The sequence below is a fragment of the Phoca vitulina genome, unplaced genomic scaffold (assembly GCF_004348235.1).
Source record: "Phoca vitulina isolate PV1807 unplaced genomic scaffold, GSC_HSeal_1.0 scaffold39, whole genome shotgun sequence".
Classification (NCBI taxonomy): Eukaryota; Metazoa; Chordata; class Mammalia; order Carnivora; family Phocidae; genus Phoca; species Phoca vitulina.
Window position 1 is genome coordinate 11,671,170 of NW_022589742.1, and position 144,179 is coordinate 11,815,348.

At 40.6% G+C, this 144,179-nt stretch overlaps 2 protein-coding genes and 1 pseudogene across 4 annotated transcripts; all 3 read right to left on the reverse strand.

Moving 5' to 3' along the window:
- Window positions 1-2,988: 2,988 nt before the first annotated feature.
- Window positions 2,989-50,217, reverse strand: PHF6 (PHD finger protein 6). 3 transcript variants are annotated; one of them, XM_032428255.1, is made up of 11 exons: window positions 50,031-50,217; window positions 45,902-46,085; window positions 45,578-45,679; window positions 31,827-31,960; window positions 31,510-31,553; window positions 18,779-18,945; window positions 18,477-18,620; window positions 16,761-16,865; window positions 14,046-14,179; window positions 6,480-6,609; window positions 2,989-6,149 (listed from the first exon to the last, which is right to left on the reverse strand). In XM_032428255.1, exons 2-10 carry the CDS (start codon window positions 46,037-46,039, stop codon window positions 6,480-6,482), a joined length of 1,098 nt encoding a protein of 365 aa, XP_032284146.1. In that variant the 5' UTR covers window positions 46,040-46,085; window positions 50,031-50,217; the 3' UTR covers window positions 2,989-6,149. The 3 variants fall into 3 exon arrangements, with proteins under 3 accessions (XP_032284146.1, XP_032284145.1, XP_032284148.1); XM_032428254.1 differs by having other exon boundaries at window positions 18,779-18,948; window positions 50,031-50,180; XM_032428257.1 differs by lacking the exon at window positions 45,578-45,679 and having other exon boundaries at window positions 2,989-6,609; window positions 18,779-18,948; window positions 50,031-50,180.
- Window positions 50,218-68,112: 17,895 nt separating this feature from the next.
- On the reverse strand, window positions 68,113-68,610 carry LOC116647113 (annotated as a pseudogene).
- Window positions 68,611-132,798: 64,188 nt separating this feature from the next.
- CCDC160 (coiled-coil domain containing 160) lies at window positions 132,799-141,382 on the reverse strand. The gene is made up of 3 exons (XM_032428378.1): window positions 141,239-141,382; window positions 140,038-140,095; window positions 132,799-134,242 (listed from the first exon to the last, which is right to left on the reverse strand). The coding sequence occupies exon 3, from the start codon at window positions 134,216-134,218 to the stop codon at window positions 133,247-133,249; it is 972 nt and encodes a 323-aa protein (XP_032284269.1). The 5' UTR covers window positions 134,219-134,242; window positions 140,038-140,095; window positions 141,239-141,382; the 3' UTR covers window positions 132,799-133,246.
- Window positions 141,383-144,179: the final 2,797 nt, after the last annotated feature.

Genomic DNA, 144,179 nt, shown 5'->3' on the forward strand with positions numbered 1-144,179 from the left:
CGGAGCTGCTAAACAGAAAGCGAGAAATCTCGTTGTTCCGACACTTTGTAGGGTTGTTCAGGTGAAAACGACAGGTGCAGCACTGCAGGCCTAGCATGATCCTATTTATGCTAAAAACTATAGAAGTTATATATGTACCCATGCACTTTAGAAGGACACACGTCAAATACTGGGGTGCAGGCTTGGGGAGAACGGGGGGATTTTCGCATTTTGCCCTACAGATCTTTGTATGTTTTAATTGTGTACGATAACCACAGAGTACTTTTTTAAAATCGAGGTTTTAGTCACATAAAACTCACCCTTTCAAAGTGTATAGTTCATGGTTTTTAGTATATTCACAAAGTTGTGCAACCATCACTACTACCTAATTCCAGCCATTTGCATCACCCCAAAAAGAAACCCTGTACCTGCTAACAGTCGCTCCCCAGGGCCCCCCCCCCCGCAGCCCCTGGCACCCACTAATCTGCATTCTGGCTCTGTGGATTTGCTGCTTCCGGACATTTCACATAAAGGGCATCATGCAGGGGCGCCCAGGTGGCTCAGTCAGTTAAGCGTCTGCCTTCGGCTCAGGTCCTGGTCCTGGGGTCCTGGGATCGAGCCCCACTTCTCGGGCACCCTGCTCGGTGGGGAGTCTGCTTCTCCTTCTCCCTCTGCCCTTACCCCCCTCTCGTGCACTCGCTTCTCATGTTCTCTCATAAATAAGTCAATTAAATCTTTAAAAAAAAAAAAGGCACCATACAAGATGCGATCCTTGGTGCCTGGCTTCTTAGCGTTAAGTTTCCAAGCAGGGATCAGTACTCCAGTTCTTTACACGGCCATGTATGACTTCAATAAATAAAGATCAACCTGGGGCGCCTGGGTGGCTCAGTCGTTAAGCGTCTGCCTTCGGCTCAGGTCATGATCCCGGGGTCCTGGGATCCAGCCCTGCATCGGGCTCCCTGCTAGGCGGGAAGCCTGCTTCTCCCTCTCCCCCTCCCCCTGCTTGTGTTCCCTCTCTCGCTGTGTCAAATAAATAAATAAAATCTTTAAAATAAATAAATAAATCTGTAAATAGCTCTGATTTAAAAAAAACACTCAGAAAAAGAAAAACCTCACCCTTTTGTACAAATCACTTTGTAGGAACTCAGCAGCTCTAAATCCAATGTCCATATTAAAGCACAGTTTATTTCTATCTTCCTGCTCCTAACACTTTAATATACTCTCTCTCAGGTCCCATTTCAAAGGTCTGCCCCTTCAAACAGTATTTTTGTTTCCACGTAAGTCTGTTTTTGAGATCATTATCATTCACCTAGCAGACCTAGTTAGTTCTTTGCCCAGCTTCATCTTCCCTATCTCCCTGGCACTGCCCCCACCCCCACTGTAAAAACACATTTATAGCCACAGAGAGGTAGAGACAAAGGCATAATGTGGATATTTATGGACCTCCTATCTTTTGACAAAGATCCAGGTCTAAATGATTTCAGTACACTGACCATGTGCAGTGTAACACTTTAAATGCTATCATTAACTTTCGTAAGGAACTTTATAGTTTTCACCCTCTGAATAGAAATCGAGCATACATTTTTGCTTTACGTCCTTAATGTCCAGATACCTCATTATCTAAACAAGGCAAAATTGTGTGACATTGGTTGATCTATAAAGCAGCACTGTCTCTACAGCTGAGGACTCCGGTATATAAATAAGGAGGGTTTTCCCTTAAAAAGATGGACTGGCCCTTTGCTGGCCAAAGAATTTTCCTAGGAAATTCTACCAGCTTTATACTTTAGAATGACCTCAGCAACTGCTGATGACTGCAGCTGGGGGAGAAAAAACAACAAACCCCCCAAGGTCCCCAGCTGTCAACAGTTTCAATTAGCTAAAGAAAACCACAGAACCCCCTTCTCCGGATTTTTATGGTGGTTATAAAAATGAAAATAAGTAATAGGGGCGCCTGGCTGGCTCAGTGGGTAGAGTGTGTGACTCCTGATCTTAGGGTTGTGAGTTCGAGCCCCACCTTGGGTGTAGGGATTACTTAAAAATATATATTTTTGGGGGGGCGCCTGGGTGGCTCAGTCGTTAAGCGTCTGCCTTCGGCTCAGGTCATGATCCCAGGGTCCTGGGTTCGAGCCCCGCATCGGGCTCCCCGCTCGGCGGGAAGCCTGCTTCTCCCTCTCCCACTCCCCCTGCTTGTGTTCCCTCTCTCGCTGTGTCTCTGTCAAATAAATAAATAAAATCTTAAAAATATATATATATATATATTTTTTTTTTTAGATAAAATCTTTTTTAGAAGTCTTTAAAAAACCAAAATGAAACTAAATAATGGACTTTAAACACACACACACACGCATGCATGCATGCCAAGCACTACTGGGTGACATTTGCCGCCAGGCACACCATCCCATAGTTCCAGCATTAATCAGAACCTGTTACGTAATTTTTTTCCTCTCGAGTAGGAATGCAGGTGAGGACTCGTCTGTATGGAATGAGCTCATTCCACTAATTAAAAACTGATTTCTGCCCTGGATACGACTACCTCAATATATGCGCACTGTACTAGAAGTCAGCTGTCCATGATGAAGGGAGGACACTGAAATCTGTAAGGTGGAATCCCTTCACAAGAATATTAATCCCCATCCTTATTACCAGCCAGATAAACCACACTAGGAGTTTTGGTTCATTTTCAAAATCACCTTCTAACTAGGTTCCAGAGGACCCAATTTCAACCAAAGGTACCCGAATCAGGTAATAATAAAAGAACCAAGGTGTAACGCAGTTCTGCTGTGGACTTGAAAGACTGCTGTTTCTCTCCATGATGAAACCTTCATGTGGTGAAACCTCGAACTGGACTCAAATTCACTTTTTGTTCTCTCTCATACTTGTTTAATGACAAGTCACTAAACAAACTAGGCATTTCATCTTGAAATGAAGACTAAAGGGACCACAATCCTATTGCCGCTGAAATGAGCTTCATTATACCCTTTCACAAAAAAGACATACATACAAACATGAAAGTCATAACTCATTTATTGAATGAATAGTATATGCAAGAATACCAATAAAAGGAAACTAATACTACAAACTACAGTTTTGAAAATAAAGCCAATATAACAGGAACAAAATATACATAACATGAGAGGAATGTTTGATTTTGACCCATAATGCATTCCTTATCTTTACAATTAATCTAAATGCCTGTTAGAACAAAACTGTATACCTTGGTCTAACCTTTAGTGCTTTTCAAAAAAGCAACAACATTCAGAACACTTTTCTTTTTCTTTGAGATATTTAAGATTCACACATTTGTTCAAGTACATAGATTCTGATTCAACAGTAGATCTACATAGCTTGTTATTCTCTTAATATCTTGAGTAGCATGTACTCCTGAGCAAGTACTATCTGAAATTCTAAAATTGCTGATCTTTGAAATAAAATGTATTTCAACTGTGGGTTTTTAATAAATTGAGATGAAAGTAAAATTCACACCCCCACCCCCCTCCCCCCAGGAACAAAGAGCTCTTATTAAAGTATAGAAACTCAAGTCTATCTTTCTACTCTAAAGAACATTTCTTACTAACAGTTCTGGTAAGGCAATAAATGCTCCAGAATAATCTTCAATATACGCTTGCAAAGATTACACTGTTGAGTATCAATAACGAAAACAAAACAAAACAAAAGGGGAAAAAAGGAAAGAAAGAAAAGACACTTCAAAATTTCAAGCTAAAATATGCGTAAAAGACAGTCATGGCAGTATTTTTCGAAATGATGTACATGTTATATACTTATCAAATAATGTCATGCTTATTAAAACTACAGTTAAGGACTTAAGAGATGAACAGTAAATACACTGCTGAGGTCCATTTTTCTAAATATTCATACCACAATGTAATTACTACCCAGAAGATGATGATGCTACTTGGGAACATAAGTACTGTACAATTTTTACATTGTAAGGCACTTTTTACTCAGCATGTGACGAAAACATGGATGGAGAATCAAAGTATTGGAGGTTTACAACCAAAGGTGATTTTTCATGTGACTTCAATTTACATTTCAACTTTTAATGAAAGACTGTTTAGCCAATCACACCACAGTGAGAAAAACAGGTAGCCAGCCACTTATTCTAGCCAACCAAAAGGTAAAGTGCTATTCTGGTTGCTAGTGGCAGAGAAAGGGGTGAAGACACCCATACAAAGTTACACACTTGATTACAGAACAAATCCATCGACTGACAGCTATAGTATTTGAAGTCTAAGATATGATCATTGGCTGGCCACTATTACCCCGGCACCTTCCATTTTTCCTAAAAACATCATTACAGTAGTTGTCCAAAAATGAAGGTGCTCTATTGTTCCATGGGTAAGTCTATGGCACACAATATAAAAATGATCAAGACACAGTGATTCAAAGATTTTAAAATAACAGGTTTCAAGCTGTTATAAGGAAATAAAGTACAGATCCTTTGGGAAAAGTCACATAGCTTGGTAAACAAACATCTAGATCTGTCGTTGCACTTCAAGTCATGGTGAATTTTGAAAATTCATCACATACACGCACACACACACACATAAAAACCCAATGGCATATTTAGAGCAAAAAGAAAAACATATAGGGCAACCCCACTAAAGCTAGTTTCCTTCTAAAAATAATAAAAGATGGTTAAAATAAAGCAATCATTGAGTCCCTTGATTTAAGTGAATGTGTGAATACACACTTGACAAATGTGACCTTAAGGGACTAGCAGTTAAAAAAATTCAGTCATTAAGCACAGTGTAATTTTCCACCTGTTACATTTTAAAAATGCTTCTTCATAAGCTGCAGAATATCTTGATGTACAGTCAAGTTAACATGTTATTTCTTATTTGCTAATTTGCTTTTATGTGGTAGGTTAACGAAGAATTCGGAAATCAAGATCCCTACCCTTGGTATTGAGGTGCTATGGTAATATTAGGCAGACCACAACTAAAGTTTTTTGGTTTTGCCATAAAGAAATATATAAATGTGCTTCAGCAGGTAAGTGGAAGAAAATATCCCTAGCTAGAAATGCCAGTGTGAAAATCCTTTCTAAACAGCTGGGTTCTTAGGCTTCGAAAAACAACTCTGATGATCAAGAAAACACCACCAAGCCCTACCAGAAAAAAATGTAGGGCACGAAAGCCTAGTCAATAGATAAGCAAAGCAATTCATGAAAACATTAAAAATATTAAATAATTTTTTTTTAAAAAATAGTGGTCACAAAATGAAAAATAAATACTGTTTTATGCAGACTGTTTTTTTTTTTTTTTTTATTCCAACAGCGCATGAGACCTCCTTGTACTTTGGGCCAGTATATGAAGTACTCCACACAACACGGCACTTGAGAGGAACCAGTTTCAGACATGGTGGCTGAAGTCCTTAGTGAGTGGTAACCCTTTAAATCTTAAAGAGGTTTAATTTGCTGTTGCCAAATCTTAGTTTAAACTTGAAAGGGTCCAATCATTTTGCTAGAAGCTCTTTGTAGGACATGATAAGAGAAGAGGTTTACTGTCAAGAGAATTTTGGCATAAGCACTGGAGCTCACAACTTAAAATCACCAGTCGCCCAAGTGCATGCTGGTCAGTGAGAACAACTTTAACAGGAACGAAATGAAAAGCTTTAGCACACTTCTTGGAAGAGATTTTTAGCATGTGCTGTCAAAGCCAAGAGAAAAAGAAGGTTCTCTTCATTTCTAGCCTCCGTTACTTGAGTGTGAAAAAAAAGACCACAAATTCCCATGTGTTGCCACCAGAGACGTGGTTGCACTGTAAAGTGAAATTTGCTTATGCTTTCCCTTGAGTATGAATCCACTAAACAAACTTAGACACTCTAAACAGTAGAACTTTGTTCATTCCAGAAATATAGCTTACTTCATTTCAATGTCTGCTTTAACTGTTGACACTATACACAGGGTTAATAGTGTTTCGATTGCTTCCCAGAAACTGCAAACTACAGCTACGTAATATCAACATGTCAAATTCTGCCATCTAGTGAAGGCTCATAAAACAAACAAGACGTTTTTAGGCAGTTCAATGAAGGATCTAAGAGTTGGGCAGTAAAAAGTTACAAACCCTTTTTGATTTTAGAAAACAGTGAAAAAAGAATAGTAGTTATGGATGTCTTATTCATTCCCAGTTTTCTAACTCTGTCCCATGAACCTGTTTAAAAGATGATAAAAAATTGTAAAATATGATGCTTGAGGGGAACACAATAAATATAATGTTACTGAGGAGCGAGAACATCTTACTGGTTCGACATTACAACTACACTTATTGATAAAGTGGATAGCTTGTTTTTACTGTTACAAAATCAGCTAGTTAAAAAAAAAAAAACTATGCAAGCCTACACAATCCTTTAGCATTCTAGTAACATGCTTAACTAAACATAATAGCATTAAAAAATCATACTGCATATACCATTACTCCAACATGTATTTATCAGCGAGTACTGTATCCTGACAACAGATCCGACATAAGTAACGTTCATACCTAGTTTCCATTAAGTTGCTGCTGAGTTAGTTGTTGCTGGTCAATTTCTACTTTTCCCCGGCTTTTACTCTCTCGTTCCTCATCTTCTTCATCTCTCTCATCATTTCCACTATGATTTTTACAATATAGTCTACAATGACGAAAGATAAAAATCTCAAAATGTTTTGTCGCTCTTGATGGGAATATATTTATGCCATTAGTAGATGAGGTTGGTGCCCATTTAAAATAAGGGTTTCCTCATCCATGCTTTTTAAAAACGCTACAATTAGTTACAGGTCCATTTCTATCTAAACGATAGGAAAGCACTCTATTAATGAGATCGTAAAAAGTTCATCTGACATAAAACCTCTGGTTTAGGATAAAAGTTGTTAACGTATGCCCAAAGATGAGGCAATTCCTCATTTTGCCCATTGAGATTAAAAATAAAGCTTCCAGCCAACTTGAAAATATAAACTTGCAGGCATATAGACGAAATAGTCAAATTCTAGGTTTCAGATACAGAATTCAAAAGCACATTCTAGGAAATAATATAAACTCTATAGATACTGCTGCTTTCTGCTCACATTTCATGAAACATTTTTATTCAAACTCCTCAAAATATCTTCTCATCATTAGTGTCCTGGCCCTTCATGAGCCCCCTAACAGTTTTCCAGGCCCTGCATTTGGCTTGTTCTCTCTTGATCTAGGCTGGCTCCTCCCAACTTCTTTTCTTGCCATGACATTGACTTCTTGGGAAAAGTTAGACCAGCTACCTTTTCAACTATACCATTCTGGAATTTGTCTAACTGTGGTACTGTTTTATTTGGTTCTCTCTTACCCCGTATTTCCTATAAACTGGAAATAAGGTCTAAGGGCTTGGTTAGCTCTAGGTTCAACTTTTCCTTGTTAGTCCAGGATGTTTGATAGGGGACCCTGCATACTTCAGGAGGCATGTTAATTTCAGAATGCCCTACTATTACTGTTAGTGATGCCGTTGGATCATGTGGTTAAAGTGGTGGTGATAGCCAGATTTCTCCATTGTACAGGTAGGTTTTCCCCTCTAAAATCAGCAAATAACCTCTGCAGTGAAACTTTGACATCAGGCTGTTCTGACAACCTTTTATGTGGGTATACACACTGTTTACTTGACATTGATTGTTTTTAATAAAAAAGCAATGCGCATTATTAGGACAAGGGTTTAGGTAGGCCAATTAATGTATATGTACCAATATGTGTTTTATAGTTAACCACCCCACCGTAATCAATGGGTGAGCTGATCTCAGCTCAGTTTTAGGTCAATGATATACAAGATGACAAGATGGAACAATGCTTTAAAAATGTGCAGTGGGTGCCCTCTTGTGGTCAGCAATAGGTAAGACATTCATATACGAATTCTGACACACATGACCTAAAACTAAGTTTAACATGAAGAGTTTCTAACGTGTGAGTGGAATAAAAGGCAGGGAGGGGGGTAGGGAGCAACAATAGCAACTGACTTCCGACCTAGTTTTGCTTATTTTTTTATTCTTAAAACATTTTCAATTATTTCCAAAGAACTGTGGAGAATTTGTACTCTTCTTCAAATGCTACATATTGGGAATCACTTAAAAACAAACCAACAACCTGAGTTCAAGTATCAAGAGTGAATTCCTTTATAGTACACCTATAAAGTGTCTTCCTCCAAAATACAACCCGAATTAAGCCTTTGAGCCAACTTCTAAATTACGGGGTAGAGAAACAAGGTGAATGGCATCATGAAAAAGCAAAAAGATAAATCTAGAATGTGGGACTTTCACAGGACGACTTATCAGGGTTCTGCAACAAGTAGGGGGGAAAGGCGGGGTGGAGTGGGATTGCTCTATATTGAGAGACTTATGAGACATATCCATTAAATGCAATGTAGGGATCTTGTACATACTGAGATTTGAACAAATCAGGTCTGAAAAGGCATTTCCAAGACAACTGGGGAAATGTGAACGTGGACTTGGAGATGACACTAATAACTTCCTCTTAATTTTACAAAGTGTGATAATGGCACAGAGATACGGATGTATGTAGGGATACAATGACAAGAGGTGTGGGGTTCTGCTTTAGCAGATGTCAGAAAGAAAAACAACAGATGAAAGCACGTGTGACAATAACTCGGGAGCTGCTGAGATGGGGAGTTGCTACGCTATCCTATTTTTGTATACTTTTGAAAATTTTCAATAAGAGGTTTTTCTAAAAGGATGAGCCCTTTGTTGTTGAAACAGATTTTAATCTTTTTTATGGGATCATTTTTCACTTCCATAGGCCCATTATGTATCCTTCACCAATCTAGACACCAAGACCACAGCTGTCCAACCAGTCAAACAAGATCCCTGTCACGTAATTTACTTTTTTATGGTGGGGGACTGACTTTTTAGAAACATACGTATTTTTTAAAGTTTAGTAATACAATAGAGACAATAAAACAGGATAAGCAGAATCACTGTGTAATCTTCCCTCGCCTTTTTAAGGAACAAATACATTTAATCTAATGAATAGATTAATGTAATAATTTAATGAATATATTCAGGATCCAGAAGGAGCCAGTAAAGAAGGAAAGCCACATGTAGGAGAGGGAAGCCGCTTCATTCAGAAGTATTTCTCCTTGCATTTCCTCCTATTTGTGCATTCTTCTATCCCCAAACTACTTACATGTGGACTCTCATTTGAACTCAATAGCCTATGAAAAGATCTGGAATCTGCACCATAAGCAGATTTTAGAAACAAATTTCAATGTGAAAAAATAAAAAGAGTAATTCAAATCATTGTGGATCCCAGTGTAAATATTTTCTTTAGAGATGGTCACTGCAATGTGGTTTTCTAATAGCTAAAGAATAAAAACCATCTGAATGTCTAAAAAAGGAACTGATTAAACTGACAGACCCATACAATGGAATACTATGCAACCAAAAATTGTTTAATGTCACAGAAAAATATGTCTCAGATACAGCAAGTAGAAAACATTATAAAAGTGTATATAAGAAAATCTTAAATGCACACAATCACATAAATGTCTAGAAAATATTCTGAAAGATTTAAAATTCTCTCTGCTGGTAGAATTAAAGTTCACATTAAGCTTTTTTCCCCTTATCTTTATTTTTCATTTTTTTCCCAAAGTGAAAATGGATAACTATTACAATATCTTAATAGAGCTGAAATTTAAATACAGTAATTTTCCGCACATCTGATTTTAGATGTTTAGCATGGGCCTGCCATTTTTAAGTTATTAATGCTACTTTAAATAATGGATTGCTTACAAAAATATTCAACCACTGAACTATATAAAGAATACAAAACTGCTAAACAGTAAGTTGTATAAAGAATATAAAATCGCTTCTCTTCCATCCCCATGCAATGAATGAGGTAACAACTGTTAAGTGGCTGAAAATTTTATGTATATAGACGCAACTTGTACACATGTATTTTTATATGCCAAAACAGATCCTACAACTTGGTTGTTTCACCTTACTCGACCATGGAATACCTCTGCATGACTCTCCACACGGATCTACTTCAATCTTTAATTGCTGCATAGTATTCCATTAAATGCACGTACTAAAACTTGAGTCTCTTGATAGACATTCTGTTTTGGGCTTGATTTTTGCTATTGTGGGTGAAAGGCTAAAATTCTTTTCCCACTTCACCTTTGGTTAACTCTAGCTATTCCCTTGGCAACTGAGCAAAAATTGGCATGGTGCGCCCGCTTCTTTACTAAGCTGCTACCCCCCAGCTGGTAGACGGAAGCTGGATTGGGAGAATTATATTCTGATGAGCCTATCTCTGGCCCTGTGTGGTGTAACCTGAAATTGACCTATGCCTATGTTACTATCCTGTAACAGGTGCTCGCTCCAATGGGGTAGGAGGCTTTTAAGGCAGGGTGGGTCCCCTGTGGACCCACCCAGTGTGAATCCAAACGTACTGGGCCTGTGCTGTACTGCTACTCCGAATGCTGCAAGCGCTCTCTCCCGCTGACGCCATCTGTGCTAACCTCACCAACCCCAAGCACAGGTGAGTAAATAGGATGCCCTAGTGGGTAGTGAGCGCTCATTAACGGGCCAACGGAACTGCTTGCACATCTTTGTGCTGTTTTCTGCTCACTTGCCCCGCAGAAATCCCTACAAAGCAGACTAGTAGCAAAATACATACGTTATTTGGTTAAAGGTTGTGGTCTCCAATGCTAAACTGCTCTTCTAAATCGCACCGAGGTACATTCTAACTCACTATCAAATGCGAATGCCCAGGTCTCCAGAACCTGGCTGATAATGGGAATCCTACTAATCTTTGCCCATCAGATAGGCAAAAACTGGTAAGATCTTGTTTTAATTTGCATTTCTTTCATTACTAAGGGTGAGCGGCTTTTCACATACCTATAGCCCATGGCTAGTTCTCCTATGAACTGCCTTTTCATGTTCTTTGCCCATTTTTCCCCCCTAAACTGGGCTGTTTTTCTTAAGGATTTGGAATTCTCTTTAGCCTAGTTTTAATGTAGTCAAAAATTCCAAGTTTCCTATCATGCTTAGAAAGGTCATCTGTACTCAACAGATTCTAGAAAATTTCTCCTACATTTTCTGTTTTACTTAGGGTTAGGTTTTTAGCCCATCGAGGATGTATTCTGGGGTACAGTCTGAGGTAAGGATTCAAACTGTTTTCTAAATTGAGCCAACTATATAAACTGTGTAGAGATCAGATACTGAATAATCCAGATCTAGTCCACAGATCTAGTACCACTGAAATTACCCAACGAAGACCTGGATCTGTTTCCTGTGATCTTTGTCACTGAGCTAGGACCAGTTTTAATTACTAGGTGACGGGGTTTGATATCTAATGAGGGATTTCTTCTCTTGATCTCATTAAAATTGTTCTTGGCTGCACGTGATAAAGACTAGTTGACTACCCCAGTACCTATTTTCCCCCCTTCCCTTCATAGCATTGAACCAGATTTGGGTAGCAACGTGCCCGCCAGGGGTGCATTTCCCAGCCCCTTTGGATAGGTGACTAAATTCTGGCTAATGAGATGCTGAGCAGAAGTGTGTGTGAAACTTCCAGGAAGGAGGATTAAAAACCCGTCAGCTGGAGGAACTGCCACTTTGTCCTTCCACTTTCCTTTGCTCCCACTTTCTCCTACTGCCTATGCAAGGACACCCCAAGGATGAGAGAGCAGAAAGATGGTAATCTGGGTCTCTGATGACACAGAGAAGAGCCTAACACATCTGGACTGCTCTCCTTGGGACCTCTTGCAGGGAAAAACAAATTTCTGTCTTGTTTAAGCTTCTAGTTCTTCCCTGTTCATGAGGTAACTTAATCATTACCAGTAGAAAATAATACCCCATTTCACTCTTCTAGATAAAACCATCAACGTTTTGTATTTCATTAAAATTGTATTTGATGTATAGATTAATTTGAGGAGAATAGGTATCTTTCAGTGTTGAGTAACTTTTCATCAAGGAACATAATATATTTTACTATCCATTTGGGTCCTGTGTAAAACTTTTTTTTTTTTTTTTTTTTAAGTTTCAACTTTGGTGTGCGTATGTGTGTGGGGAAGGGGTGGAGGGTGACGTTTTTCCTTTCCATTTTCTAACTGTTACTGGAAAAAACTAGTTTTTAAAACTTCATCTCATATTCAGCAACCTGAACTTTTATTAATTTTAGTAAATGGAGTTGGTCCCTTTGGATTTTCTTGGTAGACAATGACATCAATAACAAATACTGACAATTTTATTTTGCTCCTTCATGGTATTTATTATACATTTTTCTTCCTTTTCTTGTTGCACCGGCTTAACCCTCCAGAAGAACGCTGAAAAGTAACATTGGTAGTTGGTACCCTTGTCTCGTTCCTGGATCTGAATGGAAGTGTATTGGTACAGTGGTTCTCAATTATGGATGAACATGAGAATAACCTGGGGAGTCATCGAAAAACATGGTTTGGGCCTCAATCCACTGAATTTAAAATCTCTGAGGGTGGGGCCCAGACATGAATATTTTTAAAGAGGGCCCTATTCACCCTCGGGTGGTTCTGAGGCTCAGCCCTGGTTAAGAACCACTGTCCCTTTAACACTAAATAAAGCTCTTTGCTGTTGTCTTCTCATAAATGCTCCATTAGGACTCCTCGCTTCCCAAGGGCACTCTTGGTACTGCACTTTAAAATTCAGAAATGGATGTTGAATGCTATGAAATGCCTTTTTACCATCACCAGGAAGGTGATAGGATTTTTCTTTCTCTATTAATGACAATGGATCACATTAATATATTTCCTAATTTTGAACAGTCTTTAAATTTTTAGAAACAGCACGGGATTTGATTTTCTAACATTTTATTTAGGACGTTGGTGTATTATTTATAAAAGTAAGATTGGTCTATAGTTTTCTTATTTGTTTTTGTTTTAAATGCTATCTTTACCAGGTTTAGTCTCACAGTTATGTAAAGTTTTATAGAATGAACCAAGTTTTTCATCTTTCGCTATGTGCTGGACCTCTCTAAATAGTATTGGAATTCTCTGTTCATTAAAGGCTTGATAGAACTCACTTGAAAAACAGCTCTGCTTTATTATTAAACAAAGTTTGGCAAATTTTATAATATAGCACTAGCACCTCATCCAGTCACCCAAATACATGGTGACTGTTTATATAAACTGCTTTGTACACAGAATAGTAGGGTGTTTACTCATTGGTTTATTGCATCCTAGGAATGTAAGGAAGTGCTTTACAACTCACAAAGGCAAGTCGAAAAATCCACGGATCCCCACCAACTTATTCTCCATTCAGTCAAACAAATGGAACCGTTATAGATGCACACTGATATGGAAGACCCAGAAAACAGAGGGTAACATGTAATCCCAAATCTCCAAACCTTATGCCTTCATCATCCTTCCAAGAGTGTCTTTGGCCTTCTATCTTCACAAATACATCCTAGTCTAAGCTACCAAGAATCCTCACCTGGACCCTGAGCAGGAGCCTCCTAACTCACCTTCCCATTTGCACCCTTGCTTCTGTCCCACCTTAGGGACTTGCACATGCTGTTCCTTCTGCCTAGAACACTGTCCCAATGCCCACCTTGATCTTCGCCCAAGAAGATCAAGCTCTTCAGCTCACGCTCTATTTCCTTAAGGACATTCCTAAACACTCTCCCAGTACAGACTAAGTCAGGTCCTCCTTGTTACATGCTCTCTTAGTGCTTTGTAACGTATCTTTTCTAGCACTTAAGTAGATTGTAATTGTAGATTTATTTATGTGGCCATTTAATATGTCTCTCCCACTAGACTACAGGCTTCACGAGGACACAGTCTGTGCCTCTACTGATCACTCTTGTATGCCCAGCTCCTAGCACAAAACCTCGCACTTAGTAAGCATGATGCATATTGGCTGAATGAATGCGAATCCAGCGATGTGTTGTCAGAGGAAAATGCCAATCGTCGTACTTGCTTCATTATATAGAGTCCTAAGTATTCTACACTTGGCTAAATACCACCTAGGAATAGTGACCAAGTAAACTAATGCCATCTATTCAAGGGCAGTTACTTACTGACAAGTTTAAGAAAATGGACAATTGTTGTTCTCTTACTTGTAAATTCCTCGTGACATATTTTCAATGTATTTAGCTTTGTCTTGTACTCCACAGTGGTAATGGTAAGTCTTAACACAGGCTTTTATTTCACATCCAATAGTAGCACCGGGCTGACTGCAAAGTGTACATTTCTGTTTAAGGGAAGAGAAAGAATAATCATAAGCAGTATTTCAAAGTTTTTGCAACCTTATTTATTCTATTTTAGCCATATTTCAGCCAAACATTCTAGTTTACAAAGAAAACAGCCAGTTTTCTATGGAAAAAGAGTACACTGAACTTACTGTTTAGCATACCTGTTAAATCATGCTGCAATTTAAACCATACTTTGATAGACTTTCTGATATTAAGTCACTCCCTGATGTTTCCATTATTTACCTATATTAACCTTCAAAGATCTGACATCTAAACATAAATAAGACACTCCTCATTACTGCCAAACACAAAAGAATTATATTCTATATTTTAGTGGTTGGCTTCTTCTCCTCCGTGGAACTAGTTGCTTTCCTACGATGACTAAAGAATGAGAAGACAGGAAAGCAATTCCCCACCAAGAGGGATTGCTACCAAGTAGGTAAAAGGGCAGACGGAGACTAGAGGGGCTGAAATCTTTTTAAGACATCACAACTTGGCCTCGATCAGCCTTGCCTCAAGAATGTTTTGAGATTAAAAGGTGGTTGTTGACGAAAGGGTTTCATAGTCAAATAAGTTTGAGGAATGCTAGTTTTAAACAGATTGCTTGATTGCAGAACTTCTCACAGGCCTTCTGCAAGAAGGAGGGTATGGTAAATAGTTCCCAAATTATTGAACTCCAGATGCCCTTGTATTTTCGGAGGGGTGGGGGAGCATTTTGACGGACTACTTTCCTTTAGAGCACACTTGGTAAAGTGCTAGGTTGGTGTTTACATGAACATTCAACTGCGCAGAGGTGAATTAAGTTCACCAGGAGAATTGAATTGTTATCCTAGTCACCTATTTGGACTTCAGCTGTACGACACAACAACACTGCTTGGTATGGTAAGTTGAAGAGATTTTTCCCTTACATTTTTTTAGTACTATACATTCTGATTTAAAGGAGTTTCATTTTTAAAAGAGTAATCAAAGTATCAAAACTGAACTGGATTTAAATGGAACAGATAACATCAACAATCTTCACACCTTCAAAAATGCAGCTCCACAAAGAAAGGGTCATCTCTAATGGATTCAGATAAAGCTCACCAACATCTGAAACCACTAGATGAAAGACTGAAGGGGAACTTCACAACAGAGGGGGGGAGGGATTAGACTCACCACCTGAATCCAAGGATCAGACATTATGACTAGTCTGATGTGATAAAATATGGATGATACAGTCCCACCTGTGAAGTATTCTTACCCCCAAAAATCTTGAAACTGAATCTAATCAAGCCTTTACCTCTAACTTCCACTTTAAAAGAAAATCTGGCGGATAGAGGGACAAGTTAAATGGCATCATGAATAAGCAAACAGACAGATAAAACATATGGGATATTCTACAGGACAATTCATTCATTTTCTTCAACAAGCCCATGGCATACGACAAAACAAAAACAGAAACAACAAAGACAAGGAGAGGGGGAAGTGCCCTAGGTTACATCAAGGATATAGAACAACCAAATGCAATGTGTGATCCTCCTTTGGATTCTGATTCACACAAATCAACTTTTAAAAGATACTTTTGAGACAACTGGGGAAATACAAATACGAACTGGGTATTAAATGACACTGAGAACTCATTGTTAATTCATAAGATGTAATGACATTGTGGTTAGGTAAGAAAATGTCCAACTTTTAAGAGATACATACTGAAATAATGTAGAGGTGAAATGATATGAAGTCTCAGCTCTGCTTTAAAACACTTCAAGCAACAAGAATAAAAGGCATAGATGAAGCGAGTGCCGCAAATTCTTGATAACTGATGGGTCAAGGTGATGGACAGACGTGTGTTACTAGTCTTTCTAATTTTGAGATGGTTGAAAATTTTCACAATAAAAAATTTTTTTAATTCAAGTCATCTCTAGAGACAATTGAGGTCTTAAAAGATTTTGCATTCCATTGACATTTTATAATATTCATCAACTGTAAAGGAGTAAGTGATCAATAAAGATGCCAATATTTCTTAAAGCTATTTATTAGTAGTTCAGTATGTTTAAAAACATGAGACTTAGGCACATTTTATAAAGAAACCTTTAAAGCTATGATAAACATTTTAAGAGACATAACTGTGTATGTGAACTTTAAACAGAAGGCTCTGAAAAAAATCTTTTTCCTTTTATTTGAAAAAAAAAAAGAAAAAAGAAGAAAAAGAATGAATAACAACATGGGGAAGTTCCCGATGCTCTATTAGGATTATGGAACTATTCTTTAAGCAAGCTTAAATAATATTAACATTTTGAACTTAGTAAGGTGTGTCACATTCACATCTTCATTTATTTTATTAAAAGACCCTCAGATACCCTGAAATATAAATCTCAGTGTAATTCTCTTAAGTAATGAAGTTACATAGAAAGAGGAGTAAGTTCAGAAACATCAGCATCCTTTATTATATTACAAATAAGTCAAATATATACTTGCTTTAACATATGAACTACTTTATATTAAATGTTTTAATGACTGGATAAATTTGAGATGTGTTCTAAATTTAAAGCAGAAAGTCAGAGGAGTAACGTTGCATAGCATAAATATAAAACCACAGACCATTCTTTTTCCTCGCTTAATCTCCTGAAGTACAGTTTTAATATCAAAATCTCCAAATTCTGCTCTTGATGTTGTTGTGAGCTGGACTGTGCCAGAAGAAAATAACTAGAAAAGAAAAATGCAGGAACATTTAATGTTCAGAATCCTTGTGAGAGAAAGATTAAACAACAGAATAACAAATGTGTTCTATTACTTCAATATCCTGAGAAAGAGAACTTTTCCTTAAAAATCAAGTACTGACTCAAGTATTTTTAATATATTCACGTCTGATTAAAATATAACCCAAAATAAGGACAATAGGTGTGCCTGGGTGGCTCAGTCTGTTGAGCCTCCGGCTCTTGGTTTCGGCTCAGGCCATGATCTCAGGGTCGAGGGATCGAGCCATGGGTCAGGCTCCGCACTTGGTGGGGAGTCTGCTTCTCTCCCTCTCCCTCTGCCCCTCTGCGTGTGTGTGTTCTCTCTTTCTCTCTCTCAAATAAATAATCTTTAATTTAAAAAAAGGACAATAAGGGGTGCCTGGGTGGCTTAGTCGTTAAGCATCTGCCTTCGGCTCAGGTCATGATCCCAGGGTCCTGGGATGGAGCCCCCCCATCGGGCTCCCTGCTCCGCGGGAAGCCTGCTTCTCCCTCTCCCACTCCCCCCGCTTGTGGTCCCTCTCTCTCTGTCAAATAAATAAATAAAATCTTTTAAAAAATAATTTAAAAAGGACAATAAAACAAAACTAATGTGTGGAGCCACATTCCAGTGTGGAGCCAAGATTAAATATTTCATTCAGGGCGCCTGGGTGGCTCAATCGGTGAAGCGTCTGCCTTCGGCTCAGGTCATGATCCCAGGGTCTTGGGATTTAGTCCCACATCGTGTTCCCTGCTCAGCGGGGAGCCTGCTTCTCCCTCTGCCTGCTGCTCCCCCTGCTTGTGCTCGCTCGCTCTCTCAAAATCTTTTAACTGTTTCATTCAACAATGAAGATTTCAACAGTGTTACCCTGTCATCTCCATTGTTTTATGTTTCCACAAAGTTTTAAAAAATAGTTTAAACTGGCAAATTTCAACCATAGACGCAGATCAGAATTACCTGGGATTTTTTTTTTTTAAACTAGACATGTTTGGGATATATTCCAGGGGTGTGTATTTTGGAAAAAGCCCCCCAGCTATATCTGATACACCTCTCCAGTCAAGAACCTCGGATATTAAAAACATAATTTTTAAAACCTAACCATAAATGGGATGAATAATTCAATACAATCAAATTTAAAAATGTTTATGTATCCTATATGTCAGACCTGGATCTAAGGATGCAAAGATAAAGCATAGTTCTTCTCTTCAAGGAATTAAAAGTCTATCAAGAGAGAGGCTCATAAATGAGTAACTGCAGTACAATGTGTAAAGGACAGTGACACAGACATGTACTGGGTTAGAGTGGAGGCTGAACATGTATCTTCCACGATAAGTTTATAAAGCTGAAATTTTTAGTTATGAAACAGTTAACTATCAATTATCTAGAATATGGTAACTATAATTAGGATTCCTTTAACTCCTACTGAATCATAAAGGCTATATTTTAAAATCCTAAGGTCTATGAAGATTTGTGACTATAGGATATACTATTCATAACTCTACACCACTTATGCTGGAAGAGAAAAGTGCCCTATTTGGTTACTAGCTAAGTGCCTTTCAAAAAAACTTGGGTTTAAAAGCACATAAAAAGAACCATGCTTACCATGCACTTATAATGTGCAGCCGCCTTCTTGGCATTAAATATATGCAGTTTTCCTCTTGCTTCGTTTTCTTCCTCCCCTACGTGACAAAATCCACATTTAGGCCTGGTGTCACTAGGGCTGCTTCTATGTGGAGACCTATCTCTCTGCAAATTTAAAAGAAAAAAAAAAAAAAACACTTAAAAATATGTTATCAGTACCCTCAAGCTTAGTTAACATTTCAAATGATGAGCTTTACCTATAAACACAGTTTAAATGATTCGTGGTGCAACAAAAAGTAAGAATCCCACATTTTTCTACTTACATAGGAACTACTTTCCATTTCATCTGTTCCATGGGAGGATGTGGACCTGGTATCTTCCGACAGCCCTTTAAAATTAGTTTTTCGTGGCCTTCCTTTGCGACTTTTCTTTTTACTTTTAGGTGATGAGGGCTCCAATTCATGTTCATTAAAACTTTCTTCTAAGTCAGCTGCTTAAAAATGAACAAAAGCTTTACATGGACCAATCTTAAAATGGGCATTAGTTCATGGGTCCTTAGAATACGCATTTCTCCTTAGAATGAAATCCCCTCCAGAAATGAGGGGAAATGGTCTGTGGTATGCTCAACACAGCAACCTTAAGGTTTCATATAAATGTAACAAAAATCAAATACAAAAAAATAGTTTTATTATAATCACTGTAATTATTTCTTTTGAATTTATGATTCTATAAAAATGAGTTTTGGGATCTTGACTGTGCATATAAGTCAGTAAACATTTTCAAACTCTAATAAGTCAATATTTTGAATTAGCTCTTGTATTATTTTTTTACCATAGGTTTCAAAGAGTTTTCCCTCACACTGTTGGTGAAATCAGAACACTTAGCTAGAAAATAAACTTACTATAACTTGGAAAACTAAATGGAAATAAAGGAGGTGTATCTGTGCTGTCCAGTACAGCAGTCACGAGCAATCGGTGGCTTTTTACAATTTTAGTTACTTATAATTAAACAAAATCAAACCTTCAGTTTCTCACTCACACTGACCACATTTCAAGTGCTTATTACTGGTCACATGAGGCAAGCTGCATCTGTACTGGACATCACAGATCAGAACGTTTCTATCATCACAAAAAAGCTCTATTAGACATCACTGTTCTAGGATAGCTCCTTAAACCATCATGAAAATCAAATGATCATATTCAACAAAGAAGTCATCTACAAATGAACTAACCACTACACTGATCAAGTAATTAAATAAATGTTAAGTATAAAAGGAATTTCTAACATTAATGGTAAAAAAAAAGCTATGTTGCAAGTTAGTTGTATACTTTAATAGATTAAACAAAATGTGTGTAGAAATTTTAGAACTGCATTTCCCAGCAATTTGAAAAGAATTTCTACCATTAACAGAAGGGTGTTTCATTCAGTTATTCACTACAAATATTTTATTTATTGAGGGCCTACTGTACATAAGAAAATGTATTTAGTGTAAAAAGGTATAAAAACCAAATGTTCACTTGTCTTTTAGGGTCAAACTAAAGAAAGGTTTTTTTTTTGTTTTGTTTTGTTTTAAGATTTTATTTATTTATTTGACAGAGAGAGAGAGACACAGTGAGAGAGGAAACACAAGCAGGGGGAGTGGGAGAGGGAGAAGCAGGCTTCCCGCGGAGCAGAGAGCCTGATGCGGGGCTCGATCCCAGGACCCTGGGACCATGACCTGAGCCGAAGGCAGACGCTTAACGACTGAGCCACCCAGGCGCCCCAAACTAAAGAAAGTTTTAGGCACAGTTCTAACACCGCCATTGTTTTTTTCTTTTAACATAAGTTTTCAATTCCAGGGACTAATTTCTCAATGAGAAAGCACATCAACTTTGAATCATAGATGCTAATATGTTTCCTAATAAATACTTCAACGGTTTTTAATTTTTTGTTTTAGAAATAAAAGCATAGTCATTATGACAAGAAAAGGGTAATTCAATTAGTGTATCTGAATACATAAACTCAAGGAACTGAAAGCATCAGACTGTTTGCAAAACAGTTAATAAAAATTTATATCAATGCAACTTCATATAACTACAGTAGGATTTGAGAGAGGAAAAATAGGGGAAAAGGTAGAAGTGGATAGCGTTTTATAGGCAACAAGACAAATTTATGTGGCTAACTCCCTGTGAAGACAGAGAAGTCAAAGATACCTTCTGATCTTAACATTATAGCAAATTTCCTATCAGAGCACAACACCGACTTAAAACATTCAAACCGACAGTTTTTAAGATACAGAATTTCATTAGGGCTGTTAGAATTACTTGCCCCAAATTAAAAATTCTTTAAAATGAAAAATCATAAGCAAATGTTTCAATCATTCTGATACATGTTATACCATACGTGTGGTATACATAATATTCTGTTACAATGAAAACAATCACTAACACTGTAACACTACATTCTTAAACACCTTTAGAGAAATTACTTAACTGATTCCATTATCAGGCCAACATGACTAGTTTTCCACGTGGCTTTTTTTTTTGTTCTAAATATGGAACCATTCAGTGTAAAATTTTAGAGGACTTTAACAGCAATAGTAAAAATCATAAAAGACTGACAAATTTAACTATATTAAATTTTCAAACTTACATAGCAAAAAAAGTGCTAAAATTAAAAGGCAAACAATAAACTAGAAAAACCTGCTGTATTTGTGAAAAAGAATCAGTATCCTTACGCTATAAGCTCATAAGAGATTAAGACCCCAACTGAAAAATGGACCAAGCATATGATCAAATAATTCACAGAATATAAGTAGTTAAACATACTTCTATAGAAAATCTGACTTCTCTGGGATCAAAGTGTAAATTAAGTGATATATCATTTTCACCTATCAAAATAGCAGACTTTACTTATAAAAAGAATAACCGAACAAAAAATGAGTTAGAAATAAAAATCTAAAAGAAGCCCCACAAAAATACTGAGCTACACCATGCTTCTGGATGAACAGGATCAACATTAGAATGTCAGTTCTCACTAACCTAATTAATGCAACTCTGATAAAATGGTTGATCCCACAGTTTCCTGAAAGAGTAAATATATAATACACAAGAATATTTTTTAAAAAAAGATATCAGAATATACTGTAAAGAAACAGCAGTTAAAATCCTGGCACAGGAAGAGACCTATATCAGCAGGAGAGAAAGCAAGGTTGAAAATAGACCCATAAGCATATGGGAATTCAGAGTATAATGGTAGCATTTCAAATGAGTGGGGAAAAGACACGATGGCATAATTGGCTATCTACTTTTTAAACACTGAGATTCCTTTCCTCATACCATCTGAAAAAAATCTCATCATAAAATAACAAACTATAAATGTAACAGAGAAGAAAATGGAGGAGATTTTTTATAATCTTGGATCAAGACACCTAAGAAGTCATAAAGGAAAGGACTGAGATCTGACTAAACATTAGAAACCTTTGCATGGGGGCACCTGGGTGGCTCAGTTGGTTGGGTGGCTGACTCTTATCTCGGGTCAAGTCATGATTTCAGGGTCCTGGGATGGGGCTCCGCACTCAGCAGGGAGTCCTGCTTGAGGATTCTCTCCCTTTCCCCCCCCCCCCCCCCCCCCCCCGGTGCGTGCACACGGGCTCTGTCGCTCTCTCTCAAACAAATAAATAGATCTTTAAAAAAAAAAGAGAGAAACCTTTGCATGACACAAGTCACCATAAACAGAGTTAGAAGACAAATGATAAACTGGGAAATCATTCACATTTAGTGACAGAGAATTAATACCCCCATTACAGAAATCACTCACTACAAATTTATTTCAAAAGGACAAACATCGGGGCGCCTGGGTGGCTCAGATGGTTAAGCATCTGCCTTCAGCTCAGGTCATGATTCCAGGGTCCTGGGATCGAGCCCCACATCGGGCTCCTGGCTCAGCAAGGAGCCTGCTTCTCCTTCTCCCTCTCTCCCTGCTCATGCTCTCTCTCTCTCTCTGTATCTCTGTGTCTCAAATGAATAAATAAAATCTTTAAAAAAAAAAAAAAAGGACAAACATCAAAAGAAAAATGCACAAAGGATAGAAACTGGCAATTTCTTACAGAAAAAATATAAATGACTGAAAAAAAACATGAACAGAAGCCCAATCTTACCAGTGATAAGAGAAATGGAAATTAAATGAGATCATTGGATTTGCAAAAATTAAAGACTGATAACGTCCAGCGCAGAGGCAGGAAATACACTGCTGGTGGGAGCATAACCTGCATGTGTGTTAACCGTCCTTTCCCCAATGTTAAATGCAAACCCCCTTTTAAAAATTTATCCTATAGAATCACTCGTATAAGTAAGCAAGCATATATGTACAAAGAAGATCAATGAGATCTTATTTGTATTAGTGAAACAAATAGATGTAAATGATTTTTATTTGATAGAGAAACCCTTAAACTTTGGTTCTATATATTCTACGAGATATAACGGTTAAAAAGAATGAGGTCAATCGATGGGAAAAAAGACAAAATTGCTTCAGTGGAGGAAAATAAAAAGAATGAGGTCAATCTGTAAACACCGACAGGGAAGGAGATCTGTGATAAATCACAGAATAAAAAAAGCAAGTAGCATAACAGTATGTACACAGACTACGATACCACTGTATTTACTGGTAAGTGTGCACAGACACTATCTACATAGGTTTGTATGGAGGTAAACGAGGCTCTGGGAAGATACCACCAAACTTATTACCAGCTACTCCCAGGGAATGTGACTTTGGGGTGAGGGGAGGGCTTTCTGAACTGCTTTAATTTAATATTATTGTACTATTTTAATTTTGAAACAGCACTACTTTTGTAATCAGAAGAACTTATACCATCCAATGTGGTGAAAGGAGGGTAAACTCATCCACCACCGATGGGAATACAATCTAGCACAATCCTTCCAGAAAGTAACATGGAAACATGTATCAGGAACCTTAAAAAGACTGAACCCTTTGATCCAGTGATTGGGCTTTGGGGAATTTACCCTAAAAAATCATTGAAAATGCACATGAAAAAATGAGTATGAGGCTAGTCACAGCGCCTTTGTTTAAATTTTTCATGGTTACAATAGGTTTTTCCCCCCAGTTCAAAAGTGTGAAAATGTTTTAACATTAAATTTTGTTTCCTTCTTCAATAATAATTATAAAAGAACTCTGCATAAAAGAAGTAAAAACCTTCCTTTCCACTTTCTAATTCCACCTGCTCTGCACTCCCAGCTGGTGCCCTACCTAGCTTTCTTGCCTCCCCTCCTACTTCCTCCCTCCCTCCCTCCCTCAAGTAACCACCCTTAACTGCTTTTCTTCTCAACCTCAAGGGTTGAGAGGCTGGTTTAGAATCCTGGAACTGCCAGACTGTGACATGTCCTCTTGCCTCAGAGCCACCTCAGGGTCCATGAATGAACTGAATGAGTTAGTTCGTGTAAAGAAGTGAATTTATAGCACAGAGCCTGGCCCGTGAGACACTCTCCGTATTTGTCCGCTACTATTTTCCCTGGGTGTGCAAATGGGTTTTTTTTTTTTTAAAGGATACACAAACAAATGGCATCCTCAGCATACTATTCTGCATCTTGCCCTTTTCTGTGTAATTTATAAATTGGAAATAGTCCAAATCTAAGAGCTCACATTTGAGCTTTTGGAGTTCTGACTGTGCCATATGTGCTCTGTGATTTATACACACAATCTCATTGGAGCCTCACGACCTACCCTGCGAGGTTGTATCTGTCACCATCCCTATCCCTCATTTTACAGATAAGAAAAAGTTCAGAAAGGTTAGATAATTTTAGCCAAGGTCACAAAGCTAGGAAGTGGCAGAGCTGGGACAAATCTATGCCCGTGAGTTCCGACATGCCTTTAAAGTGGTAATACCCACTATCACGGAAATACACCATTTCAAGTGCTCCTGGACGTTAGAAAAAGGATAGTTTTACACATGCTTATGTCTGCAGAGAAATGCTCTGGAAGGATACTTAAGAAACTGCCAGGAGTGGTTGCATTTAGCAAAGGAATTTGGAAACAGATATAAAGGTAAGGATGGGAGGAAAGCTCGCTAACAGCGGATACTCTTTCATATTGCTGATTTTTGTACAATGTTCATATACCTATTCAAACAAATGAATGCAATAAAAAACCAAAACGTTACCCTTGTATTCACAGCTGCAATTCCTACAAATCCAGGCTGATAAGGTAGGTGACAAAACAAGGCTGTGCTCCTTCCTGGGCCACCAAGCACTGCCACCCTTTGTGAGCACAGCTCCTAAAGGTCTATGTCACCTCAGAAAGGCCAGGCTCCTCTCTGGTTACCCTTCTGATTGCCACTAGGAGGCAAAGCAGTGACCAACTGACCAGGACCCCAGCTCTCCTCCTCCTAGTACTGTCAAGCCTGATCTGTTCCTTGACCAATTCTCTTCTTCCTAATCAATATTTGTCTCATCTTCTACCTTGTGGTTTTAGCTCCATTGCCTTTCCTCCCCAAAATCTCACATCAGTTAACCGTATGAAGTAGAAAGGACCCCTGGACAGAAAGTCTGAAGACTGCCACCTACCAGGTCTTAAAACTTGGTAAAGTTAGTTAACACTCACAAGGCAAAGTCTCCGGGTGTATCAAATGGAACTAATGATAACACCTTCCTGAAAAGGATGCCTTAAGAAAATGTGAAAGATGCTTTGTAAACTAGAAAATTCTATTCAACTGTTAGTTCTTACTCTTGTCATACCTTGTATAGACGGTAAGCTCTTTGGCAAGGGGCTTACTTCCTAAATTGCCCAACGTGCCCACACCCAGGAGGCACTCAATAAATGTGTGCTGAAATTATTTTGAAAACAAAAGCAAAATGATGAGCGTTAAGGTTGGGGGTAAGCATCACCACCTCTGCTTTACATCTTTAGGGCTGTGACAAAAGGAGGACTGGGGGTCACTTGCCCTGCCTTCTCCAATGGAAACGCGATGTGCTTTTGCTCTGCATAAACTCTGCTTTCTGCTTTTTCGGTAAAGGTAGGAGATAAATGATTTTATGCATATTCATATACAGATGCATATATAAACACATACATCAAAAATATTAATTCTTAATTAAGTGCTAAAATGAAATAGGTCTGGAATTTCATTCACAATAATCTAGATGGAGGAAGGAGGGGAGGGGTGCAGATGAAACAAGACTGGCCACGAGCTGATGACTGCTAAAGCCAGGAGATGGGGCCTTTTTTCAAACATACTTTTGTGTATGTCTGAAACTTCCGATAATGAGTTTGTAAAGTGTGCTAAGTAAAAGATGAGCGTAAATAGTACCTAGCACAGCACTCTGCACATGGGTAGTCAATAAATCTGGTGAATCAAAGAAAAAAATAGGGAGTCAATCCTAGCAGAGGGCACAATGGAGTACGTTACTAAAATTTTCCAAGTTAAATCCCAAATACAATTTAAATTCTATTATCTTCCAAGGAAGAGCACATGTAGTATTTACTGAGCACTTAACTATGTGCCAGGAACACTGCTAAGGCCCTTACACACATTATTTCATTTAATCCTTACAATAATTCTATGAGGTAGGGTTTTTTTTAAATCCCCATTTTACAAATGCAGTGTCTAAGGCTCCAAGAGATACTAAATCACTTGCCCAAGACCATGTGACTAGTAAGTGGCAGAGCTAAGATTCAAATATAGATCTGATTTCAGAGCCCATATTCAACCAGTGTACAAAACTGCCTTTCCAGGACTTCATAAATCTATTCAATGCTACAAAACCTAAAAGGTTTTTAAAGACACTGATATCATAGTAAAATCTCCCTAAACTTCCATTTGATATACGTAATGAAGATTGGAAGGTGCAGCACATTCCAGAGAAAACAAAGGGGAAGAATATACTAAGGGAACATCCAAGCAGGCCAAGGCTTTGAATCTACATAGATGACAACAGACTTCTAATAGAACCATGACGACTCTAGTTCTTGAAACACAAATGGAGTTATATGAGTTGACAATATAAAAGTTTCCAAACTGTCCGTTAAAGACGAGCTCTTCCAAGGTTCGGCACAAAAGATTCCTTTACACAGTCTTTTATGGTCGCTCCAAGTAATTGTGGCACTTATCACTAAGCTATTTTTAAGTAATTTCATAAATTACTTATAATGTAACTTATAAAAATTGACAGAAACAATTCCTGTACACCCTTCACCCAAATGTTAACAACTTACCACATCTGCTTTATCATTCGTTCTCCCTTCATTCATTCTTCATTCATTCATATACTGTTTCTGAAGGGTTTAAGATGCAAACATGATGCCCCTTTATCTCTAAGTACTTCCATGTGTCACCACTGTATTTTAATCAGCTGGTCACAAATCTGTCACTAAATGGTGTCTTCCCCCACCCCCCAAAACCCAAAACCCTGTTTTATTCATTCATCTTGCTCTACTAACGCCCGGTACAAGAGAAGTCACAGAAGACAGAAAGATCACCCAAAAATAAGTGATGCATTAAATACCATGCTTTGTTTTAAGCCAAAGGAAAGAGATTACAAACATCTCTTGAGCACCCATTCCATGCACAACATTCTATATTGGGTAGTTTAACAAAAGTAATAAGCCACAAATTTGGCTACTTACAATGTCAAGAACCCAAACTGAGCTGAGGTTATGTTTGTGATCACAACTTTAGAATCTACACATTCTTGCTACGAACAGCTAACACTCAGCAGCTATTCTACTGCTTTCTATCTCATCACAGATGCTTTGCTCCATATAAATTATTAAACAGAAAAGCTTTAACCCCTTAATGAAAAGGATTTTAGAAGAACCACAAGACGTAATCACAGTTCCTTGTAGGTACTCAAATGTTTACTGCTGACAAGCTGTCATGTTCAAGTACTTCTACAATTCAGAAACTAGCAGCAGTTACAAGCTAGACCTACATGCTATTGCTAATGTTTGACATTTTAAAAATATTGCTTTAAAAAAAAAGGTAAAGAATATATCTATTATCTAAACACATAGGCCAAAGGGGGGGAAACACATAAGATGCAGGATTTAATTCTGGCTTTTCCTGTCCATTTTTAATGTATAAATTCCTATTAAGACTAGGAGGGTACTAAACCATTTTAAGTGCTCAACAACCGCATGTGGCTAGTGGCTACCATACCGGATGGTGCAAATATAGAACACCTCCACTGTCACTGTCAGTTCTACTAGACAGCCTTGTTGAACCATTAGTTCTGTATCCCCTTGTAAAAAGCCCTGCGCCTGAGGTCCACGTCATTCAGCTAAACCACGGCTTCTCAAACTTTAACATGCAAACAAACCACCTGGGATCTGTTAAAGTGGCAATGCCGATTTAGTAGGTCGGGGGAGGGGCGCTCGAGTTAGGCGTTTCTAACCAACTCCCAGATGATGCCAATTGTGCTGGTACACCGACTACACTACCTTCCTCCCTTCCGTGTTGCTAATAATTACCAACTCCCAATCATTCTACCCCATGCATCCGATTTTCTTTAGCACACAGCTCACAGCTCTTTTCTCCTTCCTAGTCCCTGCTGCATCCTGGGTGATTTCAACAGCCCACGGGACAATCCAAGCAAGTTCCTTGACCTTCAATGGTGTCCTCCATCAACTACCCAATTCCTATAATCACACCCAGACACCTTTAGAATCACCTAAAAATGGTTCTAACCTCTGAAATCACTATAAATCACACACACTTTGGGACCACAGAATGATTGCTTTCCCATGTACTTTCATTCTCATTCATCTTCAACCTTATCAGGACCCCCAGTCTATTAATTCCTTCTGTTTCTTTTTTTCCTGCCTTCACTTCCCTATCTTGGATTTTTTTGCCTTGCAAATATCCTAAACTCCCTTTTACCTTTACTACTTTGTTGAACCCACTTGGCAAAATCCCAATTCTGAACTAACCAACTAACCCCTTTCTCTGTGCTACACACAGGATCCTGAATTGCTGGAGGAAGTCACACAACCTGAGGGTATCACTATATATAAATTAACGGTTAACAACCTGAACTGAGCCCTCTCTATCCAGTCTGGAAACCTCACATTTCTCTAAGCAAACTTCCTCTCCCAGTCTTCACAACTATTCTTTCAAACTTTCTCCTCTCTCCTTCAATTTCCAACCCTCATGCCTCACCCTACATTCTCCCTCACAGAGAAAACAGACCAGTTAGGAACCACCCCTCCTCTTCCTTCTCTCCTATTACAACGGAAATGTTCTCCCATCACAGGGCAATTCTTCTGTTTGTGCACTGAATCTCCCTTCTTTCCGGGACCTTCAATCTCTTCTTGCCTATCAGATCCTTTCTTGTAATCATTTACATATCAACTAATCCGCTGCCCTCCCCAAAAAGGCCAACTAGGTGAAAGAAGCCAACCTGAAAAGGCTACATATGGTATGATTCTCACTAGATGACATTCTGGAAAAGGCAAAACTATGGAGATGGTAAAGAGATCCTCAAATTTAGTATTTCAAAACACAGTTCATATTACATCAAACTAATATGAACAGACTGGATTATGGAGTATTTTGCATTTTAAGTATTAGCAAACGAGGTTACTGAGCCACACGGCAAATGCTCGAGACATTGCCACAGCTATCAATTCCTCTCTGCTGCACGTACTACCGTGGGACAGGTCTCAAAGGGAGTCCTTGAAGTATAACCCTATAAACCCCAACCACAGATTATAATTGCAAAGTAGAACACAGCTTTCCCATTAGAACAATGAAATAACCAGAAGTTCTGTTTCTGACAAAGCCCTCAATATCAAGTAAATTAAACCTTAGATAAAACTGATAAAAGCCAAAATTCAAGAAATACAAACTCTGAGATGCCTTTAAATTGTAAGATTATGCTTCAAGTTCTACAATATGAGCATAAACACACTGCATATACATCGATAATACAAGGGGTCCCAAAGTGCTACAAAAGTATACACTGAACCCAAAATTCAAAACAACTGTATCACGAATTTGAATTGTAGGAATCCTGCCAGTTACATTAAAAAACAGTCATCTTGAAAAGTGTTAACTTAGGGCACCTGGGTGGCTCAGTTGGTTAAGCGTCTGCCTTCAGCTCAGGTCATGATCCCAGGGTCCTGGGATCTGAGTCCCGCATCAGGCTCCCTGCTCAGTGGGGGGGGGGGGGGGGGGAGGGCGGCGCCCCCGGGCTGCTTCTCCCTCTCCCTCTGCCTACCGCTCTGCCTACTTGTGCTCTCTCTCTTTGTCAAATAAATAAAATCTTAAAAAAAAATTAAAGTGTTAAATCTTTCTCAATAAGTTTCTCAAAGCAAAAAGGTGGTCAAAATTATTTTACTTTACGCAGTCTGCAGTGACTTTTCTCTACCACTAGATGGTACTATGAGCTTCAGAAATGGAGGGAATAAAAGGGAAGCCGGCTCCATTAATCACTGTTGCCAAGCTCAACTATCCTGCCCCAGTGTATCCTTATACTTGTACTCAACAAAGCCTAACTCTTAACCCTTGGTTTACCATACACATCTGGTCACTACAATCTTAAAGAGAATCAAACACACTTGTTAAAATCTGAAGTAACGAAAGGTGGGCAAGCTTCCTCTTAACCTTTGAACAAGGTTTTTTAATTGAATTCTAGAACTAAATGAGGGAAAAAAAAAGGAAAACACTAAAGGTTTCTCAGTTGCACTTTATCACCTCCAAAATGTTTTGTTCTTATTATTTAAAGGCAAGTTTTTGCTGAAGATTATATATTTAAACCAGCACTACACTGAAGTATTGGAACTAATGTAGAGTCCCAAAGTGGAGGATATAGCCACAATCTAAGATATCAAAAAGGGTCACAAACTTTAACATGCTAACACTGATAATTACGTAAATCTTGACACAGGAAACCACTTCCTAAATCAACAGGTTCAAACCATTCTAATTCTTTTTTTTTATTTTAGATTTTATTTATTTATTTGACAGAGAGAGAAAGAGAGATAGCAAGAGCAGGAACACAAGCGGGGGAGTGGGAGAAGGGAGAAGCAGGCTTCCTGCCGAGCAGGGAGCCCGATGTGGGGCTCGATCCCAGGACCCGGGATCATGACCTGAGCCGAAGGCAGACGCTTAACTGACTGAGCCACCGAGGCGCCCCTCAAACCATTCTAATTCTAAGCAACACGTTCTCAAAGGCTAACAAAAACTAAAGATATCTAATTTAAATGGAAGGATAGAACAATCTCAGATTAAATCTAAGCCTTTGTATATTGCTAATCAAAACCATCTGTTTGCGGGGCGCCTGGGTGGCTCAGTTGGTTAAGCGACTGCCTTCAGCTCAGGTCATGATCCCGGAGTCCCGGGATCGAGTCCCGCGTCGGGCTCCCTGCTCGGTGGGGAGTCTGCTTCTCCCTCTAACCCTACCCCCTCTTGCGCTCTCTCTCTCTCACTTTCTCTCTCTCAAATAAATAAATAAAATCTTTAAAAAAAAAAAAAAAAAACCATCTGTTTGCAAAGGTGTGAAACAAGTCAGAATTCAATTTAAGAACTTTCCCATCCCTTTTAAAGACCAAGGACAACTTGGCTAACTACATATAAACACCCCTAACCTTGTTTTATATAAATTTAAGGGGAAACAAACTATAAAGTAATTTTAAAAGTTAATATATTTTAAAATTGATCACTTCTTATGAACATGTCTATATTTTCAAAAAAGTACAATGTGAAAATTTAACAGGAAGCCTGGTGATCACAAAAGGTACCAGTATCTCTAGCTCATCTGACAGTAAAAAAGATCCCAATTATTAATTTTACAATCTACTAACACTTACATGAACACAGAAATCCAAAATCACTAGCATCCTTTTTTCTAAAGATAAAATATATTCTCAACGTACTCCTTACAAAAACTTCAGGGGTAAAAATTTTCTCAAAAATCCAGATCTTTTTCACTATGTAGTTTATCCTAACACTTTTCTTAATTCTTTGAAATGTATTCAATATTGAGATACACCTTATGGCAAAAATTAGTATAGTAGAATTCACTCAAATTTCTTCTTGATGTTGAAAAGTGGCTACATGACGTACCTTCAGAGTTATGTGCAGTTTTCTTGTGTTTTCGGCAATAAACCCTATAAAAAAAATGAAGAAATCAAAAATTATCAAGTAAACAAACTAAACTCGTTTTTCAAATTAAGAAAATGAGCAGTACACTTCACCCCATCCACAAGCTGGATTCCAAAAATCTTATTAAACGTCCTATGCCATTTCTCTAACCATTAAATTCCTTACCAAAAACCCCCTTTACAATGATGATGAAATGCTCTGAAATGGGAAAAACTTTTACAAAAGCCTAAAGAAAATATGACTGCTAAAAAAAACTTAAAGAGAAGTTAAATAATTACATGTAAATTCCTTGTGAAGGTTTCTCTCGTATTTGAGCTTTATCATGCAATGCACAGTGGTAGTGGTATGTCCTGTGACATGTTTTCACATCACAACCAATTGTTGCTCCAGGACAATGGCACAAAGAACACATCTACAGCAAAACAATAAAATAATTATTATTAGTGTGCGATTTTGCTAAGGCCGTGATGTCAGGTTAGAAGCATATCAATCTCTGTCAAGGAAAACAAATTGGTTATTGAAAAGTTTTGTAACTGATAATGCTACTTTTGTTTTCTCGCCTAGAAATAATCTGAATAAAATTCTACTAGGGGTATTTTTCCCCCCAGATTAAACACTGACAAAATTAATGGAATATTATTAATGTCTATTGTTTCACTGTGGTCAAGAGAAAATTTGAAATGTTACAAATCAGGAATGTAAGCTGTATATAACTTAGACCTTTTCACAATCCAGATTTTCCTGGAAATGGGTAACTGCGAAAAATGTCTCATACCAGAAAAAATTTTTCCTTCACACTTCCACTTAATGAAAATCGGAAAAAAACAAAACAAAACAAAACAAAAAAACAAAACAAAACCTCACATACTATTGGGGAACTTGGTAAAATCAATTTCAAGTGAGGGAAGAAGGATAAAAAATTGAGTAGATTTTTAAATATCTCAAGCTCTAAAAATATTTTGTGATGTCAATTTGTGAAAATATGCTCATCTATTTTAATTTAATCTATGTTACTTACCTCTTGTATTATGAATTCAGGCAAATAGAAGAATGGACTCTAAACGTATTTTAATGTAATTTACCTTCTGACTTTATTAGATAATTCTTATTGTTTAACTAGCTTATGCTCTCAATGTAGGAAAAAGCTCTTCAAAAAAAAAGCACATAACAATGACTGTTAGTGGTTTTGATTAACATATCATAGTATACGGTACTGAGTGCAGTTTTAAGGAGGCTATCCTCCTAAGCTATAGATGCCATGCCAAAATAAATTCACTGTAAGGTAAATCTTAAAAACTGTTTCTTGGTTGCTAGATACCTCATTCGGAACTGTTCTCATTCCTCTATTAATTTTAACATAAAGAACACTTACCATCCTAACTTTTGGATTACTTGGCCCCTGAGCAATTTGGGTATACTGAGAAGCTAATATAAATTCCAATAAAATTCCTTACACTTCTCTAAGCAAGTCAAACACTCAACCTCTCATTCAAACTGTCATTTAAGAAATACTCCTGTCTAAGTCAGAAACATTCTCAATACAGGTACATCCCAGAAAACATGAGGGCCAGTGCCCATTATTAATACTAGGGAAATACTCCATTTCCTTAAATACAGAAACCTCAAAGTATTACTGTAAAAAGAAATATTGTGCCAAATTATCAAGCAGGAAAAGCTGTTAAATACCTTTGGGTGGCTTGTAAATTCTTGAGAAGGTGAGCATTCATACTACAGCTTAATTATGAAGTTTTATCATTTTAGCAAATTATATCTTTCATCAAAAAAACACACTATAGAAATTTTGGAAAACACAAGGGCAAAAAGGAAATTAAAAAAACAACTCATGCTTACCAAGCAGAAATGCACTTACAGCATGTCACAATGTTTACATGCAAGTATTTTTCTATGTAATTCTGTACATACTATTTTACAACCTGTTTTTTTTATCTTAACAAGTTGAACATTACCCCACCTCTTGAAGAACTCTACTGCAAGTAGTTCATCTTGAAATTTCATCAAAAATGGATTTGCACAGGTATATTTTGAAAAAAAAATTTTGAATTCAATTAGCAAGCAAAAATGAGAGGGGAGGGACTATTAAAAATACTGTACTTGGCTCAACACTGGCAAAAATACAGTGAGATGGGTCCTCTCATATCCTGCTGGAAATCACTGTACTCTGGATAGCAGCTCGCCTTATTTATCAAAGAGCTTTTAAAAAAGTTCTTATTGGGGCGCCTGGGTGGCTCAGTCGTTAAGCGTCTGCCTTTGGCTCAGGTCATGATCCCAGGGTCCTGGGATCAAGCCCCACATCGGGCTCTCTGCTGGGTGGGAAGCCTGCTTCTCCCTCTCCCACTCCCCCTGCTTGTGTTCCCTCTCTCGCTGTGTCTCTCTCTGTCAAATAAATAAATAAAATCTTTAAAATAAATAAATAAATTAATTAAAAAGTTCTTATTTCCCGGGGCGCCTGGGTGGCTCAGTTGGTTAAGCAACTGCCTTCGGCTCAGGTCATGATCCTGGAGTCCCAGGATCGAGTCCCGCATCGGGCTCCCTGCTCGGCAGGGAGTCTGCTTCTCCCTCTGACCCTCCCCCGTCTCATGCTCTCTCTCTATCTCTATCTCATTCTCTCTCTCAAATAAATAAATAAAATCTTTAAAAAAAAAAAAAAAAGTTCTTATTTCCCGATCCACTAACTTTACTTCTATTAATCTAGTCTAAAAAAATGAGATTCAAATGATTTATATACATATCATCTTCATTGCAGAACTGTTTACAATAGTCCAAAATGTAAAACCACTCATGGAAAACAACTGAAAAATCTTTGAATTATAGCACACCCATATTTAGAAATATTCTATAGCCACTCTCCAAAGAAAACTTAATGGCATGGGAAAATGTTTATGTATAATACTAAATGAAGAATAAAGCAGGATACAAAACTATGTTAATTATGATCACAATTATGTTTATAAGTTCTTTGAAAATGGGAGGAAGTAGGTACAGCAAAATGCTGAGGGGCTGTCACTAGGTGGTTGGTTTTCTTTACAATTTCCTGTATTTTCTGATTTTTCTACAATGGGCAAAAATACTTTCACATACAAAAAATTATTTTGGGGGGAATACACTAGCAAATGCTTTTAATATCCATCTATCAGTTTATTGAGAATAAGAAGGAAACCAAATGTCCAAAATATATCAAAATTTGTCTTTGCTGGTTCTTAATTTAAATCTGCCCAAAGTATCACGAGTTAACTACAGCAATTTAGGACAGATAAAAATTTTTCAGTGAGAAAAAGCTCATTCTCACTTTTGTCAGTTCCTCAAGGAAGAAAAGAAGAAGATATTCCAATAAAAATGGTTTCAAAGAGTGGAAAATTCTTTTTAAGGTTAGCAGTAGGAATTTTTCTCAATTAGAATTTACTGGATCTATTTTAAGCAGCATTCATATAAAAGCCAAAATACCCACTTGTATATGAAATTCTGGCAAGATGCTAATAGCAAAAAGTACCCATAATAAAACTAAATATACAATTTAAACATGCTTATGTACCTATGAACACAAAATGGAAACATAACTGTTATCTTGAAGTCTGCTATACTATACACCCCAACCCCTAAATAATTCTTTTATCCCTGAACTCCTGTGGGACTTAAGATACAGTATTCATTTTGGTTCTTACCATTTTACTTCCTTGTACGGCTAATTATACTCATAAATGTATAGATTTTATCCATCAGTTGTTTCTAGACTTGAGTTTTTTGGAAGACTGACACTGTGCTTTACAAAGCAGTGCTTGATAAATGTGTTCACTTTAAGCTTACTGTTATTGAAGATTTTAATATCTTCCGGTATATTTTTTCTCATTCATGTTCTAATACCTACAGATTTAACATAATAATCTTCAAGCGTGTCTACAAATTTGAAGAGTCTGATCTAGAATTTGGAAAGGTAAAATTGAGAAGAACAATCCAGTTGAAGGGGCACAGAATGAAGAGAGGTGAGAATATTTGGGAGGAAAAGATTAGCCCTGTGAGATACAAGGTTGAGAATCAAGACAGAAAAAGAAAAATTAGAGAAGTTGGAAAACCAGATAGGTGGCTGTACACTTTCCTTAAAAAAAAAAAAAGAAAGTTATGGGAAATAAAACAAAGACGACCTCTCTTGAAAAAAGTAGAGTCCTAGGAAAATGGGATCCCCAACACAGCAAGGCTGCAGTTGGTTGGACCCAAATAATGTTATCCTGTATTTCTCTTTACATAAAACATTTGCCCTCAAATTTGTCACAGTCCCTACTGGGCTCCTAGCAGAAGGACTGTCAGCTGTCATTTAACATCAAGTTTGCACTACCCGTGACTCTTTCAAATGTAGGAAAATGAAAGTTCACCTGACAGGAACATGGTGAAGTAACTGTGGACCTCTTCCCCCTGCAAAAATGTCTATCCCACACAGCAAATATTCTGTTGAGGGCTAATTTCCTGCCCCCAACAGAAGTATAAATGTCAACTGTCAGCTTATCCTGTTCATACCCTGATTTCAAGTTCTTTAAGTAGAGGTGAAAATTTGTTGATAATGATTTTTCTTTTATTTTTCCTCCTCTCTTCAGTTTGCTACCTAGTAGACCTAGTAAGCCTCAAAACTCAATCACCTCTTCTGAAATGGGGAGACTGGAAAAAAAAGGCCCCATCCTAGTACAGATGTTTGCACGTCATCTTTATAGTATGGTTAGAAGCTATACTAACTTTAAATTTTTTTTTTTTTGCTAAGAGTTATATATATTTAGGATGTATGGCACAATATTTTAACGTTAGTGAAATGCAACTTTGTATCCTTTAACCAACATCTCCGCACCCTCCCTGCCTGTCTGTGGTAACCACCATTCTAAAATCTGTGAAGCTATCCTATGTTAACGTTAAGCTGTACCTGACAAACTGAGTCTCAAGGGACTGACCCACAGATTAAAGAGGAACTAAGTCACACATAAGAGCCGACAAAGGGAACCGAAAGGACTATGACTTAGCTAAAGTCCTGTGGGAGCCAGAGGCTGGCATGTACCTGCTCCTCAGTCAACTGAACGAGGCCAGGGCTGAAATTCAGTTTGTAAAAGGCAGAAGTCCTAAGGAATAAAAGGAGAAATACTGCTTTCTCAGTAGCTATGGGTAAAGCTCAGGGAAAACTCAGCCAAGGGCACAGATAGACACAAAGTAAAACTAAAATGAGATTCCCAACTTCTAGGATAGGCAGAAAGGGATGGCTTTTGGGGGAAAAGCTAGAGTCTGATGGCTAGACAGAGTCATAGGGAAGCAAGGGACAAAGGGCTTGCTACGACTTAGCTTTGCACAGCTTAACTGCCGTGTGTGGACCATGTGTATCAGTGACCGACCACCACTGTACAGATCTAAATCCTCACAGCCAAGTAGTTACTGCTCTCAAGACATCTGCTCCAAGAAGAGAGCTATACACGTACGACAATGCCAGAGAGGCTCCAAAATGAGGCCATATTCTTGAGTCTGTAGGCAAAGAAAACATGCCAAAGGCACTGGAGTTGGGAACAGGGTACCTAGGGTATCTGCACAGGAGACATGAGACAAAAATAAAGTGAGGGCAGTCCACCTGACACTGGCGTCTGTCGTTTTCAATAACAGATAACACTACCTCCAGTAAAAACCAGAATGCGGGACAAGGCAGTTGGGGTAAGTTTTCAGAGCTGCCTAAAAAAATGCTCCTAAACTCCAGGTTCATTACTTTACTTACAGGAAGACCTCACCTATCCAACATGGTTAGAAAGCTCAGAGTGACCTCAGAATTATCTGGTTAAGTGACAGCTGTCTGATTTACAGGTTAAAAATTCCTAAGAAGAGAGGTGCCTGGGTAGCTCAGATAGTTGAGTGACCAACCCTTCATTTCAGCCCAGGTCATGATCTCAGGGTCCTGGGATCGAGCCCCACATCAGGCTCCACGCTCAGTGCAGAGTCTGCTTGAGATTCTCTCCCTCTCCTTCTGCCCCTCCTCCTGCTCTCACTCACTGTCTCTAAAAATAAATAAATATTTTTTAAAAACTCCTATGGGGCACCTGGGTAGCTCAGGCGGTTAAGCGTCTGCCTTTGGCTCAGGTCATGATCTCAGGGTCCTGGGATCGAACCCCACGTCGGGCTCCCTGATCCAGGAGGAGTCTGCTTCTCCCTCTCCCTCTGTGCGCGCGCGCACTCTCTCTCTCAAATAAATAAATAAAATCTTCAAAAAAAAATCCTAAAAATAGCACTGCATGGTAGGGTGGAACATGAACTCAGGACTGTTTCTGGTTTATGCTAGGGCTACAATTAAAAAAAATAGTTCAGCATTTTGAAGAGGGTCTTATAAAAGCACAAATTTCACAATATATTATTAATAATAATAAACTTTATATAATAATTAGGTCTAAATGGAAAGCTAGTAAGCAAAAATGACATCTGAAAGCCATCAAAGTCATCAGAAAAGCACACACCTGATAGGTTAGGACCTTAAATTCCAAGTGTTTCTAAAGAACAGGGCCACTGAAAAGTACTTGTTTTTACTAGAGTAACAGACTAAATCTAAGCAGTTACTGAACAAATCAGTTCAGAAATCTTTTTAGAACTGGAGGGCCATGAACTAAGTAAGCCTATCAAGTTCTTCCTTAACCTAGTCCCCCGACCTTGCTCTGAATATCACATACTCCATACTCATACTTTATGAGTCATCACTGATGAGCAATTTAAATTCTCTTATTGTAGCTTTTGAAGGTTTTTTTTTTTTCACCTGAAAACATTCAGAGTTTTTCTGAGCTCAGATCGATAGGTTCAGGCTGTTCTCAGGTGTATGTCTCTCAGGCTGAGGATACTCTAAACTCTAAACATGCTGCCTGCTATTCTTAATCAGTGAAGAATGTCAAATACACATCCATGCTCAAGTAAGTACCAAGATATACCCCCAAACCAGACATAGATTATTTTACATTACTGGTTTGGGTTCTCCTCCATTAGCACAAATAAATGAGAACTAGTTATATAATGACATAAATTTACATTATTCCCAATTACAAAGAAGTATTTAATGAAGGCAAAGGAAAAAAAATTAACTTATTCAGTAATAGTCAAAGACCTGATTTTCTCCATCACTGGACTTGAAGTTTCTCTTTCGCCTTACATTCATTCTCCTTAATCACCTCCAAAGTAAAGCAAAATTCATTTTAATATAAATGACAGGTAAAATATTTGCACACATTAAAATTAATCTGCATGCCATAATCTGAGCTTTATAAAAAAATACACATATAGATGAATACACTCATGATGGATTTACACTTAGTTACACAGATGACAATGAGGCCAGTGAACAAATCTGCAGGAAGAATTTACCTGTTTTTCCACAAAAATACCCTAAGGCAGGGTCCTGCAAGTCCAATCCAGCCCACCATCCATTTCTGAAAATAAAGTTTTATTGGAACACATTCTCATTTCCTTGTGTATTGTCTGTGACTGCAACGGAGACAATATAGCTGGCAAATCCTTAAATAGTTATAATCTGGCCCTGGACACAAAGTTTGCCGACCCCTCTAAGGCAATGGTCCATAACCAAGAGTGTTCATCAAAAATCATTGGGGGGGGGGGGGAGCGCGGGCGCCTGGGTGGCTCAGTTGGTTAAGCATCTGCCTTTGGCTCAGGTCATGATCCCAGGGTCCTGGGATTGAGCCCCTGTGTTGTCAGGCTCCCTGCGCAGCAGAGATGTGCTTCTCCCTCTGCCCCTCCCCCCACACTGGTGCGCATGCGCTCTCTCTCTCTCTCAAATAAAATCTTTTGAAAAAATTATTTGGGAACCTTTTTCAAAAGATACACGCCTGCAATCCCCTGCTCACTCCCCTTCAGATTTCATAGTTGGGTAAGGACCACTGCTCTAAGGATTTAGTAGCACCACTGACCGATCACCTGGTATCTTCTGCTTCTCTGCATGCAGTGAACAGCCGTAGCATTCTATGCACTGTGGGCACTCCGTTTTGTCCTTACTGAATGCTAAATGAGCCATTCACTCTACTTTAAAATAGCACTGGCATTTAATACTTACCTAGTATCTTTGCCCACTTCCTCCTCCTTGAAACTCTCCCCCCTCTGACTTCTACGACATCACTTTCCCACTGGAACACATTTCAAATGTCACTTTCTATGAAGCCTTCTGACTTCCCCAATAGAATTACTGATGCTCCTCCATCCCAGCTCTCCGGTGGCATTCTCTACATACTCCTAAGGCTAAACTGTATGTATTCACAGTGGCACCGCCACCGAGGTGTCTTGCCTTGTGCTTGGTACAAAGTAGGCACTAAATTAAATAACTGATAAATGGACAGAGAGATGAATTCTAGATTCTAGGGCGAGGGCTTGACAAATACCATGCCCAGGGAAACAACAAAAATAACACCACACTGGGCCAGGGAATGTTGAAGAAACATGCAAACCCTCCTGGGTGAGGCATACACAGCTCTCCACCATCCTGAACAAATAACCAACTGGATTTTTTCCCACTAGATTTCTCTCCTTCCTTTTCAAACCGCTAGAGCTGCAAACCACACTAGAGCACTGATTAACCAAAAAAGAGGAATTTTATGCTCTACCATTACTTCCCTGGCCAATCTACACCTAGCCCATTATTAAGGTTTCACACTATTATCCAACTGAAGCTCTTCTCCAACAATCCAACAATTAATGAGTGCCCACCTATTGATTAGAATGCTATTGAGCACAAATGAGACATCGAGTACTGTGCTAAGTGTCTTCCATGCATTATCCCCACTTAATCCTATGCTAGGCCAAGAGAAGAGTCTCCACCCTTCCAGAGACCAGAATATAGTGGGGAAGAAAGGCTTGCACACATGTAACAAATACCATGCATATCATGTTAAACTCTATGACAGAGGTGAAGTTTGAGCTGAACTTAAAAACAGAACTGAGAGGCAGCTAGGAAACAGCTAGAATGAATAATATCAGTATGTGCACAGCAGTGGGGACAAACAGATGTTTGGGAAGCCAAGAGGACAGAGAATGAGATCAAGAACGGACAAGGTGAGTTATGACTTCTGAAGGACAGGCTGAGGCCTCTGGGTATGATTTTGTATCACGAAGGCGTCAGTGCAAGTTCGAAGTCAGGGAAGTAGAGATCCAGCAATTAGCAGCAGTATGTTGGAAGGATGGGAAAAGGAAGACTGCGTACAGGGTAACATTACGAAAGAAAAGTCAGCAGAGACATCCCAAAGGAGAACCAATGTGACAGATGTGTAAGAAGAGTTGAAGGTAACGGATTCAGAAAGAGAATCGGGGTTCCGGGCAGGGAAGATGATGAATAATGGTTTAGACAGGTTGAGTTTTAAGATGCCCTTGCAGGACATTTACGTACAGCAGACAAATATGCTGCCATGATTATATTTCATTCTCCACAATGACTACTGTATATCCCTTTTCTCCTGAAAACTGCTTTGCCTGTCCCCATCCCCTCCTATCCAAGAAGAAATTCCTGCCTAAGGTTCAAAGACCTTACCGTTATCCCACCTTAACTCGAATCCATTACTGCCGGTCTCAATGACCCATTCTGGTAGTTAACCTATTTCCTGGACTCATTCCCCCCTCCCTTTTTTAAATGTTGCCATTTCTAGGAAGCAGTCTTACTTACCTAAATAGGCAAGGCTCCTCCCACACAGAAAAAGGTGTACCTATGAATTGTCAGATATGCAGATTCATGGCATACCCAATATTTAGATCATAAACTCTCAAAATCAGATACCCCATTTCTCTAGGGTGCCAAACACTCCATTAGAACCATGTTAAACTGGTCTTTCCATTTTTAGAGGCCACAAAAAATATCTTGAGGGTAACAAAGAATCAGAATACTCTTACCTAGTACGTATATAAGATTTTTGTCCTAAAAACTAACAGTGCTATTAATACATGTTAAAAGGAGTCTGATTATGTCCTAAATCCAGTAGTAGTTCCACATTTTTCAAAAAACTACTAAGCTCTGGGGCACCTGGGTGGCTCAGTCGTTAAGCATCTGCCTTCGGCTCAGGTCATGATCCCAGGGTCCTGGGATCGAGCCCCGCATCGGGCTCCCTGCTCAGCAGGAAGCCTGCTTCTCCCTCTCCCATTCCCCCTGCTTGTGTTCCCTCTCTCGCTGTGTCTCTCTGTCAAATAAATAAATAAAATCTTTAAAAAAAAAAAAAAAAACTACTAAGCTCTAATAATTATATTTTTTAAAATCTGGTTTTGGGTTGGGTAGCTTAAAAGGCAGTCTAGTATAAGCTGGGGTGATCAAGAGTTCTAGCTGTGGAGTTCACTGGCCCTAAAGTCAAATGGCAGCTCTGCCACTTAGTAGTAATAGGACCTTAGGCAGGTTACTTCTCCGGGCCTCAGCTTCCTCGTCCATAAAGGGAGAATTAATACCTCCCATCTCACATTATGATTGTCAGGATTATAAAGAATCATGTATTTAAAGTACTTTGCCCACATATTAAGTGTTCAATAAATGTTAGCTATTTCTACTATTGGAAAAAAAAAAAAAAAAACAGGAAAAATGTTCAGAGGCTTTCTTTAAACGTGTAAAATTTAGTTTGAAAAGGGGAAAGTTTAGGAGTGACCTGCGGATACTCATCAAGTATATGAAAGATTTTCCAGTTTTAATAAAGAAAAAACCCAAATACTTCCTTTAATGGAAGGAGAGAGACCTAGAATAAACAGCTTAAATTAAGTGAGATAATTAAGTTATAAAGAAGGATGAATTTCTCAATTCTGAAGAGTGTCATATAATTATGGTCACGATTCAAGTTGCTTGGGTAGAATCACAACCTCTGGATATATTTAAGAAGAGCAGAGATGAAAATGTTATGTTGGATGGCTTGGAGGCAATCTTGCATAGGCGTTGAGGAAGGTGAACTAAATGGCCTTCTGAACTCCTGTTCTCAGAGTGATACATCTGACACAGTTACCAATTCCAACGGTAACTATCCGATGTAGATACTCTTAATGATTTCACCACCTAGCTTCAACCAGAAAGAGTATGTTCTTCAAATGTACTCCTCCCAAGTATCTCCTTAAAGAAAATGCAAACAGGGACGATGATTCATATAATTTTACTTGGAAATTTGCACTTCTTGGCTAGCTGGCTGGAGAATTAAGAGTAGATGGTACAGATGTGCTGTCTCCATATGGCTGCAAAAGGAACTGGAAACCATTCTGGAAATATATATATTGGTCTTAACTGCAAAAACAAAGACTCAAATGATAAAATCCTTAGTACTCTGGCACATTCTTCCTGGTCCATCTCGGTGCCGAAAAGTAATGCAAAAGAGATGAATGTGCTCATACAGAATTGCTTTCCTCCCCTGATCTTTGTGACTGACATGAAAACCTTGGAAAACTGCCGGTGGCAGTAAGAACACAGAAACCACATACCTGTACCTCCTGTTCTGTGATCTCCCACGCTCTCAAGACTCTGACCCATCTGGTCACCTAAACACTTTCACTGCAAGCCCCAGACTCTTTTCTCTTTACTTTTCTTTCGGGCGAGTAAGCACCTATCTTAAGCCAACACCAGGTATAGGCTGGAACCTGACTTGAAAGCACCCAGGAACCAGCACTCCTGTTTATTTTCAACAGGTATTCATGACCTATTTTTCACCTAGAAATCAAAGTTAAATATATGAATGCTACTCTAGCCCTATCCCCTATGTAACTTATTTAAATTCTGACAGTTGGGAGAAGGAAAAGAAGCAAAACTATGTACTAGGCTCAAGAGTTCCCTCCTTGTGACCCTATTCCTTACTACTAGATGCCCACAGCCTCAAAATAGCTTTTTAAACATCTTTCCTAAGGTAACTCTATCTTTCATAGAACTGTTTAGCCACAGGAACATCGCTGTTTAGTAAGCAGTGATACAGTATTATCTGTTTACCATTGGCGAAAAGACAAATAAGTTAACAACCTGTCTAAAGTCACATAATGTGTCAGTGGTGGAGTTATTGAAAAAAAAAAAAACCAAAAAACAAAAAACAAGCCTCATGACTTTCCCAGCCAGCATGCTTTTCACTAGCCTACAATGCCATTAGCAGGATATCATTATTTATAAACACTAACTACAATGGGTGCTATCATTTATCAAGTCCTAACCACGTGCTAGGCACATGCTAAGTCCCGTATAGTCTCTCTTTTAATTCTCACAATATCCCTGTGAGACAAGTCCTGTCACTATCTCCTTTTAGCAGGTGAGGGAAACATGGCGCAGAGAAGTAGATAAATTGCCCAGGGTCATCCAGCTAGTTAGTGACAGAGCTAGGATTCACATCCAAGTCTGTTACTTACTATAGCTTGTGGTCTGAACCTCCAATGTTCTTCCACTCCCTAGATCAAGGGACAAATTTAATTCTTTATAACTCACTACACTTGGGAAAAAATTAACTCCCTGCACCATACCATTAAAAATTAATCAAAACAATTTATATTAGTGAAACCTGTACAAAGTTCTGGTGCTCTCTGCACAAACAAGTCCAAATAAATGAAATCTCCACTGGATTTAGCAATGCTGCCAGATGTACACTGCTGCTTCATGTAAAACTAGGCCTTGGATTTGTTAATAGTAAGTAACATTAGAGACTAAAACGGCTCCCGTTCGGACCAGAGCAGTCATGCCAAGTGACAAAAATGCTAACAAGTCAGGATGTAGAAGCATTTTCCAGGCATATTCATAATGCCAAGGAATAAATAATGGGGTAATAAGGTTTACAGTACAACCACTTTCAGGTAAATAGTATTCTTTCTTTACATCTGAATTTGTTTTTAAGGACTAAGAAATAAAAACATACTGCTCTGTTTCTCAAAAATCAGCAAGCCTTAAAAACATGAAGAAATCTGAAACCACCAAATAAAAAATCACACTAAAAAAAAATGAAGCATTCTATTACTACTACAGTTTTGGGGGTGGGGGAAGATAAATACTTTCAGTTAAGGTCTCACTGCCACAAAAACTGTCTGACCTCTGAATTCCCATTTGTGCCAATACTGATCCTAGGGTTTTAGACTATTTATCCTAAAGCAAGTCTCAAATCCTTGAACTTCTTCATATTGCTTTTTTTTTTCTACTACTACAAGACTGACAACTTCTAAAAAATAGTTTATTCCTGGTCATCGAAATGATAGTTCCTAGTTCTGCTCCTCAGATTCTTTGTGAAATATGAGATTATCCAGTGCCTAAGAACATAGACTTATGTTCTGCCCAACCCATCTTTAAAATAATGGAGCACTTAATAGTGAAGCTACTGACGGCACATTTGCAGATATAACTTCAGTAAAGGGTTCAAAGGAGAAAAATAATAACCAAATGAAGAGACGTTGTTTCAATGTAAACCATAATGGATCACAAATACCAACCGAGATGATGTTACTTTTCCAAAACAGCAACATAGTATCCTGCCAACCTGGTTGCTAGAAGAAGACAATTGCAGGATCATTCAATGTAGCAGAGTTTCACAGGAACAGTAAAAGCCATGAAAAGCGATACTAAGTTATAAATGCTGGGTTATATAGCTGAACCACAGTCATATACTGCAAGCGCTAACATTTTCCTGCTGAAAGGGTACGGTCATCTTCATTTATGATGACCGCAATGACTTTATGATGGAAGATGAAAAGACATCTGAATTATGAAAATTCACCTGAATGAAGACTTCAACACATGATACATTCAAATTAAGCAAACTGCTTGTTTTCTCAGTCAACACAGCCTCCAAGAAGATGCTGATTCTTTTTGAAAAGGAAAACAAAGTGAATAATATAAATATTGATTCACTCCTTTTTTGTTGAGTGGTAAATAAGTTAAGCCCAACCTTGGAATTTCTGGTTTGGGGGCGGGGGTGGGGGTGGGGAAGACTGCAATTTAAAATCATAATGTTAATAATGCAATACACTGTAAACTAAGCAATTTCCTCCTTAATGAGCTTAAAATAAGTTTTATTCTCAAGAGGCAGAAATACCAACTTACCAGCTTCGTGCCTCTTTTAATTTCCTTTTGGACATCTTCAATAGAAAATCCACCAAGACTTTCGTTATCAGAGTGTGATGATACCAAAGCAGATGAAAAGAGCTATAAATTACATTTAAAAGAAATTAAGGTTCACATTTAAAGAAATTGCAGTGAAACAGTGAATAAGATGTTAACTTTACAAGGAAATTTTCTAGTAAAAATGGCATAGCATTAGTGAGAAACCATCTGTTTAAAATTTTAACTGAGTTTTTTCGTATTTGGGAATATTCATTGTCAGGATTCTCAGGGTTTCAGGTGTCTCGGTTGCCAGCCTATACTTACCATGCACTTATGGTGTGCTGCCACCTTCTGGTTTTCAGATATAAGCAACTGTCCACATTCCTTGTCTCTATTTGACTTACAAAAGCCACATTTGCGCTGTCTTGTAGGCCCCTTTTTCTGTTCAACTGAGCTTGACATGATTTTTAAATTGCTTTTAGAATGCCACTTTAAGCCTCAAGAAATGCTACAGAGAATAAGAAGGGCAACAAAATGGTTAATTTCACTTTAATACCCGTTTGCACAGTCATGTAAGTTGTTTAATATTTAACCTAAGTTTTAACGTATGCATTTTAAAATGGCTATTTAGTATAGACAAATTAATATTAAAACCTATGATGCCTCTGTAATGAAAAAAATGAACATATGCATAAAGACAAGGTAATGAAATAATTCAGGAAAATCAAACTGCTCCCAAATTAGGGGATATGTGAAATAATTAAAACGATTTCTGTGTGGATCGGTAAAAAATGTACAATGTGTGATACTAAAACAACCATCTGCTGACATAATTAATATAAAATATTTTTCATGTATAGCTAGATGCCTCTTCAAGGAGACCAAGAATTATGTACCCAAGAGCAGAGCAGAAACTTCTAAGAGAAGGACACAATATCCAGAGTGAACAGAATTCTAAAGTTGCACAATTCCTTAAAGTTCACATATTGATAAACCAACAAAAGACAAATGAATGCACTTAACCATGACTCTGGAACATTTATTTTTTTAAAATCTGAATTATTTTTAAGTTTAAAAAAAATCATGTATACATCTTTAACAAATTTTTGCTATTGTATTCCTTTTTAGAGTAAAGAAAAATTAAACTTATAACAGTCTATTCAAAAAAGCATGCTTTAGGAACCAATTATTTATTTTTAAAAACTATATCATCTGACTCTGAGGCTTACTCCAGAAGCCTGCTTATCAAATTAAAGTTACAAATGGACAGTGGTGTTCTAAATGTAGTAACTTCCACATTAAATTAGCAATATTATATAAAAGGAAGGAAAATTTTTCTGAATGACCCTTAAATCTAGTCAAATTATAGGTAGCGGAGTCAAACAAAAAAAGGGAAGAAAAGCTCTAACATAGAAGGTTTCAGATTTAGATCATCAATCTCAACATGGATTCTTAAGAATCTGAACAAGTGTAAAATCGGTGATGTGACTTGTGTAGTTTTCCCAAATCAACCAAACTAAGCAGTTCAGGATCCAGGTTGCTACAACACACATCACAATCAATAACATCTCCAATTTTTGTCTTAAAATTTACTGAAATTCTTCCTGTTTTTCTACATACTTGAATATTTTCATGATACTGTGTTGAAAATTGGACTCACTAACACTACATCGTAGCTTTCTGAGAAGCACTTGCTCCCCAACAAGAACAGTAGCAGCTGGATGCCAGCAAGGTGGTAGCTGCAAACCATTCAGGGTTTTACAATATAAAAATACAGACACGGAATTAAAATTTAAGGTGAAGCCACAAAGAAACAGGTCTTTTTATCAATTTATACCTAGGGTTGTTTTTGTTTTGCTTTATTTTGTTTTTTAAAAACAAAACTTCAAAGGCCTTGGCAGTCTCTGCGTTGATGGGTTTAACAAACTCTTAATGCTATCTACAATTTTAAATACCTCAGTCTTCCAAATGGCATCGGATACTTTACAACAGTACTGTATTCATAGCACTGGCTATAAACCATGAAACTGATTGAAAACAGGCAGCAAATACTTTTAGGATTAAAGAAAAAAAGGACATAACAGAGAAACAAAAGAAACAAAAGGGGAAGTGTGTTTGCATTTGTACAGGCAAATATGTGTTCAGTTGCTTTATCAAGAATATAGCTGCCAAAATCTTTAAAATTAACCATGCAAAACACCAAAATTCACAAATAGCGCCAAAATTTGCTATGTGAGTTCTAAATTAGCTTTCTTTACTACTATGCAATGAATAGTAGGCACTCTGAAACCACTGTAATGTATTCAGCATTTCTCCCGGTCATCCTTGGCCAGTTCAAAGGATGGCACATTACGAATCTTATCTGTACAGACATCTTTAATGTGTAATTTCTGTACAATCCTAGCCTACGCTATAAAACCGGTTTAAGATCTTAAAAAGGTCCTAGAGTAGAAAAGCACTTTTTATTCTTGAAATTAATTCTGAAAATGGTGTCCCTCAAATTCTATCCGTATTGAATTCTGCCTCTTTGAATTTATAAACAGGTACATTTCTCCTCCTAATTTTGAGAATTTCCTTTTCCAGATATCAAAGACCCAAAAATCTAAGAGAGGAAAAAAGGTACGCTTTATTTTGCATTCAGAAATATTCTAGTGTCTTAATCAGTTTAAATTGGTAAAGCAAACAGAAACACAAAAAAAGTGCACCAAACCAATTAAAAACTTTCCCCAATGTACAATGACTAAATGGATTTTTCCACTAAAATTCAAATAATGCATCTGTGCATATCTTGCTAATTTTTTACAGCCTTCTAGTAAAACATGAAGTGGGGAACATCATGGAAACAATGACTCCTAACAAAAATGTCTTTATCATAAAAATACAGATTTTTATCTAATGCTGTCTCATTTGTGGTCTCTAGTTAGGGAAAATAAGGGCATTCCAAGGACCAATATTAAGGGATTCATAATGATCCACACAGCTCTATGGCCTTTTAATTTCAGTATAAAAGGTTTTTCAGCGCATGCAGAGATCAAACTTTGATGCTTTCGCCCAACAATGAAACCTTTTCCTTAAAAGAAACAGAACATTATGGATAATGTTATAAAGCAGAAATAAAAAAGCAAAGGCATCGGTGTGAAAAACATCATTTAAATGTCTGGCAAAATATAAAAGCTCGATTAGTTAGGCTGAAACAATCAATGCGTTCCTGATTTTACAAGATGCTGTAAAGCACCAAGGTAGAAATAACCTGAAACATCAAGGAGAGCATTCAAGAACCCAGTCGAGAGCTCATTCAATGTCTGGTATCTGAAAGACCATTTTCACAGAAAAACAAAACAAAACAAAACAAAAACTGCAGTTCCGGAAGATCAAACAATTCCGCACGCAATCAAGCTGAAATATACAGTTCAGAATATATAAACGTGATCCCCAAAGAAGCAGTATTTCTGTCAGGAAAGTTACAGCGGAGAGAAATAAACGAGTAAGAGATGAACCGGAAGGGCACCTGAATTTGGTTGCACGATATTATTACATGTTTCGCACTGCTTTTTGCGGTTATTCAAAAGGAAACTGAAGGAATTTTCCAGTTGCTTCAAACCCAAGGGTAAGAAAGAATATGAACTGTATGAATAAGACCTGATACTACGTACTAAGCCGATGAAAACAAAAGGTTTTTCAAAAAGAAAGGATTTTTCAACTTCCACGCAGGATATCGAAACGAACAAATTTCAAAAGAATGCCGTGCTGTTCGTCCATATAATAAAGGATGGTACACACAACGTACCGGATCCTCTCCCCGTTATTTATTCCTCAATACACACTAGACTCCAAGACCTCCCTCTAATCAAGCGCTGGATAAACTCGCAAAACTATCTTCCTCTAAAACACTTTAGCAGGTCCTTTCGGTCGGCAAGTCAGGGTCCCCTAATCGTCCTTTTCCAATCCTCCCGAATCCAGGAAGCTATCCCACCACTTTCTTTAACCCTCCTTCCCCAGGAGTTCGCCCTCAAACAGTCTTCGTTTCAGATCTCAGTTTCGCCCCTAATTCCCCCCACCCCAGAGTTCCGTAAAGCTAACCCTCTTGCCATCCTAACCATTCTTCCTCTTACGCTTCCCAAACTGGGAGTCTCCCTCCTTCCCAAATATGTCCTAAGCGATGGCAAAGACTAAAAATCCCCAGTATTTTTTCCTCCCCAAATGCTGCGCCCCCTCCCCCGAAGTCTAGGCTTAAGCCTAGCCTCTCCCTTAGCTCCTCCAAAGCACTTTTCTCAGCAGCCTCTCTGCCAAGCGCCTTCAACGAGCGGCGCTTCTGGGGTCCTTGACAATAAAGCGAGACCACCAAGAGTCCCCCTTAACAACGGGCAGGGGCGGCGGCCTGGCCATCGCCATCCTCCTTGTCTTCTCCCGCCGGGCAGAGAATGGGGGGCCCCAAGCTACCGTGGGGACTCACCGGCGGGGCCCAGAGGCGAACGGCAGCGGAGAAGCGCCAATGAGGGGAAAGAGAAAGAAGTCGGTGTCGGTTCTCCGGCAGCGCCTGGGAGCGGGGCTCTGTCGCCGGAGGTTGTTTCCTTTCATTCGAGGAGAGACGGGCTCGCGGAGCGCCCTTACGTCGCCCCCCTCGCACGCAACGACTCAACACAGCGTTAATACGTCTCGAGCGCGCCGCGGGCCCCGATTGGCTGCACGGCCGGGCAACTGAAGCCGCAGAGCCACGGCGCATGTGCGAAGGCCGCCCCCAGTACGGATCGGGGCGGCAGGCTCCGCCTCCTGCTCGCGCGCGTACCTTCTATTCTCCGGTCCGCCGCTCAGCCAAGTGTTTGGGGGCCGGATCCGAGGAGATAGAGAAAGAGATTCAAAGATATCGCTGTGGGTCGGGCGGAGAAGGGGCAGGGTTGGGACTAGAAACCACTGGACAGGGGCTCTGGGTAGCCAGTTTTCAATAGTGATTCAAGTGGGTAGGCCTGATCCCTTGCACTTGTTCACCGAGGCCTTTTCACATCCATTATTTCATTGTACTCTCGTGGCATCCCTTTGAGGTCCTCCGTTCTCTCATTTTACTGCCAGGAAAGACTGAGAAGCTCGTAGTGGAGTCAGTCGGCCTGGATTTCAATCCTCGGGCAAATCATTTTCATCCCCGTACCTGAAAAAATTTTTTTGTCTTTAAGATGGGGATTAAAAATAGGATCTCACGGGTTTATTGTGAAGAAGAAATGAGATAATGCAAGTTAAGCGTGTATGAGCGTCCCTGGCATATAACAGGCCCTCTATAAATGCGGAGATTATCATAATCAGAAAAAGATAAGTGCTTTTCTTTGTAACTCAACACAGGTAAACGCGACAGCTAATCGAGCGCTTTCCTCTTTGATGTATGGAGCCTGACTGCTTGGGTTTGAATCCCAGCTCCCCCACTTCTAGCTCTGTGACCTTGAGCACGTTGCATTACCTCTCCGTCCCTCAGTTCCAGCACGTCCAAAATGGAGATCACAATGGTATCCATCTCATAGAGCTGCTAAGAGAAATGAGTTAATACATGTAAATCACAGAATAACACTTGGGCACATAGTATGCCCTGTGTAAGGGTCAGCCTTTGTTATTTTCTCCTACGCTCACAGACTAAAAGCCAGTGGTTTAAAAAAATAAATAAAAGCCCTAACAAACCAATGAAAATTTAAAGATGCCCGCTACGTAGCTATTTTTCCTGTAGAAGGGGGGGACGGGGGCGTGGTGGATTTCCATTGTTGCAATCCAATGCTGTTACTACACTGTTTCATCCTTTTAACTTTTCCCTGCAATGTTAAATTGTAATCCTAGAGAAAACAGTGATCGTGTTCTTGTAACATTGTATCCCATACAAACAGGTATCAAAGAAGGTTGGACAAAGCAGTCATTTAGCCGCACGGGACCCTTAGCCCTTTTACTCATCTATGCACTCATTTCAACGATTTGATTCAATAAACATCAGCGAAACTACGAAGTTCCAAAACACAAAAGAGATACAGATCAACTCAATCCCTAACCTCAAGTTCATGGTCTAAAAAGGGAGACAAAGAAGCAAACAGATAAGGTATGGTGTGATAAATGCTATAGAAAGGTGTGTGCCTGGTACAGCCATCCTCCACCTATTACGTACAAGGCCCTATGCGAAGGTAGAACACAACAGTGACTAAGACACAGCCTTTGCCCTCAACTATTTACGTCTAACAAGGAAAAAACAAATAGCTATGATAGGAGATGGACTGCAGCACTTGCCTTAAGAGGTGGAAAGGAAGTGCAGGAAATGTTCCAGAGAGGAAGAGCTCAGCAACCCTAGTGAGTTTCAGGCACCAGGTCTGCTAGCCAGTTTCAATTAGCATGACTGATACATGCAGCCTGTTATTTCAAGGACTACAGAAAGGAGTCAGATTGCGATAACACGCTATTAACAATGCCTGAGGATATAGCACAGGATCTCTTAATCTCTTATTGATCCACCAGCACACTCCCACCAACACTCTTCCAGTCCTTCTTCAGGCTCTAGATCCCGCTTTCTGTACCTCATTTCAGCAAAGGCCTTAACTTCCTGACTTATTTAGAGTTGGGCCATCTGAGCTAAGTGACTTTATCTTGTACACCCATCCTTTCTTGCTTCCTTCAAGACTCAGAAGGAACTGTCCTTCCAGCTTTTTAAAGCTAAGGCTGTAGTCTTAATCACGTCTCTTCCATGCTCTAGACGAACTGCTTCTCTACTTATTCCCTGCTGTCGCTTGCCTTCAAACACTTAGGATTCTTCTACCTTCACTCCCAGACTGTGTTCTCAGCCTCCGATTCCTTCCCAATCACACATTCAGCAGGCATACATATTCTCTGTATGCCAGGTACTATGGCAGACCCTGGAGATTTGAAAAGAAGTAAGAAACAGCTCCTGCCTTCAAGGAATTCTCGGTCTAATGAGGATGAAAACCCGGTATTTCTTTTTTTTTTTTTTCTAAGATTTTATTTATTTATTTGACAGAGAGAGACACAGTGAGAGAGGGAACACGAGCAGTGGGAGTGAGAGAGGGAGAAGCAGACCTCCCGCGGAGCATGGAGCCCGATGTGGGGCTCGATCCCAGGACCCTGGGATCATGACCCGAGCCGAAGGCAGACGCCCAACGACTGAGCCACCCAGGCGCCCCGAAAACCCGGTATTTCTAACGAAGAAAAACAGAATTTCAGTAAAAGAGACGAAATGTTCTAATGGAATTACATACCACAAAGATTGATGGGCTCTGTCCAACGGAGCAGGAAATACATCCTTGGGGAGGAAATGTTTTGAGCTGGATCTTGAAGGACAAGTCCAGGCCCAGAAAAATCTGGATTCCATCTTCACAACTTTTCTCCATCTTCATTCTTGACATCTCTGTGACATTTGACACTTTGGGCAGTTTACTTATTCTTAAACTTTCACCTTCTTTGGCTCTTAATGGGGACTCTTGACTCTGGCTCTCTGGCTTCTCTTTCAGTCTGTTCGTGGAAGATTTCCCTTCTTCTTACCTTATAATGCAGACTTTTCCCTAGGCAGAGTCTTAGACCTGCTGCAGGTCTCTTGTGATTCCAACCCAGCAATTCTCAAAATTTGGAAGTGAGAATTAATTACCTGGGAGCTTGTGAAAAATGCAAAAATTTTTGGTGCCACCCCCCAAGCTCCCCCCATCCCGCACCCCACTCTGGGGATGCTGTAGTGGGCTCAGGAAAATGCCTTCTTAAACTGCCCAGATATTCTGATGCAGATCTGTTGAGGACCACACATTAGGAAACTGCCTGCCATTCTTTTTTGTAGAATTGAAACAGTCTCTAGATTTTACCCTGTAAACAACTGCTTAGCAACTCCATCTGCTCCTGTCCTTGAGCTAACTCACTAAGTCCAGTACAAGCAAATTCATCCTTTCCAGCAACTAAAAAGTAATTCCTTTTTCCCCATCTTCAGTGTTTCTGTGTAAGATACCTCTAGTATTTCTGCTCCTGCCTAAAACAAAGGCTAAATTCAACTACATGCCTGTGACCTCCCTTCTAGCTATAATCAACACCAGTGGATCATTCATTCATTCATCAAGTTCATATTGATCACCTACGACATGTTAGATGAAAGTGGACACAGTCCGTTTTGGTGTAGGGGCAGACAGACCTTAATCAAGTAATATAAACAAATGTAAAATTACAACCTCATCTTGTGCAAAAAGAAGTGAATATCACCTATATGGAACTGAAGTCTATTTGCATTTTGTATATTGGATACATTTTACATTTCTTATTTCTTATTTTTAAAAGTGGAAGTATTCTGCATTTTAAATAGTTCTGTGAAGGGGCACCTGGCTGGCTCAGTCGGTGGAGCGTGCGACTCTCGATCTCAGGGATGTAAGTTCGAGCCCCACTTTGGGCATAGAGATTACTTAAAATGAAATCTTAAAAAAAAAGATACATGTTTCTGTGGGGAAAAAAAAGTGCTGTTTATTTGCGTGAGATGCTGCATAAGAGTCAGAAGACCTGTGTTTGAGTTGCGGGCCTGCCACTAACTAGCGGAGTGACCTTGGACGAGTCATTTGACTTCTCTGAGCCTTAGTTTACACATCAGTCAGATGAGATTGATATTACTTGCAAAGTTGTTATGGAGCACAAAGACAGATAATGATGTATGTGAATATTCTCGCCCCAACACGTAAGAAGGACAGGTTTTTTGTTTTTTCTTTTTTAAGTGTCCCTTAACTGCCATATCATCTGATTGATCAACCTGCTAATGTTGGCTGCCAGAATTTGGCCCCTATGCTATTCTACTTAGTTTTTGTTGTTTGTTTATTTAACTTCCACTTAGTGTATTGGTGAGGTTTACTTTGTCCAGGCTGTGGAGCTACTCAGGTACCTAACGGAGGAGCTAGGAACCTTGGCGGACTTGGATGTTTCCTCTTGTTAAGCAGTTTGACGCTGGGTACGGTACAGACTCTGCCCAGGAAACTTGCGACTGTGGCAAAGGGAAATGCTTTAGAGGCACACAGACATCTCTAAGACGTTGTTTATTGGATGTTAAATAAACACAGAAGCTGAATGTACTATATCGATGGCAATATTGGGGAAGTAATAAGCTTTATAGTGCTGATGCTTGCAAAATTATAAGAGTTAACCGACTTCTGAGGACAATGTGCTAGGCACTCTGCTAAGTACTTTATGCGTGTTATCTTATTCAATCCTTACAACAGCCCTGAGGGGCCGGGAGTAAGTAGTCCCTTTTACAGAGGAAGAGACTGTTGAGCAATTAAGTAACTTGCCCAAGGTGATACAGCTAGGAAGAAGAAGAACCATGGGTCAAGCCTACATTTGTTTTGACTCCAGAAGTCAAACTCTTAATCACTATGAAGCACTGCCTCTTATTTATTTGTTTATGTGTTTTTTTATCTGTCTCCATCAGGGCAGGGGCTCTATTTTGCCACGTTCACTGCTCCATCCCCAGCCCGGAGAACTCTGTGCCTAGAGTAGATATTCAATAAATACTTAATGAGGCAAAGACCGTGGAGAATGGGGAACGGAAAAGAGGAGAAACGGAGAATGGGGAAGGGAATATCATGAAGAATGGGGACAAGTACATTTGGAATGGAATGGAAACATATCAGGAATTGGTTAGTAATGCAGCAGCCCAAGCCCAGCTACAGTGATTCTGGCACAGCCGTGAAATGGGGTCCAGCAACTTTATTTTTAACAAGCTCCCCAGGTAAGACTGCAGTACACGCAAAAGTTTGAGAACCACTAACCTACAGCCTTCAGGGGGAAAATGAAAACAAACACTTCCCTCCTGGGCATTTTGTCAGTTACATCTGAGGGCCTGAGAGACTTCCTTCTGATCCATATCATTCTTAGGCATGTATCTTAGTGAAGACACTTGCCACTGGGTCCTGGGTGATCTTGAGCATCTTTGTTCCTTTTGGTCCTACTTTGGCTGTTGGTTAAATAACAAAACCAGAAAGGGCTACACTAATTTCAAATAGTATAATAATCAGTCTAAAAACTCAAAGGATGATACATGACTAAGATTTGAGAGAGCTAATATTCACAGTGAGATGTAACTATACCAGGAGGCAAAAACCCGAATGGCCTGGGCACAAATCCTGATTTCAGATTAACCTCTTAGTGCCTTGATTTCCTCATCTGTAAACTGAGAATGATGGAAGTACCTTTCTCAAGGATTTTTTTTTTTTTTTTTTTGAGGATTGCATGAGATAATCCACATACCGCACTTAGCACAGTTCCTGGCCCACAGAGCTCAATAAATATTAACTATAAGAGCTAGTTTTACAGGAGGTAATATGGAGTATTTTTTATCTTATACCACTTACAAGGAGCTAATAATGATCTCCAGTTTTTCTTTTCTTTTTTTTTTTTTTAAAGATTTTATTTATTTGACAGAGAGAGACACAGCGAGAGAGGGAACACAAGCAGGGGGAGTAAGAGAGGGAGAAGCAGGCTTCCCGCCGAGCAGGGAGCCCGATGCGGGGCTCGATCCCAGGACCCTGGGATCATGACCCGAGCTGAAGGCAGACGCTTAACGACTGAGCCACCCAGGTGCCCCTCCAGTTTTTCTGAGAAGTGGAATAGAGAGACAAAAGGCCTTTGTTTCTTTTTTATTATTTCAATAAGCTTTTCTTTCTTTCTTTCTTTTTTGAAGTCTAGTTGACACACAATGTTCCATTAGATTCAGGTGTATGACATAGTGATTTGACAAGTCTATACATTATGCTGTGCTCACCACAAATGTAGCTGCCATCTGTCCCCAAACAGCGCTATTACAATACCACCAACTATATTCCCTATGCTGTGCCTTCCATCCCCATGACTTATTCATTTCATAACTGGAAGCCTGTACCTCCCACTCCCCTTCACCCATGTTGCCCAATCCCCACCTCTGTTCCCCCTGGCAATCACCAATTTATTCGCTGTACTTACGGGTCTGTTTTTGCTTTGTCTATTTGGTCTGTTCTTTAGATTCCACATATAAGTGAAATCATATGATATTTGTCTTTCTCTGTCTGACTTATTTCACTCAGCATAATACCATCTAGGTCCACCCTCTGTTTCTTTATTCGTGCTGTTCTTGCCTCCCAAAACTCCTTTACAACTCCTTTTGGACTAGGTAGAAGCCTTCAGGATGCCATTCAGGTATCAGCCCTTAGCTTTCCAGAAGTTTCACTCACCCTTTGGTTGAGTAAAGCTCTCCTCCAGCGCTTCCATAGCACCCCGGCCGGACCTCTAGCTCATCACTTAGCACATCATATTGAAATTATATGTACTTCTGACTCTCCCATGAGAGAGTGAGCTCTTTGGGCAAAGAGACCGTGTCTTATTCTTTTTTATACCCCCGGCACCTAGCACAGTGCTCGTCCAATAAATATCTGCTGAACTTTCTCAAAGGAACTTGTCGGGGAGCCAATGGTACGGCTGTTGGAGGACAGTTTCCTCTTTTCACCGAGAGTCACACAATGCATTTCAGCAGTTAATTATATACTGTATACCGTATATTATTCTCTCATTGCATCATATATTAATGCATCACTTCTTTCCTCTTCCCTCAAGCATTGAGAAGAAAAGATTATGAATCGAAAGTGGATGATACATGGGGCGCCTGGGTGGCTCAGTCGTTAGGCATCTGCCTTCGGCTCAGGTCATGATCCCGGGGTCCTGGGATCGAGCCCCGCATCGGGCTCCCTGCTCAGCGGGAAGCCTGCTTCTCCCTCTCCCACTCCCCCCGCTTGTGTTCCCTCTCTCTCTGTCAAACAAATAAATAAAATCTTAAAAAGAAAAAAAAAGAAACTGGGTGATACAGCTGTAAGCCACCCCCAGTTATCAGTCAACTCTCCTTATTGAATGCCCAGGGCTCTGTGAATCCCACTGTTCATCACCAGAGGCAAATGCACGTGAAAAGGGAGCATGATTTACCATAAAGGCCTAGAGCAGTACCTTCACGTAGTAGGCACTCAATTAATATTTGTTATCTAAATGAATGCTTTATTGAAAAAGAGCAGCGTGCTTGGTTAGGTGAGAAATCAGGAGGCCTGGGCTTGTAGTCAGACCTCTGTCACTTCATTTTGAACTTGAAAAGTCACTTCATCTTTCTGGGACATGCTTTTACATTCTGAAAAACATGACGGAATCAGACTAGATGACCTTTAAGGTCTCTTCCAATTTTAATATGCAATTCTTCCCACCAATAGTTTGAAAATCCCTCAAGAGTAGGCACAGTTGATATCCTTTATCTTCTCCATAGCACCTAGCATGGGGCTAAGCACACAGGGCTTGATAAATACTTTTAAAGTTAGAACCGGAATCCTCCATAGTCACCCTTACCCAGAATTAAAAAAAAAAAAAAAAAAAAAAGCATGACCAATGGGCACCAAACACTGCCATGAAACATACATCATCTCTAAAAATAGGACCTAAAGGAAAAGTAGGAGAAAGCCTGGAAATCTCTTCTCTTTGTTGCATTTCAAAATCTTCAAACATTTATGATTTGAAATCCTAACTTAGGTGCCAGTTGCCAATCAAGGAATTTCCTTAATTCCAACGAGAACTTGAATGCAATGGGAGTACAACTGCAGCTTGATCTTAGGCCGTATCCTCACGCTCCCTTGTAATCACCCACCCTCATCACTTTATTTACCACCCACTGACGTGGTAACACACTCATTTATGTCTCTAGCCAACATCACTCCTCTGAATTCTAGAACCGTATAACCAATCGCCTATTTGAAATTGCTTAGTCATCTCAAAGGCATCTCCAACTCGGTATGTCTTAAAGAGAATTCATGACCTTCTCCCTATAAACCTGGTACCGGTCCACTGTTGACTAGCCAACTCACTGCACGGCACCTCTATTCACCCAGTTCTGCAGGCCAGAGATTAAGGAGTCATCCTTGATCCCACCCTCCATTCTGCTCCCTACCCCACCACTCCCGCTCATCTCCACTCTATCATTAATCATGGCAATTTTGTCTCCTAATCATCTCTAAAATCAGTCCACTTTTCCTTATCTCCTCCACCATCTCTACCACCTCTAACCGGGACCACTCCGCTAACTTACTGACTTGCCTATCTGATTCGATTTTCCCTCCTCCGATGTAGTTTCCACACTCCTGCAAGTGTCATTAATCCGTTTGTTCATCAAGATGTTTACTGTAGAAATATTTACCCACAATGTGCCAAGCACAGGGGATATAGCAGTAAACAAAACAGACAAAGATCCCTATTGCCATGGAGTTTACATTTTAGTAAGAGAAAGACAAACTAAAAATAGTATGTAAAATACACAGTGTGGGCGATTTACTTCCGGCAGGATGAATGAAGGAGGGCAACAAATCTTCTCCCCAAAACAACTATAAAGCTGAACAAAACTATCAAAAACAACTCTCTCAGTACTCTGGAAAGTGACCAAAGGTATAACAGAGGGACCAGTCATCCTGATTTCCTTGGTACTGTCCTAGTTTTAGCACTGAGAGTCCTGCATCCCAGGAAACTCCACCCCAGGATGTGAAAAATCCATTTTCAGCCATGGTTGCTCGTGTTTGGGGGGAAAGGGACCAAACCCAAACCATGGTTCCAAAAAACAGGAGCTGAAAGCAACATTCTTTTTAGTGTCAAATAGATATGGCATCTACAGCCACCGTCAATCCTGACCACTGATGTTGGCGACCATGATTTCCGGTTCCCAATAGCGGATCATCCACTGTTGCTCACTTGGAGGGATGCACCTTAAGTTTGCAACTTAAGAGCATTGCAAGCATGAGTTGTGACATTCTGTCTTGGACTGCCTGTGGATTAGCTCTTGTGATCTGTATGGAGACAGTGCTACTTTAACTTTTAATATTATGAATATTGTACCTGTATTCTAAGTGTTCAGATAAAGAAACTGAAAACAATCACAATACCAACCCCAGCTTGACCCAGAAAGCTTCAAAAGAGAAAGCTAAATGACTATGTTATTTTGATGACAGATGCAAGAACACATACAACTAGATTAGGGAGGTAAACAACCAAAACACAGCTTTCTGAAAAATAAGCTGAAAAGAATTTGGGACTGGGCATGCCGGAGAAGGGGATGTGAAAGCCCATACAGAGACTGAATCTCAGAAGATCTGGATGAGACAGACAAGCCTTATACATCAATCCAAAGTTTTTAGTCTTCCAAAAAGACAGGAAAGTTCAGTCAACGTTGGCGGCCACTGATTTTGCTTGGCATACCTCAGCAACAAACACCCATTATTGCGCCACTCTCTTGATTGCTCTTTGAATAAAGTTAGATTTCCTGATTCGGAGGTCACAGCTAAAATGTCCTGTAGATGAACAAAAGAGGAAATTTTGCTCCGAGATGCGTTGGTCTCTAACAGTGTGGAGCTGATTCTGTCAGACCTTACCAAGGATTATGCTTTCTACAGTGTATCAACTGATGTGGAAATCACAGCAACTAAAAATGTTCCTCCTAGCTTTTAGATACTTTGATTTGAAAAGCAATTTTAAATCATTTTCTTGATTTCTATGAAGATCATAATGAAACTGCAGAAAACATAAAACAAAAGATTGTTGATATCTTGTATAATTTTGCTCATCTATCTACATATTCAGCCGACAGTGCCAATGTAAATTTTAGAAATCAGAAGGCTTTAGAACTCAAAATAAAATGTCACCAGAAAAGGGCAGTCAAATTAAACAGGACTTTCTCAATTTCTTACGAAAACTCTAACTTATTTGGAATCCAATTTTGATTTCACAATTTCAAGTTACTGCTGTGCTTTAAAACCATTTTCCCTGAGAAAAAGAGGGTTAACTTACGATGACATCCAATATGCTTCATGGTGTTCAAAACTTGTGGACATTTTGGGGGTACCTGACTGGCTCAGTCAGGTAGAGCATTTGACTCTCAATCTCAGGGTCATAAGTTCAAGCCCCACGGTGGGTGTGGAGCCTACTTTAAAAATTATGGACGTTTGAGACATGAATAGCCCATATGACGAGTTCATAGATGCAAAGGACCTGTTTGGCAAACAGCTGGTCTACCAAAAGTAGCTTGAAGATACAAAGTGAATGTACATTTTTGGGGAATTGGAAACTAATTCCTACAAATCTAAAAACCTGATGTTTTTACTTAGTAAAACCTATGTATTCCATGCTCAACACTTTTGTTCAGAGGGTATTTTAGCTCTTACAATTAAGTCTTTAATCAGTTTTGAATTAATTTTTGTATATGGTGGGAGGTAGGGGTCCAAATGTATCATTTTGCAGGTAGGTATCCAGTTGTCCCAGCACCATTTGTTGAAAACAGCTTTCTTTCCCCCACTGAATTGTCTTGGCATCCTTGTTGCAAATCAATTGACCACAAATGTGAGAGTTTATTTCTGATGCTCTTCCATTGCTTTGTGTGTCTATTCTTATGCTGGCACCCCATTCTCTTGATTATTACAGCTTTGGAATAGATCTTGAAATTAGGAAACGTAAATCCTCCAACTCTGATCCTCTTTTTCAAGGTTGTTTTGGCTATTCTGGGTCCTCTGAATTTACAGATGAATTTAGGATCAGCTTATAAAATTCTTCAACAAAGCCAGCTGGAGTTTTGATAGAGGATTGTCAAATCCTTGCTGAATTTGTACATCGATTTGAGGAGTATTGCCATCTTAAAAACCCTAAGTCTTCTGATCTATGAATATGGGATGATTTTTAATCTTTTAGATTTTTAATTTCTTTCAACAATATTTGGTAGTTTTTGGGGTATAAGTCAGCACTTCTATTGTTAAGTTTATTCCAAAGTATTTTATTCTTGATGCTATTGTGAGTGGAATCATTTTCTTAATTTTGTTTTTTGATGTGTTCATTGTTAGCGTATGAAATATAGATAATTTTTGTACATTGATCCTGTGTCCACAACCTCGCTGAACTCATTTATTCGTGCTAGTAGATTTTTAGTGTATTCCTTAAGATTTGATATATACAAGATCATGTTATCTGCAAATAGAGATAGTTTTATTTACTTCTTCATTTCCAGTCTAGAGGCCTTTTATTTTTTTCTTGCCAAAGCCGTGGTTAGAACCGTGCGTACAATGTTGAATAAAAGAGATGTGGTCTGAGGGTGAAAACTTGCAACTAGTAGCTAAATAAGTCCTTTGAGATCTAATGCACAGTATAGTCAATACAGACGACAATATTATATTGTAACCGTCAAGTTTGCTAGGAGACCAGATCTTAATTATTCCCAGCACAAAACAGAAATGATAATAATGTGAGGTGACAGAAGAGCCAACCATGGTTACTCATATTACAGTATATGAATGTATCAAATCAACATGTTATACATCTTAAATTTATACAATGTTATATGTCAAATATGTTTCAATTTTTAAAAATGTTGCCTAGGCGTGACAAGAGCAGACATCCATGTTTCATTCCTGATCTTAGGGGGAAAGCTTTCGATCTTTCACCATTAAATATGACATTAGTTGTAGGTTTTTCACAGATGTCCTTCATCAGGTTGAGAAAGATTCCTTCAATTCTTAGTTTGTTGAGTGTTTTTATCATTCAGGGACAATGAATTTTGTCAAGTACTTTTTCTGCATCTATTGAGATCATTAGGCAAGCTTTGTTTTTTATTCTATTGATATGGTCTGTTACATTAATTGAATTTTGGATGTTAAAACAACCTTGTAACCCTGGGATGAATCCCACTTGGTCATGGTGTCTAATCCCTTTTATATGTTGCTGGATTTGGTTTGCCAGTATTTTGTTGAGGATTTTTGTTTCTAGTGAGTTTTTTTAAAGATTTTTTTTCAGCCATTTGCGAGAGAAAGAAGAAAGAGTTTAGGGGGAGGGGCAGTGGGAGAGGGAGAGAAATCCTCAAGCTGACTCCCCGCTGAGTAGGTAGCCCAACGCAGGGCTTGATCCCAGAACCCTGAGATCATGACTGAGTCAAAACCAAGAGTCAGACACTCAGCTGACTGAGCCACCCCAGCACCCCTTGTTTCTAGTTTTATGCGAGTTATTGGTCTTTAGTTTTCTTTACTTGCTATGTTTTTGTCTGATTTTGGTGTCAGAGTAATACTGGCTTCATAACATGAGTGAGGAAGTGTTCCCTCTTCTATTTTTTGGAAAAGTTTGTGAAAAATTGCTATTATTTTTTTAAAATATTTTTGTAGAACTCACCAGTGAAGCCTTTTGATCCCGAGCCTTTGTGAGTAATTTTTATTTGTTTCTTTTTTTTAAGATTTTATTTATTTATTTGACAGAGAAAGACACAGAAAGAGAGGGAACACAAGCAGGGGGAGTGGGAGAGGGAGAAGCAGGCTTCCCGCCTAGCAGGGAGCCCGATGCGGGGCTCGATCCCAGGACCCTGGGATCATGACCTGAACCGAAGGCAGACGCTTAACGACTGAGCCACCCAGGCGCCCCTGTGAGTAATTTTTAAATTACTGATTCAAACTCTTCTTAATACAGGTCTCTTCAGATTTGTCTATTTCCTCTTGTGTCAGTTATGGTAGTTTGGGTTTTTTTTATTATTTATTTATTTATTTATTTATATTTTTTAAAGTAGGACTCCATGCCCAAAGTGGAGCTCGAACTCATCAAGATTTGTGTGTTCCTTGCACTGAGCCAGCCAAGCACCCCAGTTATGGTAGTTTGTGTCTTTCTAATAATTTGTCTATTTTATGTAAGTTACCTAACTTTTTAGCACATAGTCGTTCACAGTATACACTTAGAATCCTTTTTATTTCTGCAAGTTTGATAGTGATGTTCTCTCTTTCATTTCTGTTTTCAGGAAATTGAGTCTTCTCTCTTTTTTATTGGTCAGTCTAGCTAAATGTTTTTCGGTTTGGTGGGGTTTTTGTTTGTTTGTTTGTTTATCTTCTCAAAGAGCTAACTTTTGGTTTCATTGATTTTTCTCTATTCCTTTTCTATTCTCTAATTCATTAACTTTCACTCTAATCTTTATTATTTCCTTTTAATTGCTTTGGGTTTAGTTCGTTCTGCTTTTCTAGTTTCTAAAGGTGGAAAGTTAGGTTATTGGTTTTAATCTTCTTTTTTAATGTGGTATGTTGTGTTGACATGTTCATTCATATGCATCTTGAAATCTGTAATTTCTCTTCCGGCATTTTCTTTGGCCCATTGTTTAAGTACGCGTTGTTTAGGGGCACCTGGCTGGCTCAGTTGGAGGAGTATGTAGCTCTTGATCTTGGGGTCATGAGTTTGAGCGCCACAATGGGCGTAGAGATTACTTAAATAAATAAACTTTAAATAAATAAAAAGTTTTTTTAAAAAGGAATGTGTTGTGGGGCACCTGGGTGGCTCAATCAGTTGGGCGTCTGCCTTCGGCTTGGGTCATGATCCCAGGGTGCTGGGATCTGAGTCCCGCATCGGGCTCCCTGCTCAGCAGAGAGCCTGCTTCTCCCTCTCCCACTCCCCCTGCTTGTGCGCTCTCTCTCTGTCAAATAAATAGATAAAATCTTTTAAAAAATTAAAATAAAATAAAAAAGAATGTGTTGTTTAATTTACACACATTTGTGAATTTCCTAATTTTTTTCTTTTATTCATTTCTAAGTTCGCTTTATTGTGATCAGAGAACATACTTTGTATGGTTTCAATCATTTTAAGTGTACTGAGGTTTATTTTATTGCCTAATATATGGTCTATCCTAGAGAATGTTCCATGTACACTTGAGAAGAATGTATATTCTGCTTTTGTTTTGTGCAAGTGTTTTATATATACAAATCTGTTAGCTCCAGTTGGTTTATAGTGCTGTTCAAGACTTCTATTTCCTTTTGATCTTCTGCCTAGTTCTCCTTTCTATTATTACAATTAGGGTACTGAAGTCTTCAACTATTATTGTTGAATTGTCTAATTTCTCCTTTCACTTATGTCAGTTTTTTAAAAAAATTTTATTTATTTATTTGAGAGAGAGAGAGACAGAGAGAGTGAGAGAGAGAGAACCCGAGTGGGGCGAGGGGCAGGAGGAGAAGCAGTCTCCCTGCTGAGCAGGGAGCCCGACGTGGGGCTCGATCCTGGGATCCAAGATCATGACCTGAGCTGAAGGCAGATGCCTAACTGACTGAGCCACCCAGGTGCTCCCACTTATGTCAGTTTTTGCTTCATGTATTTGGGGCTCTGCTCTAAGTGTGTGTATGTTAATACTTGGTATATGTTCTTGGTGTATTGACTTTTTATCAATATATAATGTCCTTCTCAGTGTCTAGTAGTAATTTTTGTCTTGGCGTCTATTTTGTCTGATATTAGTAGAGTTACTAATTGCATGATATGTACTTTTCCATCCCTTGACTTCTAACCTATTTGTATCTTTGAATCTACAGTATGACTCTTCCCATAGACAACATATAGTTGGGTCTTGTTTTCTCTTGTTCAGTCTGACAGTCTCTGCCTCTTGATTAGATTGCTTAATCCATTCACTTTATTTTTTTTAAGTAAACTCTACCCCCAATGTGGGGCTCAAACTCATGACCCCGAGATCAAGAATCGCATGCTCTACCAACTGAGCCAGTCAGGTGGCCCTAATCCATTCTCTTTAATTTTATTATTGGTATAGTTGGATTTACATTGCTATTTCCTTTTTTGTTTTCTATAAAATCTCATGTCTTTTATATTCCTCTATTCCTCCTTTACTACTTCCTTTTGCATTAAATGACTGTTTTCAAGTATAACAATTTAATGCTTATATAATGATTTTTTATTCTGTTTTTTTAGTGATTTTCTTTATGGTTGCTCTAGAGCTTCTCATATACATCTGAACTTATCAGAATCCACTTCACATGGATACTAACTTAGTTTTAGCAACATATAAAAGCACTCCTATATAGCTCTATTCCCTCTTCCCCATTTTGTGCTGTTATTGTTATACACGTTACATTTATTATGTTACAAATTCAAACATACAATGTTACAGTTATTACTGCATATAATTTTATGTCTAGTAAATAAGCTGAGGAAAGAAGAGGCCAAGTATACATTTATAGTTTGCTGTATTTGCCTTCGCGTTTACCATTTCTAGTTGTCGTCATTTGTTCCTATGGATTTGAGTAACCCTTTGGGACCATTTCCTTACTCCAATACAACTTGATCTCCCCCCACCTGTTTTGTGCCCTTGTTGTCAAATATGTTACATTTTTATAGGTTATAGGCCCAATGATATAATTAATACATATTGTTTAATACACTTGCTTTTTAAATTAAGAGGAGAAAGGAGATGAAATAAAGATTTGTACTGTCTTTTATAGTTACATAATTACCTTTACTGGCACTCTTTGCTTTTCATGTAGAATTGAGTTATCATTTGGGGTCACTTGCTTTCACCCCAAAGAATTCTCTTTAGTTTTTCTTGTAAAGTGGGCCGGCTAGGGGCACCTGGCTGGCTCAGTCAGAACAGCATGTGACTCTTGATCTCAGGGTTGTAAGTTTGAGCCCCAGGTTGGGTGTAGAGATTACTAAAAGAAAATAAACTTTAAAAAATCATTAAAGAAAAAAAAGGAGCGCCTGGCTGGCTCAGTTGGTGGAGTGTAGGACTCTTGATCTCGGGGTTGTGAGTTTGAGCCCCACGTTGGGTGTAGAGATTATTTAAAAATAAAATCTTAAAAAAATAAAATCTTTAAATAAATTTTGTAAAAATAAAGTGGGCCTGTTAGACTATATGTTGGGTCATAAAACAGAGGTGAAATTTTCTCTGACCATATGGAATTAAACTAGAAATCATTTCCGGTAGATAATAGCAACAGCAAAAACTTCCAAGCTCTTAGAAATTCAGCAACAGATTTCTGTATAATCCATGGGTCAAAGCAGAAACCTGAAGGTAAATGAGAAAATATTTGGAATGAGTTGAATGAAAATCTGTGGAATGTAGCTAAAACAGTGCTAAAAGGAAAATGCCTGTTTAAGTATTTTGCCCATTTTTCTAGAATTGTCTGCCTTTTTCTTAATTGTTTATAGGAATTCCTTATATATTTTGGATAAAAGCAAGCCCTTTGTCAGTTATAGAATATCCAAGTACCATTTCCCACTCTGTGTCCTGCTTTTTCCTGTTTTAATAGTGTCTCTCCATAAACAGAATTTCTTAAATGGATGTAGTCCAGTTTTGTTTTGTTTTTTATTTTTTAAGATTTTCTTTATTTATTTGACAGCGAGAGAGGGAAACACAAGCAGGGGAAGTGGGAGAGGGAGAAGCAGGCTTCCCGCCGAGCAGGGAGCCCTATGTGGGGCTCGATCCCAGGACCCTGGGATCATGACCTGAGCCAAAGGCAGACACTTAATGACTGAGCCCCCCAGGCGCCCTGGATGTAGTCCAGTTTATCAAGTTTTTCTCTTATGGTTTATGGTTTGTGCCTTTCGGTCTTTTTAAAGAAATCATTGCTTTTGCAACGGTCATAAACATATTCTCCTTTCCTTTCTTGGGGACCTTTTGTTGATCTACCATTCTCGTTTAGATCCACAATACATTTTGGCTATTTTTGACCCTTTGCATCTCTATATAAATATTATAATCAATGTGTCAATTTCTTAATGGAAAAAAATAACCTATTGGGATTTTGATTGCTATTGCATTGAGTTTACAGATCAATTTGGAGAGAATTGATATCTTTATCATATTGAGTCTAGTAATCCATAATGATGATATATCCTTCTATTTTTATGTCTTTGTTTGAATTTTCTCAATATTTTGTAGTTTCCAGTATAAAGCTCTTGGGCATCTTTTGTTAGATTTGTTCCTAATTAATTGATGTTATTTGAGACTACTGTAAATGGTATCTTAAAAAATTTCATTTCCTATTTATTTGATGCTGGTTTATAGAAGTACACTTGATTTTTTTTTTCACATATACCCATCCAGCAGCTTGCTAAATCTGCTTATTCTAATAGATTTTCTGTAGATTCTTTTGGATTTTTTTTTTTTTTTTTGCAAAACCATGTTGTTGTAAATAATGATGATTTTATTTCTTCCTTTCCTGCCATATGCTCTTTATTGCTTTTTCCTGTATTATTGCACTGGATTCCAAGTCTGATATTGAATAGGAGTGACGATAACAGAATTCTTTGCCCCATTCCTGATCTCAGGGGGAAATTTTTCAGTAACTCATCATTGAGCATGATGTTTGATGTAAGTATTGAATTTTTTATACATGCCCTTCATAAGATCAAGAAAGTTCCTTTCTATTACTAATTTGCTACAGATATTTTTTTTCTAATCATGAATGAATATTACATATATATACATTTTTTTCAGGCAAACAGGCAGAACCTTTATTTCCAACCCACTCCTTGGACCTCTGTCAGAGCCACTGTAGGTAGAGGGCAGAGTAAGCCCTTCTCAAGCATTCCAGAACGAGCAGGGACCCCACACCTGTCACTCTTTGTGGCACACCAGAGAGAATGCGAAGCAGGACCGGCAGGCCCATTTCTGTGGGTTAAAGTCATGGGGGAGATGTCGAGCAGTTAGAGAGGTGTGTCAGAGAGGGCACAGACATCCTAGACATTCATATCTAGAGAACGGGTGGTCCTCAAGCCTTTCTTTAGGGTCGGAGACCACAGCTGGAGCTCGGTGTAGGGCCCATCGAGTGCCCTTGGGGGCTGGTAGCCACACTCACGGGGGTCCAGGGGGTCATGGCTGAGCAGTACCTACACTGCAGGCACGTGGTGGGGCACCATAAAGGGATCTAGGCCAGTGTTGAGTGAGATTGGCACCCACCTAGCTGTCCTCAGTCTGCAGGAAGCACAGCTTGGTAAGCTGGGGCCGGTCTGCTACCTGCCGCTTGGCAATCTCAGCACAGCTGACGGCCTTCCCTGCAGCCCGGCCAGAACCTGGGCACACCGTATGCCATGCGCAGCCCCACACAGGCCAGAGCCTGAGAACACCACAGCCCCAGCAGGTTGCGGATTTTGCTGCCATCTTGGATCTGCATCTCCAGGCTATCAGGAGGTAGCTGGGCCATCAGGGAAGGTGCTGGGAGTTCCACAGAGCCAGCTTTCTGATAGTGCTCCGTTCTGCTTGCTGCCATGTTTGAATCTCTCTGCCCACTGCAGGGATGTGTCAGATGCATGCTGGGCAAGGTGCCCCAGGCCATCCCCCAACCCTGGCTCTTCACAACATGGCCTCCCTGCTCCTCATCCCAGACTTCCTAGGAACAAGACCATACTCCCTCACTCCCAGCTTCTCAGGACTGGTGTCATGCCCGCCTCACCTTGGGAAGGGGCTGTGAGGCATAAACCCCCATTTTTTCTGGACAGAGCCATAACCCTCCCCCCACCCTGTAGTCCCTGGGACACAACCAAACTCCTCAAACACAAGGTTCTTTGGGATAGAGCCAAGCACTCTCATCCCAGGATTCCTAGGACTGGGACCAAGTTTCCCTAATCTTGAACTCCTTGGGACAGTACCAGTACCCTTGGCCCAGACTCCAAAGAATGAGACTAAGTGCTCCTCACCCCAAACTCTCCAAGGCAGGGACCAGGCCCCCTCACTTCAGAGCCTCCTATACTCCAAGCTCCCTGAGACAGAGCCAAGAGCTTTCATCCAAATGCTCCTCAAAAACAGAACTGACCCCCCTCCTACACTCCAGAATCCCTAAGACAGGGCCGGGTAACCCTCACCCTGAGATTCCCAGCGTTGATCTCCCCAACCCCTCTCTCAGAAGAGACCAAGAGACCCTCTTGGTCTCTCAGAAACTCAGAAGTAGAGGCTTGATGCGGACTTACCCTTGGTGTTGGGTCCATGGCCCAGTCGGCTTTGGTGGTCTCCATCGTCTGCCCCCAAAGTCCAGCTGGCCACAGGTACCTCCTGCCCCTTGCTGGATTCAGGCTCTCACCACCGCAGTCATGCACACCTCCAGCTTGATCTGGAGCCAAGATGGTGCATCTGAATGTTATATGAATGTTATATTTTTAAAGATTTTTCTGCATCTATCAAGATGATGATGATAAAATTTTTTAATTTTTTTTCTATTTATGTGGTGGCTCTATTTATTGATTTTAGAATATTAGCTTTTCCAGTCCTAGAAAAAAGTCATTTGTTTCTGACATATTATTCTTTGTATATAGTTCTTGATTCATTTGCTAATACTATATTTAGGAATTTCACCTTTATGCTCACAAGAGAGATTTTTCAGCAATTTTCCTTTCTTATAATCCTTATCAGGTTTTGGTAACAAGATTATTTTGGCCTCATAAAAAGAATTTGAGATGTTTCACTATTTTTCTATTCTCTGGAAGTGTTTGTGAAGATGAGCTTTTTTCTTTTTTTTTCTTAGATGTCTAGAAGCATTCACCAGTTCAGCCATCTGGGTCTTGGGCTTTTCTTTGGGAAGATGCTTTATAAGGTGCTTCAATTTCTATAACAGATAACAGATTCTTTAGATTATGTTCTGTTTATTCTTCTGGTACTTTGGGAAGTTGTGTTTCTTGAGCAATTTATCGTTTCATACAAGTTGTCAAGTTTATGGGCTTAAAATGTTATTCATTATATTCTGATATTATTTTTTTGTTATCGTTGCTTACTTTCCAAGCAGTTGAGAATTTTAGAGTCCTCTGTGTGTTATGGATGTCCAGCTTACTTTTACTGTGGTGACAGAACATACTCTGAATGCTTTGAATTGTTTGAAATTTGTTGAGGCTTGTTTTATGACTCAGTATATGGTCAATTTTGGTAAGTGTTACATTTGCATTTGAAAAGAATACATATTATGTTATTGTTGGGTAGAGTGTTTTATATATATGTAATATATATACATATACTATGTATATATACAAAATATATGTCTAGATACCTAGATATATAGAATTTGCTAATTGTGTTATTTAGATCTTCTGTCTCACTGATTTTTTTGTTTCCTTATTCTATTAGCTATTGAAAGAGGTGTGTTCAAACTTCTTACTGTGGTTGTGGATTTGTCCCTTTTAGTTCCATCAAGTTTTGCTTTATATTGGTTATGGGTGCATATAGCTCTACGATTTGTTATATTTTCCTAGTCAATTGATTCCTTTATTATTATGAAATATTCTTCTCTATCTCTAGTCAAGCTTTGTTTGGTATTAGTACAGCTATATCAGCTTTCTTGTACTTAGTGTTTGCAGGATACATCTTTTAACCATTCTTTTACTTTTTTTTTTCTTTTTATGGTAAGATTTTATTTTTAAGTAATCTCCACACCCAACATGGGGCTTGAACCCACAACCCCAAGATCAAGAGTCTCACGCTCCACTGACTGAGCCAGCCAAACACCCCCACCATTCTTTTACTTTCAACTAATATTTTTAAAGATTTCTTTATTTATTTGAGGGGCGGGGGAGAAGGGGTAGAGAGAGAGGGAGAGAATCCTCAAATAGACTCCATGCTGAGTGCGGAGCCCAACAGGGGGCTCGATCCCAGAACTCTGAGATCATGACCTGAGCCAAAATCAAGTTGGCCACTTGACCGACTGGGCCACCCTGGTGCCCTATGTAGTTGGGTTTTGTTTATATCCAGTTGGACAATTTTGATCTTCTGGTTGGTATATTTAGTCCATTCACTTTTTAAAGACAGCTTTATTGAGAGATGTAATTCACATACCACACAAGTCACCCATTTATAGTGTACAATTCAGTGGCCTTTAGTTTCATCACAGAGTTGTGCAGTCCTCACCACAATTAATTTTAGAACATTTTCATCACCAGCTTATTTGCTTTTAATGGAATTAGAGGGGTGCCTGGGTGGCTCAGTCAGTTGGGTGTCTGCCTTCGGCTCAGGTCATGATCCTGGGGTCCTGGGATCGAGCCCTGCGTCAAGCCCTGCTTCTCCCTCTCCCTCTCCCACTCCCCCTGCCTGTGTTCCCTCTCTCGCTGTCTCTCTCTCTGTCAAATAAGTAAATAAAATCTTAAAAAAAAAGAAATTAGAAATATATTTGGGGTTTTAATGGCCACCTTCCCCCCCCCCCCATTTGATATACTTGTTTTATATTCCTTTCTTTTTCCTTTTTGGCTTTCTTTTAGATTTACCTTTGATGTTGGTATTCAAATTTTCTACTAGCTTGGTTGATTGTATATTCTTTTGTTATTCTTCCAGTGGTTACTTTAGAAATTACACGTGCATCCTTGACTTGTTGCAACCTAAAACAAATTACTTCTTTTCCATTTTCCCAGTAATGTTATAACCTTAAAGCTCTTTAACTCCATTTACACTCTCATTTTGCATTATTGTATTCATGCTTAAAAAAAGAAGGAACCTGGGGCACCTAGCTGGCTCAGTTGGTAGGTAGAGAATGCAGCTCTTGATTTTGGGGTCGTGAGTTCAAGTCCCATGTTGAGTGTAGAACATACTTTAAAAAAAAAAGAAGGAAGCTAATACACATAACTGCAAATTCCAGAGGTAGGACTAGTTTTAGTATAGCTGGATCCAGGAGCTTAAATCCAAAATAAACCTCTTTCTTTATCCCTTCTGTTTCCTTGTGTTCTGGATTCATTTTAGATGGGCCATCCCACTGTTATATTAAGCCTTGGAATACTCACAATACTTTCCACAAAAGTTTCAGGGCTGGTATTTGCTGGTTCTTATGGGTTCATCTTTGGTCACATACCCCTGACTTAACCAATCATCATGGTGTTTTATTGGCTAGATCTGTATCACATGCCCAACTCTGAAGTTAAGCATTAGGATCAACCCCACTCAAACTCCATGATGTTGTCATGCATTTTAATTCTCTCTCTCTATATATATATGTAGATATAGATATATACATATATATATTCCTTTTTAAAAAGACTTTATTTTTTTTAAAGGTTTTATTTATTTATTTGACAGAGAGAGAGATAGAGAGAGAGCACAAGTAGGCAGAGTGGCAGGCAGAGGGAGAGGGAGAAGCAGGCCCCCCACGGAGCAGGCAGCCCAATGTGGGGCTTGATCCCAGGACCCTGGGATCATGACCTGAGCCGAAGGCTGATACTCAACTGACTGAGCCACCCAGATGTCCCTAAAGATTTTATTTTTAAGTAATCTCTGCACCCCATACGGGGCTTGAACTTAAAACCCTGAGATCAAGAGTCATATGCTCTACCTACTGAGCCAGCCAAGTGCCCCTAATTCTCTCTATATATATTTTAAAAGCTACTAAGCATTATTATTGTTGTTTTCTACAACCGAATTGACCTGTTTTTACCTGCACATTTAGTTGTCCATTGCTCTTCATTCCTTCCTGCCTTTTTTTAGTATCTATCTGGGATTATTTCCCTTCTGCGTAAAGAATTCCCTTTAATGCGAGCTTGCTGACTATAAATTCGCTCAGATTTGGTTTGTCTGACATATCTATGGCACCTTCCCTTCCTAAGGATCTTTTCCCTGGTTATGGAGTTCTACTTTTACAGTCATTTTCTTTCACACTGTAATAATGTCATTCCATTATGTTCTGGCTTCTATTGTTTCCACTGAGAAGTCAGGTTTTTTTTTTAATGCAATGCTTTATTTGCAAAATGTATAATTAAAATGACATGGTGTTTACACTTTTTCATGCACCACCACTTTGGAACTGACACTTTTCCTTCAAAATGTGTAATTACGTATAAATGCACTCAACATTTAACATCTTTATTTTTTAAAAGTATAATGCAGCGCATTGCTTTGGCATACTGTAGCAATTTTTTCCACTTATAAAAATTTGAATTTACAAATTCATTTTTTCAAGTTCTTCAAAATGAAACTCTTTAAGTGTATATGTCTAAATGTGCTATTTTGGGTGTGTGCTATTCATTTTTCACTTAGGTGTCTTTTTCTGGCCTCAGACTTCATTCTCAACTTTCCACATCACAATTCATCCAGTCACTCAGGACTCAAACTTTGAAATCCTCTGGAATCATTCCCTTCCTCAATCTATTTTTATTTTATTTATTTATTTATTTATTTTTAAGATTTTATTTATTTCTTTGACGGAGAGAGAGATCACAAGTAGGTAGACAGGCGGGCAGAGGGAGAGGGAGAAGCAGGCTCTCCACTGAGCAGGGAACTGACATGGGGCTCGATCCCAGGGCCTTGGGATCATGACTTTAGCTGAAGGCAGACCCTTAACTGACTGAGCCACCCAGGCGCCTCTATTTTTATGTTTTTTAAAGAGTTATTTAAGCAATCTCTACACCTAACGTGGGGCTTGAACTCACAACGCCGAGATCAAAAGTCGCATGCTCCTCCAAATGAGCCAGCCAAGCATCCCATCTATTTTTTATATTATATCAAAGAATAAAGGAAGCAGGCAACAGAATTGGATCAGGAGAGATGCTTATATTTCAAATATTTCTCTTGGAATATATAGAATGGGACAACATAATAAAGCAAACGAGATAAGATGTGAATGTAAACCCATATTTCTAATAATCATCTTGATAATTAGAAAGACCTTTGCCTGACTTTTTGTTGTATCTGATTAGAGTGTCTCATTCTTCACCTTGAAATAGAAATGAAGAGGTGCTTATATTGGGAGAATGAGAAACATCTGCTCTGCCATTTTCTTTGTGCTCATATTATTAGCATTCACTTCAACCCATGGATTCTTTGCAATGATCTTCTAAAACCATTTATCCATTATATTAGAGTAGGTTTAGCTAAAATTAGATAATATTTTGCATAGTACATTTAACCCTCCACAGATAAACTACAAACTAGAAAGCCAAGGAATGTGGGTGAGCACCCCTGGCAAGTCATATGCTTTGTGGAACTCCCCTTCTTACCCAAGAATCCCCCAGGCGTATGTGACCATCTGATATATGGATCCAAGGAAGGTGCTGATTTCAATTTGCATATTAAACATTAGTGAAGCTGACTTTTAAAAATTTCTTTGCTGGGTGCCAGGGTGGCTCAGTCAGTTAAACATCTGCCTTGGGCTCAGGTCATGATCCCAGGGTCCCGGGATCAAACCCCGCATCAGGCTCCCTGCTCAGCAGGGAGTCTGCTTCTCCCTCTGCTTCTCCCCCCCGTTCATGTTGTCTTTCTCAAATAAATAAATCTTTTAAAAAAATAAACAATTTCTTTGGATTAAAAAAAAACTGTAGATAGAAGTTCTAATTTTTCTTACGGCACCCAATAGGGCCTCTGGTACCTCCCCCTGGGTATATACACCCCATTTGGAGGATCAGTACTATCCACTGTGCTGTATAGATGACCCATAAATAGGGTAGAAGAAACTCACCACAGTAGTCAGACATTCCTCTTCCTCCTTCCTATCCCAACTCTAATGTTCCCAGTGCAGAGAAGGGGGCAGAGAGATCAGGAGAGAAGGCAACCCCCTACTCTGCTCTAGAACCAAGTTGGGTGCTCTTCTCTGCCCTGGGACAAGAGAGCTTTGAATGAAATCAGAGCCTGAAGCTTAGAAACCAGCATGACTGAGTCTTAATTACTAAGATGAAAGTGTGTTAGTCATTGCAGGGGACTGGAAACTTGGGGATTGGACTGAGCACCAATGTCACCGAGACAGGTGAAAAGTGGGAAAGTGAAGTTCATTGGAGTAGAATGGGAACCACATTTAAAAAAAAAACCCAAAATCCTAGGGAAATGTCCCATTTCAAGACTTCAGAGGCATCCAGTTGTGTGTAGGGACACAGAGCAGAGTGAAGAAACCACAGAGAAAACTGGGCCAGGCGAATGGAGGGAAACATGGAAGCGGGACCACTGCACAGCAGAACTTCGTGTGGACAGGGTTGCCGAGAGCCACGGTGACCTTGCAGAGGTGAGTGCTGAGGGTCATCTACACCCAGAGTACAACTTCAAAGTCAGAGGCATATTGGTTTCGATCTGGCTCTGCCACTTCCAATTTAGGTATGTTGCTTAGGGGCACCTGGGTGGCTCAGTCAGTCTCTGCTGGGGTCATGATCTCAGGGTGGTGGGATCGAACCCGCTTCCGGCTATGAGCTGAGTGTGGAGCCTGCTTGGGATTCTCTCTCTCCTTCTCCCTCTGCCCTTCCCTGCCCTGTGCGCGCTCTCTCTCTTTCTCTCAAATAAATAAATCTTTTTTTTTAAAGTATGTTACTTATCCTCCTTAAGCCTCAATTTCCCCAACTGTAAACTGGGGACAATGATAGTACTGGTTTTATGGGGTTGCTATTAAGGCTAAATAAAGGTGGGGCACCTGGGTGGCTCAGTCAGGGTAAGCACCTGCCTTCAGCTCAGGTCATGATCTCGGGGTCCTGGGATCCAGCCTCTGGTCGGGCTCCCTGCTCAGCGGGGAGCCTGCTTCTCCTTCTCTCCCCCTCCCCCCACTCATGCTCTCTCACTATCTCTGTCTCTCTCTCATATAAATAAATAAAATCTTTTTTTTAAAAAAACGGTAAATAAAAGTAAACTGGCACATAGTAAGGGCTCCAATAAATGGTAGGGAGAGTCATCATCACCATCACCATGATCCAGTTTATCATCAGATGGTTGCTGTTGCTTCTCATTCTGCTAAAAGTGAAATATTTGGTAGACTCTTTACTTGCTCTGCTGAAACTGTTCTATCTTAAAAGAAGATACGAGGCTGCCTTTCACGGAACTCCTATATCATAATGGGTACTGGGCTACAAGCGTTGTTCATGTAATTGCCACACTAACCCTACAAAATGGAAACTGCATTTTGCAGATGAGAAACATCACCGAGGTTTAAAGACTTTAACCAACTAGCCCAAGGTCACACAGCTTGTTAGAAGCAGGACACTGCTATTTCCACCAGACCACACTGCCTCCCACTGAGTATGGATCTCATTCTGGAGAACCTGCTGATAATACTGAAGTGTCAATAACACTGAAAGAAGGTGATTGGGTTGACAGTAACTTGGAATTATAACAAAAAGAACTAAAGGCATATTCATAAGTGTATCCTTGATTTTAGGGGAGTAGATTTCAAAATGTTTGGGGAAGTCATTTCTAAGGCTTATCTTGCTTTTTTGTGTGTGTGTGTGAATTTTTTAAAAATTTTTTATTGTTATGTTAATCACCGTACATTACATCATTAGTTTTAGATGTAGTGTTCCATGATTCATTGTTTGTGCATAACACCCAGTGCTCCATGCAGAACGTGCCCTCTTTAATACCCATCACCAGGCTAACCCATCCTCCCACCCCCCTCCCCTCTAGAACCCTCAGTTTGTTTTTCAGAGTCCATCGTCTCTCATGGTTCGTCTCCCCCTCCGATTTCCCCCCCTTCATTCTTCCCCTCCTGCTATCTTCTTTTTTTTTTTCTTAACATATACTGCATTATTTGTTTCAGAGGTACAGATCTGAGATTCAACAGTCTTGCACAATTCACAGCGCTTACCAGAGCACATACCCTCCCCAGTGTCTATCACTCAGCCACCCCATCCCTCCCACCCCACCCCCCACTCCAGCAACCCTCAGTTTGTTTCCTGAGATTAAGAATTCCTCATATCAGTGAGGTCATATGATACATGTCTTTCTCTGTTTGACTTATTCTTGCTTTTTTGAAGGTAATTTGTCTTTTTCTCTCTGGTTGCTTTTAAAACTTTGCCTTTAATCTTCAGGCAATTTTACTATGACATGCCTATATGTGCGGTTTTTTTGTGTTTGTGTGTGTTGTTGTTTTTTTTTTTTTGTATATGAGTATTTAGCCTCTAGATAGAATTTCTTCGATCTGTGTGTTAACATCTTCACTCAGTTTTGGAAAAAGCTCATCCATAATCTCTTTAAATATTACTTCTGCCCCATTTGTTCTCTCTCCTCTCCTTCTGGAACTTAAATTACATATATATTAGACATTTACAATGTGTCCCACATGTCTGTGTTCCTTTCTCTATTTTTTTTATTCTTTTTTTCCCTCTCTGTACTACAGTTTAGTTTATTTATCAGCTCACGGATTCTGTCTTCTTTCGGGTCTATTTGGTTGCTAAATGCTTGTATTTAGTTCTTAATTTCAGATACTAGTTTTCGGTTTAGAATTTCCATCTGATTTTTTTCCCAACTTTATTGAGATATAATTGACATATAATATTGTGTAGGTTTAAGTATGCAGTGTGATTGATTTGGTACATGTATATATTGCAAATTGTTCACCATAATAAGGTTACTCAACACATCTACTACTTCACATAATTACCATTTTGTTATTGTAGTTATGGTGAGAACATTTAAGATTTACTCTCATAGCAACTTGCAAGGCTACAATACAGTATTGTTAACTATAGTCATCGTGCTGTACATTACATCCCTGGAAGTTATTCATCTTATAACTGAAAGTTTGTACTTTTTCACCAATGTCTCCCCATTTCCCCACACCATCCCCCAGCCCCTGGTAACCATAGATCCACTCTCTGTTTCTAGGACTTTGAAGTTTTTAGACTCCACATATAAGTGAGATATATAGTATTTGTCTTTTTCCATATGCCCTTAAGATCCATCCTTGTTGTTGCAAATGCAGGATTTCCTTCTTTTTTTTAAAGATTTGTTTATTTGAGAAAGAGAGAGAGAAAGAGAGAGAGAGTGGGGGGAGGGGCAGAGGGAGAGGGAGAAGAAGACACCTCGCTGAGTGCAGAGCCCAAGGCAGGCTGGATCCCACGACCCTGAGATCATGACCTGAGCTGAAACCAAGAGTCGGATGTTTACCCGACTGAGCCACCCAAGCGCCCCAATTTCCTTCTTTTTTAATGGCTGAATAATATTCTATTGTGTGTGTGTATGTGTGTATACATATATATTTCTTTATTCATTCAACCATCAGTGAACACTTAGGTTGTTTCCATGTCTTGGCTATTGTACATAATGCTGCAGTGAACATGGGAGTGCAGACAGCTCTTTGAGATAGCGATTTTGTTTCCTTCAGATACATACCCAGAAGCAGAATTGCTAGATCATAAGGTAGTTCCATTTTCAATTTTTTGAGGAACCACCATATTATTTTCCATAATGGCTGCACCAGTGCTGCAGGATCTCCTCATAGGTATGTACGTGGTCACGGAGGCCAGTGTTGGCAGTACGGTCGGGAGGTTTGTAGGTGCCCAACTGGAGGGGTCAGAGCTGCGTGCAAGCACCATGCTGGGAATCAGCTGCAGGGGGCTAAGGGGCAGTCCTACACTCACACAGCTTCAGATCCAGGGGATCCGCAGATGCATGGTTCTGGTGGTGTTTGTGGACATAGTGGTGGTGGAGGGAGCAGGGAGGACTGAGGAGCTGGCAGTCTGCAAACACAAAAACCTGTGGGCAAAAAACTGAGGGGCACCTGGGCGGCTCAGTCGGTTAAGCGTCTGAGTTTTGATTTTGGCTCAGGTCATGATCTCAGGGTCCTGGGACCAAGCCCCAAGTCAGGCTCCCTGCTCAGTGGGAAGTCTGCTTGTCTAGCCTCTCCCTCTGCCCCACCCCCCGGTCATGCTCTCTCTCTCTCTCTCTCACTCTCTCTCTCTCAAATAAATAAATAAAAATTTTAAAAAGGCTTGGATGTATGTGCCACATTTTGTTTATCCATTCATCTGTTGATGGACATTTGTGTTGTTTCCAACTTTTGGCTATTGTGAATAATCTGCTATGAATGAGCTGGCTTTTTAAACAATTTGATGAATTGGCAGCCGATTGATTGTGCTCAAAGGGTGCTGATAAGGGGCGCCTGGGTAGCTCAGTCGGTTAAGTGTCTGCCTTCGGCTCCGGTCATGATCCCGGGGTCCTGGGATTGAGCCCCGTGTTGGGCTCCCTGCTCAGCAGGGAGCCTGCTTCTCCCTCTCCCTCTCCCTGCCGCTCCTCCTGCTTGTGTTCTCTCTCTCTCTGTCAAATAAATTAATTAAATGTTTTTTAAAAAGGGTGCTGATAAATGAAATGATGGCACTTGTAAAGGAAGTTTCTAGTGGTTTGCCATAGGGTTTTTTCTGCATCCTTCCCTTGTTCATCAAACTTCTCAAGAAAGTAGAGCATGATCGATTCATTTGTATTGCAGTAGATGTGAACGTGGAGGAATGGTAATTCTGTTAGACAGCAAGATTAGGACTCAAAGAGATATGGACAAGTTAGACTGACTGAATGAAGAAAGATGAAACTTCACAGGGCAAAATATAAGGTCATACACTTGAGTTCAGAAAACCAACTGCATGAAGACAGGTTGAGAATGTTGTCACTTTTTTTTTTTTTTTTAGATTTTATTTATTTATTTATTTTAGAGAGAAAGAGAGAGCAAGCGTGGGGAGGAGCAGAGGGAGAGGGACAAGCAGACTCTACACTGAGCACGAAGCCCAATTCAGGGCTCAATCCCAGGACCCCAAGATCATGATCTGAGCAGAAATCAAGAGTTGGACACAACCAACTGAGCCACCCGGGGGCCGCTATGGTGTCACTTTAAAAAAAAAATTTTTTTTTAAGATTTTATTTATTCATTTGAGAGAGAGAATGAGAGAGAGAGAGAGAGCACAAGCGGAGGAGTAGAGGGAGAGGGAGAAGCAGACTCCCTGACGAGCAGGGAGACCAATGCATGACCCAATCCTAGGGCCCTGGGATCATGACCTGAGCGGAAGGCAGATGCTTAACCAACTGGGCCACCCAGGTGCCCCAGTGTCACTTTTTTTAAAAAAAGTAATCTCTACAGCCAACATGGGGCTTAAACTCAATGACCCCAAGATCAAGAGTCGGATGCTCCACCGACTGAGCCAGCCAGGCGCCCCAAGAATGCTGTCACTTTAAAAGAGTAAGCTTAATGTAAAGCCAATAATATGAATTGTCCTCCCCCACCCAGCATTCAATTGATGCGAGACCACATTCATGGAAATATAACGTCTAAGAAGTAGATGATAGTCATACTTTACTCTCTGCTGCATCTAAGGGACTGCTGTTCATGTCTAAGCAACACTTAAAAAGAATTTTTTTTAATTTGAGTATAGTTGACACTCTGAGCAACACTGTTAAGAATGCAGAGTGTAATAGGAGCTTGAGTATCACACTGCCATACTTCACATTCTAGTTTTGTTCCTTTTGAGTATGACCTCGGACGAGTCACTTAAACACTCAATGTCTCAGTTTTCTCAATTGTAAAATAGAAATAATAATAGGGTTATTGTGAAGACTCAATGAAGTATCACATAGTAAATATTCCATAAATATTAATCTTTAAAATGATGTAGTCAAAACCAGTATATTCAAAGAAGAGCAACCACTTATTCATTCCTCCCGCAAATGCTTATTTATTAAGCGTCTCCACTGTCATAGGAGGAACACTTGAAGAAACTAGAGATGTTCAGCCTTGAAAAGACATAACATGGGGGATATGAAAGCTGTTTTCTTTTTTTCTTTTTTTTTTAAGATTTTATTCTTTAAGTAATCTCTACACCCAATGTGGGGCTTGAACTTACAACCCTGAGATCAAGAGTCCCATGTTCTACCGACCGAACAAGCCAGGAGCTCTTTGAAAGCTATTTTCAAATATGTGCAAGACTGTTATGTGGATGAGGCATTAGACTTTTTCTGAATGGCCTCATGGAGTAGAACTAGAACAAGTGGGTGGAAGCTACAGACTCTGGGTTAATGTGAGTAGAATGGAATCGGCTGCCTTCTGAGACAGGAAGTTAAGTGTCATTGCAAGTGTCCAAGCAGAGGCTAGACAAGGATTTGGCAAGTATTGGAAAGGAGATTCTGCCATCACATGGGTGATCTGAGCAGACGACCTTTAATGCTCCCTAATCTAGACCTGAAGAGTCTACGATAGGATGTGGTAATTATCACATGATAATAGGAAAATGCTTTTCTCTTTCTTACCTATGGCATTGTAGAGACCTGTACCTCTCCCTCCTTCTGATTTCTTCATCAAACTGCATTTGGACCTAAACAGAATGAATTGAGGTCAAATGAAGGGTGATCTAGGAAAGCTTAGTTGTTTATTTCTCAGCTATTTACCTTATAAGTGACTCTTGTAACCACATCACTCAGAGTCCGCAACCACTATCCCAACTCCTCTATATAATTACTGAGCAAAATGACGGCCCAGACTTCCTTGGATATCGAGGCTGAGGGAAGTCTGATAAACTTTTTTTTAGACACATTTTTTTTAAAGATTTTATTTTATTTATTTGAGAGAGAGAGAGAGAGAAAGAATAAGTGAGCAGAGGGAGGAGCAGAGGGAGAGGGAGAGAAGCAGATTCCCCGCTGAGTGGGTAGCCAGATGCAGGGCTCAATCCCATGACCCTGAGATCATGACCTGAGCCGAAATCAAGAGCCAGACGCTTAACTGACTGAACCACCCAGGCGTCCCAAGTCTGATGAACTTTTTATGAAATTTTTGAAATGTTCCTAAATGCTTCTTAAAAGAAGTATCATTTTGGGGAAAAAAAAAGACGTCAACTTAAAATTTCAGCCACAGATTCAGGAGCAGCATCTGAGGACAACCATAAGGTTTGGTAGAGCTTTCTGAAGAGTTGAAAGTGAAAACCAAAGCTTCCCATTTTTATAGACTAGTGCTTAGGAATTGAAGAGACTGTAAATGTTGTCACAAGAAAACTTGAGTCAGGGAAGTTTGACTTAGTCAGTGACTCATGCATGCTCTTTGTTTGTCATCTGAATTAAAATGTAGAACAGAATGAACTTAAACAGAAAGTTTCACAGAAAAATGTGTCATACTTTGGTTTTTATTACGTCCTAAAAGAAGAAGGATGCCCTGGAGAACAAAGACACTATTAAATAAATGAATATATTGTAAACTAGACTATGTCATTTAGAGGGGACAGCTAGACTTTATCCACAAAATACATAAGTAACCGGGCAATTTTCATGAATCTATGACATGGATTCGTCTCACATACAGAAAGACAGAGGCTGATGAGTACATTTTAAAATTTTACAGTCAGTTGTCTTGGCACTTACAAAACACAGAGAAAACTTGGAAATGTAAGCTAACAGTATGGACTTTCATCCTACTTCTGGATTAGATCCTAGTGGATGGTATCAATAATTCTAGAAGCAGAAAAAGTGTATACTAATTTGGCTAAACTCATTTTATGCTTTCTAACTAATGAAAAATAGGAGTAGATTTTGTTCATGGGATTTTTTTTTTTTTTTTTTTCCCTCACAGTAATTCTTTTCTTACCACAAGATAATTCCTTTTCACCAGGCTGGCCAGGGAAAGGTTAAACAAAGGACACATACCGTAACAGGTAGCAAAAACACTACAGTCATGAACTAAATTGATATCTCTCATAAATCTCTCTTCAAATAGCTACAGAGAATATTATTGGCATTCAGTGAGTAACAAAATCACAGCTTACAAAACCAAGGCAAAATACACTAGAACCATTTTCTTCTTCTGTCTTTGAGGTTTGTGCCACAAAATATATTATACCATCTGATATACTTGTGTAGTGCTTCACCGTTTACAGAAGTGTGTTCGTATTCTTTCTCACTTGATCCTCATAACAATCCTATGAATAGACAATATTATCCAGATCTCACAGATGAGGAAACTGATATTTAAAGAATTTAAGTGATTTGCCCAAGGTGTTACAGTAAGAAAAGGCAGTTCCAGGACTCAAACACAAAATGGCTGACTCCGGCTTACTTCCTGTCCCAGGGCTGTCACTCTATCCCCTAAGGGAGACATTGGTCCTAGTAGTGACAACTTATAGCACCATTAGTAATCAAACCATTCTGATTAAAAGTCCAAAATACAGGGGCGCCTGGGTGGCTCAGTCGTTAAGCGTCTGCCTTCGGCTCAGGTCATGATCCCAAGGTCCTGGGATCAAGCCCCGCATCGGGCTCCCTGCTCAGCGGGAAGCCTGCTTCTCCCTCTCCCACTCCCCCTGTTTGTGTTCCCTCTCTCGCTGTCTCTGTCAAATAAATAAATAAAATCTTTAAAAAAAAAAAAAAAAGTCCAAAATACAGAAAAATTCTTTTTTTAAAAGATTTTTATTTATTTATTAGAGAGCGAGCAAGAGAGTGAGAGAGAGCACGAGCTGGGGTGGGGGGTGAGCAGAGGGAGAGGGAAAAGCAGGCTCCCCGCTTGAACAGGGAGCCTGACTCAGGGCTCAATCCCAGGACGGTGACCTGAGCCAAAGGCAGACGCTTAACCGACTGAGCCACCCAGGCGCCCCCAGAAAATTTCTTATGATGAATTCCTCTCCTATGGAAAGAATTACAGCAAGTGTTACAATTTTAAAAATATTTTGACGTTTTCGTCATGACTTCCCAGAATGTGTATCAATCCATCATATGCAAACAAGTAAGTTATGTGATTGTCCAATCTGGGTACTTGAATTAGGCATTAAGGCCAATTTTTTAAAAGATTTTTTTAATTTATGAGATAGAGAGAGGGAGACAGCACAAGCAGAGGGAGGGGCAGAGGGAGAGGAAGAAGCAGGCTCTCAGCAGGGAGCCTGACAGGGCTCAATCCTAGGTCCTGAGATCATGACCTGAGCTGAAAGCAGATGTTTGACCAACTGTGCCACCCAGATTCTCCAAGGCCAATTTGTTTTCTTTCTTGTGGAAGGAGCAATATATCAGAAATCCATGACTTGTGGCACTCCGTAATAGTAATTGCATGCAGTAACGCTGACATCAATTAGATCTTGAGTATGCAAAGTGTGCTGGGCCCTCTGTATACATTTCCTCGTAGAATCTTCTGTGAGGTATGTGTACACATGGCCCTCTGCATGACATAACTATGACTCTCATTCTACAGATCAGTTCTCCAAGGTTTGGAGAGATGAACTAGATCGAGACCACACAGCTAATAAGTGGAGAAGCTGGGATTTAAACACAGACGGTCTGACTTCCACACTGCTTCTGAAATAAAAGGAGCATAAAACCATAAGTGGTTTCAAAAATGAAAGGACATAAAAAAGTAAAAAAAAAGCAACAAAGAATAAAAGCAGGAGCACTTAGTCAAATTGCTGGCAAGTTTGAAAACTTTAGGAATCATTTCCTGATCAGTTTTACAGAACACTTTCTCTCCTTGTTTCTGTCTCTCCCTCGCTCTCCATATAAATACTTTCTAGTAGAATAGAATATATCTGTGCATGTTTATAATATATATCTATTTAATACTTTGTAGTGCACATTCCAGTTTTTTTTTCTTAATGTTGGAGGAATTGTGAATTTGTGCGGCTAATTCCAATTCCAACCCAACTCAACGAGATAACTTCCTGCTTTCGCCCATTTTGTAACTCTATCTCCCTTCTTCCACTGAGAGGCCTGGTTTCCAACAACAGAACTTGTTTACTCCAATACACATAAAAGAGTGATTTCAGAGTTCCTGTACTCATACTGCTCCATAAAACAAACTTACTTAAAAGGGTTGAAGATTTGTATGCAGGTTTTGTTTTTTTGTTTTTTTTATTCCAGGTCCGAGGCTATATAGACCAAGAACTGTGTTCCAAAGTTACTCGTCTTAGCTATTTTCAATGTGGTTATGTTATTCATTTGAAATGTACTCGGAGTCATTTATTTCTTATTACATTGTTTGGAGTTCCTCCTCCCTTCCTGTTGATTCCATTTTATCTTTGAAAATGTAGAACATTGGCATGATTTCAGAAGTCCAAACTGCAAAAATGTATACTCAGAGCAGTGTGACTTCCTGCCCTATCTCCTCCAACCTGTTCTCGTCTCCCTGAAAAAGAAATGTAGGCATTACAATGAGTGTGGCCTTCCAAAACTCAACCCTACTTGATAAGATCTTATTCCTTAATATTTACTTTGGGGGGGGGGGCGCAATTAGGAAAAAAATGTCTAAACTAAAAAAGTCTTCTTGGGGAGTCCAATAATGAAAAAAAGGGTTCAGAAACACTGCATTAATCTGTTCTCCATCTCTATACTTTTGTCATTTTGAGAATGTTAAATAATAAATTGAATCTTATACTATGTAACCTTTTGATATTGGATTCTTTTCACTCAACATAAGGTCCTTGAGATCCATCCAAGTTGTGCATATGAAAAGTTCTTTCCTCTATATTACTGAGTAGTAGTCCATGCTATGAATATACCAGAGTTTGAATACACCACTCACCCACTGAAGGTTTTCTGGGTTATTTCCAGCTTTTAGAGATTGTGAATAAAAAGGCTTTATAGACATTCCCATACAGGTTCTTGTGTGAACATAAATTTTCATTTCTCTGGGATAAATGCTAGGAGTACAATTGCTGGATGGTATGCAAGTGTGTGTTTAATTATAAAGGACTGACATACTGTTTTCCAGAATGTCTGTACCATTTTAGATTCCCACCAGCAATGTTTGAGAGATCCAGTTTTTCCACATCCTCACCAGCATTTGCTATCATCAGTATTTTTCATTTTAGTCATTCTGAGAGGGGTATAATATCTCATTGTGGTTTCAATTTGCCTTTCTCTAATGGCCAATGGTGTTGAATATCTTTTCATGTGCTTGTTTGCTTATTTGGAGTGTTCGGCACATAGATTTTGTACAAGTTGTGTTACAATTATACCTAATTAGTTCATTTTATTTGATGATTTAAACAGTATTGTGCTTTTAATTCTGGTTCCCACTTGTTCATTGCTAGAATGCAAAAATACAATTGATATTTGTATATTTTTCATGTGTCCAGTGACCTTTGACTTGGCTGAATTCACTTTTTCTCAGTGCTTTCTGGTAGATTCCTGGGATTGTATACTTAGACAATATAACATCTGCAAATAGGAACAGTATTATTTCCTCCTATCTAATCTGTATGTCTTCTTTCTTTTTCTTGCCTTTTTGTGCTGTTTAGGACTTCCCACACTATAATGAATAAGAGTGGGGAGAGTAGACATTCTTGCTTGTTCTCAGGGGAAAACATTCAGTATTTCACCATTAAATATGTTAGCCATAGGTTTTTTGGTTGTTTCTTTTTTTAAAACAGTAGTTTATCCGACTTTTTTTTTAAAGTAGGCTCAACACCCAGCATTGAGCCCAGTGCAGCTCACAACCCTGAGATCAAGACCTGAGATCAAGAGTTGGACGCTTAACCAACTTAGCCACCCAGGCGCCCTGAGCTGTAGGGGTTTCGTAGATGATTTTTATCAAGTTGAGGAAGTTCACCTTCACTCTTAGGTGGGTGAGAGCTTTCATCATGAACATCAGGGACTGAATGGTTGTGTCCCTCCAAAATTCATATGCTGAGGTCCTAATCCCTGATATGATGGTATTTGGAAGTGGGATCTTCGGATGGTCATTACAGTTACATCAAGTGATGAGAGCGGGGCCCTCATGATGGGATTAACACCTTCATAAAAGAGGAAGAGACGTGAAAGGTACCCAACTTTCGGTCTTCTGTTATAGCAGCCTGAGCTAAGACAATGAATGAGTTTAAGATTTTGTCAAATGCCTTTTCTGAATCAGTTGATTTAATGATGGTTGTTTTTTTTTTCTTTTGCCTGTCACTGAAATAACTTTCTAGACCAAGAGGGAGCCGCTCCTGCCCGGGGTACCACAGCAGCAAACTGAAACTCAGATAACTTTCGCGTCCCTGTAAATACTCCGCTTGACCAGAATTGCAACCCAGTCAGCCAATCCTCAAATGCCGAACCAGCTCTGGGTCTTTCTCACTCCCGACAAGTTTGACTATGTGGCCCCAGCCAATCAGATATTTTCTATTTGTCTCTTCCGTGTTCTTTATTCTTTAGCCTATACAAGCTTCTTGCCTTCCACCCCATTTTGTAGTTCTCTGAAAGGAGACTGTCCACGAAGTGTGAAATAAACTTTGTTTGTATCACCTAAATTGTCTTCTTTAATCCTTTTTTTAAACACTGTTAACATGGTACATTACGTTTTGCATAATCAGCCAGTCTGGAATTCCTGGAATGAAATCCACTTGGTTGTGGCATCTAACGCTTTTCACATATTACTAGATTCAATTTGCTAATATTCAATTGAGGATTTTGTGTCTAAGTTCATGCAGGATACAGACTCATCTGTAGTTTTCTTTATTTGTACTATCTTTGCCTGATCTGGGTATCAGGGCACTACCAGCCTCATAAAATGAGTTGGGAAATGCTCCCTCTTCTTCTATTTTCTGGGAAGAAATTGTATAAAATTGATGTTACTTCTTTAAATGTTTTGTAGAATTCTCTGGGGCTGGGGATTTATTTTATGGGAGTTCTAAAATGGCAAATTCATGTTATTTAATAGTTTCAGAACTATTAATATTATCTTTCTTCTTGAGCGAGTTTTGGCATTTTGTAGGTTTCGAAGAATTGATACATTTCATCTACATTGTCAAATTTCTGTGCAAAGAGTTATTCATAGTAATCCCTTATTATCCTATTAATGTCTGCAGAGAACGTAGTGATATCCTATATTTCTTTTCTTTTCTTTCTTTCTCTTTCTTTCTTTTTTTGAGAGAGAGAGCGTGTGCACATGAGCGGGGGAAAGAGCAGAGGGAGAGGGAGAGAGAATCTCCAGAAGACTTCCCGCTGAGCATGGAGCCAAGCCGGGCTGGATCTCACGACCATGAGATCATGACCTGAGCCGAAACCAAGAATCAGATGCATAACTGGGTGGCACCCCGATACCCTAGCTTTCATTTCTGGTATCTGTAAACTTGTGTTATCTCTCTTTTTTTCTTTGTCAGCCTATCAAGAGGTTTATCAATATTATTGCTCTTTTCAGAGAACTAGCTTCTCTTTCATTGATTTTTCTCTGTTCAGTTTCCTTGATTTCTGTGCTTATCTTTATTGTTTCCTTCTTTATGCTTGCTTTGGGCTTATTCTACTCTTCTTTTTCGAGGTTCTTGAATGAGGGTTTGATTATTGTTTTTGAGAGATTTCTTCTTTTCTGAGCATTTGGTGCTATAAATTTCCCTCTCAGCGCGGCCTTAGTTTCGCCCTACACATTTTAATATGCTGTGTTTCATTTTCATTCAGTTCAATGTAGTTTTTTCTTTTTTTTAAGATTTTATGTATTTATTTGACAGAGAGAGACACAGCGAGAGAGGGAACACAAGCAGGGGGAGTGGGAGAGGGAGAAGCAGGCTTCCCGTGGAGCAGGGAGCCCCATGCGGGCCTCGATCCCAGGACCCTGAGATCATGACCTGAGCCGAAGGCAGACACTTAACGACTGAGCCACCCAGGCGCCCCAGTTCAATGTAGTTTTAATGTCCTTTGAGATTTCCTCTTTGAGCCATTAGATTCTTTAGATGCGTGCTGTCTCATTGCCAAGTGTTTGGCGATCTTACTATAGATTCTGTTATTGATTTCTAGCGTGGTTCCATTATGGCCAGAACAACTTGTGTATGATTTAAATTCATTTACTATTTTGAGGTTTGTTTTATGATCCAGGATATGGTCTATTTTGGTCAAAGTGCCATGTGCTCTTGGAAAGAATTATATTCTGCTGTAGTTGGGTGGAATGTCAGAACCAGTTGGCTAATGGTTGTTAATGGTTAACCAGGTTTTTGGGGCTGCTGTAACAAATTACCGCAGACTTAGTGGCTTAAAACAACACAAATTTATTATCTGATGGTTCTGTAGTCCAGAAGTCTGGAATGGGCCTCACTGGGCTAAAAATGATGTGTCACCAGGGCTACCTTTTTTACTGAGGCTCCAGGGGAGCATCCATTACCTTGCCCATCGCTGCTTCTAGAGACTGCTCACCCGCCTTAGCTCACGGCCCTCTTCTTCCATCTTTGAAGCCTTTTCACTTCACATCACTCTTCTGACTCCCTCTTCCACAGTTAAAGACCACTGTAATTATATTTAACCTGTTTAGACAATCTAGAATTACCTCCCCATTTTAAGGTCAACTGATAAGCAAACTTAATTCCATTGGTTACTTTAATTCCCATGTAATGGAACATATTCCCAAGGTTCTGAGGATTAAAACATGAACAACTTGGTGAGGGGGCTATTATTCTGCCTACCACTTTGTCATGTAATATAACATATTCAGCCGTTCTGGGGCTTAAAACATGAATATTTGGGGGGGTTATTTTTTTAAAAGATTTATTTATTTATTTGAGAGCGAGAGAATGCGTATGAGCAGGGGAGGGGCAGAGGGAGAGAGAGACTATCAAGCAGATTCCGCACTGAGTGCGGGAGCCCGCTGAGGGGCTCGATCCCACGGCCCTAAGATCACAACCTGAGTCAAAACCAAGAGTCAGACGCTCAACCGACTGTGCCACCTAGGCGCCCCTTAGGGGGCTATTCTTCGGCCCACCACAGTGGTGTTTTCAGTTCTCCTATATCCGCATTGATTTTCTATCTATCAGTTCTCTCAGTTGCTGAAACAAGGTTGTTAAAGTCCTCAACTATATTGTGGACTTGTTTGTTTCTCTTTTTAGTTCTATCAGTTTGTGCTTCATGGTTTTTGAAGCTCTGTGCTTTGGCATACACATTTAGGATCACTACGTCTTCTTGGTAGATTGAACCTTTTCTCATTATGCTATGTCCTTCTTTATCCCTGATAATATTTTCTCTGAAGTCTACTTCATCTGATGTTAATAAAGCCAGTCCTGCTTTTTCTTTTCTTTTCTTTTCTTTTCTTCTCTTCTTTTCTTTTGTTTTCTCTTTTGGAGAGAGTGTGCACATGCATGGGAGCAGGGGTGGGGGCAGAGAGAGAGAGGGAGAGAGAGAGAATCTTAAGCAGACTCCATGACCAATGCAGGGCCTGACACGGGGCTCGATCTCACGACCCAGAGATCATGACCTGAGCCAAAATCAAGAGTTGGACATTTAACCGACTCAGCCAACCAGGTGCCCCCTGCTTTTTTTTTTTTTTTTATTAATGTTTGCATGCTATATGTTTTCCATCCTTTTACTTTTAATCTCTGTTTAATTATATTTGTTTTTTTATCTAATTATATTTGAAGTGAGTTTTTGTCGACAGCATATAGTTGAGCCACGTTCATTTAACCACTCTGCCAATCTCTGTTTTTCAACATATACTTACATTTGCCTTTAACAAAATATTGGTATATTAGGGCTTAAGTGTTCCATTTTGTTGTTTAGTTTCCTTTTATTCATTCTCTCTTTTTACTGAGGTAAAACTCATATAACTTAAAACTAACAGCTTTAAATTGTGTAATTCAGTGGCATTTAGTACATTCACAGTGTTGTGCAATCATCACCTCTAGTTCCAAAATATTTCCTCATCACAAAAAGAACCCATACCCAATAAGCTGTCATTCCCCATTCCCTCCTCCCCCCAGACTCTGGCAACCACTGACTTACTTCCTGTTTCTGTGGATTTGCCTATTCTGGGTATTTCATATGAATGGAATCATACAATATGCAACATTTTATGTCTGGCCTCTTTCACTAGGCATAATGTTTTCGAGATTCATCCACATTGCAGCATGCCTCAGTGCTTCATTCCTTTTTATGACTTAATAATATTCTGTTACTTATTGGTTCATGATTCTATGGATTTGAGTTATTTCAAGCTTCTGGCAGTTGTGAACAGTACTACTATGAACATTTGTGTATAAGTGTGTGTTTGAATACCTGTGGTATTGTGATTTATAAGAAATAAATGTATTTGATTACTCAGATGACCAAAATCTATTTCTCATATATATTTGGTCTTTGTCCACCGTTCCTGGCTCGCAGCTTCCAAAACCTTTAGAATTGCCAGAGCAATGGGAGCATCTTTTGTTATAATATTTGGTCTCTTGCTCTCAGTTCCTGAAATTGGTTTAGAGCCATAAAGGTGAAATGGATGTCTTGTTATTCATTATAAGCCCCTTTCTACCACAACTGGGCTTATGTTAATGAGGTGACTTTTAGAAAACACCTAAGGATGGGGGCTGCTTGCCAGGGGAACCAACCTTGAATAGAGGTTTGAAACTTTCAGTCCCTCCCCGTGATTTCCAGGAAGAGGTTGAGTTAATCACCAATGGCCCATGGTTTAATCCACCATATCTATGTAATGAAGCCTCTATAAAAACCCAAAAGTTTGGGGTTCAGAGAGCTTTCAGGTTGGGGAACCAGAAGTCTTCCATGTGCCCTTCCATGCCTGGCCCTAAACTCCACGAGGACAGAAACTCCTTTGTTTGGGACCTTGCCCTAAGTATCACTTCATCTGCCTGTTGATTCATATCCTTTGTAAGAAACCAGTAATCCAGTGAGTAAATGGGTTTCCTGAGTTTTGTGAGCCACTCTAGAAAATGAACCAAACCCAAGGTGGGAGTTGTGGGAACCTCTGATTTATAGGTGGTGGGTCAGAAGCACAGGTGACGACCTGGACTGGTGACTAGAATCTGACGTGGAGGACTGATTCCTGATTCCTACGACTGAGCCCTGAACCCGCCGAATCTGATGCTGTGACTGGGTAGATGGTGTCAGAATTGAATTGAATGGTAGGAGAGCCAGGTGGTGTCTGAGCATTGCTTTGTGGTGTGTGGGGTGAAGAGTTTAAGTAGAAAGCCAAAGGTATAAAGTTAGGTTACTGATTGGGGATCTTTCTTTTCTTTAAACGTAAGCATTGACCGCTATAAATTTACATCTGAGCACAGCTTTCACAGCACGCTGTAGGTTTGGTCATGTTGTGCTTTCATTTTCATTTTTTCAACTTATTCTTCATTGAGATATAATTGATATATAACACGATATTACTTTCATGTGTACAACGTAATGATTTGATATTTGTATATATTTCAAAATGATCACCACAATAAGTCCAGTTAACATCCACTACCCTGCACAGGTACAATTTCTTTCCTTGTGATGAGAACTGTCAAGATTTACTCTCTTAGCAACTTTCAAATACGAAATACAGTATTGTAACCTATAGTCATTATGCTGTACATTCCGTCCCCATGCCCGTTCATTCTATAGCTGGAAGTTTATGCCTTTTGATTCCCTTCACCCACTTCACCCATCTCCCCCACCCCCACCTCCAGCAATCGCCAATTTGTTCTCTGTATTGATGGGTTCGGGGTTTTTTTAGATTCCACATATAAGTGAGATCATATGATATTTGTCTTTCTCTGTTTGATTTATTTCACTTAGTATGATGCCCTCAAGGCCCATACATGTTGCAAATGGCGAGATTTCATTCTTTTTTATGGCTGAATAATATTCGTGTGTGTGTGTGTGTGTGTTTGTGTGTGTGTTTGTGTGTGTGTACCACATCTTCTTTAGCCATTCATCCAAAATGGACACTTGGGCTGCTTCCATGTCTTGGCTATTGTAAAGAACGCTGCAGTAAACATGGGGGTACATATATCTTTTTGACTTAGTGTTTTTGTTTCCTTAAGATAATTACTCAGAAGTGGAATTACTGGATCATATGGTAGTTGTCTTATTAATTTTTTTTAAATATTTATTTTAGAGGGAGGGGAGGCAGGCTTCCCATGAGGCAGGCTTCTGGAATGTTGGTCATGTTCTTTATGTTGATTTGGACAGTGACTACATGGGTATGTTCACCTTGTGAAAACTCACTGAGAGATGCATATAAGATTTGTGCACTTTATATAGCATGTAGGTTTTACTTCAAAAGGAAATTTACCAAAAATTGCCTTTGAAAATTCTAATATAGATAGGTGGAATCAAAGACAGAATAAGGAGAGAAAGAAAACCGTGTTTTGTTATCTTCTGTGATTTGGATTAGTAAAAAAAAAAAAAAAAAAAAAAAAGTAGGTTTTGCCAGAAATATAACACAGATATAGTTTTTTTTTTAAATATTTTATTTATTTGACACAGAGAGACACAGCGAGAGAGAGAACACAAGCAGGGGGAGTGGGAGAGGGAGAAGCACGCTTACCGCGGAGCGGGGAGCCCGATGTGGGGCTCGATCCCAGGACCCTGAGACCATGACCTGAGCCAAAGGCAGACGCTTAGCGACTGAGCCACCCAGGCGCCCCAGAGATACAGTTTTAAGCTGGACATATGTCCTGTCTTTATTGTAAGAGTTGAGATTTGATTATAGTCACAGGAAGGATAATAATAGTAAATAAAATGTTTATTCTGAGGGTCAAATTACATCTCTTTCCCCCTACCCATTTCAGCCTCCATGTACTCTGATTTAATACATATATATATGTATTATATGATATATATATCACCTCTTTCTGACTATAGCACCCAAACCACCAAAAGCCCATGATTTTCTAACACAAATGAGACAATGTGCTATGGAGGAACATGGGCTCTGGAGACAGACCTGGTTTTGAATCCCCACCCTGCCACAAGTATTGTATCTTGTCGGAGCTTCATGTCCTTCAGCGTTAAAATAGGACTAATAAGGGGCGCCTGGGTGGCTCAGTCTTTAAGCGTCTGCCTTCGGCTCAGGTCATGATCCCAGGATCCTGGGATCGAGCCCAGCATCGGGCTCCCTGCTCGGCGGGAAGCCTGCTTCTCCCTCTCCCACTCCCCCTGCTTGTGTTCCCTCTCTTGCTGTGTCTCTCTCTGTCAATTAAATGAATAAAATCTTAAAAAAAATTAAAGAGGACTAATAATATCTACCTCATAGGGCTGTATGTCACGTGCCTGGCCCCTAGTGCCCATTCAATAAATGGTAGCCATTATTATTATTTTAAAAAATTTATTTATTTAGAGAGAGTGAGTGAGAGAGAGATAGAGAGCGTGAGCAGGGAGAGGGGCAGAGGGAGAATCTCAAGCAGAATCCCTGCTGAGCATGGAGCCCAAAGTGGGGCTGGATCTCACAACCCCGAGATCATGACCTGAGCCGAAATCAGGAGTCAGATGCTTAATCGACTGACCATCCATGTGCCCCGTAGCCACTATTATTTTTATTATTACTGTTAGGTATCAGGGCTTCACCGTCCTGGAGACAGGTGGAAGAAAGGGGTTGTGGGTGTGTCTACCATCATCTAATCCCCTCCTTTCTTTTTTTTATTTTTTTTATTTTTTTTTATTTTTATTTTTTTAAAAGATTTTATTTATTTATTTGACAGAGAGAAACACAGCAAGAGAGGGAACACAAGCAGGGGGAGTGGGAGAGGGAGAAGCAGGCTCCCCGCTGAGCAGAGAGCCCGATGTGGGGCTCGATCCCAGGACCCTGGGATCATGACCTGAGCCGAAGGCAGACGCTTAATGACTGAGCCACCCAGGCGCCCCTAATCCCCTCCTTTCTTGAATAATTCCTGTGTTGATAATTGTATGCCAGCCAGCCTGAACATTCTCTGACCCCAATGCTTAGAACCCACTTTTGGCAGAAACAAGACACACCCAGAAAGGCTTGGTAGGAAGTGGGCCTGGAAGTGGACTAGAACTGAGGAATAAAGTTGTTACATCCAAGTCTGGTAGCAGTGGGACCAGGGACCAAATCATAATGTGGAGTAGACAATAAAAAGCCACACAGGGTTCCGAGCTCAGGTGAGAAATGCAGACGGAGAAATGTAGGAAGAGTCTGCCCCACGAAAGGAATTTGAATCTGCCACCAAGAGCATTTGGTTATTCCAGGAATTCCCCGGGTAATTTCCAGGAGTAGGCACTGTTGTTTGAGTGTCAGTGGTGTTCAGGTTGGAGTTTACAGACCTTTCGATACTCTCCCAAAGAAGGGAAGAGACATAGGACTGACAAATGGTCTAGCAAAAGTACAAAACCAAATAGTCAGGACAGGGACCCCAGTGGGCCAAGCACTGTCTTCCACAAGCAAGCAATCAAAGCTTCTTCCAAGCTCCACCCACATGCTGCCCTTATTTATTGAGTGCTACAGTTGCTGACTCTTCAACTTCAGATTATTTCCCACCCCACGATGAAGCTGGTACAGTACAAGTTTATCAGGAGCTACATGCTGCATTCCCTCTGTGCATCCACAAGGGGCAACAGAGAGCAGTAGGTGTCAGCCTCCACAAACCCAACCTTTGAGGGTCCTTTAAGGAGCTACATACACTCCATGCCAGTATGAAGACGATATTTAGCAATTGGGGTTAAGGGGAGGTCAGTCGCTTGGAGGAGGAAATAAAAAGATTGAGCACAGGAAGACCCACCTTCTCTTATAGCCTAACTCTCATTCTTGCCTGGCTGTTTTCTGGACTCCTAGGTACCATGCTCTTGGTTGGGAACAAAGATGATCCATGTTCATAAAAACTCCCATCATGCCACTGTCCAACTGCTTCTTGGCATCCGACTTCTCATTTAAATGATGGTGGACTTAATTTCTTAGTGGCCGAATCACAATGTAATGCATTTATTTATGATTCTGTACCCCCCAAGAAAAATAAACAAGAAAAACACATCATTCATTCATTCATTCATTCAGTACACATTTGTTCACAATCTACTACTGCAGAATCCTTTCAGATGACAAGATGACAGTGTGGGGTAATTGTTACTGAACTGGCAGGAAGCCCAGCAGCATTAACAACAAAGTGAAGGAAGAACTTTTCACTGGCAAACTAGCTGGCAAAATCATTAGACACAAACCTAAGTATTTATATTCTCCCATTTCAGTGTAAAAACAAATGCCATAATCACAGATCTGCGGGATTTAAATCACAAACCAGAGCATGTCACTTAATTGACACAGCATTAATCCTCTTTCATAGGCCAGCAACATGTAGAACTGAGATTCAGTTTCTCATCAAAGACACGATCGGCTCATTGGAATGTCTATAGCCCAGCTGGAGAGGAAAACTCTCTAGAACAACCTGCGCATCTAACTTTTGGATAAAACACAAAACAGAAAACATCATTGTACTTTCAACAGAAGTTGTTGGGGAAAGCAAAATGTACTACACACATTTCTGGAGAAATTACTAGAGTAACTATTAGAGGAGTGTTATTAAAACTTGTCCCGCAGGGTCCTGGAGCAGAGCCATTCCCAATTAGATGTTGGCTTTATCAGGAGTTTACCCCTTCCCTTCCCAGAGAAAATAATTGGCACCTCAGGAGGGTCTGTGACAACATCAGCAATTTCATTTACTGGGTAGTGGTACTATTTTTTTTTCCTCCTCTTATTCTTCCTTCCCCCCCCCCGCCCAAGATATAATCCACATGCCTTTTTAAAGTGTACAATTCAGTGCTTTTTAGTATATTCACAAAGTCATGCGACCACGATCTACTTTCTGTCTCTGTGAATTTGCCCATCCTGGACGTTTCAAATAAATGGAATTATCGATATGTGGCCTTTTGTGTCTGGCTTATTTTTTTAATTGAGATATCATCAACATGTAATGTCATATTAGTTTCAGGTATGCAACGTATTGATTCGACAATTCTGTACATTACTCAGTGGTCACCACGGTGAGTGTAGTCACCATCTGTCACCACTATGTCTGGCTTCTCTGACTTAAGCATGTTTTCTGAGGCCATTCAGGTTGTGGCACGCATCAGTACTTCATTCCCTTTAGGGCAGATTAATACTGCATTGTATGGATAGGCCATATTTTGTTGATCAATTTATTGACGGACAGTAGGATTATTTGCACATTTTGGCTGTTATACATGATGTTGCAATGAACATCCACATACAAGCTTTTGTGGGAATGCATATTTTCATTTCTTTTGGGGATGTACCTAGATGTGGAATCTCTGGCTCATGCGGTAATTCTATGTTTAACTTTTTGAGGAACTGTCAAACTGTTTTCCAAATCAGCTGTACCATTTTGCATAGCCACCAGCGACATCTAAGAGTTCCAATCTCTCCATATCCTCACCAACACTTGTTGTTGGCCATCTTTTTTATGATAGCCACCTTGGTGGATGTAAGTGGTATCTCACTGTGGTTTGATTTGCATTTCCCTAATGACCAATGACATTGAGTATATTTGCATGCACTCTTTTGGCCATTCATACATCTTTGGAGAAATGTCTATCCAAGTCCTTTGCCCCTTTTTAATTAGGTTGTCTTTTTGTTGCTAAGCTGGAAGAGTTCTTTATATACTCTGGATACTACAACCTTAGCGGCTATATGATGTGCAAAATTTTTCTCCCATTATGTGAATGGTCTTTTCAATTTCTTTTTTTTTTTTTTTAAGATTTTATTTGTAAGTAATCTCTGCACCAAACAGTGGGGCTCGAACTTACAACCCCGAGATCAAGAGTCACAGGCTCCACTGACTGAGCCAGCCAGGTGCCACTTCAATTTCCTAATAGGGTTTTTTGATGCCCAAAAGTTTTCAATTTTGACGAAGTCCAATTTATCTATTTTTTCTTTTGTCTCACGTGATTTTGGTGTCATATCTATAGAACCCACTGCAAATTCAAGGTCATGAAGATTTCTCCTATGTTTTCTCCTAAGAGTTTTATAATTACAGCTCTTACGTGTGGCTCTTTGATCTATTTTGAACTAAATTTTTTTTGAGTTAAATCTTTTATATGGTGTGAAGTAGGAGCCAAACTTTATTTTATTTTATTTTTATTTGGCTTGTGAATGTTCAGTTTTCCAAGCCTTATTTGTTGAAAAAAGTACTCTTTCTCCATTGAATGGTCTTCACACCCTTCTCAAAAACCAATTGACCATAGATGTATAGGTTGATTTCTGGACTCAGTTCTTTTCCATGATCTATACATTTATCCTTACGACAGTACCACACTGTTTCGATTAATATAGCTTTGTAGTAAGTTTTGAAGCTGGGAAGTTTAAGTCCTCCAACTTTGTTCTTTTTCAAGATTGTTTGGTTACTCTGGGTCCCTTGCACTTCCATACTAATTTTAGGATGAACTTGTCCATTTCTGTAGAAAAGACAGCTGGAATTTTGAAAGGGATTCCATACTTTTAATTAGTCAATTTGGGGAGTATTTTCATCTTAACACTGTTAAGTTTGCCAGTCCTGGGACTCTAAGATGTCTTTCCACTTATTTAGGTCTTTAATTTCTTTCAACAATATCTTGGAGTTTTCAGTGTACATACTTGCACCTCCTTGGTCAAATTTATTCCTAAGTATTTTAATAGTATTTTAATCTTTTTGATGCTCTCATAAATGGAATTGTTTTCGGGCCCCTGGGTGGCTCAGCGGTTGGGTGTCTGCCTTCGGCTCAGGTCATGATCCCAGAGTCCTGGGATCGAGCCCCGCATTGGGCTCCCTGCTCAGCGGGAAGCCTGCTTCTCCCTCTCCCTCTCCCCCTGCTTGTGTTCCCTCTCTCGCTGTGTCTCTCTCTGTCAAATAAATAAATAAAAAATCTTAAAAAAAAATAAATGGAATTGTTTTCTTAATTTCAATTTTGTATTGTTCATTGCTGGTTTAAAGAAACATCATTGATTTTTGTGTGTGGATCTTGTTTCCTCCAACCTTGCTAACTGGTTTATTGCCTCTAATAGGTTATTTTGTGAATTCCTTAGAATTTTCTATATACAAACACCAGTCACATGCAAACAGAGATAGTTTTACTTCTTCTTTTCCAATCTGGATGCCTTTTCTTTCTTTTTCTGGCTTAATTCTCCATGATCAAAACTCCAATACAATGTAGAATAGAAGCAGCAATAGAAGACATCCATGTTTGGTTTCTGATCTCAGGAGGAAAGCTTTCAGTCTTTTACCATTAATTACGATTCTAGCAGTGGATTTTTCAAAGGTGTCCTTTATCAGGTTGAAGACGTTCTATTTTATTTCTAGAGCTGAGTGGTTTTTTTTTAATCATGAAAGGGTGTTGGGTTTTTGTCAGATGTTTTTCTGCATCTATGAAATGATTATATTGTTTGTCTTTTATTCTATTAATATGCTATATTACATCCATTGATTTTTGTATATTGAACAAATCTTGTACTTCTGAGATAAATCCTACTTGGTCATGGGGTATAAACCTTTTTATATGTTGTGGGATTTGGTTTGCTAGTATTTTATTGAGGATTTTGGTGTCTATATTTATAAAGGTCATTGGTGTGTAGTCTTATTTTCTGGTGATGTCTTTGGTTTTAGGATCAGTGTAATACTTGCCTCTTAGAATGAATTGAGAAGTGTTCTTTCTTATTTTTTGGAAGAGTTTGTGAATGATTGTTGTTAATTCTTTAAACTTTGCTAATTTGCTAGTTAAGCCACCTGGTCCTGGACATTTCTTTGTTGGAATTTTTTTTTCTTTTTTTATGAATGGTTCCATCTCTACTTGTAGGTCTATTTCCATTTTCTATTTGTTCTTGAGTCATTTTCAGTAGTTTGTCTTTCTAGGAATGTGTCCATTTCATCAGTGTGAGCTAATTTGTTAGCATAGAATTGTTCATAACATTCTCCTATAATCCTATTTATTTCTATGAAGTCAATGGTAATGTCCTGTTTCACTCTTTTTTTTTTAAAGATTTCATTTTTTAAGTAATTTCTACACCCAATGTGGGGCTCAAACTCATGACCCCAAGATCAAGAGTCACATGTTCTTCTGACTGAGCCAGCCTGGCACTACCTTCATTCTTGATTTTAATAATTTGAGTCCTCTTTCTTTATTTCTTAGTCTAGCTAAAGTTTTCTCAATTTTGTTGATCTTTTCAAAGAGCTAACTTTTAGTTTTGTTGATTTTGTCTATAATTTTTCTATTACCTATTTCATTAGTTTCCTCTAATCCTTATTTTATACTTCCTTTTTGGAAGGGTTTAGCTTGTTTGGGTTTAATTTGCTAGTCTTTTTTCTAGTTTCTTAAAAATGGAAGATTGTGTTATTGATTTAGAGATATTTCTTCTTTTTTAATGTTGGTATTTATAGGTATAAAATCCTGCTCAGCATTGTTAGACATGCATCCCATAAATTTTGTATGTTGTATTTTAGTTGTTATTCATCTCAAAGTATTTTCTAATTTCCATTGTGATTTCTTACTTGAACCATTGACAATCTAGTAGTGTGTTGTTTAATTTCTGTATATTTATAAATTTCCTTCTGTTATTGATTTCTGTTTCCATTCCATTGTGAGTAGAAAATATACTTTGTATGATATAAATTCTTTCTTTTTTCTTTTTTTTTAAAAAGATTTTATTTAGGGGCACCTGGGTGGCTCAGTAACCTCTTTGACATCGGCCACAGCAACTTCTTTCAAGATACATCTCCAAAAGCTAGTGAAACAAAAGCAAAAATGAACTTTTGGGACTTCATCAAGATAAAAAGCTTCTGCACAGCCAAGGAAACAGTCAACAAAACAAAGAGGCAACCCACAGAATGGGAGAAGATATTTGCAAATGACACTACAGATAAAGGGCTGGTATCCAAGATCTATAAAGAACTTCTCAAACTCAACACCCAAAAAACAAATAATCAAGTCAAAAAAATGGGCAGAAGACATGAAAAGACACTTCTCTGAAGAAGACATACAAATTGCTAACAGACACATGAAAAAATGTTCATCATCATTAGCCATCAGAGAAATTCAAATCAAAACCACACTGAGATACCACCTTACACCAGTTAGAATGGCAAAAATGGACAGGGTTAGAAACAACAAATGTTGGAGAGGTTGTGGAGAAAGGGGAACCCTCTTACACTGTTGGTGGAAATGCAAGTTGGTACAGCCACTTTGGAAAACAGTGTGGAGGTGCCTCAAAAAATTAAAAATAGAACTACCCTATGACCCAGCAATTGCACTACTGGGTATTTACCCCAAAGACACAGATGTAGTGAAAAGAAGGGCCACATGCACCCCAATGTTCATAGCAGCAATGTCCGCAATAGCCAAACTGTGGAAAGAGCCAAGATGCCCTTCAACAGATGAGTAGATAAAGAAGATGTGGTCCATATATACAATGGAATATTACTCAGCCATCAGAAAGGATGAATACCCAACTTTCCCATCAACATGGATGGAACTGGAGGAGATTATGCTAAGTGAAATAAGTCAAGCAGAGAAAGTCAATTATCATATGGTTTCACTTATTTGTGGAACATAAGGAATAGAATGGAAGATATTAGGAGAAGGAAGGCAAAAATGAAGGGGGGGAATCGGTGGGAGAGATGAACCATGAGAGACTATGGACTCTGAGAAACAAACAGGGTTTTAGAGGGGAGGGGGGTGGGGAGATGGGTTAGCCCAGTGATGGGTATTAAGGAGGGCACGTACTGCATGGAGCACTGGGTGGTATACGAAAACAATGGATCGTGGATCACTACATCAAAAACTAATGATGTATTGTATGGTGACTAACATAACATAATAAAATTTTAAAAATTTAAAAAATTAAAGATTTTATTTAGGGGCACCTGGGTGGCTCAGTTGGTTAGGTGTCTGCCTTCGGCTCAGGTCATGATCCCAGGGTCCTGGGATGGAGCCCTGAGTCAGGGGAATCCTTGATCAGCGGGGAGCCTGCTTCTCCCTCTCCCCCCTGCTCATGCTCTCTCTCTTGCTGTCTCTCTCTCTGTCAAATAAATAAATAAAATCTTTAAAAAAATAAAAAATAAAGATTTTATTTATTTAGTTTTGAGAGAGAGAGCACAAGTGTGAGTGGGGGGAGGAGCAGAGGGAAAGAATCTCAAGCAGACTCCCCACTGAGCATGGAGCCCGAGATGTGGGGCTCGATCTCACAAACTGAGCTCATGACCTGAGCCGAAATCAAGAGCCTGACGCTAAACCAACTGAGCCACCCAGGTGCCCCTGATATAAATCCTTTCAAACTTACAGAGACTTGTTTTATAGTTTAACATATGGTCCATTCTGAACAATGTTTTGCGTGCACTTGAGAAGAATGTGTATCCTGTGGTTGTTGTGTGGGGTGTTCTGTAGGTTTCTGTTATGTCTATTTGGTTTATAGTGTTGTTCAGGGCCTCTTTCCTTCTTGAGATTCTGTTTACTTTTTCTATCCATTTATTAAAGTAGGATATTGAAGTCTCCAACTATTATTGTTGAATCATCCATTTCTCCCTTTAATTCTGTCAGTTTTGCTTAATGTATTTTAAGGTTCTGCTGTTAGGTGACTATATGCTTATGACTGTTATATCTTCTTTAAGATAGACTCTTTTATCATTATAAAATGTCCTTTTTCTATAGTCATAATTTTTGACTTAAAGTATATTTTGTCTGATATTAATATGGCCATTCCAGCTCTCTATTGGTTGCTGACTGCAAGGTATATCATTTCCCACCTATTCACTTTCAACCTATTAGTGTCTTCGAATCTAAAAGTGGCTCTTAAAGACAGCATCAAGTTGGATCATTTATTCTTACCTATTCTGTGAATCTCTGCTTTTGACATGTTTAATACATTTAGATTTAGTGTAGTTAGTGATAAAGTAGGATTTACATCTGCAAATTTTCTTCATATGTTTGTTTTTCATACTTTATGCCTATTTTTATTCCTCTATCCTTCCATTACTTCCTTCTTTTGAATTAAGTAGATCTTTTCTAGTGTACCATTTTAATTCTCTTGTCATTTCTTTTTTTTTTAAGATTTTTTATTTTTAAGTAATCTCTACACACAGCGTGGGGCTCGAACTTAACAACCCTGAGATCAAGAGTCACGTGTTCCCTCTACTGAGCCAGCCAGGCGCCTCTTTTGTCATTTCTTATATTAAAGATATTTTCGAATGATTTTCTTAGTGGTTACCCCAGGGATTACAATTAGCATCTTAATTTATAACAATCTAGTTTGGATTAACAATAGCTTAATTTCAGAACTATAGAAAAATTATTCTTACGTAATTAACTTGTTTCCTCTCCCCAACTTTGTGGTGTTATTGCCATATAAATTACGTCATTATACATTAGAAACACATCAGCAGGATCTCATAATTACTGCTTGATACAGTTGCTCTTAAATCAGGATGAGAAAAGAGTTACAAACAAAAATATGTTTTACTATTTTTTAAAAATTTACCTATATAGTTACCTCTACTGGTGTTCTTTATTTCTATTTCTTTATTCAGTGCTTAAAAGAAATGAGCTATCGGGCGCCTGGGTGGCTCAGTTGGTTAAGCGACTGCCTTCGGCTCAGGTCATGATCCTGGAGTCCCAGGATCGAGTCCCGCATCGGACTCCCTGCTCGGCAGGGAGTCTGCTTCTCCCTCTGACCCTCCCCCCTCTCATGCTCTCTCTCTCTATCTCATTCTCTCTCTCAAATAAATAAATAAAATCTTTAAAAAAAAAAAAAGAAATGAGCTATCGAGCCATGAGAAGACATGGAGGAAACTTTAATGCATATAACTAAGTGAAAGAAAGAAGGCAGTCTGAAAAGGCTATATACTGTATGATTCCAACTCTATGACTTTCTGGAAAAGTCAAAACTATGGTGATGGTGAAAAGACCAGTGGTTACTAGAGGTTGGGGCAATGGGGGGCAAGGGGAAGACGGATAATAAGTAGAGCACAGTGGATTTTTAGTGCAGTGAAAATAATCTGTGTGATACTATAAAAGTAGATACATATATCATATATTTGTCCAAACCCATAGAACGTACAACACCAAGAGTGAACCCTAATGTAAACTATGAATTTGGGATGATTATGATGTGTCAGTGTAGGTTCATCAATTGTAACAAATGTATCGCTCTGGTGGGGGAGGTTAATAATGAGAGAGGATACACATATGTGGGGGTAGTAGGGGGTATATATGGGAAATCTCTGTACCTATTGTTCAATATTGCTGTGAACTAAAACTACTCTAAAATATAAATTCTGGGCACCTGGGTGGCTCAGTTGGTTAAGCGACTGCCTTCGGCTCAGGTCATGATCCCGGAGTTCCGGGATCGAGTCCCACATCGGGCTCCCTGCTCGGCGGGGAGTCTGCTTCTCCCTCTAACCCTACCCCCTCTTGCGCTCTCTCTCACTCTCTCTCTCTCAAATAAATAAATAAAAAAAATCTTAAAAAAAAAAAAAATAAAAAATAAAATAAAATATAAATTCTATTTTTTTTTAAGATTTATTTATTTATTTTAGAGAGAGCGAGCGAGCAAGGGGGGGAGGGGCAGAGTGAGAGAGAGAATCCTGAAGCAGACTACCCGCTGAGCACAGAGCCTGATGAGGGGCTCCATCCTAGGACCCTAAGATCATGACTTGAGCCGAAATCAAGAGTCAGCGGCTTCACCAACTGAGCCACCCAGGCAACCCTAAATTCTATTTAAAAAAAAGAAATCAGGATAATATAAGGGGCATTTAGGAAATTTTATGCTGAAGAACATATTTATGCCTTACATTAAAATACAATTAATTCTATTTTTAATGTATTAACTTTGTGTTCTCTTTTTTTTAAAGATTTTATATTTTCAGCAACGTCTGCACCTAATGTGGGACTCGAACCCACAACCTCAAGATCAAAAGTCACACACTCCACCAACTGGGCCAGCCAGGAGCCCCTTAACTTTTGTGTCCTTACTCTAAAGACCTTGAAACTATAAAGACCTAAAAGTTCCTAAACTATAAAGACCTTGAAACTATAAAAATCTTGATAAACTATGTTTTATCTTTTATGTTACATGTAAGTTCTAGCACAAGGAATGCAATAAACTTCCAGTATATACTTCTACCAAGGAAAAAAAGTGAATGGATAATGTCTCAAATGGACAAATCAGGAAATAATAATATGCATATAATATTATTTGGAAATATCACAGTAAATACAGTCAAGATTAGTTTAAATATTTTGAAAGTTGTTCTCTTTTGAAAAAGAAAGCAGCCCTCATAATCATATATTTAATTTAAAAACTCAAACAAAAGAAGCCTTTTCTTAAATGAAGTTTATAAACCTTTGTATATATTCACTGTCACACTCCACTTTCTTATTCTGACTCCTCTTATTTTCAAAAAAGTGTATATATATCATTATTTTTTTAAATGTGTGAAGAAATGTTTTCTTTTATGTTTTTTATTTTTAAGTAATTTCTACACCCAACATGGGGCTCAAATTCACAACCCCAAGATCCAGAGCACCATGCTCTACCAACTGAGTCAACCAGGCGCCCCTCAAAAAATTTTTTTTAATATTTTATTTTTATTTATTTATTTGTTTATTTTAAGATTTTATTCATTCATTTGAGACACAGAGATACAGAGAGAGAGAGCATGAGCAGGGGGAGAGGCAGAGGGAGAGGGAGAAGCAGGCTCCCTACTGAGCCAGGAGCCCGATGTGAGGCTGGATCCCAGGACCCTGGGATCATGACCTGAGCCGAAGGCAGACGCTTAACCATCTGAGCCACCCAGGCGCTCCTAAAATATTTTATTTTTAAGTAACCTCTACACCCAATGTGGGGCTCGAACTCACAACCCCGAGATCAAAAGTTGCATGCTCTACCGACTGGGCCAGCCAGACGTCCCCCTCAAAAAATATTTTTGAGTCTTTTGTTAAAAGCATATTTACCTGGTTTTACCTCTTGTTTGCAAAGTGTATGCAACTTTTCAAATATATATTATCAGCCTTTTGAAAGGTGTTTATTTGCAAGTGCAAGGGCCTGCCTTTCCTATGGATCCTAAAACTACTCCTGAAAAGGTTCGTGGGAGAGATCTTAGATTGTGCTCAGGTAAAAAAGATACCTGGTTAACTTCTGGGTGGGAGTTCCTTCCTCCCCTTATCTCTTCCTGAAAGAAGTTGTTTTTAGAAATGGCCAAGTTCAGGAGTGCCTGGATGGCTCAGTCGTTGAGCGTCTGCCTTCGGCTCAGGTCGAGCCCCGCATCAGCTCCCTGCTCAGCGAGGAAGCCTGCTTCTCCCTCTCCCACTCCCCCTGCTTGTGTTCCCTCTTTTGCTGTGTCTCTCTCTGTCAAATAAATAATAATAAAAAATCTTAAAAAAAAAAAAGAAATGGCCAAGTTCATATTCCCCAAATTTCCAGGTTTATGGTATTATTTTTAAAGGATTCTGTATCAGTTAAAAGACTACAAACAATCCAAGTGTCCAACAGTATGAGCCTAGTTAAATACATTTTGGTGCATCTACCCAATGGAATATTATGTAGCTGTTAAAAATAAGGAAGCTCTTCCGGTACTAATATGAAAAGGTATTTTGTTCAATGTTAAGAAGCCATGTGCAGAACAGTGTTCAGAGTGTGAAACATTCCTGTAACAAAGGAGGGGAGAATATGTATTTGCACAGACACTGGAAGAACATACAAGAAATAGATACAAATGGGGTGGAAGGGAGAGCGAGTGAGACAGTGTATACTTTTGTTTGTACTGGTAATTTTTGAACCATGTGAATGTATTACCTTATTAAATAAAATAGGAAAAAGGACAAGAAATTGATTACTTCTGGAGGAATAGAAATAGAGGAGGAGAATCTGGCTGGCTCAGTCAGCAGAGCATGTGACTCTCAATCTCGGGGTTGTGAGTTCGAGCCCCACATTGGGTGTAGGGATTACATTTAAAAAATCTTTTTAAAAAAAGAGAGAAGATGTGTCAGGAGACGTATGTTTTATAAACATTTTTGGTATGGTTGGAATTTTTTAAGTGATGTGTGTGCTATTTAGCATTAAAGTGGGTAACCAACAGAAGAATTAAAAAGAGCGATGGTTATTCTAGGTAGCATATCTGAAAATGCAAGAGAGTGGGGCAGGGGACAAATGCATTTCATTAAAAGCCTGTACTATTTCATAAATATTTTTAAAGATTTATTTATTTATTTTAGAGAGAGGGCGAGAGAGCGAGGAGTAGGGGCAGAGGGAAAGGGAGAGAGAGTCCTTAAGCAGACTCCATGCTGAGCACAGAGCCCGACACAGGGCTCGACACAGGGCTCGATCCCACAACCCTGAGATCACAACTTTACCTGAAACCAAGATTCAGATGCTTAACCAACTGAGGTGCCCCTGTACCATTTCGTATTTTTAACCTTATGCTTATGCCACTTTGATGAAAATAAAATAGAACACCCCCTGCCAACTCCGGCACAAAGAAAGCAGAAAATGGAAGCTATATTGATAAAGAGAAAGTTTCTACCAGACACAAAGAGGGATTATGTTTACTTTGTAAATTTTCCTACTCAAAGCTGTTTCTTTTGTTGTGGGTTAAGATCATGTATTTTCCTAGAACAGTCAAGACTCAACTTCTTCAACAGGAAAGCAACGTCTGGTTGTGATACAGATAACAATTAATCTTAAAGAAATATATGTATCAGAAACCATTTCATGGGGCGCCTGGGTGGCTCAATCGATTAAGCGTCTGCCTTCGGCTCAGAACATGATCTCAGGGTCCTGGGATCAAGCCCCGCATCGGGCTCCCTGCTCAGCCGAGAGCCGGCTTCTACCTCTGCCCCTGCCCCCTACCCCTCCCCCCGCTCATGCTCATGCTCTCTCTCCTGCTCTCTATCTCAAATAAATAAAGTCTTTTTTTTTAAAGAAAGAAAGAAACCATTCCATGTCACTTCATGTAGATTAACATTATTTTTGTAGTTGCTGTATGTAGATACAATAATTGGATAGCATGGAGATACTGTAATTAGGCTATTTCCCTTTTGATGGACATTTTTGTTGTTTCCAGTATGTTGTTGTTACAAACAATGCTACTGTAAACTTCCATGAGCATCGTAAATCATTGAGCCCATGTGCAAGAATAGATTCCTAGAAATGGAATTGGTGGGTCGAAGGGCACATTCTATTTCCTACATTTTCCACAATGAATATGTATTATTTTTAAAATCAGAAAAATATAAACTTAAAAAAATTAACTGTGGGGTGAAGGTCTTGTTTTTCTAGTATTCTGTGTTATGTATGATAGAAAGTTTTAATCCTGGGGCGCCTGGGTAGCACAGTTTGTTGAGCGTCTGACTCTTGGTTTCAGCTCAGGTCATGATCTTGAGGTCGTGGGATTGAGCCCCGCGTTGGGCTCCACGCTCAGCAGGGAGTCTGCTTAAGATTCTCTCTCTCCCTCTCCCTCTCCCTCTGCCCCTCCTCTCTTTCTCTCTCTCTCAAATAAGTAAATAAATCTTAAAAAAAAAAGAAATTTTTAAACTTTCAGATTCCATGAATGTCAAAGGAAGAGGGCCTTGCCTAAAATAGATCATGGTGACTTGTCATAACTGGTTCATTGTAAACTATAAAGAGTCACTGCTGCCCCAGACACACAGATATATGTCTGGGAGGATGCTGCCTTAGTAGGAAGCATTTAACTTAGGGTTTGTTTTTTTTTAAGATTTTATTTATTTATTTGAGATAGGGCACACGAGAAGGGGGGAGGGGCAGAGAGAGGGGAGAAGCAGGCTCCCCGCTGAGCAGGGAGCCCCAAGTGGACTCGATCCCGGGAGCCTGGGATCATGACCTGAGCCAAAGGCAGACACGTAACCCACTGAAGCTCCCAGGCGCCCCTTCACTTTGTTTTAATAGAATTTTAAGGCATTCTCCAAACTAATAGCTCTAAAATGAAATAAAATAAAACATGGAGTAATTATCTGCTATATTTACAAAACTTTGCTTTTATTTTTTAACACTGAGTGGGATTTGGTAAAAGTCTATTTTATTAACTGGGTTCTAATTACTAAAAGACCCAGAGGCCTCCAGTGTGAATCCTAAGGACCATGATGTCATTGCAATCACCCGAATTTAGATAGTGTATAGAATTTTGAAATTTTAACACAGGAATTCTTTTTTTTTTTTACCCAAGAGCCAAGTATTCTGCCTTAATTACCAAGATAATCAGCATAGCTGTCAAATGCAGTTTACTTTTGCCTACGTAGACACAGTTTAAGAAAACTTCTAAAATAAAACTTTAGTGAGATTATAGATCCCCAAAGATAAATTCCTCAGTGCAACCCCAGAACAAGTACCACCTAGATAGTATTATCAAGAGATGGGAGCTGAGTGGTGGGGAGCTGAAGCAGGGAGCTACTCAAGATTTTTCTATAATGGGGCGCCTGGGTGGCTCAGTCAGTTAAGCATCTGCATTCAGCTCAGGTCATGATCCCGGGGTCCTGGGATCGAGCCCTGTGTCGTCGGGCTCTCTGCTCAGTGGGGAGCCTACTTCTCCCTCTCCCTCTGCCTGCAGCTCCCCCTGCTTGTGCTCTCTCCCCCCATAAAATAAATAAATAAAATCTTAAAAAAAATGATTTTTCTATCATGCTAACCTATCCCAGAATCACTCTTTTATGCATTTCCTTCCACGTTCCTGTGCCCTTTTCTCAAGAGTGTTATCAGTGTGGGAGAACAAGAGAGTATAGAATAGGGGTGAGTAGGAGGATTAGTGCTCAAGTTGGGGTAAAGGTAGGAAGAGAATGGAAGAGGCCAGTTGTTGACTAATGCAGCCAGTTCCTTTTGTTTATTTTATTTTATTTTTTTTATTTTAAGATTTTATTTATTCATTTGAGACAGAGAGAATGAGAGAGAGAGAGCACATGAGAGGGGGGAGGGTCAGAGGGAGAAGCAGGCTCCCCGCCAAGCAGGGAGCCCGATGCGGGACTCGATCCAGGGACTCCAGGATCATGACCTGAGCCGAAGGCAGTCGCTTAACCAACTGAGCCACCCAGGCGCCCTCCTTTTGTTTATTTTTTAAAGTAATTTCCATGCCCAGTGTAGAGCCCAATGAGGGGCTTGAACTCATAACCCTGAGATCAAGACCTGAGCTGAGATCAAGAGTCAGATGCTTAACCGACTGAGCCGCCCAGCTACCCCTAAAGATTTTATTTTTAAGTCATCTCACACCCAACTTGGGGCTCGAACTCACAACCCCCGAGACCGAGAGTCTCATGCTCTACGAACTGAGCCAGCCAGACACGCCCTCAGCCAAATCCTTTTATATTCCTATTTAAAATACCATCTTGAGCAAGGAACCCAAGCACATCTCTGTGAGGCCAACTCAAGAAAGTGGGTGACTCAGACAGCAGCAAGGAAGTTAAAGAGGCTGGTGGTCTGCACCACAGCAAAAAGCAAGTCTAAAAAAAATGGTCGGGAGCCTGGGTGGCTCAGTCGGTTAAGCGTCTGCCTTCGGCTCAGGTCATGATCCCAGGGTCCTGGGATCGAGTCCCTCATAGGGCTCCTGCTCAGCGGGGAGCCTGCTTCTCCCTCTGCCTGCTACTCCCCCTGCTCGTGTTCTCTCTCTCTCTCCCTCGGGCTCTCTCTCTCTAATAAATAAATAAAATCTTTAAAAATAAATAAATAAATAAATAAATAAATAATGGTAAAGTCCAACTAATTCCTTTGACCATCTTTCTAAAATGACAGCAGAAATAAAACTAATAAGATATAAGTAGTGTCCTAGATTTTTCAAATTGATTAGAGCAAGAATGTTTGACCTAATTAAATACAAAGAGAACAGTGTATAAATTAAATGGTAATGGCTGGTTCCTAATTATACAAAATTTACATGTATTTCTTTGTTTAATGGTTATTTTCGGTTGCCTAATTCTATTTGTGATTAGGTTAATCATTAAATTTGTTTTTATTTCCTGAGCAGACACCAAATGATCATGGGATATGTGATAGCAGGGATGCAAGGGTGAGATTAAGCCGGATAGTGAATAACCCATGAAGTAAAAAATTTACATGCTGATAATTAAGAATTGATTTTCTATTAAATGCATCCAGAGTTCCTTGACAGGTTAAACATAGAGTTACCATATGACCCAGCAATTCCACTCCCAGAGAAATGACCTAACAGGAACTCATCCTCACAGGAACTGGTACGTGAGTGTTCATAGCAACATTATTCATAATGGCCCCCAAAAAGTGGAAATTACCCAAATGTCCATCGACAGATGACTGGATGAACAAAAAGTGGTATATCTATATAATGGAAATATTATTCAGCCATAAAAAGGAATGAAGGACTGATCCATGCTACAATGTGGATGAACCTTGAAAATGCTCAGTGAAAGAAAAGAGACATAAAAGACCACATCCTGTATGTTTCTATTTGTATAAAATCTCCAGAATGGGCAAATCCACAGAGACAGAAAGCAGATTGGTGATTTCCAGGGGTTGGGAGGAGGGGAAATAGGGAGCCACAGCTTGATGGGTAAAAGCTTTCCTTTTGGACTGATGACAATGTTCTAAAATTAGATAGCGGTGTTGGTTGCTCAAGCTTGTGAATATAATAAAAACCATTGAATTGTACACATCAAATGGGTGATTTTTGTATGAATTATATCTCAATAAAACTATTACCAAAAAAGAAAAAAGCAGAGGACAGATCAGGGAAGAATCGCAGGTCATCGATCCTATCTGTGGGAGACCCGACAGCTAGGACCTTCCTGGAGACAAGCAGATCCAATGGTGAGCCTGTGAACACAGCTAGATTTGGAGCCCCTCAGGGGTCTATTCTCTATTCTCAGATCCTTGGGTTTTTTGCAAAATCCACAGCCATGGTCTGCCAAGTGCTTCAATGGCTCTAGAGTTTCACCCGTCTCATGCCTAGAGAAACATCTTGATTTGGGAGAGAGGGGGTGTTCAGTCTGCATGGCATTCAGCTGGCTCTCCAGCCCCCTAAGACCATGGGTGGATAAAGCCAGTTACCCACCAGGGGACACTAACCAGTGAAAGCTGGGGAAATGGGGTGGTACTACGTGGAAGAAGAGCCAAACGGAAGGCAGGTAGGAAGCAAGCCCTTACCTGGGATGCCCACAGGATAAACAAGGAGATTGTCAATACAGGAGAGGGGAGTGCTGGCTGGCTCAGCTGGTAGAACACATGACTCTTGATCTCAGAGTTTTGAGCTCAAATCTCACGTTGGGCCTAGCGCTTACTAAAAAGAAATAATAAATGCCAACTACAAAATCACGCAAAAGAAGGAAAAAAGATACACGAACATTTGATTCTACATGAAAACCTGGATATTTGCTCACCAATCTATTGACTTAAAGCCAAACCTTTTTTTTCCCCAAGTGTGAATATGCTAATGGGTTTTTCTCCTTGTCCTTCTTGTTTAAACAACACATTTATGCTTCGTCTGATTTCCAGTTTCTGTTTATTTAAAATGAATAAAGGACTTAAAGACATGGCCAAAGAAACCTGAGAGCAGAACATTTCTAGATTTTCATATTTTTTCCCAATCTTTACAGATGTCTCAATCACAACTAAATTAACAATGATGTTTGAGCAACTTGAATCTTTTAATAATAGTTTCTATAAGCATTACACTTAGCTTTTATAAAACACATTTTCCCAGAGCCATATCTCTTTCGATTTATGTAATCATTAGTTATATAATTACTGTAACTGGTGTCACCAGGATTGGCTTCTGCTATAGGCTGAATGTGTCCCCACAACATCTCATGTGTTGACCTCCTAACCTCTAAGGTGATTGCATTTAGAAGTGGGTCTTTGAAAGGTGATTAGGTCACAAAGACAGAGCCCTCATGCATGGGATTAGTGCTGTATAAAAGGGGCTCCAGAGAGCCCCCTTGTCCTTTTTACCATGCGAGAACACAGGGAGAAGTTGGCAGTCTGCAATTTAGAAGAGGGCCTTCCCCAGAATGCAACCCTGCTGGCGTGTTCATCTTGGACTTCCAGCCTCCAGAAATGTGAGAAATAAACTTCCTGGTTAGGTCACCCGGTCTGTGGTATTTTGTCAATGGCAGGGATAAGACTCAACTGACTTGTGGAAGGCATAAGCCAGGGACAAACTCAGTTGACTTGTGGGAGGCATAACACCCAAAGGGAGGGGGCAGAACTCTTCAGGGCTGGTCCCAGAGAAGCTTTCCCTTCCCCTGTGCAGTCACCTTGGGCATGAGTGAGCCCATCCACAGAGAGACTGGAAAGCATCTGGTAGTTCAGCTGATCAGATTAGTGGAGTGTGACCAAGCCCCCCCCTCCCATTGTACCTAGTTCATCCCCTGGCCACATCCAGTCTTAGGAGAGCCCTGCTCCTGAGTGATTGGACCTCGCAGTGATGGCTGCTTTGAACCTTGATCTTATCTACCACCCTCACACATTTTGGGTGTGATATGTTGGCTTTTAGATGCTCCAGATGATCCCATCTCTTGGCATTCACAACTTGTGTCGTTGTCTCTCCTCAAGTGTGGGAGAGACCTGTGACTTGCTTCTAACCAGTAGCATGTGGCAAGGGTTATGGGATGTCACACCCATGATTATATTACATAAGATTCTAGCTTCTGTCTTGCTAGCAGACTCTCTCTTGCCTTTGACGCTTGCGGGCTTTGATGAAGCAGGCAGCCATGTTAGGGAGGCCTTTGTGACAAGGAGGTGAGGAGAGCTTCTGGCCAACAGCCGGCAAGGAACCAAGGCCCTCGGTCAGTCCAACTCAGACTGCGAGGAACTGAATCCTGACAGCAACTGAATCCTGACAGCATCCTGGAAGTGGATCCTTCCTTAGTTGAGTCTCAGGTAACACTCCAGCAGCGGCCCACACTTTGATTGCAGCCTTGTGAGAGACCCTGGAGCAAAGGACCCAGCAGCAAAGGACCCAGCTAAACCATGCCAGCTGTCCTGAAACTGTGAGATAAGAAATGTGTGCATTGTTCTTAAGTTGCTTTTAAAAAAATGCAGGACTTGGGGCGCCTGGCTGGCTGGGTCAGTAGAATGTGCGACTCTTGATCTCGGGGTTGTGAGTTTGAGCCCCACATTGCAGGTAGAGAGTACTTAAAAAATAAAATCTTTTAAAAAAATGAGGACTACATAGTCCTTGTTGCTGCCTTGTTGAGACTATACGATTTTATGTTTTCCTCAAGGGCACTAACATTGTTATAGACACCAGTAAGCAAGACATGGCAAATACTTCTTTCAAAACAGTTTTTATAAGCTGAAGTTCTTATACGTGAAAGGATAGGTTGCTATAAAATTGTCCAGTAGGAGCTGGGTAAGGAAGAAAGGAGGGAATATTTATGAAACAAGTTGGGCCATGTGTTGGTAATTCTCGAAGCTGAGTGATTTGTACATGGGGGGGTCATTATATTGTTCTGTCTACTTTGGTGTATGTTTGAGATGTTCCATAATAAAAGCAAAATGATCTCTATAATGTCACACTGTTCTGCAAAGGTAACAGTAATTAAAGTAAACAGTAAGTGTTTTGGAAGCCATTAAATTCTATGCATAAACACTGTGCAAAGTGATGGAAATACTGCAGTTCGAAGGAGGTGGTGGTGCGGATATTTTTGTGCTTGAGTTGAGATAAAATTTTTTTCAAATACTGTTTATACGTGAAAGTTTTGACATTGTTAGTTATTCAGTTTTGGGGAGGGAGGGGTCCAAGACTACAGCCTTTTTTTTTTTTTTTTTAAGATTTTATTTTTAAGGAATCTCTGAACACCCAACATGGGGCTCAAACTCACAACCCCGAGACCAAGAGTCACATGCTCCACCGACTGAGCCAGCCAGGCATTCCCAAGACTGCAGCTTTTCAAATGTATTTTGGTTATTTGAGCTCCAGCCATCAATGACCATATTAATCGGCAATGCCTCTGTACAAAAATTTAAGTAGAGGGGCGCCTGGGTGGTTCAGTCGTTAGGCGTCTGCCTTCGGCTCAGGTCATGATCCCAGGGTCCTGGGATCGAGCCCCGCATCGGGCTCCCTGCTCGGCGGGGAGCCTGCTTCTCCCTCTGCCTGCCTCTCTGCCTACTTGTGCTCTCTCTCTATCTCTCTGTCAAATAAATAAATAAAATCTTAAAAAAAAGAAATATTTCAATCAGTCAACAAATATTTTTGAATATTGGTACTGTGATAATCAAGGAGCTTTTTGTTTGGTAGGAAAGAAAGGGGAAATTAAAGTCCAGCCTTCGGAGAGAAAGGGAGACTTTTGAGCAAGGCCTTAAGGAGAGGACTTCCTTACAGTGGCTTGAGATGACCTTTAAAGCAGAGAATGGTGGGGCAGAGAGTAATATTAATGGAAATGAAGGCGTGTGCACATTCTTACAAAGCTTCTTATGTATATGGTCACATTTGATCCTCACAGGATAGCGAGAAGTATTGTCGATCTGAACAAGAGCTTACCTGAATGAAGCGGATAGTAAAACAAGCAGGTAAAGTCCTGCTAACAATCTGTGCCTGTTACAAGGAAGTGAATGGCTGTTGCATCTGACCACGTCAGACTCAGCTGATGGGACTTTTTCAGCTCACTGGTCATGACCTATTCAAACTAGAGGATTTCCTAACCTGTTGGTCTACCCATAATGTGTCTACATGGGTAAAAATAAAATATTCTGGATTTATTATTATTATTATTTTAAGGATTTTATTTATTTATTTATTTGACAGAGAGAGCAGGAACACAAGCAGTGGGAGTGGGAGAGGGAGAAGCAGGCTTCCCGCTGAGCAGGGAGCCCGATGCGGGGCTTGATCCCAGGGCCCCGGGGATCATAACCTGAGCTGAAGGCAGACGCTTAACCACTGAGCCACCCAAGCGCCCCACTCTGTTTTTAAAAAAGATTTTATTTATTTATTTATCCATTTGAGAGAGAGACAGAGTGCGCACACGCAAGAGCAGGGCGCTATCAGGGGGCAGAGAGAGAGGGAGAAAATCTCAAGCAGACTCCCCGCTGAGCACAAAGCCTGAAGCAGGGCTCCATCTCATGACCCTGAGATCATGACCTGAGCCAAAATCAAGAGTCGGAGGCTTAACCGACTGAGCCACCCCAGCGCCCCCTGGATTTATTATTTTTATGATAATTTTCTGAAAACATTATTTTCTCCTCTAAAAGTGGGCACAATCTTCCCCATTCATTCATTCATTCATTCGGTGAACAAATATTTATTTATTGAGTGCCAAGTTCTGTATTAGGCACTACTGGATATCCAAATTTAAGTCAAACTCAGATCTTTACATGAATGGATATTAAATAACCCCAATAGAGGAAAAAATGCATAGACTTTAGCCAACGTATCATGTGTTCGAATTTAGGTGGTTGAAAAAGTGAAAGTAGGCCAGAGAAAAGAAAAAACCCTGAATCCCCGTTAATGTGAACTTTTCCTACAATAAAAGCTCACATTTACACCTTAGAGTTTACAGAACGCTATCATGCTCCGTGCCTTGCTTCACTGAATCTTCTCATGACTGCCCCATGAGGGAAGTATTTTCAGAGAGATTCAGCAATGCAGAGAACTTTGTCTAGCGTCACATAGCAAGTCAGTGAGTCAGGACTCAGACCCTCATCTTCTAACTGTGGGAGACCCTGAGATATTCCACCTTAATCCCTCCTCGAGGAAGGACATGCCGCCCAGCTGAGGGGAGTCCAGTCAGCAAAGAGCCTCCAGCTGTCAGCTCTTTCCGTGGGTGCAGAGTCACCTCCCCACCAGGTCGCACCTTTCCTGGGACAGCCTGCATCTGTCTGGTGACTGAACGAGGCAGGGCTCTCAGGGCAGAGCCATTGTGGCTTGGTACAGGGCATGTTGATAAGCACTATTTGCTCCAGAGTTCCCTGCTGGGTTGGTGAAGGCTTTGTTGAACCTGCTTAGCCCTTCTACTTCTCCCTCTGCCCTATATTGCTCCTTCCCCCTTCCTTGCATGAACTGTATCCCTCATAAATGCCTTGCATCCCAAATTCCAATTATGTATATGCTTTAGGGAACACAATCTGTGACAGTAGGGGCTGGGACCAATCTGAGAAAGAGCCAATCAAACGAGCTTTGGGGGCTGGATCACTCACGTCTCAGTGGCAATGAGAACCCCCTCACTAGTGGTAGGGAGAGCACAGCCAGCCTCTGGCACCAGGTGGCCGCCCAGTTATTAAAACCTTCACCTGAGGTGCATTGGAAATGCAATAGTGGGTGTGATAGATAAAGCATTCGAAATACAGGGAGGAAAAAATGATAGACCAATATCCCTGATGAACATAAATGCAAAAATCCTCAACAAAATACTAGCAAAATGAATTCAACAGCACGTTAAGAGAATCATTCACCATGATCAAGTGGGAGCTATCCCTGGGATGCAAGGATTGTTCAACATACACAAATCATAAATGTGTACACCACGTTAATAGAATAAGAGATAAAAATGACCATCTCAATTGATGCTGAAAAAGAATCTGACAAAACTGAACACCTTTTCATGATTAAAACTCAACAAATTGAGGAAGGTAGCTCAACAGAAAAAAGGCCATGTATAATGGACCTACAGCTAACATCATACTCAATGGTAAAAAGCTGAAAGCTTTTCCTTTAAGATCAGGAACAAGACAAGGGTGCCCACTCTTACCACTTCCATTTAACATCTTACTGGACGTCCTAGCCAGAGCAATTAGGCAAGAAATAGAAATAAAAGGCATTCAAATCAGAAGGGAAGAAGTTAAATGGTCTCTTTTTGTAGACAACATGATCCTATATATCGAAAACCCTAAAGACTCCACCAAAAAGCTGTCAGAAGTAAGAAATGAAGTCAGTAAAGTTGCAGGATACACAATCAACAATCAGTTTCATTTCTATACATAACAATGAACTATAAAAAAGAAATTAAGAAAACAGTCCTATTTACCATAGTATCAAAGAGAATAAAATACCTAGGAATAAGTTTAACCAAGCATGTGAAAGATCTATACACTGAAAACTATGACATTGATGAAAGAAATTGGAAAAGACACAAATAAATGGGAAAATATTCCATGTTGATATTCATTAGAAGAATTAATATTGTTACAATGTCCATATTACCTAACACAATCTACAGATTCAATATAATCCCTCTCAAAATCCCAATGGCATTTTTTAAGTAGGAAAAACTATCCCAAAATGCATATGGAACCACAAAAGACCCCAAATGGCCAAAGCAGTCTTCGGACAGAAGAACAAGACCCAGAAGCACCATAGTTCCTGACTTCAAACTATATTACAAAGCCACAGCAATCAAAACAGTATGATACCATCATAAAAACAGACACATAGATCAGTAAAACAGAATAGAGAACCCAGAAATAAACCCATACATATATGGTCAACTAGTCTTTGACAAGGGTACAAGAATACACATTGGGGAAAGGAAGGTCTCTTTAATAAATGGTGTTGGGAAAACTGGATAACCATAGGCAAAAGACTGAAATTGAACTCTTATCTTACACCATACGCAAAAGCTTACTTGCAATGGATTAAAGACCTAAGTGTAAGACCTCAAATTATAAAATTCCCAGAAGAAAATATAGGGGAAATCTCCTTGACTTTGGTCTTGGCGATAATTTCTTGGATATTACACTAAAAGCACAGGAACAAAAGCAAAAGTAACCAAGTGGCACTACCTCAAACTCAAAAGCTTCTGCGCAGCAAAGGAAACAACCAGCAAAATAAAAAGAGCAACCTAGAGAAAGGGAGAAAATATTTGCAAGCCATCTATCTGATAAGGAGTTAATATCCAAAATATATAAGGAACACATATAACTCAACAGCAAACAAACAAACAAAACAACCCCCCAAATAATCCAATTAAAACATGGGCAAAGGACCTGATGAGACATTTTCCTAAAGCAGATATAAAATGGTCAACAGGTACATGAAAAGGCAATCAACATCCCTCATGAGGGACATGCAAATCAGAACTGCAATGAGATATCACCTCACACCTGTTAGGATGACTATTATTAAAAAGATATATGTGTGTCAACTGCACTCAAATTAAAAAATTGAAAAATAAATAAATAAATAAAATCACTAATCAGTTGACCAAGTCAACCAAAAGGGAAATTGTTCCAGGGGGGCCTGAGCTAATCAGGTGAAGAAGAGCATCCATAGTAGGTGATATATATGTTCACTATCTTGATTGTGGATTGTAGTGATGGTGTTATAGGCGTACACCTCCGTTAAAATATATCAAATTATACACTTAAAATATGGGCAGTGTGCCATATTATAATTATACCTCAATAAGGCTGTTTTAAAAACACTAAAATGATATCCCATCACACTCAGAATAAAAGCCAATCTCCTTTACTTGGCCCATAAAGCATTACACAATAAAAAAAAAGAGAGAGAGAGATAAGAGATCACAAGTGTTGGTGAAAATGTGGAGAAAAGGGAACCCTCGTACACTGTGAAAATATAAATCAGTGGAGCCCCTAGGGAAAACAGTATGGAGGTTCCTCAGAAAATTAAAAGTAGAACTACTATCTGATCCAGCAATCTCACTTCTGGATATAAATCCAATGGAAATGAAATGAGTATCTCAAGGAGATACCTATACACCTGTGTTCAATGCAGCATTATTCACAGTGGCCAAGATATGGAAACAACCGAAATGTCCATTGACAGATGAATGGATAAAGAAAATGTAGTGTGTGTGTGTGTGTGTGTGTGTGTGTGTGTGTGTGTGTAACGGATATTATTTAGCTATACATATATAATGGATATTATTTAGCTATAAAAAGCTAAGAAAGCCTGTCATTTGTAACAGCATGGATGAATCCAGAGGACATTATGCTATGTGAAATAAGCCAGGCACAGAAAGACAAATACTGTATGATCTGGTTTATATATGAAATATAAAAAAGTCAAACTCATAGAAACAGAGAGTAGAACCATGGTTACCAGGGGCTGGGGAAGGTGGGAAAAACAGGGAGATGTTGGTCAAAGTGTACAAACTTTCAGTTAAAAGATCAAGAAGTCCTGGGGACATATTTTACAGCACGGTGATGACAATAGTTAATATATTGTGTTGTATACCTGAAATGTGCTAAGAGAGTAGATCTTAATTGTTCTCACCACACACACAGAAGATAACTGTGTATGGTGATGGATGTGTTAATTAACTTGATTGTGGTAATTATTTCACAATGTTTACATACATTAAACCATCCTGTCGTATATCCTACAAAATGAAAACTAAAAAACAAAATAATGCCTATATCTTATTCAAATATAATAATAATAATGTGTGTGTGTGTGTGTGTGTGTGTAATATTAACTGCTTGGCTAACAAGATCAGATGACCACACATTTAATGAACTGCTGAGGGTAGCAGGTAATTGAAAGCCAGGTAGGAAAGCCAAGAAGTCCTCTTTGGTTACATACAGAAGAGCTCTCATCTCCTGCATGGGGAGGGCAGAGACCCAAACCTAGGTCTTCATGGTCAGAGCGGCTGAACTTCAAATAAGGTAAAACACCCAACCAAGACTAGCCCCTTGGCTGCGGAAATTTGGCATACCGATGCGTGGATGGGGTCTTCTAAGTGAGTACTCACCAAGATTTTGACATCGGGAATGCGCTGGTAAGTGATCTATCAGCATCAGTGCCAAGTTCAGTGTTGGCCCCCTCTGCCATCCAGGAGTGACAGTAGAAAACACTGTTATAAGCTTAGCTCACTGATGTAATATCGTATATGATAAGACCCACACCCACAGAGCCCAGGTGGTGGGGTTGAATCTCCAGAAGCCTGGTGGTTGCAATTATAATAAGACAAAGTCCACGTGGCAGCCAAAGGGCCCGCCCCAGAGTTCTGGAGATGGTTACGAGAACATGGCATCCCTAGGGGCAGAATTTATGGGCACCTGAAAAGGGTACTACTCAACTTGTAACAGAAAAAAATCTGGGAGGCCCAGGACAGTCATTTCAATAAATGTTCATGATCCTCTGTCCAGCTTCCAGACCTGAGCCAGTTTTTGAACCCAGAACTCACTGATAGAATAGGTGGCTAAGTCCCCAAGAGAAAGGGCCCTGCGATAGCACAGCCAGTACACACACAGTGGTGGCGACCTCCGACCAGTTATTTGGGTAACTAAGCCCTAGAGAAAGGGTCTCGTTAGACATCGTGAGACCTACCGGACATGGAGTCCGAGTTGACATAGATAACTGGAGACCCAAAACATCTTCATGGCCCCCTGTGAGAGTGGGAACATACGAGGTCCAGGTAATAAATGGAGACTTCAAGTGTATAACTGGGCCATTGACACAGCCACCACTGTGTATCTTTGGCCAGTGAGTTAAGAGCTATCACAGCGGGGAAGGCTGAGCAGAAGTCTCTGATACTAAACCACCACCACCCCCCCTACCGCCACCCCCGGCCAAGAGAGCAAATCATCATGTGGGGGCAGTGGGGTTCATGGAGATTAGTACCACCCTTAAGGATCTAAAGGATGCAGGGTGGTGATTCTCATCCTATCTCCACTTGTGCAGAAACCAGATGGGAGATAACTATAGATCTACCACAAGCTCAGCCAAATAGTAGCTCCGATCATAGCCACTGTGCTGGATGTGGGGTCTTTGTGGAAGAGATTAACATAACCCCAAATACATGGTTATGGCCACTGACTTGGCAAATATTTGATTCTCCCTCTTTTTTTTTTAAAGCAGGCTCCACGTCCACCACAGAGCCCAACGCAGGGCTCCAACTCACGACCCTGAGATCAAGACCTGAGCTGAGATCAAAAGTCAGATGCTTCACTGACTGAGCCACCCAGGCGCCCCCTCCCCCAAATATTTTATGTTCTGTCCCAACCAGAAAGGGTTGGCATTTAAACAGAAGAGCAAATACTGTACCTTTACAGTTTTGTCCCAGAGCTGTATTAGCTCTCCTGCCCTCCATCATAATTTAGTCTGAAGAGATCAGAATTCTCTGGACATCCAGCAGAACACCCTATTAGCCTGTTACATCGATGACGTTTTGTTGATCAGGCCGGAAGAGCGAGAGGTGGGAGATGAAGCCCACAGAGGTTCAGAGGTTTATTAAACCGATACAATTTTTAGAGGCCCAGTGGCCATAGGTACGCTGGAGCATTCCCTCCACAGTAAAAGACAACTTGCGCCTTGCAACTCTTGCCACGAACAGCGAATCACGACACCTGGTGGGCCTCTTTGGGTTCTAGAGGCGGTGGGTCCCACACCTAAGGAATCTACTTCATCCCTTACGCCAGGTGACAAGGAAGGCTCCCAGCTCTAACAGGGGCTCAGAGCAGTAAAGGGCTCTGCAGCAGGGCCAGGCGGCCCCGCAAGCTGTCCTGCCTCTGGGACCGTACAGTTTGGCACGTCTATGGTATTGCAGCTATCAGTGGTGGGAAAAGATGCAGCACGGGATCTTTGGCAAAACCCGGTGGGAGAATCACAATGGAGGCCCATGGGCTTCTGGAGCAAGGACCATACCATCTGCGGAAGAGAATCACATGCCTTTTATTTTTTATTTTATTTTTTTAAAAGATTTTATTTATTTATTTTGACAGAGAGAGACACAGTGAGAGAGGGAACACAAGCAGGGGGAGAGGGAGAAGCAGGCTTCCCGCTGAGCAGGGAGCCTGATGCAGGGCTTGATCCCAGGACCCTGGGATCATGACCTGAGCTGAAGGCAGACGCTTAACGACTGAGCCACCCAGGCGCCCCGAATCACATGCCTTTTAAAAAACAACTTCTGGGGGCGTCTGAGTGGCTCAGTTGGTTACAGCGGCTGCTTTTGGCTCGGGTCATGTTCCCTGGGTCCTGGGATCGAGCCCCGAATCGGGCTCCCTGCTCGGTGGGGAGCCTGCTTCTCCCTCTCCCTCTGTCTCCCAGCTTGTGCTCTCACTCTCTCTGTGTCAAATAAATAAAAAATCTTAAAAAAAATAATTTAAAAACAAAACAAAACAACTTCTGAGGGGTGCCTGGGTAGCTCAGTCAGTGAAGCATCGGACTCTTGATTTCAGCTCAGGTCATGATCTCAGGGTCATGAGATCGAACCCCATGTCAGGCTCCATGCTGGGCGTGGAGCCTGCTTGAGATTCTCTCTCTCTCCCTTTCCCTCTCCCCCTCCTCCCCACAAAAACAAAAAAACAAAAAAACAACTTCCAATATGCTGCTGGGCCCTGGTGAAGAGAAAACACCTGACCACGGGACACCAAGTAACCATCATAGGGTCTGGCGGGCCCGGCAACAATCCGTCAAGAGGTGGAAGGGGGGGCGGTCAGGGAGAGAACTAAAGGCACAGGTAGACTGCAAGGTCAGGTAGCTCGGGGGGCCACGGCACGGACCTCTGCTGGACCAGTGCACTTCCTTCAGTTCATGCCTCCAGCAATGTGGGCCCCAGCAGATCACCTGAATGCGGAGGGAAAAGCTTGTTCATAGATGAGTTGGGTCAGGGTGTGGGTACAAGTCAAGAGTGGACAGTGGCTGAATTAGAACCTACTTTGGAGAGTGGGGGACGTGAAAGACAGTGCCAGGTGAATCCTCCCATTGGGCAGAGCTTTGGGTGATGTACTGATTCATTCACCTTGGTTGCAAAGAGAAATGCCCAGAAGTTAAAATATTTATGAATTTATGGTCAGTGGTGAATGGCTTGGCTAACTAGCTGGTGGTTTAGAAGGACAAAGACTGAAAGGGTGGGCACAAGGAGAGCTGAGGCAGAGGCAGGTGTGTGGACTGGTGAGAGTGGGCTCCAGGCGTGAAGATTTGGATTCACGTGTTAACACCCACCACGGAGCATCCAGCTCGGAGGAGACACTGAACAACCAAGTAGAGAAAATGACCTGGGCAGCTGACATCAGTCTTTGTTACTGGCCACCCCAGTGAAGACGTGATGGGCGTATGGACAGAGTGCCCACAGTGGGCGAGATGGAGGCTACACATGGCCCAACAGCATGGACTCCCACTCACCAAGGCCAATCTAGTTATTGCCACCGCAGAAGGTTCAACCTGCCAAGTACAGAGCCCAACATGGGGCCCCCAGTCTGGCACCATTCCTGGAGGAGACCGACTGGCCACGACATCATGCCCCTTCTATCCTGAAAGGGCCAGTGGTTCCATCTCATAGGAGTAGATATATATTTCAAGGATGGGTTTAGCTTTCCAGCCTGCAGGGCCTCAGCCGGCACCCTTCTTAGGAATTAGGGAGTATTCGATCCCCTAGCACGGGGTCCCATGTAACGCTGTGTCAGACCAAAATGACCGACTTTCCCAGCAAGGGGGTACAAGAGTGGGCCCAGGACCATGGGACCTACTGCTTGTGCTGCGTACCATCCTCTTCAGAAGCCGCTGGGCTGATAAAGCATCGAGATAGCCAGCTGAAGGAGGCCGTCCTCTGTGAGAACAGGGTGCCATCTGCCAGGACGCGGCACACACACCGAATCAAAGAATCGCGTACGGCACTGCGTTCTCAATGACAAGAATGGGGAGTCTGGGAATCAATGAGTGGCAACAGGAGTGGTTCCAATTACTGTCCCTCCCATGACCTTGCAAGGGACGGCAGGAGGTGTGTCACGTGACACCTTGCTGAGCCTGAACTGCATTTCCCAATCCTTTGGCCTGTGAGATGGGTTGCAGATTGAGTGGGCCGTGCTGAAGTGGGAGCCTAGCATCTCGTTTCTGTGCCGGAGGTTCAGTGCAGGGGCAGCACGTGGAGTGGTAGCTCACCTCCAGTGTCCCTGACGCAGCGGCTCATCTCCCTGGGGCGCGGCAATGACCAGGCTGCAGCTGCTGCCCTCAACCTTCCTGGAGCTTCTCAGACTCCTGGACCAGGGCCCTGTGTGTGTGCGTGCGTGTGTGTGTGTGTGTGTGTGTGTGTGCGCGCGCGTGTGTGTAGTGATGGACAAAGAGCATCAGCTTCTGCTGGAGACAATGAGGGACTGATACAGACTCTGATCATCCTCCTGCTGGGGTCCAGCTCATGCTCCTGGGTTCTAGTTTGTCCCTGTTCTCTCCCACTTGACCCCATCGCCTCCCGACGGCCCTGCAGACTTCAAGTTCCAGCATTAGATGTGAGGGCTGCGGAGGCTATTTAACCAGCTCCCACAAGTGAGTAAGGTGAAATCTCTAGATGTCTATTGATAGGTAGATACATAGATAGATGGACAGACAGATAACAGATAGATGTATATTATACAGATGTAAAAATAAAATCTCCCTCTTTTTTAAAGATTTATTTGTTTTAGAGGGAGAGAAAGAGCACAAGTGGGAGGGGCAGAGAGAGGGAGAGAGAATCCCAAGCAGACTTCGTGCTGAGCGTGGAGCCCAACGCGGGGCTCGATCTCACGACCCTGAGATCACGACCTGAGCCGAAACCAAGATTCAGACCCTTAACCGACTGAGCCACCCACCCGCCCCTAAAATTAAATCTCTTAATGGGTCTTCTCTGAGTGAATCCTGACTAATGCAGGAACTTTGTGCTTACCATCCCTGTACCTCTACAGGACTAGAGGACCTGGTCTTCAAAAGGGGGCACACCTTCTCTGTGGGCACAGCGAGAATCCCATTGAACTATAAGCTACTGCTTTTGCTTGGGCACTTTGAGCTCCTTGTGTCCAGGGACCAGCAGGCCAGAAGAGGGCTCCCTGATTTGGCAGGGGTAACTGATGACTATCAGGAGGAGGTAGGGCTGCGGTTACACCACGGAGGTATGGAGAACTGTGTGTGGAAACATGTTGCCACTTGGGCATAATGACCAAGGGTTCAGTCTCCGCAGAGATGAGGGTCCACTGAGGCCACCAGAGGGCAGTAGCTAAGGGCGAGAGTGACCTAGAATGGATAGTGAAGGAAGGAGGCATTGAGTATCCACTACAGACCAAGACCAGCTGCAGAGGTGGGGGCTGTGAGTTAGTCCCACTAAACTCTTCCGTTGCTCCTCGGGAAGAGAGGCCCAAAGGAATCCAGAAGGAGAGATGCCAGGGAAGGACTGTGATAGGCCACAAAATGCACCACCCAGGTCTCCCTCAAGGAAGGACTTGCTGCCCAACAGAGAGGAGAGAGCTCAGCAGACAATCTCCAGTTGTGGGTTCCTTCAGGGTCTGCCTTATCTGCAGAGAGTCCCTCTGTCCCAAGTTACACCCTTCCAGACGCAGCTTGTGTCTGGTGACCAAGCGAGGCACGGCTACAAAGGCTCAGCCATTTCTGCCCTACACAGGTCACTGATGGACAAGACTCCAGAGCTCCCTGCCTGGGGTTGCCAAGGCTTTGTTGGATTCGCATGGCAACTGGACTTCTCTCTCTGCTCAATCCTGCTTCTGCTCCTTTTCCTTCACAGGTGTTGATCCCTAATAAACTTCCGGCACCCCAAACTCCATCTCAGTATCTTCTACCAATGAACCCAACCAGGTAAACCCCACATTTCATGCTTTTTCTAGTACACCACTCTTCCCTGGCCCAAGCAGAGGATCTGGAGCCCCTTGCTCTCAGCACTTTATTTATAAGCATGCCCTAATATATACCCAAAGGAAAAGATTTCAGATAACTCATGTTTTATGGGGGGAAAGTCCTTATGCTACATGCAAATATATATTTTGTACTCATTAAAACCACATAAAAGTATATTATGCATTTTAAAAGGTTGATTACCTCAAAACCAGAAATGGCCTCCAGGCTCTCCGCTGACATAACCCACATTTATTAACGCCAGAAGCAGCTCCCCAGATTTTCTTCCACTTCATTTTATGAAGGGGAGATACTGTTTTGCAAAATCTTGAATAAATTTGTAAATCTGAAGAAAATGTTTTGTCTTGTTATCGAAGATATTTTACTAAAGAGATCCTGAACTTGTTTTTTCAAGAATTGTTTCAATTATGAGTGAACAGAATATGATTTATTTACTGTAACTTTGAGAAGCTTTCCAGGGCATCAAGGAAAGAATAAAAAGGAAATGTTTAAATCATCAAGCATGTTTAACCCTCTCTATGCAGCAAGGGGGCCCACAGCATTTTTTTTTTTTTTTTTTCTTAAAAAGTAGTCAGATTTCAGTCGGTTAAGCATCCGGCTCTTGATTTCGGCTCAGGTCATGATCTCAGGATCATGAGATCAAGCCCTGTGTCGGGCTCCACACTGGGTGTGGGGCCTGCTTAAGATTCTCTTTCTCCCTCTGCTCCCCCTGCCCCCACTCTTTCTCTCTCTCTAAAAATAAAAAAAAAAAGTAGTCAGCTTTCAGTGAAAACTTTAGGAGGCAAAGATTCCAAGGAAAAAAATAAATATTGGATGAAATACAATAAATTATTTTGAATTATAAGAAAAAACAATCTGACCCCAATGTGACAATGAATATTAATCAAAGAGTCCTGCTTGTTTATTAATTTGGTTCCATTGGTGCTGGAGCTTGCTTTAGAAAGCTGGCAATTGGGCTGCACATTTCAATTGCTTTTGTTTACATCACTATTATGGTTAATGTCATTGCTTTAAGAAGAGGATGCTAGGGGCTCCCGGCTGGCTCAGTCAGTGGAACATGTGAATCTTGATCTCGGGGTTGTGAGTTTGAGCCCCACGTTGGGTGTAGAGATTACTTAAAAACAAAATTTTTAGAAAATATTTATTTTAGAGAGAGAGTGAGTGAGGGGAGGGACAGAGGGAGAGAGAGAATCCTGAAGCAGACTCCCTCTGAGCACAGAGCCCAATGTGGGGTTCCATCCCAGGACCCTAAGATCATGACCTGAGCCGAAACCAAGAGTCGGCCACTTAACCGACTGAGCCACCCAGGTGCCCCCAAAATAGAATCTTTAAAGGGGTACCTGGTTGGCTCAGCCAGTGGAACATGCGACTCTTGATCTCAAGATCATGAGTTCGAGCTCCACATTGGGGGGTAGAGATTGCATAAAAGAATTAACAAAATAAAGCCTTTAAAAAAATAAAAGTAAAATATTTAAGAAGAGGATGCTGTGTCCTTTAGGTAAACCTAATAACCCATCACCAGAAGACTTGCACACTTTATGGTCTTTTCCAATCATGACATGCATCTTGACTGTTCATGTCAGCTATTGATGAAATGGCTGACTCAGGTTGAGCTCAGATCGCAGTAATAAACCAGTTTGTCTTTGAGAAAGTTAAATAACCTCTATGGTGATTGAGCCTTTGGTTCACAAGTTTTAGCACAAAAGGTGGCCTGATATAATGGAACGAGCATCTTCTGTGGAGTTGGACAGTCTGGGTTTGGATTCTAGACCCACCACTTACTGTCAGTGATATTGAATAGATCATTTAATAACCCTGAGCCTCGGTTTCCTCATCTGATGATCAAGGATTGTGCAGATCGCCTAAGACGACATATGTGGAAGTGTGTGACACGTAACACGGTTTTATAGCTAGGCTTTAACCCACAGCCCAACTGCGGCCTAGGGTACTAGTGACTCTAAGAGAATCTCTCAGGTGTGTCTCCCATCATGGTCTGAGAATATACACGACAACAACTGTTGATGCTTCAAGGATACCTCAGAGAACCAGGTATAAACCCAGTCTCCTGGGGGAATGGCAACCTGAGCCCGCTGAAATGTAGCAATCATCAGAAGACTGGGTGGGATCAGTGGTGAGAGAGGGGAGAAGAGACAGAGCCAGATGCTGCTCTGGCCACCACACCGCAGAGATGCCACCTCGATGCTCCTTATGGAAAGGAGAATGCACCTACAATACAAGGGGGACTACAACGTCAGTGTCTTACGGGTACAAAGAGGAAGACAATGACTTATTCTTATCTGAGCAGCTGTAGTGGTGGGGCCCCAGCTGCATGGCTCCCCGTGCCAAGGGGAAATGGAAAATACTATAATAGCCTCTCTTGTCTCCATTCCCTTTTCCTAGATGAGCTTTTTCCCACTGGAGCACTGGAGCAGGGCTTTCTTCCCGCTTCTGGTATTCCGCCTGCCAGGGCCAGGGGCCAGCCTTACACTGGGCTGATTGGAGGGGGGTTGGGTAGGCTCTAACCCAAGAAAATTCCCTTTACAGGGTCTGTCCTGAGGCCAGAAAGTCCATCACGACAGACTCAACACTCTGGCTTTAAGGCTTCATATACAAGTAAAATAGAAATAGCTTCCCTGCAACTTGTCGCACCTTCTCAGGCACATCACACATCATCGATACACGTACCGTGGGTGAGTTTACCATATTCTCTCCAGAGAACACAACTGGAGGGACAGTAAGTGTGAAAAGCTGGGCAAGAGTAATAGCTGGGAGGAGGCAAGTAGACTTGGTCAATTTCCCCTTGTCAGTTATGCAACAATAATGGTGATACCAACAAGGGTGATGCCCAGTGACTGTGATCTTTTGTTAACCTCTCAACAACACTATTTATAAACCCCATCCTACAAAATGAGGAAACTGAGTTTCGGGGGATTATGCAACTTGCCCAAGGTCACGCAGCTAGTAAGCGGATATCAAAGTCTGTGCACTTAATCTCTGTGCTATTCTGGCTCTTCCAAGAGAGGCACAGCGTGGTGTTTCTCTTTCGCACGTTTCTGCAACCAGACCACTCAGGGTGGACTTAGCTGGGTATCATGACCAAAACCTCTTAGGTCTTTTGTTTCCAAAACAAAAATGATGGCGGCCAAGGGACAGTGGCACCAGGAAAATTTTTTCCTGCAGTTTGTTATCTGTAACCTGGTCTTGATGTCATGAGACCTGCATTCTCCAGTCTATCGGCAAATGAACAAAACAGTTGGAATCACAGTTTTCAGAGCAGAACCTCAAAGGGGACTTGAAGACTCAGCAACATGCATCATCCCCGTGTTCTTGTTCATTGCTGTTAAGAGTCCTCTGAGGAGCCAAAGAGATCTTCCACATTCACATTCCAGAAATGCCCCTGCCCCTGCCCCCATGCTTTGCCTGGAAAAATCCTTCTTATCCTTCAAGGCCCAGCTCAAATGTCACCTCCTTTATGAAGTCCTTCCCGGCCCCACAGGCAGAATTAATTGATCCTCCTCTGTGCTCCCAACAGCACGACTAGTATAGCATAAGTAAGATCCTTGAAGTCAGAGACCTGTCTTAGTCATAAATCCTTTTATCCTGATATCCCCAGCCTAGCACATGCCATATTTCATCAAATCTAAAACCCTACTGATTGTAAGATATACCATCATTTTATGAACCACTAAGAAAGATTTTTAAAAACTGACAATTATACTATAATATGCCATTGATTTGAAGACGTGTCCCAAATTCGGGGATGTCAAAATGTTAAAAAGAAAAAAAAAAAAAGGTATGTCTCAGAAGTGATGAATGATGGTAATAAGTGCTTAGCAAATGTTTCTAGAACTGGATTGTGAACCCAAGGTGGAACAGATATTCCTAGCGCCCTGTGACAGCCCATGCTTCTTAGTAGGGAAGGAATTGGGAGTTGGTGGGGAATGGTGTGCAATTGCATTGCTGATTTCAAATATTTAATCCAACAGATTAGTTAAAGGGATGAGTGGCCTGATGTGCTACTCCCGCTAAAAAAAAACACCTCCACATCTCCCGTTTGATATACTAGAAGGTTCAGTGACAATATATTCTTTTTTTTAAAAAAAAGATTTATTTATTTATTTGAGAGAGAAAGAGAGCGGGGGGGGGGGCAGGGGGGGAGGGGCAGAGGGAGATGGAGAGAGAATCCCAAGCAGACTCTGCGCCAAGTGCAGAGACCCACACCCCTGAGATCACGACCTGAGCCAAAACCAAGAGTCAGACACTTAACCGACTGCGCCACCCAGGCGCCCCATCAGTGACAAAATATTCTAATCAAAATTGGGAGCCACCTAATGCAACAAATGTGATTACAGCGACAATGGGACAGAGTATTTGCATCTGCCTTGATTCTGCCTCTTTAAGCCATGTCAACCCAGTGCTGTTCACATCTGCTCATGAAGAAAACAGTTAACTGCCCAGTTTTCTCCCAGCTCATTATAGCCCTGCTTTAAAAAATAAAAGCACTGGGGGTGGGTGGTGCCTGGCTGGCTCAGTCAGTAGAGCATGGGATTCTTGGTCTCGGGGTTGTAAGTTTGAGCCCCACGTTGGGTGTAGAGATTACTTAAAATCTTTTTAAAATATATAAGAATTAAAAAAAGCATCAAAAGGTGTGACCCCTTCCCAGCTCCAGACTGTTGGCTCTGTGAACGTTGCTTCCATTTCTCCTCGGCCCTCTGGACCTGGTGATTGTATATTCTCTCCCTGGTTAGTGTCTGGACCTATGATTTTCACAGGGCCTTTCTGTAGGGCAGGCCTTACTGGGGCTCAGCATCCCAGGCTGTCTCATCAAGAATCTGTGTTCTAGGGGCACCTGGGTGGCGCAGTCAGTCAGGTGCCCGACCCTTGGTGTCAGCTCATGATCTCAGTGTCGTGAGATTGAGGCCCGTGTGGGGCTCCATGCTCAGCACAGAGTCTGCTGAAGTTTCTCTCCCTCTCCCTCTGCCCCTCCCCACCTCTAAAATAAATAAATCTAGAGAAAAAAGAATCTGTGTCCTGGCTCCTTCCAAGAAATACACCCCCTCCCAGAGATGGGCTAAGCCATGTGCTTATCTTTTCTAGACACACTCCTTCCCTGCCCCCTAAGCACACATAAGCACACATACAAACTCATGCAAGATAAACCAACTTGTCACTGAAGACTTTAGATGTGTGGTTGGTTGACCGAAAGTCTCCTGGAGTAAAAACTCCTTTTTAAAAATTGAAATATACTAAGAAAATTGAGCCTAGTGGCTTAACACAATTTGTGCAATATTTTAAACATGTAAGCGGCTCTGCACACTAGCAGTCAGGGACAGAGAGTCTTTCTGGGGCAAGGACAAAGGGCTAACTTTTAAGGGGGTAAAGAGGAAGAGAGCCAAACAGGCAAATTGTTCCTAGTTTGCTTTTGTGCCTAGACCCTTGGTGGGAAGCCAGGGACACCAGAAACCTGAAGGTCATCTGCCCCTTTCTGCAGGCTGCCAGCACCCAGGTTAAGTTATCGGGGCCCAGTCAGAGAGCACCAAGGATTACCATCTTCCTATTTAGTCCGATCTTCCCGGGCCAGGCACACCCTGCTCGGCCTCCAAGTCAGGGTAGTCTGCCTCCCTTCAGTGCCTTCCCCGACCTTAGGGAATAAAGGAAACGAGAAAGAACAAATGACCTCATTTGTTTCTTCTCCTGATTTATTACTGACATAGTATATGGGGGTGTTCAAACTACCAAAAAAAAAAAAAAGAGCCTGTGTATATTTCCTTTGAAAGGGGAGGGGTCTGCCAAGAAGGTCCCCCAAGTATTAGAACTGAATGCATCCAATACCACAGGAATTCTACTTCACAGGTACAGTTAGACCTGCAAATCAAACCGCTGAGAACATCAGAACGGAACAGAATCTGGATGAGAGATGCACTCCCTCATTTTACAGATGAGGACTTTTAAGCCTGGAAGGTTAATTAGCTAGTTAATGGCAAAACAGGTCCTAGACCTCAAGTGTCTGGACTTCTAGTTTGGGGATTTCCCATCAGGGAAGACACCTAAACCCTTACAATTGTACCTGTAATTACGTTTGGCTCATTGGACTTAAAAACACCGTGCAAACAGAACTGCTATTACAAGAGATCGTGGTGATTGATACAAGCAAATGCACAGACTCAACGGGCCTAGCATTTCCACCAAAGGACCGAAGCAGTACCTTTGTATTCTCTGTAAGTACAAAATTGTCATTGCCCAGGCCCCTGACAGGACTGGATTCCCATACAAATCAAGCCAGCTGGCTAAGAGCTTACCTAGGTGACATCTTCTACCTTTCACTCCAGCCCCAGCCAGTGGGTGATACAAACCCGGCAGGAAGCTTGTGTAAGTTTTCCTGGTAGAATTTGGGAAGAACTGTGTCAACAACGCCCCTTGCTGGTCAACACAAGAAAATGCAAAAGCTATTGCAGACAAAATCAGGGCTCTAGCAAAGGTCACAGCCATGTCTCTTAAGTCGTCTTGCAGTCTATGGGAACCGTGGCCAGGTCAAGGGAGAAAGCATGGGGAAAACAGCAGGGGGCGGGGGGAAAGCTGCATTTTTTCCGGAGATGTTTATATGTGCCTAATTAAGGTTGGATCTCAAAGAAAGCAGATACATTTTTAGTATCCCATTGAGTCTGAACAGGCAGCTATAAGACCCAGAGACACATGTTATGCTTATACACACAAACAAGATTTTTATTGTTAACATCAACGAACACAGATGGAAGAATATTCATGTGCCAAGGACATATTGCTCACAAGATCACAAAATGGCTGTTGATTTGTATTCGTAAATGATTTGGTGAATCACTACATGTCTTGAGTGAAATAGATATATATAAAAAAGAGATTTCTGAAGCTTCATTTCCATTTGGACTCTCGTGATACCATCCCGGGAAGGAGAAAACAGAAGCTTTGAAGTTAATGCTCACACACTTTTATGGATAGCCTGATTCCACCCAAATGAACACCTACTTTCCCATCGCCCACATTTTAAGTAGCACACAAAGAAAGCATGAGAAACACTGATTTGGCTCTATGATTTGCCTCATGAGAGGCTTTTTTTTTTTTTAATTTTTTTGAGTTTTAAAAAAAATCCTCCGTCAAGCTGTCCAGGGTACTTGATGACGTCACGGAAGCAAAGTGTTTCCTAAGCAACTCCAGGGCCCTGTTATTTCTGGCTTGCAGAGCCTTCTCAGCTCTCAGCTCGTTCTTGATGGCGTCCAGCTCCCCGCGGATCTTTTCCATCTCTAGCTCATAATACAGTTTCATCTCTTCCTTCAGGAGTGCGTTTCCGATCTCTGTCTGACGCTTGAGTCTCCTAACGGCCTCTTTTAAATCTCGGTTCTCTAGGCTCAGCCTGTGGATGAGTTCTTTGGCTTGCTGGAGCTCTTCGGTTAGGTTCTGGACATTTGTCGCTTTCTCAGATAGGTCATTTCTTAAAGCTTGAAGCTCCCAGTCTTTCTTCGAAGTTTCTCCCCCTGTTTCCTGAAACTTGAGGGGTTTGGCGGAGACTTCTTTTTTGGAGTTCAAAAGTTCTTTTTCAGCATTTTCAAATTCCTCTTCTATTTTCCTACATTTCATGTTAAGTTCTTCCAGTTCTTCATTCAAAAGATTCAGGCGAAGTTTTGGAGACATTCCTTCGGTAAATTTCTTCTTTATGTCTGGTCGGGGTAGGATTGGTAATTCCTTTGTACTCCAGGTAGAACGGTCTTCTGTGCTGTTAAAGCTTTCTTCGGTCACCACATCCAAATTAGATGAGTCACAGGAGACAGAATTTGTGTCTGCTTCGTTTTTTGAAATGTTTATCTTTCTCTCTCTTAAATTTGGTTCTTGTTCTTTTTCATTTAGTTGAGAAATAAATTCTTTCCTCTTAAATTTATTTTCTTCTTGAAACTTTCTACTAGACAAATTATAAATTCCTTCTATTCTATTGGCTTTATCTAAAGTCATTTGTTCAGAAGAAGATTCAGGCTGAGAAGCCTCATCTAGAACATCCTGTGCACTAAAGAAAGGAGCAAACATATTCTCCTTCCAGTGTTTTCTTCTAGCGTCCATTTCTCCAGGTACGTCTTCCAATTCCTGAAAAACAAAATTTAAAATCAAGGCACACTGTTTACACTGGCAGCTGGTGTAATGGGAAGAACTACTTGTAGTGGCTCACGGGGGAAAGAACCTCAATAGTGGAGGACGAGCTTCAGGTCCCTCTTTTATGAACTGAACACCAGTTACGTGTCACAGACTCTTCCAGCGTTAAACTTCTCTGTTGCTATGCAGTATAATCAATCAACGGACACTTTGGGCTATTTACTGTAGAGAAAACGTTTCTATGAGAAAGCAACCGTACACATGAAAATGAACTGCTTCTAAAGAATAAAAGTGATTTCAAATTAACAGGTTAATATTAATAGTAGGTTACTACCTGTGCTTCCAATGTGCTTGGTTTTTTTTTCTAGTTCTTTTACATTGGACTATTTATTCATTCTTTAAAGTGACTAAAACATCAGGGCTTAATGCAATGTGAGCTGCTTTTGGTAAAGTATACCATGCAGACTTCCTTGTGAGTAACTCTGCCAAATGCCCTTCTGTCTTGACCTGCAAATTCCTGCTATTCCAGTCTTGGGCTTTGCTTTTAGGCAAGACTGCCAAGTGTACAGAATTCTATCCATTTTGACAGCAATTTCATGATGAGAACCGAATGTCAATGAGTGAAAATATCCATGCCGCCGAATGTGTTCTTCTCGAGATACTGACCCCAGGTGTAGTTTTCAGGTGAAAACATGACATACCAAATCGCAACCAACTTTCCCAATTTCTAAAAATTAGAGGATATTTATTTGTTCCAAGAGGAGTCTTCCCTATTCAAAGAGAATCCATAACACACAGCTTTCCTAACATACGGAAATGTCTGATCAAATATAACTACTTCTCAGAGTAGGGAGGAAGAAGAACCCAAGCAACACACTGAAAGGCCACTGACATCTGAAACCACCAAACCAGCAACTGCAGTGACTGCCAAAGGGGGAGAAAAAGAAGGGGGTCCCTTTCTGCGGTTTATACATTCACTTGCTGCAATGCATTTGCAGCATCACCACTGAGAAAAATCAAAGGATGCCTGCATCTCTTTTTCCCATGCACACAAATACAATTTTATCTTGGCAACTCTGAAAATGGCAATTGCTGCGTTCCTTTTTTAAAGTAATATTTGCTTTACTATTATTCAAGATTATAATGTTGTAATATTATTTAGTATGTAATACATATTTACATAACATTGCATATAATTTAAAGATTCTAATAGTAGTGGAAGCTCTTTGTAGAATTTTGGAAAATACAGAAAAACACAAAAAACAAAAGGAATCTCCCTCATAATCCCATGGCTCTGAGATAACCACTTTTTGGTATATCATCTCTCCAGTATGTTTTCTTAACACCAGTAGTTTAAATGTTAGGTTTCCCTTGTTATGGTAAGAGAGTAAACTTGCTATCGTGTACTGAACATGCCTAATCCCACCCAAGAAAGAGGGAAGGGACTCGCTATCCCCAAGGGTACATTCCCCACCAGCAACTACTTGGTTTTGAGGAAAGGGAAAGATACAGATATTCAGTGAAGGTGTTAGAATGATTGGTTCAAAAGCCATAAACCAAGCTTTATTTAAGTTTGGTTAACCAGACCACAGTAATAAGCGGAGATTTGAAATTCATGGTATATGTTTGCCATTGAAGCATCATCTCCTTTCTCTTGAAATAGTCCTTTCTGACTTTTATTATTCTACTAAATCACCACCCAGAAGCATCTATGCTCTATCCTTCCTTAAAGGGGAAGATCATCCTAACCCTGGTTTCTCTCCTCTCTTAGGAATATGAATGCAAACGGCTGGGAGTTATCATGGTGGTCAGAAGAGAAAGGAACAGAGGAAAGATAGAAGACAGTGAAGCTAATTGCCAGTCACATTTTTTAGCAGTCACAGTTTCACCAGACAATTCTGTAAAAGACACAAATGCTTCTAATCAGGTAGCAATGGGAGACAATGGGAGATTCCTTGTACCTAACTCTGGATGAAAGGCACTGGGAGATTGATCGGGAAGGGAGGTGTGCAAGGGGGCAAGTAAGGTATTCCTGTATTCCTGGACATAGTGATAACGACATAACTGTATTCCTGGAGATAGTGATAACGAGAAATCTGAGATTGAGATCTGGGTACAGAAAAAGGTTAAAACAGAAAAAACTCTTTTCATTAATAAGTTTGCACCCTGAGAAAGTGACTTCTATCTCCAACCCTCCCATAAATCTCTGGCAAAAACATACACGCGTTTTTTTTCTCTTCAATTTCACTACCTTTCTTCCTTGAGCCTCCGTACACTTTCCTGATACAGTGAGTGCTTCTCAAAGAACTGGGAAGAGTCCAGTTATTTTATAAGCGAGGCTCAGAGACGTCAGGTGACTTGAGCGAGTGCACACAGCCTATAGTGGTAAAACTGAGACCCTGTCTCCCAGGTCAGTGCTTGCTCTAAAATTCCTCTTTATTCTTCTGCTAGGTTTCATTCCACAAACTGAAAGAAAACAACCCGCTATTTTCAGAGCTTAGGTACTTTTTTTAAAGGGCCACAAAAGGAGAGAGGAAAAATGAAGGGGGGAGGGTAAGGAGAATTGCATGTCACATATCAAAGGACAGAAAGAGAAAGGTTTGAAAAGCCTTCTGGAATTTCCCTCCCATGGCTTACACAGGACAGGGTCAAGGGGTCTCTGAGCTGCCTCTTTCTTTCTTTCTTTTTCTTTCTTTCCTCTTTCTCTCTTTCTTTCTTTTTTTTTTTTTTTTTCCTCTTTCTTTGGCAAGATATTCTTGAAGGGCTTGTTCCCAAATCTAGTCACAGAGTGTGGCAAAGCGCAGACTGGGGGGTAAAAGCTGCCAGTCTCATTTTCTCTTCCCAAACTGCACTGTTTGTTTTTTATGCAGAACAAGTATGACATTAGTATTCTCTGGCAAGGCCAAGGAATATGCTTTGAAACAATGACGTTCCTCTACCCTGCCAGGGCAGCCATTTTGCTCTCAATAAACTTGATTGGGTAATTTGTCGCAGCATAGGGCAAATCAAACCAGAAGCCATTACTGGAAGTATAAGCATGCCTTTTTAGTGGGTCAATTGTGAATATTTATTACTGTAACTGCCTCCCTAACACTACATTGGTCACTGAAGGACTAAAGGGTAAGGGAAGGAGGTCCAAGAGAGATGAAAAATTGGAAGAAACAAACAAGCCAGAACACAGGAAAACAATATAAAGTCATGTGGCAAAAATACCATTAATGGTCCTCTAAGACAGCAATCCCCCAGAAGTCCTTGGGACTGCGCTGTTAAGACAAGGGTGTCCATAATACGGCGACATCTATTCATTTGTGCCTGACATAAATTAATAACAGACTCCTGATCGTTCTAGTTAGTGTCTCTCTGAAAACATCACCATTTCTCCTCTGGTGACTTTCTTTTTTCGGTGGCAAAGTAGTAGGGCATTTTGGTGGAGTAAGGGATCTCCTGACTCATGGAAGTGGTTTATATTCATCTAAAGAATTTGGGAACCACTGATAAAATAAATTGCAAATAAATTTATAATGTAATGTGATGTAACATAAAAGAATTGTTGAGAGCTAAGCAAAGAGTGATCATTTATTATGGATCTTTAGGCAAACCATGCCATAAAAATCATAGGTGAACACACAGCTATCCTCGAAGAGCTCCAGAAAATAATGCACTGCTATTTGCCGTGAAAGGAGAAACCCACAAAACCATCTCATTTCCATTTTCAAGGTAGGGGGCCCTGGGGAATAGACTCATATTAATGTGGATAAGTGGTTAAATATGTGAAATCTAATTATTTGTTTTCTAAAACATTCATTTTTTAAATCACATGCTTTAGGGAAATTTGCTTAGCTAAAAATCAAAGACCTTTTTTTTTTCCCCCCCGTTGCCTTATCTCATTTACATTGGAATTTGATTTCAAACTTTCAGGACCATCTCTTTTGCATAAATCTACATCTGTCTGCAAAATGCGATCATTCTTCCAGGCAGGGGTAGGCAGGGACTGGGAAACAGTTCTGGAAAACCTCCAGAGGTTTCCCCCACCCCCTCCCCTCGTCAGAGTATTTCATCCCAAACAAACTTCGTAAATTGGGAATGGCAGTTGCAAAAGGTCATCTCCAACCTGGGACGGTCAAACTGTTGTCACGGCACTCAGCCCCCCAGCCACCCTCGACTAGAGGCGTGGCTTGTAGTCACAGCCCAGGAGCAGTAAGGGGAAGACAAAGGGCCCTTCTTAGCACAGGGAACTTTTCCCCATTATTCTTGGATGGTTTCAGTTCTCCCAACCCTCAGAAAAACTGCTTGGCCAAAATAAGGAAGGAGAAAAAAAAAAAAAAAAAGTCTGCTACAAAGAAAGTCACTGGCCTGGCTTCTTTGCTCAATTGTCTGATCTGTTCTCACTTAAAAGCAGTAGTTCTCGATCTTTTTTTCTGCCTCCACTGTTCCCAGGCACAAAGCACTACCATCATTACCCTCTCTCCTTATTTGAGAAGATTCTGGCCCCTCTAGGGGAGCTTCTCCATTCTCCACCCTCTTGAGAACCACTGGCTCGCAGAAAAATGTTAAATACCAAAATGAGGACCCAAATGAAGTGTCTGAAGTCAAGGTGGGGGAACACGTTGTTAGCGTGCAAAATTGTGGGGACGAAGGAAAAGGAAGTTCTTGCGAAAGGAACTGAGTGTGAGGATTATAGTGAAAAAGTCCTGAGGGGTGGCAGGTATCTTGACTCCCACACTTTAGAACAATGGGAAAACTTACCTTATGTGAGCTTCAGTTTCTCCCAGTATAAAATAGGGACAATAGATACCCATTTCACAGGTGGTTAAGAGAAACGAATAAAAACAAAAAACGGAAGCAACTGTAGTCTACTGTAAACAACAGGTTTTGTTCTTTTTCAGATTTTCCTTACCCTCCTTTGGAACAGAAACCAGCCAGTCAAACAACCCAACCCTTCTCCAAAGAGATGTGCTCCAAAGTTGTCAGCCTGAAGTTATCACACCCCAGAAAGAGTCAGTTTGGGGGGGGGGGAATGTAGGTGCTATTAAAACAAGCAGTGAGGACCCTAAACTCAAATCTTACATTAATATAGCATGCATCCTCAGGGCAGGCCAGCCCCAAATCCCGAAGGTGGCCGATGCCCCCACATTTCTGAAGCTAAAGTGATTCTAAGGTAGTCTTTTCCACAACTGGAGATATTTGCATTTTATCTCCAGTTGCTTTACCCGGAACTTTCCAAATGCCCCAGTGTTTTTCAGAGCCTCCAATAACTTCTTAGAAATATCACAGTTGGAGTACCAATTTGAGTATTAGCGAGGATGACTCTGCACTCTCAAGTTTTTCCCATGCTGCTTCGACAGCATTTCATCATACTTCTACTTCGCTGATACACTGTGATCTCCTGGCATCCTATTCTTCTTTGTTTCCCTACACATAGTAACCACCAACAAATATCTGTTGAATGAGCGAGCCTGAATATTCTCTCTGGAAATTCTATAATGCTGCAATTCTAACCGAGTTTTTGTACATACTTATAATTTCTCCTCTGGTTTATGCAATAGTATTTTGGGGAACATGGGAGGATTTTTTATTTTTATTTTTATTTTTTTCCCTCAAAGTTTATTTGGCTTAGCGAAAGTCTCCAGGACACTTTTTCTTTTGTATTTTCGTGAGGCTTTTTTGAGATTCTACTGACAATGCAGATTAACAATCTAGTTACAAGGTTGCAGACTCGATGTTGGGTCAGGCTCTGGGCTTCTGAACACCAACAGTAACAAGATACCAGCCAGCACAACGGTACTTACACTCTCCGACGTCCAAGGTCTTCTGTTGGATGCCGTTGTTCTCCTTCTCCAGCTTGAACTGAAAATAAAATCCCCACAGCATAATTAGAAAATATAATTAACCAGAATGCCCAAATCCGTGTTTATATCTGAGATGTAGCTTAAAATGACAAGTGATATACTTAGAATGCCGTGTGGCCTATCTAAAATGTGATGCCAGACACTTTGAAGCAAGTTTTCTTTTTAACTTGCCAACCCACTTTCCCAACTGTCATGCCACCAAGTCTTGCGTCCCCAAGCAATGCAAATACCAAATAGGACAAGAACCATGGTGGCAGGTTATTCCACACGGTATCTCCCAGCCTTTAGCACCTACTGAGCAAATGGGCCACTGCTAGTGACCACAGGAGCATGCTTGTTATTAATGAGCGTGCCAAGAGCCACGTTAGCAAAGGGCTGGAGCCTGGGCCTTGCCTCCCTCCCTCGGAGTCGGGTTAATTTGTGAAATCATTAAAAAGGCAAGCGATCTCGATTTTTCTTTGCCTTCATCTTTCAGGGTCCTAACATTTGAGCCAAGTGCTCACTTCACGGGACAAATCGTCTTCCCTATTGTTTGGCAGATACTGAGAGTGAAGCAAAGTACCATTGAAAACTGGGCCCTGTAAACTGTTTTTACCCTCCAATTCTTTGTTAATTGGCGTCAAACTATTCCTTGTAGAAGAAAAGATACGGAGTCACCTTAATTCCAAAGGCTGAGTACTTTATTAGTATGGAAGTCACATTCGTGCTATAAAGCTGTATCTATGCATGCATAGTTTGGGGGTTTTCTCGGTAAATGGTTCACAAACTCCTGCTATCCCTGCCTCCAGTGGGGAGAAGGGGGCTCGGGTCTGGGCGCTCCCTGCCACCTCCCCAGTCCCTACCCTCTGGGGGGGGAGTGGGGGGGCGGAGGGAGAGGGCAGCGGGGAGGCCTGACCCCACTCCTCCTTCCGCACCCCACTCCCACACCCTGTTCCCCGGGCTCCCTGGCGCTCGCCAGCTCCCGCCCCGGGTTCGGAGGAGAGCCGAGAGCCGCAGTGGGGGGTGGGGGTGGGGGGTGGGCGGTGGTGGTGGTGGTCCGCGGTGGCGGGGGGGGGGGGGCGCGGGGCGACCGGGTGCTTCCGCCCGGGGTCCCTCAGCGGCGAGTCCGGGGCAGCCCCGGCGCTCCCGCGCGCGCACGTACCTGGAGACGTGGGTGGGGTCCGGCGGGCCCTGGCCCCTCTTCCCCGAAGCCAGGCACCACCGGCGGGCGGCAGCCCTGGACTCGGCGCTGGCCACCGCGACCCGGCCGGGCCGGCGCGGGGCAGAGCCTCTGCAGTGCAGCGCCAGCGCGGGCCGCGCCGTTGCCTAGCAACTGGCCGGCCGGATTTAAAGGGACCGGGGCTCCCGGGCCCCGCGCCGCGCGCCGGCCGCTGCCTGCCGCCAGTCGGAGCCCGCCCGGGCTCTGAGCATGCCCGGTGGGGCGGGCACAGCGGCGGCGGCGGCCCGCCGGCGATGGGAGCTCGATCGGCCGAGGGCTGAGTCAGGGTGGGAAGGGGCGAGAAAGTGCGAGGCGGCCCCACCCACCGCGGGCTTATTACGGAGGGTCTGAGTGACTCACAAAGCCACCTGGACGCGGCGACTGTGCGGGGAGGAGGGCGTGGCACAGAGCTCATCCCGAGGCCTGCCGTTTAGTGGCCTGACTTTGGAGAGGGTTAGCTCGGGAAAGTGGCCTGGCTGTGCTTCAGGGCCCCTAACGATGTGGGAACTGCACCCTGCCGCCCACCCCCACGCTCACCCCTGCCCCTCTGCACAATGGTCTGGCCGGAATTTCTGCCTCTGGCGGGGGTTCTAAGGGCCCCTGTGTCCCGAGAGCATTGTCCCCCGTTGTGCCCCTGGGGGAGGCTGGGCTTGTGTCTCTGGTAGCTCAGGCCTCCTCATTTGTCACCGGGAAACAACATCCCCCAAACCACTGCTGCACCCATGTGTGTGTAAAATCTATTGGGGGCACTCAGTCCTACACCACTGCTCTCTTCTAGCTTCAAAGTTTGCTCCCAGCTTCCGGCATCTGGTTGGGGGATCAAGCCCATGTTCTTCATTATGTTAGAGACTCCAGTCCCGGTGTTTGGCTGAATAAATGTTCTTCTCAGACTGGGATTAGCCCGGTTGTCCGCTGCTGATTCTTCCATCACCAAATTGGTCACACACACTGATAACACACGGTGGCTCTGGGCCGATCTGGACGCAGCTGGGCCTGACCAAACGACAGACCCAGCAAAGGCTGTGGGGCCTGGAACAGAGCGGGTTTGGGGCGGAGGGGGGGGGGGTTCAAGACTGTAATAATTGTGACTTTTAGGAAGGCTCATCCCTATTTTCTAGAAAGGAAACATTGGCTCTGGAATCTCAAGTGAAAGGTTTAAGCACGTTGGAAAAGGGACAGTCTAATTTCTCCAGCCCCAGCAAGGGACTGATTTAGAAACAGTGCCAGGATACATTTCGAAATTTCAAAACTTCTTGAGAACCGGATCTAACAGGTGTTTGGGAGCTGGCAAAGTTGCATTCAGAAGCCCTGAGGCCTAGTTCTCAGTCTCCTTTTTCCTCCTTAGAGAACCAATGTCAACCAACAGGGGTTGGAGGCAGGAAGAGGCCTAAAGTCATGGGTGTTTTGTTATGGACCCTGTCAGAATTAGTTTGTGGGATTCTGACAAAACCTCTTTTCTCCATATTAAGTCTCCACATTGCCTCACATTTATCATTTCTGTTTTAATTATTTTAAAAGGGTTCCACTTATTTTTTTTTTAAAGATTTTATTTATTTATTTGACAGAGAGAGAGACAGCGAAGAGAGGGTACACAAGCAGGGGGAGTGGGAGAGGGAGAAGCAGGCCTCCTGCAGAGCAGGGAGCCCGATGCGGGGCTCGATCCCAGGACCCTGGGACCACGACCTGAGCCGAAGGCAGACTCTTAACAACTGAGCCACCCAGGCGCCCCCACTTATTTTTGCTTGGTATAGGATCCCTTATTCATGTAATAAAAGAATCTTAATAGCTCTGTGCCTCAGTTTCCTTGTTTGTACAATGGGAATAATAATTGTGCCTAGCTCATAGGAGCGTTGTGAGGATTAAGTGAGTTAATACTTTCAAAACCTTCAGAGCAATGCCTGACACATAGCAAACTCTATATAAATGTTTGCTATTAGTATTAGTATTAGAATTATCTTCTTTTATAAATTCATTACCTCCCTAAAAATATAAATATAAGCACACAGATGGTGATAGCTCAGGGTGTGCTCTAGGAAGTGGATTCTGAAGTCTCAAGACTCAAAATTCCAAATCTTTATTTCAGATGGAGTCCCAGACTCCCATTAGGCAACCCCATTCCGCTCTCATATCCCTGAAAAAAATGCACAAAGGGTTACTTTGGTCTTGCTGTACTTCTATTTTTAAATGTGGTGGGTCACTCTTTTATGTATTCAAAGTATGAAATGGCAGAAAATCAACAACAGAGAGGACAGAGAGTTCTGTTACTCAAGGCTACTGCAGACTTGAAGATTGGTTTTCAAATATGGAAGTCAGAAAACAGTTTACTATCCTCTGGAAACTGATCAATACAAAGGCAACAAGGCACCCGATGATAATAGAATCATATGGTCATGATTCTATTCTATTCTCCATCACGATGGAGCTCAACATTCTTGTTTTACCACGTAGGATATTGAGACCCAGAGAAAGAATGTGATTTAGCCTTTGATCGCACAGCAAAATAGCTTCTTTTGATTTCCCTGATGAATGATCCTTGTTTGAATAGCCTCAAACCTGGCATATTTGAGGCAATGAAAAAATAGACAGTTACGGGTGTATATTATATGTCGATAAGTGTTTAAATGATTCATGCAGATAATAATAGCTAACCTCTCTCACACCCCATCTGTACATTGGCAGATCTGTTGGCTCTATCTTCATAATGTATCCAGAATCTGGTGGTTTCTCACCGTCTCCACCATTACCACCCTGATCCTGGGCCCCGTCATCTCTTGACTGGACTATTCCAGTGGCCTCCTAACTACTTCTACCTTTGTCCACTGTATTGGCTTCCTAGGGCTCCCGCCATCAAAGTATCACACACTAGGTAGCTTAAAACATCAGA

Excerpts from the sequence above, each read along its gene's own strand:
- PHF6 (XM_032428254.1), bottom strand. The coding sequence starts at position 46,039 with ATGTCAAGCTCAGTTGAACAGAAAAAGGGGCCTACAAGACAGCGCAAA. Across the intron at positions 31,961-45,577 it reads TTAAAAGAGGCACGAAGCTG|ATGTGTTCTTTGTGCCATTG; the intron begins GTAAGTTGGTAT and ends GTTTTGCTGTAG. Across the intron at positions 16,866-18,476 it reads CTGCACATTATAAGTGCATG|TTATTTTCTTCTGGCACAGT; the intron begins GTAAGCATGGTT and ends TTTCTTTTCTAG.
- CCDC160 (XM_032428378.1), bottom strand. The coding sequence starts at position 134,218 with ATGGACGCTAGAAGAAAACACTGGAAGGAGAATATGTTTGCTCCTTTC.